This window comes from Plecotus auritus (genome assembly GCF_963455305.1).
Source record: "Plecotus auritus genome assembly, chromosome: 7".
Lineage (NCBI taxonomy): Eukaryota > Metazoa > Chordata > Mammalia > Chiroptera > Vespertilionidae > Plecotus > Plecotus auritus.
In genome coordinates, this window is record NC_137774.1 from 172,342,353 (window position 1) to 172,486,531 (window position 144,179).

The window sequence follows — 144,179 nt, forward strand, 5'->3', positions numbered from 1 at the left end:
CAAACTCATTCGTCACCAGAGCCAAATACCAACAGGACAACGATTGAAATTTCTTTTGAGAGCCAAATTTTTTAAACTTCAACTTCTTCTAACGCCACTTCTTCAAAATAGACTCCCCCAGGCCGTGGTAAAGGGCCAAAGAGCCGCATGTGGCTCGCGAGCCGTGGTTTGCCGACCACGGTTCTAGGTGATTCCAATGTGTATCCAGGGTTGGAGAACCACTGCAGTCTGGGAAGAGAGAGAGAAGTGAATTCTCGGGTTATGTACGCATTGGGGTTGTGGAGAAATAACATCCTAGTAAAGTAGCAAATTCCTCCCTCACAGTCAGAAACACAACATGGGTCTCACTGGGCTAAAATCAAGGCATTGGCAGGTGGGATTTCTTTCCGGAAACCCCAGGGGAGAATCCGTTCCTTTCTTTTCCAGATTCCAGAGGCTACTGCTCTCCTTGGTTCTTGGCCCCCTTCCGTCTTCAAAGCCAGCTAAGGCTGGTTGAGTTTTTCACCTGATGCCATCTCCCCGGTTTACACTCTTCTGCTCCCCTCTTCTACTTTAAGGACCCTATGATTACACTGGGCCCTTCACTACACTGGGATGATACAGGTTAATCTTCCCATCTCATGGTCAGTTAATTAGCAACTTAATTCCACCTTCAACCTTAATTCTTCCTTGCCATGTAACCTAACATAGTGGGTTGGATGTGGATATCTGTGGGGCCCTTAGTCTATGTATCATGAGGAAATAAGGGACAAGGGCACTGGGGTACAGACACCCTAGGGGTTCCTTCCCCACACTTTTTGTATCAGAAGAAGTGACTGGAAGGGCCAAGGCGCTCAGACCCTACTATACTATTAATTCAGAGGATGAGAGGCCTGCACAGTGTACACTCAGACTTACGTAGGAAGCAGGGTTAGCCCGGACGAGTTGCTAAGACATTAGAGAATAATTTGAGAGTGTTTAGTCTTGCCACTTTTCACCTATTTGCAAAATTATATTTCAATGCTTTGAAAGTTCTTTGCAATAGCCCGGATGCCGGGCTATATAGATGATGGAAGGACATAAACATTAAGCCTTCCAGTTGCTGACCTGTGACCTCTTGTTAGGAACCAGGAGGGGCCTATCAGGAGCAGGTGGTCCTGCTAGCTAATTCTTTTTCTCTTTTTTTTTTTCTTTTTTAATATATTTTATTGATTTTTTACAGAGAGGAAGGAAGAGGGATAGAGAGTTAGAAACATCGATGAGAGAGAAACATCGATCAGCTGCCTCTTGCACACCTCCTACTGGGGATGTGCCCGCAACCAAGTTACATGCCCTTGACCGGAATCGAACCTGGGACCTTTCAGTCCGCAGGCTGACGCTCTAGCCACTGAGCCAAACCGGTTTTGGCAAAAAGCTTGGCGTTCCCACACCGGGAGCTGAACCCGGGCTGCCTGGGTGAAAATGTTTTTCTCTTTTTAAGAGCAATTCAATAGTAACCATTCCAAAACTCACATTATTCTTCTGGCAGATATCCTCCAAAATGCATTGCTTTATATCTAGTAACCACGGCTGTAGACAAATTCATCTCATTCCTGCAGGGGCAGCTAATTCAACCAGGCAGGTTCCGTGGGAAGCTGTGGCTCATGGGGCCATTTGTGAGATTCTTTCGACGTTGCTGAATGATGGTCAGCACCTGCTTTGAGCATATTCCGTGCCCGGAGTATCAGAGCCATGATCCATGGTCTGGCAGGCCACTTTAGTATTTATTTGTTGCCAATGCAAGAGTAGACCTTGTATCTTGAGGAAATGTCTGGCTTTGTCCACAGGTGCCCTCGTAACCACTTGCTCCTCTGATCTCCAAGGCACCTGGATCCATCCTTAACCAGCATCTCGGACTGTCTGCACCAGGGGTCCTCAAACTTTTTAAACAGGGGGCCAGTTCACTGTCCCTCAGACCGTTGGAGGGCCGGACTATAGTTTAAAAAAGAAACTATGAACAAATTCCTATGGACGAGTCGGCTGCTAAGCAGGACAGGCAGCAGCACCTGGCGGGCCGGATAAATGTCCTTGGCGGGCCGCATGTGGCCAGCGGGCCGTAGTTTGAGGACCCCTGGCACACTGGGCGCCTGACTGGAAGCTAGTGGTCTGTGTTTCCTGGGGCCACACCTAGTGTGGTTGAGTGAGGTTGCAATCATGGGAACAGCGTGGGGGACCTGGCTCACTGGCTGCCCCAATCCAGACCCCCAGGTCCTTTAGCTTCGCCCTCGGGTGCTCTCGCCCTACAATCCTTCCTGCGATGCCAGTGGCTCCTGCGGTTAATTTCCTCCTCTCCGGGCGTGAGGCTGGCCTCATGGGCCCTGTCTTCCAGGTGGCTGCTCTGGCTGCCTGGAAACTTCTGTCCCTGGCTGAATTTGAGGCACAATTATAGGCTCCATGTAAGCTTTGTCATCAGCTCTCCCCACTCCTGACTTTCTATTTTTACGGATATGGTCCCTGCTGCTGATTCTGTGTGCTCATCCGTATTGTGTCATCATATTATTGCACATGTTCGTGTTGCAAAGCTCTTCAAATCCTCCCTGGAGGGATGAATACAGGACACCAGTATAGAGAACAGTAACAGACGTCCCTCTCCCCATCAAGAGATTGGTGATGACGGTCAGCTGTGTATTTCACTCCACCACATGGAAAGGGCAGGGGGAATGGAGCCAATTTCAACTATTTCAGTTTGCTGATCAAGGGAGGTCTTGCTGCTGGGCTTAGAGGAGGGGGCTTTACCCAATCAGGCACGTTTTCAAATGCTCCAGGTAGGCACATGGCTAGGCACACCAGGAGTTCATCTCAGACCTGAGTCGGTGGAAAGAATTATTACCTGGCTCCTTCATTTTTGTAAAAAACAACAAAAAAAAGGTCCTGCCATATAGCTAACTGAATTCCCACTCTTGCCATTTTTTTTTCCTGACATAAATGAAAAGTAGATCCACTCGTATCTCAGTCGGCAGCATCTCACACTCGGATAACAAAGGTCACTTTGCATTGTGCGTCCAGGGACACATTAGCCTGAGGGACGGTTGTAAAACCTGCCTGATTCTGGCCTCTCTTTTTCTCTCCTCTTTCTCGCCTCCCCACCTCCCGCTGAGCATTCTCCTGCCGCACAGGAGCTTCCCCGCGCCCCCGTTGTGCTAACAACAGCGATGGCTGCTATTTGTGGAGCCTGGACCCCTTGCCAGGCTGTGCGAAGCACCCTGCAAGCATGACCTCCCTCCTTCCTCCCGCGGGCCCGCCAGGAGGATTGTAAGGAGCCGGTCAGACATGAGGGTTCACAGCTCCGCTCTGCCCTTGGCCGGCACCCCAAACAACAAAGTTGTTGGTATTCTCGGCTTCTTCATCCTGGGCTGAAAATTTAATGGTAAATAGGATGCCGCCTACAGAAAAGAAGTAGCGGGCAGCCTACGGGGAACTGGAGTTAATGTTTTCTATGTATTTTTAATCCCCCCCCCAAAGTAATTACTGGTGCTGAATGAAAGTTCTGGGAGCCATTGTTCATACTGAAATTTAACTGCTTCCTTCCTTGCAGTCAAACACTGGTGAGATTGAGCCAGAGGAGCCTACGATGTAGGGAAGTGCTAGCTTCTGACCTTGATTTCAGACAGGCTGGATACCAGGCATCCTCTGTAATGCTGAATCGTGTGAGAAAACAGAAGCACACAGCCTCTGGGCATCGGCAGGCAGGGCGGCCCGCCTGTTTCTGGAAGGTCTGGCCCTTGGGGTTGGGGCACAAGCTTCGTGATCCGATGGCAGGGCGGCGGGAGGCTGGGGTTGTCTCTGTTTTCACCCCCTCCTGGAGCGTGCAGCCCTTTCCTCCCTCCTCAGGGTCCAGGGAAAGAGAGTTCTCAGAGCTCTCCTGCTTCACAGGCAAAGCCCTACCGGTTGCTTTCAAAGTCAGGACCTGGGGCTCGGGGGACTGGCACGTGGTCCCCAGTCAGGCAGCCCGGTTCTCACAGGGGCAGAGGGCCCGCTTGTTGGGCCCAGGGCACCGAGGGAGCGCGGCCTTGCATCAGATGCCGGAGATCTTGCATCACGGCGCTCTGAAGCTCTGACGATGAGGCTGGAACAACCGCAGCTGAAACTGATGCAAGGGGGCGGGAGGGGCTGGCTGGAGGCCTGAGAGTTGTTGCCCTGGCAAAAGGGAAGACAGAAAGGAAATTTAAGAGCCATATCTTGAGGCACTGAAGGTAAATTGCCAGCTGCATATTTGCTGAGATCATCCCCCATCTTTTAAGCTGATCTGAAAGGAAATACAAATAAGTCAACTCGGGGAACAAGTATGAGGGGATGTTAGAGACTCATCAGAATATTAGCCTTTCTTAGTTTTAGTAACACGGATGAGGTCTGGACAACAGTTGGTTCTTGTTATTGTCGTTCACTTGTGCGTGAAAACTTTAATGTTAAAAAACGGCAGCAACATGAAACATGACTTACATAATGGACTGAAGAGTGGTCCCCAAATATATCAGGCCCTAATCCCTGCAACCTGTGACTGTTTCCTCATTTTGAAAAATTGTTTTTGCAGGAATGTGATTGAGGTAAGCACCTTGAGATGGAGAAATTATTCTGGATTATCCAGTAAGGCACTACGTCATTACAGTGTAATCCTTTCAAGAGGGAAGCAGAAAAAGATTTCACGTGCACAGAGGAGGAGGAGGCAAGGTGACCACAGAGGTGGAGACGGAAAGGATGTGGCCACAAGCCAAGGAATGCTGGCAGCCACCAGAAGGGGGAGGAGGCAAGGAAGGGCCTCTGGAGGGAGCACGGCTCTGCTGACACCCTGACCTTGGCCCAGTGATGCTGATTTGAGACTTCTGGCCTCCAGAACTGTGAGAGAATAAATGTCGTTGTGGTAAGCTAGCAAGTTTGTAGTAATCTGTTACAGAAGTCACAGGCCTCTAATACACTGAGCTAACTTGAATTTACTGAGCTAGAGTCTTAAGTCATGAAAATAGTTCAGTGCCTACATGTACTTGTAGAAAAGGATGCACAAGAAAAGCCGTGGTTGCCTCTGGGGAGGGCAACCAAGAGAATAAGAGTCTAAAGTAAAAGGCAGACGCCCTCTTTATTTTATACACTCTGATTCTGTTTGAGATTTTTCAAATGCATGTATTCCTTTTAAAAAAACAAACTTTTATTTTTAGAAGAGGAAAGGCATTCCTGGCAGCTGGGGCAGCTTTGTCTTGAAATATGGATAGATAGAATTTTTATACTTTATCTTCTCTGGATTTATCTTAATGTGCATGTTGGATGCACATTACAGAAAATTTGGAAAAGTATAGACAAGTAGAAGGACAATATTTAAACATAGTTATACTTTGTTGTTGTTGTTGTTTTACCATGAATTAAAAAACAATTGCTGAGATCATCTATAATAATAAAAGCATAATATGCTAATTAGACCGGATGTCCTTCCGGACGACCTTCCAGAAGAAGCCAGAGCTGCGAGGCTGGAGCTGCAAGGGAAGCCCGGGTCCCAGGTGCCGGAGGGAAGCCCGGGTCCCGGGTACCAGAGGGAAGCTGGTGCCGGCAGCCGGGGGAAGGAAGGCCTACCCTTGCACGAATTTCATGCATCGGGCCTCTAGTGTTACACATACAATTTAATGTCCAGTTTTTTTCACCAAATGTAGCATAAACATTCTTTCAGGACATTCAAACTTACATCTTCTTAAAGAATCATTTAAAGTAGTTGCGCAATATTTCCTGTGCTAATAGGAAGTCAGTTTGGCTCTGAGAAAGAGACACAAAATAACAGGGGCTTAAGCAACATAGTGTGTGTCTCGGCCATGGCAGTCTGAGCTGGCATGGTGGCCCTGCCCTGGTGAGTGGTCAGGCTCAGACTCTTTTGTTGGCTGCTCTGCCATCTCCAGGTGTGGCCCTCATCTGCATGGCCCAAGAGGTCTCACCCCCAAGTGTATGTGGAAATCAGAAAGGGGAAGAGTAGCGGGGCGGGGGGGGGGGGGGGGGAAGGCACATCCCTAGTCATAAAGACACAACCCCGGAAGAACACCCATCACTTCTGCTCACATTCTATTGGCCAGATGGGAAATGTAGTGTTTATTCTAGGTGATTATGTACCCTGCTCAAAACCAGAGTATCTACTATGTGCCCGGCGCTCTGTGAGCAACTTGCACATACACTATTTCGTTTAATCCTCATTGCAATACTTAGAAATAGCTCCTACAATCCCCAGCTCTGTAGCTGAGGAAGGAAACAGAGACTCAGAGAGGTTAGGTAAGTTGCCTAAGGTCACACAGCTTGGTGTGAATCCAAGTCCTTCTGACTCCAGAGCACTATCATTTCAGGTAATGATGGCAATCATCTTTCAAAACAGTGGTGAGAGCAAACAAATAGGTGGTTGGTGATGCTGGGAATCTGTACCCCTACTGGCCTGGCTCCGCACTGGGCTTGTGTTTGTCAGCAGTGCCATGCTGACATTTCTCTCCTGTCCTCCTTCCCTGTGGTCCCCCTTTCCCTCGCCACCCTTCAGCCCTTAAATATTCTCATCTTTAATTTCCACCCCCTGAGTGGCCCTATAACTTGCTTACGATATGTCCCTTTTGGAGCTGTAACTTGTATGAAAGTGGTTTTGCAATGCGGATTTGTTTATTTTGTCTGGAACTGCCTGAGGACAGGCACCACATCTTAGTCATTGATCTTTGTTTCTCTCGGGTCTGGTGCTCAGGGAGTACCTAGCAATCCTTTTTTTGACTTGAATTCCTCTCTGGTTGCTCATGAAAGTCCACTGCAACCCCTCCTCTCCAACTGTATTCCTTTTTAAAAAATACATTTTTATTGATTTCAGAGAGGAAGGGAGAGGGAAAGAGAGGAACATCAATGACGAGAGGGAATATCCATTGGCTGACTCCTGCATGCCCCACACTGGGGATGGAGCCCGCAACCCAGGCATGTGCCCTGACCGGGAATCGAACCGTGACCTCCTGGTTCATAAATTGACGCTCAACCACGGAGCCATGCCGGCCGGGCAACTGTATTCCTTTTGTACCCTCTCCCAGCTCCCACCCTTCACTATCAAAAGCTCAGGAATAACTCAACGAATAAGGCTCTGCCACGATGACCAGGTCCTACCTGTGTGCTGTCCGTGCGGGAGCCGCTAGCCACATGCACCTATTGGGCCCTTGGCACGTGGCCAGTGCCCCCGGATTTCAGACGTAAGGAAGCACTACCGTGTTGGGCGGCACAGCTCCTAACACGGAACACACAAGCTCCTCCGGCTGAAGCTCAGCTGGGGACCAGGCCTGTGAAGATTTCTGCGGGAGCGTATTCTTAAGAACAGAAACGAGGGTTGATGGGAGGTGCACAGTTCATTCCCCGCAGGTCCTGGCTCACCTGCCTTGCGCTAGTGGCCATGCGATCAATCTGCGGGCTAACCACGGAGACACCGCCGTTGTCGAGAGGGTGGCAGCCCCACGGAGGTGACATTCGTGTCTATGGCGTATGACGGGGGAGACTCCTACGTGGTCAGTTATCGAATTGCCCTAGGACCCCTTCAAAGGCATTGAGATGCTAACTGGAAAAAACTCATTCCCCCCTCCTCTTCATTTCTGTCAAATTCAGTTTCCTTGTTTTCTTTCCCCAGAGCACTAGTAGCTGCCAAGAATGCATTGCTGGGAACCCACTTTGTCATCTTACCTTTGGCGGTTGAAGAACTTCGCTTTTCGTTTCCAGGGGCAGCCAGGTGAAAAGGCGCCCCGAAACAAGATTTGTTCTGCCAGCTTCCTTCCATTTGTCAAAAAGACGGAAACCTCACCAGCCTCCCTTCGTAATAATGCCCTGAAATTACTCGGAATCTTCTTCCACCTACGTTTCTTGTCTCTGTTATCTATTATGTGTGGCCGGGAAGAAGAAACCCAAACCTATGGATTCATGATCTGAAAAAGTTATTGATTGGTTATTGGTGATTGATTGGTTATTGGTGATTGAGCAGCAAAGGTATGGGACTGTAGCTTTAAATTCTTCAAATCATTCATTCTTTCTTTTCAATTTCATGTAATACTTATACATGTGTTGTCAAAGCTAATTTTTTAAAATATGTTTTATTGATTTTTTTACAGAGAGGAAGAGAGAGGGATAGAGAGCTAGAAACATCGATGAGAGAGAAACATCGATCAGCTGCCTCCTGCACACCTCCCACCAGGGATGTGCCCCCAACCAAGGTACGTGCCTTTGACTGGAATTGAACCCAGGACCTTTCAGTCTGCAGGCCGGTGCTCTACCCACTGAGCCAAACCGGTTAGGGCAAAGCTAATTGTTTTAAGCAAGGTGTCTTAGCTTTGGTGAAAGTGAGCAGTGCCTATGAGTAGAGAAGAGGAGGAACCACAGAAGAGTTCCAGGATCTTATTCCTAGCAGAGCCTCATGCCTAGCCTTTCATGTGCTGACGCTGACAACTAAGATACAAGTCCCGACTTAAGCAATGATTGCCCTTCGAGATAGAAAGACGAATGGCACATTCGTTAATAAAACTTTTTGAGGTTCCTCTGTATTCTACCCAGTTAGGAAGAATGGTATTTAAAAACCCCCACCTCATTTGCAAAGAAGGAAACTCAGACTACCAATCAATGAAGGCTTTTTGCTTTCCCAATCAAACTGGGTGTCTGCAATATTGAATAGTCAACATGACTTGTAAGCCTCCTAAATCTCAGTACCATCTTCAAACACAAGACGTCTCTTCAGGCTTAGCCATTTTCTCTGACACAGATCTAATGGCTACTGCTTGTGCACGTGATGTTAACAGTGGCTAACGAGAAAGCAGAAAGAGATTTTCCTTGTCCTCACAAAGCAGGTCAGGTGGAAAAAGGAAAATACTCCTCATTCTTCCCCTGGCAACGGAACCAACAGTTTCTTTTCTCTGGATTCCTCCTCCTCTTTTGACCCTTCACCCCTATCAACATGACAATGCTATTCAGGGCAGCTCAAGTTCACTGCCATCCAAGAGGGTCTCCTGCAGATCCTACTATGGATCAGGCTCTTTCCAGAGCTGACCTTCAATCCTCATGTCAACCCTGAGAGTAGATGGTGTTTCCATTGCACAGACAAGGAAACTGAGGCTAAGTGAGGTGCAGTGACTTCTCTGTGTCTGGCTGATCAGAGGTGACAAGAGCTGAACTCAGAACGGAGCCTTGATTTTAAAGCACCACAGCCCACTGCTCTGCTGTGGAGAGTGAAGGAAGGGTCACTTCATGGCTGTGGAGCCCGGGCCTCATGGAGAAGCAGAGCCCTAACCTGGAACACTCCTTCAGGCCAGGAGACCTGGCCAAGGCTTATGAGGTGGGCTGACGTGTGGTCACCCAACGATGTCCATGCCCAACCTCTGGAACCTGTGAATATGTTCCCTGACATGTAAAAGGGATGTTTAGTGATCTTGAGATGGGGAAATTATGCTGGATTACCTGGGTGGACCACAAGGATGCTTATACCAGGGAGGCAGGAGGATTAATGTGAATAGTAGATGTGACAGTGGAAGCACGAGGTTGGCGTGAAGCGAGGAAGGGCCATCAGGCAAGGAATGGGGCGGCATCTAGACACTGCGAAGGCAGGGAAATAGACTTTCTCAGGAAGCCCCAGAAGGAATGCAGCCTGGCCAACACCTACCTTGATTTTAGACTTTTGACCTGCAGGCCTGTAAGAGAATAAAACTGTAAGAGAATAAGTGTGTGTTGTCTTACATCACTCAGTTAGTGGTAATTTGTTGCAGCAGCCATAGGAAAAGAATACAGCTTATTAACGAAAAGGAAACAGTCACCCAAGGATTGGGTGGGCCAATTGCTGTCCTCATTGGAGCCAATGATTCCTGCTTGGTTTCTTCCTTCCTTCTTTCCTTCCTTCCTTCCTTCCTTCCTTCCTTCCTTCCTTCCTTCCTCTCTTTCTCTCTTTCTCTCTCTCTCTCTCTCTCTCTCTCTCTCTCTCTCTCTCTCTCTCTCTCCCTTTCTTTCTTTCTTTCTTTCTTTCTTTCTTTCTTTCTTTCTTTCTTTCTTTCTTCTTTCTTCTTTCACACAACACCCCAGGAAGGCCTCTTGTTTTTATTTAACTCTTACCCAAAGATATGGTTTTTAAAAATTGATTTTAGAGAAACAGGAAGGGAGAGAGAGAGAGAAACACCAATGTGAGAAGAAAACATCAATTGGTTTCCTCCTGTACGCATCCTGACCTACAGACCCCAACCAGGGATCTAAATTGCAACCTGGGCATGTGCCCTGACTAGAATTGAACCCGTGACCTTTCGGTGTACGGGATAGTGCTCTACCAACTGAGCCACACCGGCCAGGACCAGGAAGGCCGCTTATATCCAAAGTGTCATGAAGGCCTCGATTTTTAAAAAGTTGTTGAATTGTTCTTCTGTTCAATATGTTTGTTGATATTATATATACATGTATGTGTGTGTGTATGTGTGTGTGTATACAAATATATACATACGGTATGAACTGCACTGCTGGAAGAGCTAGACGAAAGGAAAAATTAAGCGAGTTGGGTTTCTGTGATTTCATAAATGAAAATGGGATCTTGCTTAATACCATGTATCTCATGAAACAGACAGAACACAGTGCCTGGCTGGGAGGGGCCTTCAATGGCAGGTACCTGACAAACCAAGGTGTTAGAGATAGAATATCACAATTCGGCAACCACCATGGGTACCTGGTTTAGAAAAAGTTTATTCCATCTAGAGCACCTTTCAGCTACACGGGTTCTCCACCTGGGAAAGGTACATAGTTATTACAGTATTATTGACTGTATTCCCGGGGAACATTTAGAAATATATGAGGGGTGTTGGTTGCTATAGCAACAGGAATGAGAGGGTGGGAAATGGGAGGGGTGGTGGGAAGGTAGAGGAGTGGGGAATGACTAGCACTTTGTGTCCAGGGTCAGGAATGCCCAATGCCTGTGATTCCCCAGGCAGTCCCCACCCAGGAACTGTCTCACCTAAATGATGATGACATTGTCCAGTTTAAAATGTAGTCCCACGGCGTGTGGCCTTGGCACCCGACTTAAACTCACTGCTTAAAATCTGGAAAATGGGTAACAATAATAGTCCCTGTGCCAGAGGGCTGACACGACTTGATTTTAGCTATGCAAGCCTCTCAGAACACACTTAGATTTCTCTCAGAAATCTCCTGGCACATAGTAAGGCCTCGATGAATCTTCATTATTGTTCTAATGGAGCAAGCCAGGCAGGCAGAGATGGGAGGATGTAGGGCTCCAGACTTTGAAGGACAACTAGTGAGTGTCAGACATAAAATGATGGGAGGGGAAGAGAATCAACACATTCTTAAAAATTTGTATCACTTTTCAATTACAATGGACATACAGTATTATATTAATTTCAGATGTGCAATGTACTGATTAGACATTTATATAACCTACAAAGTGACCCCCTCCATAAGCCTAGTACCCATCTGATACTGTAATAGTTATCACCATATTATTGACTGTATTCCCTATGCTGAACTTTACATCCCGTGACTATTTTATAACTGCCAATTTGTACTTCTTTTTTTTTTCTCCTGTGACAATCTATATCTATAAAAGCCTAAGCAACCGGAATGACCGGTCGCTATGACGTGCACTGACCACCAGGGGGCAGACACTCAATGCAGGAGCTGCCCCCTGCTGATCAGTGCGCTCCCACAGTGGGAGCGCCACTCATCTGAGACCAGTGCCGGTGGCCCACCAGCCTGCCAGCAGCCACTCACTCCCTCAGTAGTCCTGCAGGTCCAATCTCCTGAGAACGGGCCAGGCATGATCCCGACAGTACCACGGGCCTCCTGGAAGTCGGCCTTGGGCACTGCAGCTGCTTCCCCTCCCTAGTCGCTCCACCACCAGGTAGCTCTGACAACCGGCGCGAATGTCAGCCGGACAGATACAGATCCTGGGCCAGCAAGGGCGTCCCGCTGCTTGCCTGGAGGGCTGATGGTGTCACGGTGCCCCCCCCCCCCCCGCCCCCTCAGGACCTCACCTGTGCACGAATTGGTGTACCAGGGCCTCTAGTATCATAATAATGCAGCCAAATTTCAGTGCGGACAGCCTAAATTATCTAGTTCTGTTTTCTTATACCTTCTCCAATTTCACTGAGACTATTCAATGAACCAACCAATTTGTACTTCTCAATCCCTTTACCTTGTCACCCAGCTCCCCAAACCCCCTCCCCCCTGGCAACCACCGATGGAGAACCCATGTTTTTTGAATGCTTAATAAGTGTCTGGAGCTTAATATCAAAGGAGCTGTGTTGAGGGTCAACTAAAATAAGACACCCCTTTGCCCACTGTAGATCGTTGCTTTCTTATCCCGATTTCGCATCTGGGCACTACAGAGTTTAAGTAGTTTATCCAGGATCACGTGACCAGTGGTGGACCCTGGCTATGTCGGGCTCTAAGTCCCAGCCCTTTCCCTCCCCCTTGCTGTGTCCAGCTACAAGGAGAAGGGATGTGACCCTGGAGAGGTGTGGGGACAGGAGGAATCAATTCATGTGCAGTCAGGGTTGGGGTCTGGGAACCAGGTCAATGCTTTCCTCCAAGTTCAAGATCCTGGGGTGCTGGCCTCGTGACAGCCACCAGAGGGCAGTGCTAACAACGAATTCCTCCCCCGGCTTCCGTTCCCAGAGCCAGTTTCCTTTGGCAAGCGGCCCCAGCAGGTTGCAGGTTCGGCCGTGCAAGGGAAGCTTTAACCGGGTCGTGGAGCCCGTCTTCAAATTCACCGAGAGCAGAGGGATTCTGGAGGCCGGGCCGAGGGACCTAGGCTAGCGGGGACCAGAAATGAACGGGGAAAACGTGTGATGGTAGGACAGTGGGCTCTTGAAAAGTCCAAACCATCGCTTCCTAAGGAACAGTTTGCATCTGGAAGATGGCACTTCCTTGAGGCAGGTCAGCTGTGGAAACGGAAAGGCACCCAAACCCATGGATTCATGAAGTGAAAAAGTTATTGATTGGCTATTGGTGGTTGAGCAGCAAAGGTCTGGGACTGTAGCTTTAAATCATGAAATGTAATGTACTCACAAGGCAAAACTATACACACCCGTACACGATTAAAATGAAAGTCCCCTGAAATAATACTTGACAACATGTGGGCACTCGTATATGTCCTGTTCTGTTCCAATCTATTCCATTCTTTCATTAAAAAAAAAAAAAAAAAGGCTAGTTGGGACCCACCCAACTGGTGACCCACAGTTTGAAGAGAGTGACCTGGGAGAGAACCTGGCCCTTTGGCTCAGAGAGTCCTGGGCTTGCAATGCCTCATCACGGTTCATTCCAGGATCAGAGTCGCCTGAGGGGGAATGTCGGGCCTTGGAGATGGACCTGGACTCCACTCGCACCTTTTCCTCGGGTAAGTTCCTTATCCTCTGAAGCGGCAGCTTCTCGTATAAACGGATACAGCCGTCCTCCTGGCAGGACCGTGCTGAAGCGTCTGCTACGTAGCCGCTTTCAACCCATGCCTTGCCGTCTGCACTGGAAGGGCTTCCTAGGGCCTGTGGTTAGAGAGCTTTACAGTTTCACTAAATGAAGGCATTCGGATGCAGAAGGGGGGTTCATCCTTACCCCTGTCTCTGGAAATCCTTAGGACAGAGTCAACCTGCGTGTGCGGTCCAGGCACCATCGCACCGAGGCCGCGTGCCAGAATAACACCGCCCAGAGGGTGGGGGAGGAAGGTCTGTCCAGTTTCCAGCGATGCTGTCACCGAATCCCCCGTCTGTCCCTCTCCCGGTACTTACTTCACCAAGAGCATCACTCATTAAGTATCTTCCCTGCAGGATCTGCGCTTGGCTGGGAAACACTTGAAATATTGCTGCCTTAGTGCACAATTAGGAATGAGTGGGACTGTGGGGCGGCCGTCCCCTCTGCAGAATTCTAGCCGAGAGGCCCCATGCGGGGCCGAGGGAGGAGCTGGGAGACTGGCTTTTCAGCGGTCAAGGTCATAAACACGAATCCCAGGGTGCAGGGTGACTCCCTGCAGACAGGTGGGAGGCTGACCGCCGAGCCCAGGTTGGAAGTGGGTGTTCCAGGGTCCTGGGCCTGGCCCTGGGGCATGGCTTCAGAGCACCGAGCCAGGGCACTGGAGGTGCCAGCGAGGATGCCACAGCGGGGAGAGAAACGGAAAGCTGCTGGGCTCTGAGTCCGCGGTCTGAGGGCTAGCGGGGGAGAGAGAGTGACAGAGAGAGGGAGAGAGAGACGAGTGATCACATGCAATCACGGGAGAGCGGGGGAGTGAAGAGAAGGAAGGCGGGAGGTGGGGAACCATCGGAGCTCCAGGAAGCCCCAGCCTCTCTGGACGCCCGCAGACTCCTGGGCAGGAGGCTTCTCCGGCTCCCACACTGGCTGGTGTTACTACTCAGCCCCTGGGCTGACTTGATCCTTCTCATGGGCTCATGACACTTTAGAGCTGGGAAAGCCTTTGGAGATTATTTGCTGCCATCCTGGAGTGAGATCTCTCTCTCTCTCTCTGTCTCTGTCTCTGTTTCTCTCTCTCCCCCTCCATAAAAAGCCACCCTGGACCCATAGCGTGAAAACAAAAGCAATCATAACATTGGTGCTCACAGTAGCCAGAGGTGGTAGTGAAAATGCAATTGCTAAAGCGTGGATGCTGAGCAGTCGGAAGGCCACGGCGGCACATACCCGTGTGGCTGAACCCGTGCGCTGATTTGCGGCTGCGTTTCAGCCCCGGGAATAGCTGCAGTGTATCGAGCACATGTATGTGCTGGCATGAGTTAAGGGTCACCTAACTAAATCCCCAGAAAATGTCCTGCTCCCAGTGATACTTGTCAGAGGGGGACACAGGTTTACAGCCATGACCTTACATGGGGCGGGGTTTGACCTGGACCGGGAGCTCCTTGCTGCAAAGCTCATGCTCAGGCTCACCCCCTCTGGCCACTCACCGTCTCAGACGCTCAGAGCTGGGACAGGCAGGCACAGGAAGCACCTGCTCGGAGTCTGGGGGTGTGAGACACGTGAGGAAGGCAATCTCTTCTGTTCTGCTTAGACAGATGCCTTGGTTACTTCCAACCAGGCCCTGAGAGCGGTTAGTGCCATCCTGGCCTTTGCTTTCCATTTGGGCAGGAAACGAATAGTAAGTGGTGACTTCGTTCCCACATCAAAGTTTTCCTTGATCTTTTTTTGGGGTGGATCTGAAAAGCATTTCCATTATTTTTACTTCAAGAGGGCTTTGACCTGAAGGAAATGGCCAGACTTGGTTCAGGCAGGACCCTGCAGGTCAGAAGGCCCAGTGTGGGCTCCCTCACAGGGTCCGAGCTCTGCAGCTTCTCAGTTCCTTCTCCAACGTGGGTCCTCAGCCTCTTCTCTCCTGAGCCCTCTGCATGCAGCCTGGCAGTCCATGAGACCTGACAGCGTGCCCTGGGGCAACTCACAACCTCGGGGCCATATATGGAGGGAATTAAAGGGGTGGGGGGACCTAGGCCAGACATAGCAGCCCAAAGTAGTCTGAATTTCATAAGTGAATACATCTCAGAGGGAGAAATAAGGACTTCTTAAGCAGAAGTAAAAAAAAAAAATCAGTCTATGAAAAGACACTGGGAAAATCCATTGAATGAAATTTCTCTCCTACTAGGCCTCAGTTTTCTATAATAATAGTTATTATAAAAATTATAAAATCGCTTGGTGGGAAAAGTTGACATGATTTTCTCGTTTGCTCTTCTGAGTATTCAGGGTGGAGCAAAAGTATGTTTACAGTTGTTCATACGGGAAATAATACAATCATTAATAAACAATAATTCAAGAATAAACTCTGTGTTTCGTGTACTCACAGCTGTAAGCCTGCTTCTGTCCACCCTGGACTTTCTGCCAAGCCAGCCGAGGGCACACTCATCTGCCTCAGGAAATGAGGGTAATGACAGCAGAGGGGAATCGATAGTATTCAGACTCTGGTTCTCAAAACAGGATCTTAGTTCAAGGCAGTAGACTTGAGAGCAGTCATTGTGAGGAGAGAGTTTTCTGAATTCCTCCACTTTCTTCCTTAGCGTTCAAGGCCCAGGCCTGGCCATGGGGTATTCCCGGGGAAATTCACTGTAGGAAGAGGAGTGGGAAACAGAAATACGCCCCTTTGAGCTGGGGGAGTGGCTGTAAAAGGAAGGTAGGCGAGGAGAGAAGTATCTTGCCCGAGGGGCAGGTGTCACCCCGCTGAGGAGGAGAGCCGGGAGGCAGGGAGCCTGCTGTCTCCCTTGCTGTGCGGGGGCCCTGCGCCAGCCGAGGAGTGAGCGTGTCGGAGACTCTCCTGCCCTGCGCCCTGTGGACATCAGGTGGAGCCAGCAGGTCTCACCCAGACCCTGCCCTGGTGGGAGCATGTTCCAGGGCTGGAGGAAGCGTGTGGAGAAGAGGGCGGAGCGGGGAGTCGGGGATTGCACCGAGAGATGCTGAGCATTTAAACAGAAAGTCACCCAGAGCTCAATGGAAAGTTATCCAAAGGAGACGAGGAGGGCAAAGACTAGGGTTGCCAACTCGGAGGAGGAACTGGTGAGTCAGAGAGGAAACAATGGGCCTCCTGCCTCTCTCCCAGAGACATCCATCCCATCACTCCTGGAGGAAATGCACCCCCGTCCGCAAGACCACTGGGGACCAGTGGCTCTCAGACCTCCGTGGCAGCAGAGCCACCGGGAGGGCTGCTAGAACCATGGCGGGTCCCCTCCCACTTTCTTCTTCTCTCTCTTTGAAATGCGTCAGAGGGGAAGGGAGAGGGAGAGAGAGACGGAAACATCAATGATGAGAATCACCCATCGGCTGCCTCCTGCACACCCTCTCCTGGGGATCGTGCCCACAACCCGGGCATGTGCCCTGACCGGGAACCGAACCTTGTCCTCCTGGTTCCTAGGTCCACCCTCAACCCCTGAGCCACGAGGCGGGGCTGCGCTCCCCCCTGCGGGGCTGCCCTCCCCTCTGCTGGCTGGGGCGGTGGAGGGTGGGAGCCGAGAGCGCGCATTTCCAAGGCCGACCACGCGGAATCCCTGCTGCGGACACAGGATGCTTCAAGTCCCCTTTTCTCCCGACTTCTGAGCCAGTGCCCGTCTCTCTGGCCTTGGCCCGAGCTCCGAGCGATGAGCGATGAGCGTCCAGTGAGTGCCCTGTCCTCCTGATCAGGGCGGCACAGCCCCAGGAGCGGGGAGGCCCTGGCCACACGGTGGCAGCAGCGCCAGGCGAGGGGCTTGGAGCGGGCAGCACCCCAGCACCCCAGGCCGGTTCCCACAGGCCTCCCTGGCCCTCGGCCCCCCCCCTGGCAGGGAGGGCGGGGAGGGCCTGGCAGGGGAGGCGCTGGCACACAGAGGGGCCGGTTTGTTCTCTGGGCGGCGTGGGGAGCTGGGTGGTCTGGGACTGTGGCCCTGTGCCCTTCACCAAGCCTCCATGCAGCCGCCTGACAAAGGCCTCGGGCCAGCCTGGCAGGGCCCCAGGATGCCCGTTTCCCGGGGGACAGGCTGCAAAGCCTCCCGCTCCTCTGGGCCTCCGCGGAGTTCCGTCCTGTTTGCTCACTGGACCCCGATGGAGCAGGGACCCCTCCCGCCCCAGCGCCACCTCCACGCCGCTCCTTCTTCACGGGCCCGCTTTGTTCTGAACACCGCCCCAAGGGACAGGCATCACGGAACAGGTTATACTTTCCTCTGTTTAGCTCCCCCCACTCCCCCCGTGCAAAGGGGTCATTAGCCTCCCTGACGCCAAGGAAGTGGATTTCCTCTCCATCGGCCACGCTGGGTTGACCCTGGAACCCACGTCCACGCCACCTCCTATCGTATGCGGGGCCCTGATAGGAAATTAGTTTCGGGATTGCGGGGTTCAGCCAACCCCACAGCGCAGGTGAGGACGCTGAGCTCCGGGGAAGCCGAATGAGCAGGTCAAGGTGCCACCACGGATTCGAAGCCGCGTCAGAGACGGGAGCTCACACTGGCCACCCCGTCTGCTTCCCACGCTGTCTGCCCAGTGGAGCGGCCTTTCCCACGACGTCCCAAGACTGTTCAAACCTAGCCAGACGGTCCAGGGACCGAGGAACCTTCTGGAGGATTCAGGTGGCAGCAGGCGTGGCTGCAGCCCAGCGCTGTGCACAAGTTTGCATTCACCGCCCCCCGCCCTCCCCCCCCCCCCTCCTCCTGGAGCCAGGGCCCCTGGGTTTGAGGCCGCAGGAAGCTATTCTCTGGCCGTGTTCGTTTTCTAGCAGACATGCAGACCTTCTCAAGGTTCCCACTTCTTCCTGACCAGGCCTCACAGGGACACGGTCTGCCAGGGCGGGGGGGGGGGGGGGCGGGAGGCGGGGGATGGCTTTCAGACTTGTGCTGCTGGCAGGGCCTCTGAGCGCGAAGTGCTCCCGGGCAGACACCCATGCTCAGTGCCTTCGGGGGCTGTCGGGGGCCTGGATGGTTCTGTTTCCTCCTGTCCAACGGTCTGCAAGCTTCTCCAGGGCATTGCTGATGCCCTCAACCTACTGAGCTGGAAAAGAAATCTTCTCCCACACTCGCCACTCTCCTGAACCCCATGGCTGCACAGTCACCGTTATTGGAAGTTGATCATTTTATTTTTTTATCCTCACCCGAGGATATGTGTGGGTTGTTTTTTTTTTTTTAATAATACATTTTATTGATTTTTTACAGAGAGGAAGGGAGAGGGATAGAGAGTTAGAAACATCGATGAGAGAGAAACATCGATGAGAGAGAAACATCAATCAGCTGCCTCCTGCACACCCCCACTGGGGATGTGCCCGCAACCAAGGTACATGCCCTTGACTGGAATCGAACCCGGGACCCTTCAGTCCGCAGGCCGACGCTCTATCCACTGAGCCAAACCGGTTTCGGCTGTGGGTTTTTTTTTAATTGACTTTTTAGAGTGAGAGCAAGGGAGAGAGAGAGAGAGAAACTCTGATGACAGAGGAAGGGAGAGAGAAACACTGATGGTTTGCGTTCCGGATGTGCCCCGACAGGGAACGGGACCCACAGCCTAGGCATGTACCTGAGCGGGAATTGAACCTGAAGCCTGTTGGTGCACAGAAGATGCCCAAACAACGAAGGCACCGGCCAGGGCGAGAGTTTATGACTGAAGGGGCATCTGTATCCCTCGGCAGTACCAGCTGGGCTCAGCTCCTCATACCCTTCAGCTTTGGGTGAACGAAGGGGCTTTGGAGGGAGTGACGCTCACCCATGGAGGCTGGGGTTCCCTGAAGAGACTCTGAAAAATGACTCATTCCCAACTTTACAACGACTGGAAAATGGTGGTATTGGAACAGCACAATAGGAAAAAAATAGGGGCACTCTTCTACAAGGAGAACCCCAAAGGGAAAAAAAAAAATGTGTTCACTACGGGAAACAATAGGTGAATGCCAAAGTTTCCCGCCTTGTAACGGGTCACAGAAAATAGCTTATGTTTGAAGTGGGAAAGCGGGGGGGGGGGGGGGGGGCAGGAGGAAGGAGTGAGAGAAGGAAAGGAGGGAAGAAAACAGATGAGAGTCTTAAAGTATTTCCAGCATGGGCAACTGAAACTGTTCACTTTATTGAAGGCCGTTCTGCAGAGTCTTAAGGGTGGTTAATCAGGCTTTTAAAATGCAGCCCCAAGGTTTATAAGCACACAATGAGCGACAGCGGCTCCAGAACAAGTACATAGCAGGGCATGTCCCAGCTCTGGACTGCCTCTGAAAGCCCTTTTTTTTTTTTTTTTTTTTTTTTTTTTTACCTGTGGAGAGAAATTAAAAATTAGGATGATTATTTTCAATAATGCCACAAACTCTGCCCTAACCGGTGTGGCTCAGTGGATAGAGTGTGGGCCTGCGGACTCAAGGGTCCTGGGTTCGATTCCGGTCAAGGGCATGTACCTTGGTTGCGGGCACATACCCAGTAGGAGGTGTGCAGGAGGCAGCTGATCGATGTTTCTCTCTCGTAGATGTTTCTGACTCTCTATCCATCTCCCTTCCTCTCTGTAAAAAAATCAATAAAATATATTTAAAAAAAAATAATGCCACAAACTCTTCCATCTATAATGCCCATGTCATTGGATATTGTCTTGAATCTTCATTTCACTTTATGAAGGGTGGCCAGATTAACAGATAACACACCAGGTTGCCCCATGCGATATTTGGGGAACTACACTAAAACATTATTTTTTTTTTCTTTTTAAAAATTTTATTGATTTTAAAGAGAGAGAAACATTGAGTTGTTGTTCCACTTATTTATGGCGTTCGTTGGTTAATTTTTTAAAAATATATTTTATTGATTTTTTACAGAGAGGAAGGGATAGGGAGAGAAAGTTAGAAACATTGATGAGAGAGAAACATCAATCAGCTGCCTCCTGCACACCTCCTACTGGGGATGTGCCCACAGCCAAGGTACATGCCCTTGACTGGAATCGAACCTGGGACCTTTGAGTCCGCAGGCTGATGCTCTATCCACTGAGCCAAACGGGTTAGGGCATTATTTGTCACTTAATCCTTATGCTAAAACCCTACTTGTCACGTATCTGAAATTCACATTTAACTGGGTGTCTCGTATTTTATCGACACCCCTACTCCTATGTGTAAATTCACTAAAATGCCAGTTTCCAAATGGAAGGCTGAGTCAGCAGTTTCCTGGGGAAGACAAGGAAGATCAGCTGCAAGGGTTACCAGGCTGCTTCCTTAGGATCTGTGTCTGGGAAACAGGAAGGAAGGGGCTCCTGGCGGAGACCACTGGAGAAGCAGGGTGACCCTAAGGAAAAGGGAAACAGTGACGGGGACAGTGGAGAATTTTAAACCCTTGATGGCTTTCACATATCGATCCGGCCTGGGCACTGCAGACCTTGGAATTCCATAGGCCCTTACAGCCAGTTCTCTTTCAGAGGAAATACACTGAGTGGCCAGATGATGATGATCTCTGAACGCATAATAATCTGGCCACTCACTGTATATCCTATATAATAAAAGGCTAATATGCAAATTGTCCCCTGGACCAGGAGTTCGAGCTGGCCAACCGCCCATGTCCCCTCCCCCTGGCCAGGCTGGCTGGACCCCACCCATGCACCAATTCATGCACTGGGCCTCTAATACACACACACACACACACACACACACACACACACACACACACACACACACACACAGAGTGGCCAGATTATTATGTGTTCAGAGATGGTAATCTGGCCACTCAGTGCAGTCCCTCCGCTCCAAGGGCTCCGAGCTCCCCCTGGTGGCCACCGTAGGAATCGCCCCCAACCGCCCTCATTTATCCCCCAGATTCCGCACCTCCCACTTTCCCTTTGGAAGACGGACGGCCCATCAGTTTCCTTCGCTCTTCCTTCCTCGCTCTCTGTCGGCATCTCCCAGCGGCTCTGGCCCCCGGAACAGGCCACACAGAGACGGTCATTGTTGCCCCGCTTCTGGGACCACCCGGCTGGGAGAAGGGGCAGCGCTGCGGCGGAGGCCGGATGATTGACAGCAGTCTCCGGTCACAGAGCCCAGCGGGCGCCGGGAAGGAGGCCTGGGCCCCCCTATCCCGCAGGATGCAGGACCCCCCTCCATCCCCTCCCGTCCCGCGGGAAGCCAGCCCTCCCTCCAAGCGCTCCTCAGACCCACGCAGTTCACTGCGCTGGAATCTGGTTTCTGCGTGGCGTGTGCGACTGAAAACTTACCAAAAAGGGATTTTACTGGGAAAGTGAGACTTTTCAGTCTGGGGAAAGAAATCCTGCTGGGGGTGGGGTGAGGGGCAGTGGTGCTGAATGGGAAAATATGGGCAGGGGGCACATGGACCCCAACGCCTCTAAGTGTAGGATTAGAAACATTTGTTAGGCATGAGTTTTCTTATCAGGAACATTTAAACCACGTCAGATGTCCATGGCTCCACCTGTGAACAGATCTGTCGCTACCCGGCAGAGAGAGATGGGTGCTTGCTTCCCCCCAGCATCCAAGACACACACCAGCTGCTCACCAGCTTCCCACGCTGTGCAGGGGCCAAACCAGCTTGGGGCAGAGGGAAGGAAACGGGGGGCAATGGGGAGCCCCCTGGCAGCAGCGCATCCATCTTTTCCTGCTTCCCCCCAGGTGTGCCCAGCTGTGCGGGTGTGGCTCCCCTCGGGGGGGCCTGAGCCCAGCAGCTGCCTTGGGGGGGGGGGGGAACACCAGCCACGCCCACAGCACAGATGCCTTGGGGAAAGTCGGGATGCACTGATCAAACAGTGGCGTGTACGTTTTTGGGTCCAAAGTTCCTTAAGAGAAATGGGTGAAAAGGAAAGATTTCTACCCCAGAAAAAGGCAGAGGCACAAAGCTCTCCCATATGATTTATTTCAAGGGCTCCGTGAACTCACGGCAGTCTTCGGGTGGATGACCCAGGGGTTAGGGGGCCCTCCTCCGGGGCCCGTCCTCAAAGGCTGCCACCTGAAGGCAGAGGGTCTGATTGAAACAACCCCAGCCTGGGCATTCAGGACCCTGCCTGTCAATTACTTATGAGAAGGCCTGATGGGGAAGGGCCGGGCATCCCGTCATTCCTCGTGAATGGCTGTTTCTGACCTATTTCTTGAGACCGCGTTCAGCTTTCACAAATGGCAGTTGTAATCACATAGGTGAAACCTCCCAGATTTTAAGATCAGACAGGAAATCACTTTTTTTTTTTTTTTTTTCAGAAGAACCGGTGGTGGCATTCCACGCTTCTCCTGCCAACACGGAAATGGCTTGGTTTGTCTGAGAAATGCTTCCCTCACGCCCTCCTGTTCCCAGTCCAGGTCCAGGAGGTGGGCCTGGGGAGGGTGTTCTCACTTATTTTCTTCTGCCTGGCCCCGAATAGATGTCACCTCGGAAAAGAAATAAAGCAATTCTGCAGGGTACCCGCCCACGACATTGCCCCGAGCTCACTGCGATCCTTTCCTGAGAGGAACACGTGTCTTCCTTCCAGGAGAATAACCACAACGTGCAAAGGTGTCATGTAAAACTAGTTGTTTCTTTATTGAAAATACATCTACAAGGTAAGGCTCCCCGCCCACCTGGGTGCGTGTCCCCGCAGAGCCTGCGATGGGCGGGCGGCTCGGCCTAGAGGCCTTGCGCTCCGTAAGAAATGGTTAGTGTATAAAAGTGATCGCATCCCGTAACAAGTCATGGGACATGATTAAGTGTTGCTCTACCGACGTAAGATGACATCCGTGTACAGGAACTTCTGTAGCGTGTTCCCCAGATAGAGCCTCGACATTAAAGGGTTACTCCACCACAGCCTAATGTTAACTTTTACGCGTACCTACTGCTCGGGGGCTATATAAAAATAGCTCTAATCGCATACCGGAGGACGCACGTCTAGATTCTCCGTCTGTTAGCATCGTTAAGTCCACCCTCCACCGTGTTCGATCAGAAGCTCGAACACCGCGGGCACCGTCCGGCAGCTCCCACCCGCTGTTGGCCGGGTGTTGGTCGGGGGGGTGAAAAGCTAATCTCTAAACCCGGGAGCTGCCTCGCCTGAACCAGTGCCCGGCTGGGTTTTTTCTTGGCACCACATCGACCATGTCTGTATCCTGACTCCTCGCCCACCATTTCTCTCAGGGACACAAATAAAACCAAACAAAACCCCACTCCAGCTGAAGGTTTTGAATGGTTAGGTAGGTGGAATTCCAGCACAAAGAAATATCTTGTTTCCCTCATTCCAAGAACTTTTGATTACTGTCAAAAAACCTTTTCAAACGAGAGACCACCCACCCAGCTCACAGACCTCTGTTAGAGAGAGCGCTCATTCATTTGACTTGTTTAAAACACATAAGAAGGAATCTCATATTTTGATATGCAGACTTCCTTGGGGAATGTTTCTGAACTGAAGAGAAAAAGTGTTTCTGGTTTAAAAAAAAAGAAAAAAAAGAACCTCTTTCATGAAAAAATTCTTCCTTAAAGACGACCTCTATATAACCTTGATATTTAAAAATCCTCTCTTTAGAATGTCCGTTGTGCTTCGGTCTCCCCTAGCTGGCTCTTTCGTGTTCCACAGTAAGACCACGAGCACCCTCGCTAGTTGCTAGTCTTACGTTTTAGTTCCTACGAGTCTATCGTCAATTGAGGAGTGGTGGGAAATGTCCTTCCCAGCCCAGCCCAGGGAAGGGTAGAAAGAAGCGAAAGCTCCCCCCGTTGGGAAGAACTGTGAAGAGATGGTGAGTAATTCCACGCCTCCTCTGGCCCGGTGACGTGCACAGCTAACGTTTTGTATTCAGGACCTGGCAACTCACCCCGCATCCTGCCCCTGCTCAGCAGCGGTCATTCCCCACCAACATCCATGGGCTGATGCTTGCTACCGGGTGCTCCCGGGGGAAACAGAGGACGGGCTCGTTCATGATGCCACAGGATATCTGGGTTACCGCGACCACGAAGGCGGTCAGGGAACCCACCCATTTCACAGAGGAGGACACTGAGGCCTAGAGACAACACGTAACTTGCCCACGGCCACGTGGAAATTTCACCTTATGCACCTGCTCACGGCTGTGCTAGGTGTGGATTCACATGGTCCTGCTACCGATAGAACAAAGACACAAATCAAGGCAGGAAGGGAGGCAAACCCTTCCGTCCAACTGAGAACCAAGTGCAGTTTATCAAGTTGCTCTGTTTGGATCCTAAAATTGAAGTGTGTTCGGAAGGACTCTGGAAGTTTAGAAGTTGAATTAAGCACGTGTTTAGCCTACGATTTGACTCTTTAACTTATAAAAATATCACATTCACAGGATTGTGTGTCACATAAACTTGCAAAATCTGATCAAGACTATGTTTTGTTTTGTTTTAAAATCTCGGTACCTTCTTCGATAAGACTAACACGAAAAGACTTGAAACTTTCGAACGTGGGATGAACATATACATGTTGGCCGCCGCCAAGCCCTCCCTGTGTTGGAAGCGCACTGGCAGACCCTACCGGAGTTGGGAGGACAAGGGAGCAAGGGGCTGACTGGGGAGGATAAGCTGTAACGAGATGGACACGTGTTGTCACGGGTTTCAAACCCTGGTGCTCAAGAGAGCCTTGCTTCCTGTCGGTCTACATCTTGGTTTCACTGTCAATGGGCTTCTCCGTGTCGCTCTCCTGGGCAATCAGCTGATAGGGTTTCTTCATTTCGTTCTCTTCGATCACTGAGTTACCCATCTCCACGTCTGGGTTCTTCAGTTCGTGCCGAGACAAGTGCTCAACAATGCCGGCCCCCAGCGAGTCTCCCAGCACGTTGGTGGTGGTGCGGAGCCGGTCCCTGGGGAAGGCGGGGAGAAGGAACAAGGAGCTCCATCAGGTGACTCCAGCTCGCATTTTGAACCCACCCCCCCCGGAACTTTGGCAGCATCTCTTAAAATGCTGCTTGGTGTACCCCCGACCGCCTCATTACAGAGTCTCTACGTCACCTTTATAACAGCAGTTATTAAAAGTGATAAGGACCTATAGATGATTAATTTTCAGTTATTAATTAGGGTATCAACAGTGGGGAATGACCCTTCCCTTTCTCCTTTTATTTAAAATTTCTCTTGGATTCTCTTTCCTGCAACTCACCTTCCTTTACACCAGCAGTTCTCAAAGCGTAGTCCAGAGACCCCCTGGGCGTCCCTGAGGTCAAAACTATTTTCATAATAACCGAGGAGGCTATTTGCCCTGTTTACTCTCGTCTCCTCGAGAATGTCTAGCAGAGTTTTGCAAAGACTACACACGACACAAAAGATGCAGCTGACTGAATACAGAAGCAGTTGGAGACCCCAGCTGTCTTGCACGGAAGCCAGACATTGAGGTGCTTTGTAGAAATGTGAAATGATACCCTTCTTTCCACTAAGTTTTTGGTTTGGAAAATGATTTTTCTCATAAAAAGGTTATGCGTGTTAACATGGAACGGATTTACTATTGTAACCTTTAGATGAAGTCAACGTTTTAAGACTTTCTGTTTTTCTAATCTGCTACGTAGTGATAGAGAGGACCCACATACATGAAAGCTTTTTTGGTCCCCAATAACCTTCAAGTGTTGGGAGTCCTGAGACCCAACAGCTTTCTATGAGGAAGCTATAATCACATAGATGAAACCTCCCAGATTTCAAGGGCAGACAGGCGAACCACAGCTTTCTATGAGGAAGGGCCTCCCATCGGGTGAGTGCTGGCTGTGGGCCAGGGGCTGTGGCGTCATTGCACGGAATCCCCACAGCATCACGGGGAGCGTGGAGGGTCGATGACATTATCGTCCCCATTTCACAGAGGAGAAACCGGGGTGGGGGTGGGGGGGGGACCTGCCCTGGGTCAGGGTCACAGAGCCGGGATGTGAACACAGATCCAAGTGACGTGGAGCTCATGCTTGCAGCTGACCTCCCCCGCCCCCCGCCCCCGTCCTGCCTTGGGCACACGGTGGGGCTCTGTGGTCCTTAGGCCTGGTGACATCAGCCTGTGTTGACGCCGCATGGACTGTGTCCGTGCAGGCACTGGCTTTGGGAACCCTGGGGAGGCATTGCCGCAAGGGGACGGGAACTTCGGAGAGAAAGCGGGCGGAGGGTGTCCGCTGGAAGGGTGAGGGGGCGGCCTGGAGGGTACCTGTGGGAACCTTCCCCAGAGCCAGAGTCACCTCCGCTTCAGGAAGCTGGCTCTCTCCCCAGGGCCTGCTGGGCTCAGAGGGGACCATTCACGCCATTGGGATGGGAAGCACAGGAGGAGGGGCCGGCCAGCATGGAGGCCTGCCGTCCTGAGGGTTGTGCCGTTCAGGAGGGGCCCTGCTGGCTGCTGGCTGTGCGGGCTGCAGGTTCCCAATCCCGGAGCGGCTTTATGGGGTGAGAAGTGCAGCAGCCACATGAGCCCCACAGGCCGATGAGGGACTGCACGCACACGGCGCCTGGGGCTCGGGCTCACGCGGTAAAGACTATTTACTGGCTGGCCTGGCTGCCCCTCTCGGGGGAGCCCTTCCGGCAGGCGTGCCAGGGGCCCCGTGCCCCAGGCTGACAGGGGGCGCCCCGAGGTTACTCACAGGAACCAGTCCACGGCGATGATGAGCGTGATGTCGTCGGTGGGCAGGCCCACAGAGGTCAGCACGATGACCATGGTGACCAGGCCTGCCTGCGGGATCCCAGCCGCCCCGATGCTGGCAGCCGTGGCTGTGATGCTGTTGAAAGAAGTTCCCGAACGGAAACCATTTGTACGAATCTCCCCAAGGGCCCTGCAAACACCCAGCATGCCATGTCCGACTGGCCAAGGGGGTCCTCAAACTACGGCCCGCCGCGGACCTTTACCCGGCCCGCCGGGTGCAGCTGCCTGTCCTGCTTAGCAGCCGACGCGTCCGGGCCCGCAGTGCGCATAGGAATTTGTTCATAGTTTTTTTTTAAACTATAGTCCGGCCCTCCAACGGTCTGAGGGACAGGGAACTGGCCCCCTGTTTACAAAGTTTGAGGACCCCTGGGCCAAGCGAACAGACGAGGATGTGCTTCCGAGAACTGGGACCCGCTGAACGAACCATCACGGTAACGAACGTTTCTGAAGGGCTTACGGGTGCCATCTGACACGCTGGACATGGCTTATCTCATTGGATCCTCAACCGCCCTTAGGAAGTCAGTCCCATTACGATTGCCATTTCTAAATGAAGAAACTGATGGCTATCGACTTCTCATGTACCCGAAAATATTTTATAAGGTCTAAAATACTGTGTAGCCCTAACCGGTTTGGCTCAGTGGATAGAGCGTCGGCCTGCGGACTCAAGGGTCCCCGGTTCGATTCCGGTCAAGGGCATGTACCTTGGTTGCGGGCACATCCTCGGTAGGGGGTGTGCAGGAGGCAGCTGATTGATGTTTCTCTCTCATCGATGTTTCAAACTCTCTCTCCCTCTCCCTTCCTCTCTGTAAAAAAAATCAATAAAATATATTGAAAAAATAAAATACTGTGTAGTTCAATAACAAATCGTTTCTAAGAATTTCTCTGTCCAAGTGGAGGACTGTAAACACACTGAACTTGCATGGTTAATGAGGTCAGGAAAAAAATCAGATTTATCAATGAAAAAGCGAAGTGCTTGTGAGCTAAGTTCTGTAGCACTATAAGTATTTTTTACGGAGACAGCGTGGACCTGGTTTGTGAGGTACAATCCCTGTCTGGGGCTCAGTTTGTAAATACCTATTTGATAGGCGGGTGTGAGAATGTGGACATGTTTTAAAAGCAGTTAAGTCTTACCAAGGTGTAAAGTATTGATAAAGTGATAAGAGACTGTTCATGGTTCCCCCACATTGGTCCCCTTCCACGGGGTTGGGATTTGTAGCTGGTGTGTGGCTGCTCGGAGTGAAGACTACATTTCCCAGCCTCCCTTGGACTCCTTTAGACACAGTTCTGGCCAACGAGACATGCATGAAAGCGATCAAGCGACTGTGCGCCTCCTCTTCTTCCCTGTGGCTAACATTGGGAGGTGGCGATGAGCCACCTTGGACCATCTGGGTGAGGGTAACACCTCAGGGACGATGGGACCACAGGCCGGGGCCACGCCTCCCAGCCTGGAGGGCTTGTGGAGCAGCGCCCACACGAGAGAAATGCAGTTCTTTCTGAAGTCACTGTAACTTCATTTTTTAAATGCCTTTTAAAACTGAAGTGAGAAATAGCCATACCATCTATTCTGCAGAAAGATGCATTTTTCTATTTCTATATATTACATATTTCTGTGTATTTCTTCAAAGAGAAAGAGCGAGGTGTATTTATAGATGATATACTAAGAAGTACATCAATCAAGTGGCCAGTGCTAAGTGTGGTGTGATTCCATTAACGACAAATAAAAGCGTGTGCATGTCTCTGCATAAGCAAAATTCTTTGTGCACCAAACATGAACAGTGCCACCCACAGCACGATGAGGGGTGATGGTGGCAGGCAAGTTTCACGGTTGACCTTATACATTTCTCTGTTATTAGAATTTCATTATCAATGAATGTGCACTTCTGTAATTAAAAAAACAATAAATAAAAATAACTAAATATAAAAAATACACCTATTCCCACACACCCCGACCTCCCATTTATGTGTGAGTCCCTTCCCACCAGTATCTTCACCTGATCCCGGATCCCTGTCTCATCATTGAAAGTGACTCTTGGGGAGAAACCAAGATGGCGGCATAGGTAAATACCTAAACTGCTGCCTCGCACAACAATTTCAAAACTACAACTAAAAGACAGAACGGACACCATCCAGAACCACAGGAAAGCTGGCTGAGTGAAAATTCTACAACTAGAAGGAAAGAGAAAAGCTCACAGAGAATTGGAGGTACGGCAAAGGGGCTTTGTGCGCGCAGTGAGGAAGGGCGGCTGAGAGCCTGACTGACTTTCTCTGGCGGAAGGGGGAAGGAAGCCTCCGACCGCACTGAACCCCAGTTCTGACTGCACTGAACCCCAGTTCCGGGCGAACCCCTGGGGACCCACGCTCTTACGGGGGGAGTCTGGACTCTCGGGCGGAGACTCGAGCTGGGAAAGGCAGAAGTCTGAAGGCGCACGTGGGCCAGTGCGCACAAAGGCTGCGGAGGTTGCCACAGACTTTCCCTAGTGGAAGGGAGTCAGAGGATTCTGACTGCACTGAGCCCCAGTTCTGACTGCAGTGAACCCCAGTTCCAGGCGAGCCCCTGGGGACCCACGCTCTTGTGGGGGGAGTCTGGACTCTCAGGCGGAGACTCGAGCTGGGGAAGGCAGAGGACTGAAAGCGCACATGCGCGCAAGGGCAAGGCTGACAGGAAGCCAAGACTGAGACTCCACCCCATCCAAGCTGAGCACAGAGGCTATTGCAATTTGGCAAGTCTAATCCTATAAGGCTGTCTCCAGCACCGAACTTCTCCCAGCATAGACACAGCTGATCCTTACAGCCAACTGGCCCCGAGGTCAATTCTTCCCAGTGATACCAACAACAATAAAGACTTAATTACAACAAGGCTGTACACACAGTCCACAAAGGGGTGCACCAAGAGTGTCCACCTCAGGTTAACTGGGGAAGCAGACCCACTGGGCCATATTGGAAACCTAGCACAAATATCTACCTTACCAACTCAGGGAAGCAGTGAAAATGTGGGGTCAAAGAATCAGATCACAAACGAAAGAAATGGAGGAAAACAAACGACTGGATATAGAATTCAAAACCACGGTTATAAGACTTTTTAAGAATATCCTAGAAAAGGCCGATAAATATAACGAGACCCTCGAAGATATGAAAAAGGACCAACTAGAAATTAAACATACACTGACTGAAATAAAAAATATTATACAGAGACCCAGAAACAGAATAGAGGAACACAAGAATCAAGTCAAAGAATTGAAATACAAAGAAGCAAAAAACACTCAACCGAAAAAGCAAAAAGCAAAAAAAAAAAATCCAAAAAGTTGAAGATAATGTAAGAAGACTCTGGGACAACTTCAAGCGTACCAACATCAGAATTATGGGGGTGCCAGAAGAAGAGAGAGAGCAAGATACTGAAAACCTATTTGAAGAAATAATGACCGAAAACTTCCCCCACCTGGTGAAAGAAATAGACATACAAGTCCAGGAAGCCCACAGAACCCCAAACAAAAGGAATCCAAAGAGGACCACACCAAGACACATCATAATTAAAATGCCAAGAGCAAAAGACAATGAGAGAATATTAAAAGCAGCAAGAGAAAAACAGTTAGTTACCTACAAGGGAGCACCCATACGACTGTCAGCTGACTTTTCAACAGAAACTATGCAGGCCAGACGGGAGTGGCAAGAAATTTTCAATGTGATGAATAGCAAGAACCTACAACCAAGATTACTCTACCCAGCAAAGCTATCATTCAGAATTGAAGGGCAGATAAAGAGCTTCACAGATAAGAAAAAGCTGAAGGAGTTCATCACCACCAAACCAGTATTATATGAAATGCTGAAAGGTATTCTTAAAGAAGAGGAAGAAGAAAAAAGTAAAGAGAAAAATTATGAACAACAAATACATATCTATCAACAAGTGAACCTAAAAATCAAGTGAATTAAAAACCTGAGGAACAGAATAATCTGGTGAATATAATAGAATCAGGGGCATAGAAAGGGAGTGGACTGATAATTCTCAGGGGGAAAGGGGTATGGGGGGTTCATGAAGAGAATGGACAAAAATCATACACCTATGGATGAGGACAGTGGGGGGGGAGGTAAGGGCAGAAGGTGGGGTGGGAAATGGGTGGAGGGGAGCTATGGGGGGGGAAAAAGGAGAAATAATTGTAATAATCTGAATAAAGATTTATTTAAAAAAAAAAAAAAAAGAAAGTGACTCTTAAGAAAATGTGCAGAACTTTCCTTGTACCTGATCGTAATAATCTGTCCAAAGTTCAGGTCAAAGTTGTTAACTTGGGCGATGAAGATGGCAGCCAGAGCCTCGTAGAGGGCGGTCCCGTCCATGTTAATGGTGGCCCCCACCGGGAGCACGAATCTGGTGACGCGTTTGTCCACGCCATTGTTCTCTTCCAGGCACTTGAAGGTGATGGGCAGGGTGGCCGAACTGGGGACAGTAACACAGGGCATGTCAGCTGACCAGCCTGATGGTGCGCACCGGGCCTGAGTGGGTGGTGTTTTGGTCACAGAGTTCCTTCCTGTTCAAGGAACCGAGTCAGCACCCACATACTAAGGGAAGCCTGGTCAGGAACAGTGGGGGTCCTCTAATTGGGTCCCCTGGCAACTCTCCCACTTCTGGATCCTCCGTGAGGCCTCATTTGCCATCATTTCCCATCACCACAGCCTGTGCCAGCTGACGGCCATCTCTCCCGCAGGCCAGCTCAACGGGAAGAGGGAGATGCTAGTGGGCCTGGAAGGCGAGTCCGTTTCCACTTTGTGCCCCCACAAGGGAGAGAGCCAGCCATTCCTTGAATCCCAAAGGGAGTCTGGTTGGCATCTGGAGTGAAAAAGTCAATTCCTAAGCCTGGAGGTTTAAACCCGCCCTCCCCACCAGGTCTCCCTCCCCCTGAACCCCAGGATTCTGGCTCACAGTCAAGTCTGAGGTCCGTTTTCTGATGGGAGCCGGCCACACACACCTGGAGGAGGTTCCCAGCGCCGTGATGAGCGCCTGCAGCAGCCCTCCGATGAAAACCCACGGGTTTTTCCGCGTCACCAAGAAGTAGAGGAGGGGCAGGACGATGACGGCGTGGATGAGCAGGCCGATGATGACTGTCATGGTGTACATGGCCAGCTGGCCCCCGATCACGCCCATGTCCTCCATCTCCACTATTTTGCCTGCAATCAGGAAGAGGATGCCCAGGGGGGCGTACCTGTGCGGAGGACACATGACAATGGGGAGTCTGATTGCCAACGGGCCGTGCTACAGAAGGTACCCGGGGAAGAGAAAAAGTGCAACGGAGTTCTAGCCAAACCTTTCCACCCGGGACGACTGGTAGCACTTGGAGAAACTGTGAACTTCTTTCTTTTCTTTTTTAAACATAAACTTCAATGTAGACACTGCGGAATCAGGCCTTCCTCTCACTCAGAATTTCTCTAGGTCACATTGGTGAGCAAAGACAAGGACAGAGGTTTGTTTGGTTACCCGCCTCTTTTTCCCTAGATCAGTGGTCGGCAAACTCATTAGTCAACAGAGCAAATATCAACAGGACAACGACTGAAACTTCTTTGGAGAGCCAAATTTTTTAAACTTCTTCTAACACCACTTCTTCAAAATAGACTCGCCCAGGCCGTGATATTTTGTGGAAGAGCCACACTCAAGGGGCCAAAGAGCTGCATGTGGCTCGCGAGCCACAGTTTGCCGACCACTGTCCTAGATAATTCTCACTACACCTGGGGTCCTTTTCGGGTCCTCAGATGCCACCCACTCCCTGCTAGGTGCTCTGAACCCCCAGAATCCACCCAAACCCAGACTTTAGAACACATTTGCCCCAGCAGAGCCCAGGCCCCAAGCGACAGCAAGAGGCGCGAGGTGCATGTCAGTGTTTGGGATCTGCAGTCAGCTCTCTCCTTCAAGGACGCCTTTATTACGTCTTCCCACGTTACACACGACTCACAATATTACTTTGTATTCGGCTTCCACTCTCGTATGCAAATTTCTCCTAAGAGGAAATGCTACGGTGCAAATGGCAAACCAGTACCACTTACCCAATATACAAGGCAGCCACAAACTAAATTCAGAGCTACTGAAATTAATAACATGCAGGTACCCGCCACAACCAGGTTACAGGTGTTCTCATGAAGTAATTATTAACCACAGGTGGCTGCTGCCACTTGAGCTCTTTCCCCGGTAGACTCAGACAGAATGAACGGCTGAGACAAAGAAGGACTTGTACACGTGGAAGCAGCCGGCTGCTTAAAGGACCCGCTGCCCGGCATCCGACTCCCCCTGACGTGGGCAGTCCAAACTCACGTTACCTGAACCTGAGAGGCCAGGGCTCCGAGGACAGGGGACTGCTGGGAAGTGGGGAAACTCATTTCAGATAGGAAAATACAATGCTGCCTTCAGAAGTCCGTGAAAAACACGGGCCAGGGAGTTATAAAATAACCTGCTTGCAGAAATGACGAATAATTCAGCGTTGCCTGTGCAGGCGAAATGCAGCTAGAAACGGGCCATGCGAGGTTCATTCAGCAGCCTTGAATGGGCTTCTTTCATAAAAGGGGTGAAAGGTGCAGGCATCTCAATAATACGAAGATAAATGTCCACTTTCAGCCCTGCCAGGATTTCAAAGGAGGGCCCCCAGGATTTCATTTGGGGGCTCCCGCGGAGACCACCTTCTGATCGCTCTTTGTGCCCAAGTTTTCATTTCCATCTCGTGGAAACTCCTGGAAAATGAATGTCTCTGGGGTTTGGTGGCAACAAAGCCAAAGAATATTTCTCATCGTGCTGGGGAGTGTTTGTCTTAGAAATGGACGGCTTCCTGCCTCAGGTGCCAAGCAGGTGTCTGGATTAAAAATAAAGGTTAAGCCAATCAAAGGGTTTTCTCCCCACTGCAGAGAGTTTACTTTTCAAGGTCAGTGTTCCTTTGGATTTAGTCTTTTCCTTTGTCCCTTGCTCTCCACTTCATTTGAAGGACGTTTGTTGTAAGCTGTGGCTTGGCATTTTATACCACTGCCCCGGCGTGCCTCAGGCATCAGCAGACACTGGATTTTTCTCTGGGCTCAAACAGAGCGGGGGATCGCAGTTTTTCTGGGGATCCAGGGGCCTCTATGTTTCTCCTGCTACTGGGAATGCTCTCCCCCTGGTACCTGGCATGGTTGTCTTCTTCTGGTCACTCAGGTCTTAGCGAAAAAGGTCACCTCCTCAGAGGCCTTTTCAAGGCAAATTGGATGCCTCCACCCCAGTCACTTTTTAATCACATCACATAAAACAAAACCTGTTTTATTTTTGATTCACAGCATCTGTGACTGAAGCATATGGTTGATTTATTTGTTTATCTTCTGTCTCCCTTAAAAGAATGTACGATCCAGGATATTCCTACAGGTTTTCTTCATGGCTATATCCACAGGGCCTGGCATTGTTTGCTTGGTATATAGTAGCCAGGGGTCCTCAAACTTTTTAAACAGGGGGCCAGTTCACTGTCCCTCACACCGTTGGAGGGCGGACTATAGTTTTAAAAAAAGCCTATGAACAAATTCCTATGTGCACTGCGGGCCCGGGACGAGTCGGCTGCTAAGCAGGACAGGCAGCGGCACCCGGCGGGCCGGATAAATGTCCTCGGCGGGCCGTAGTTTGAGGACCCACGTAGTAGACACTCAATAAATATGCCTTACATGAATAACTAAATAGATTTAAAGTTGAGGAATGAGAGAGGGGATCCCATCAGCACGGCATAAAGGAGTTGACACCTTTCAAAAACAGGGAAGCAAATTTATTAAGAGAGGCTTACAGATGAGTTCAAGACCACTACTCGCCCAGAAAATCACTGCTCTGCCCAGCGGGTGTGCCTTAGTGGTTAAGTGCAGACCAGGAGATCATGGTTTGACTCCTGGTCAGGGCCCACGCACAGGTTGTGGGCTCGATACCTAGTGGGAGGTGTGCAGGAGGCAGCCGATCAATGATTCTCTCTCATCATTGATGTTTCTATCTTCCTTTCTGGGAAAAAAAAGTCATTGCTTTTCTTTTGCTTATCAGAATAAGATCATTGCAATGGCCAGCCTGCCTAATGGCATCTTCCTCAGAACAGAACCCATGCTGATGGCAACACACATCTTGAACATGGCATAGACCGCACGTGGAAATACGTACCACATTATCACGGCCACCAGTCTCATGATGGCCTCATTGAGAGAGTCAAAGAAGTCTTTCAGGGCTTGCCCCTGCTCCTTCATGTTTCCAATCACAAAGCCAAAGCACATGGAGAAGACGACCAGGCCCAGCGCATTGACCCCGTTCACAGAGCCTGGAACGGGGATCATCTCCTCTGTGATCTTGGAAAGCGTCTCCATGGCTTCCGACACGTTGTTGATCACGGCACCCAGGAGCGTTTCGTTAGACGGCATGGGCACTTTAATGCTTCTCTTCTCATAGTTGGTTTTAAACTTAAAAGGAAAAGGCACAACAGGGGTTAAAGGTGGTATTTTTTCTTCTTTAGACTTTTCTGTTGTCCAAATTTTATATTACATACCTTACTCTGCATTCAAATAATAGTGTTATAGAAAGTATCTATTGCCTGGCTGGTGTGGCGCAGTGGTTGACTGTGGACCTATGAACCAGGAGGTCACGGTTCAATCCCTGGTTAGGGCACATGTCCGGGTTGTGAGCTTGATCCCCCGTGTGGGGCATGTAAGAGGCAGCCAATTAATGATTCTCTCTCATCATTAATGTTTCTATTTCTCTCTCCCTCTTCCTTCCTCTCTGAAATAAATAAAAATATTTTTAAAAGAAATTATCTATCTAGCTATCATCTCTCTAATCTCTGACAAACCCCTACTACTTCCCCACAGCACGCGCACATGTGCGCGCGCGCACACACACACACACACTCATACATATAACAAATTATAATAGGAAAGACATATCTGGTTGAAGATGTTTGACTAAATATACATATGTGCTTTTGCTTTATTCTGAAACCCTAATAAAATGAATATACAGCTTTTAAAAAAACTGTAAATCCAAATATTCACAATACTGTATCCCTTTACTCTCAATGGGTTCATGCTATGGGATTATGGATGAATCACCTAACATCCTTTTGCTCATGTTCCACAGCTGTGGCCCCTTGAGTGCTGGTTCTACCTCGCAGGGTTGTTATGATAATCAAATTAAATAGAATATATGAGAACATCTAGTAAATTTTAAAGTACTAAACTAATGGTGGCTAATGGTGCTCAATAACAGAGCCCTTCAGTGACTAGACTCAGTTGGAGATTTCAGTGGGTATTAAAATTTTTAAATCTCCAAACAACAGTCTTTAAAGCATCCCTGAGAATATCAATTCCTAAGAATAGGTGCTCGATTAATAGTTGAACCCACTTCTCAAGTCCATAGTGGTATTTCTGTTTTTATTCAGAAGGTGGTGTTTCCCCATAGATTCTACATAAATGTTCCAGACAGGAAATGTCAAGTATATTACTAAATAAAATGTATTACCAAATAAAGCCCCCATCCCTCTATGATTTTAATGTGAGCAGAATTCCTGGCCTTCCTGTTGATGAAGAAATGGTAGCCACAGGCGATTTCTGGTCTAAGATCAGAAACAGATTTGGGAAAATACATTTGCTTCTCCTTCAAAATCCTGTAAATGGAACCCAAAACCAAGTGCAAGAAATCTACACGAGTCATCAGCACTTTCTCCAGTGCTGCCAGAAACCAGCATTTTGATGTCACGCAGTGCCAGCTGACTAACTAGGAGAGCCAGCTCCAGGAAGGGTTTGGCTGGTCGGATTGAAAAGGGTTTTTTATTTATGGTTATAGTTGCTTTTGAATAAAAGAAGTTAGAATTTGGCCTCATAGGCTTTTTTTTTTTTTTTTTAAAGAAAGGGTTCTGTTAGAATTTTGCAGTGTGTGCATGCATTACCTATTAAAAATAGTCAATAGAATTTTTAAAAGGGGGGAAAAAAACAAAGGGTGGCTTATAAGTGTAAAACTTGGTCCTCCATGAAGTGGGGAGTTTGTTTTGTTTGCTTGAGCGATCCTAAGCAGAGAGGTTAGGGAATTATAATGAGGGTAAAATGACACCATCTGGAAAAAGGTTTGGGAACTATTATTGAACCCAGAAAGTCTAATTATTTCCCTTTTAATATCTGGGCAACAAAGCTTTTTTCATTCAGGTGAGGTTAGAATGAACTTTACGAAGTTTATCCCCTAAGAGTAAAATATATTTCTATTCAAAACACAGAGAGCCAAGAGTCGCTTGGATATCCGAGGCTGGAAGGAACTGGAGCTCACGATAGCCTCCAGGTGGGGTATTCCTTCCTCGGAAGCAGATGGTTGGAGCAGAAAGAGGACAGAATTTGGAGTTAATACAATGGATGTGAATCTGGGGCTGTCATTTACTTGTGAGACCTTGTGCCCGTTATACATACAATCCCTGAGTTATTCTAGATGAGCTGCCTCATCAGTGGAATGAAGACAATGACATCCATCATACTTACGTGGCGTTCAGTTCATAAAGATTCCCTTTCTTTCTGATATGGTCACTCCTTTAGAATCCATAAGCCTTTAGCAGACTTTAAAAAAAAATGGCCCAATGATTTTTAAAAAATCAAATCCAGGAACTTGAATAATCTCCCTAACTTTTAAAATAGCTTGTAAATGCATTTCACATTGGAGTTTGCCTGCTTGGTGGGCTTCTGTGTGTGGGATGTGGGGGTGGGAAGAGAGAGGGAGTGTCCTGATTAGCGTTCTTATAAATAACAAGAGGTTCAATAAGCTCTTTGTATGTAACACATGCAGTATTTGGCAACTAATAAGCATTCAGTGTAAGGTAAGACCCACCCCTGCTTCCTAAATTCATTAGAAAACTCTAGTACTTTCCCATCTGGTTGAGAAGTTCTTATTGCAGAGATTTGGACAAAAATAAAATAAGAAAGAGGGCCCCGCTGTGTTGGTATGCCATAGAGGAATTACTACGGTAATTAGTAGCTGTAGAGTGTTTACCTGTTTAAAGCAGGCTTCCACCAGATTTGGAGGGAACATATTCCTGCAAAGAAAATAACAGTCACTGGAAAATTTTTCCAAATAATAAGTTAACGCCTCAAATACGCTTTCATTCTGCCTAAGGGAAAGGCTGCATTGAACTAAGCAGCAAATGGAAAAAGAGAAAGATTTTGGTGGGTTTTATGACTTAAAATGCGACATATGATCATCCCTAAGTGTGGCCCACGTAGTTCATATTTTTCAGGGAAGTCCCAAATGTAACTCACCTGTCCTCTTGTCAGACAATGGGATTCTTCGTTCAGACATTATATCATCAAAACCCTGTTCCTTGGAAGAATCAAAGTGAGAATAGAAATGCCTTTTGTCACAAGTATTCTGGTTAATTGCAGTTATTACTTAGTAATGGCCATTTTGGTATGGTGCCATGTCATGGTCAGACTGTGGAATTTTGTTCTCCAAGAGTTCCTCCTAGAGGTCCCCTGGGGGATGGGACATTGGCACTGAATTGCTGGAGCTTCTGAGGCCCTTCTGTTGACTAATGGGAGGGAGGACCACAAAATTTGACCCTGAGGCCTCTGTGGTAAGATTTGTCACTTCCTCCGAGCAGTGTTTGAATTTATGGCAGAGAGAAGACAGGAGCAACACACTAGCTGAGGAATCTCTAACCAGATGCATGACCTTGGCCAAGTCATGGCACCCATTTAGGTCTCAGGGACTCATCAATTGGTTTAAACTATGATAAGCGCCCCAAGATTGAAGACTGTGGGAGAAGGAGACATGGTCCGGGCAGCTGTAGAGTCTGAGATTGTAGCAGTTGTATGCTGTCAAAGTCATATTTGAAGGTTATACATTCTTATCCTTTTTTTCATACTGCCTAGACCATCCTGTTTCCTATCCCTTCGCATCTACACTGTATGGCTCTGCTTCTATAAACCTCAAGAGAAATGTAAGTTCAGGAGATTGTAGGATGAATGTTTAAGCCACGTGATTGGGTGGGGACAGGTTAGTCATATAGTTACCACTGCAGCCAGGAAGGGCAGAACATATGTTACTCTGATGGATCCACCAGATTGGGAATGACAAGATCCCAACAGTTCAAACAAGGAATAGAAATTGTACTGAAAGAGAATATATAAAATACTTCTAATTCAAACTACCTCAGGATCAATAGTTGTGAAAAAAATGGTGAAAAGCCTTAATTAACTGTATGGACTAAATTAGAGATAGCTATTGGGTGACAACTTGATATGAAATTTCATAGGGTAGCTTGTTATCTTCAGATCTTTGCAATTAACTCCCTGAACAAGACTTTCAAGAAGAGGCCCTGTGGGGCTAGGTCATGCTTACATACAGATGGTACAAAGTCACCCATAGTAGGAATTGAGAAGAATGGCCAAAGAGGCCCTTTGTTCCCCAACTCTCTGTTGAATCTACCTGTCACAGACCCGGTTGCTGAGTTGGCATATGAAATAAAATCTCTAGGAGGTGTTTTTTTCAGATGATCAATGGGGATCCCCATTGGGCTGGTATCTAGGATTGGTAAATCAGTTACTTTGCCAATAAGTTTGTAAGGAAGGGAGGAAAGGACTAGGTTTGGGGTCGATAGTCTAGGTGGGGCTACATGGTGGGTGGGGGATGCTAAGCAGGTGGGAATTTAGAGGCCTGTGCTGGGCTATCTTCCATTCGCCCTTCTAGATCCACTCTCCATGCTGCTCTGTGCCCTGGGAGGCTGACCCAGGACTATAGCACATGGGTTTTCTTACGGCTTCCTGTTGGGTTTGTCCAGGGGGGACACTCTGAAAGATCAGAGTAGGAAAGAGAGAAGTGGATGTTCATGTTCTTCCAGCTCTCTCTCTAACAGGTTGGGCAGCAGCTCCCTCCCTCCACACTAGAGCTATAGCTCCTCTCCCAAGTCCACAGCTCTTCCTGAGTCCCGGTAACAGCTCCTGCCTTTATCCCTCAGACTAGAGGCAGTAACAAAACATCTTCCTGTTGCTGTTGGTCCCCTGGTGCCCCACCGTCCCTCGTAAGTTCCCTTAACTGTGCCTGCACCAGTGCAAGCCCTTTTCAATGATCCTTTGGAAAATGCCATATGCTTCCTGCCAGGGCCTGACTGATGCAAGGGTAGAGAGAGCAAGCAGGGGGTTCCAGGATTAAACTTGGACATAGGTCATAGTTCCATGTAAGACCAACTCGATCACCAAGTTTGTTTCAATGTTAGATAAGACTCAGTTATAATCAGTGTGTGGTTAGTGCATAAAACAATGCTAAAGAAGTCATCCTTAACCTTTTATCACTGCTCGGCCAACTCCTTTCTCATAAACAGTACAAGAAAAAAAAAAGACCTTGAAATAGGAATGACTAGATGATCTCTAAAGTCCCTTTTGGAAAGAAATGGTTATGTGTAATGAATGATAATACCGATCACAGGTTCTGAATTAGAAGTGTCCAATAAACAGGCTACACTTGAATAAAAGCTAGCCTTAAAAAACACGACTTGAGAGAAGTAAAGAATTATTAACGTTCCAAGGGGAGCTGCAGGGCTGAGAGGGGAACTGAGTGATCAGATTTAAATCCTAAAAGCAAGGCTCTCAAAATCCATCTATGTCCACTCCTTGCTCTTCTTACCTCTTCCTCCTAAGACGGAATATGGATCCTAACTTTAAGTTCTGTTAGAACAAAGTACAGATGTGACCATTTTAAGCCCAGCAAGGCGGGTTCATTTGGATCCCACTTTCAGGGCTTGATTAGCTCCCCCAAACAAGAGGGGTTGGGTGGTCAGAATGTACCCGAGGGGACGGGCTCGTGAGGACGTACCTGATCAAGTCCAGGAAGGCATCTGCAGCTGTCACTTGTATAACCTTGCCTTCTCGGTGCATGTTCTCCTTCGTGCCCTTCCCAGGATGGATGATGATGACAATGATTATGCCAATCACCACGGCAATGATGGTCGTAGTCATGTAATAGACGACAGCTCGCATTCCCATCTTCCCCGACGCCTTTCTATCTAGAGCCGCCATTCCTGGTGAAGGTAAACAGAAGGAGATTTCAGGACGTCAGTCCAGGGGATTCTCCAGCGAAAGGGAAGGGGAACAGTATTTCCTTCTACACCTCCCTACACTCATCCCACCCGGCAATGGGATGTCATACATGTTATGAGAACTTGGAGCCAAATTTAATCAGGGCATCTCAGAGGGGAAAAGCCACAGAATGGCTAAGCACCAGCTGCTCCGCAAACACACCATCACCCGTTTTCTGCCTCAAGAGTTGATTTCACGTGTCTCTCGAATGATTTGAAAAAGCAGTAAAATTCTTTCCTCCGTTACCACTACCATTGCACCAACCACTAGTAGTTGGAGAAGCTGAGTGTGAATAGTAAGTAGTATGTTGTGTGTGTGTACATGTATGTGTTCATGGATGAAGAGAGACTTACATTTTCAGGCAGGATAATCTAAGCATTTCTCAAATCCAAGCACTGTGGTGACTCACACAGATTAACTGCCATTAAATTTTTATTATTTTTTAAAAAATACATTTTTATTGATTTCAGAGAGGAAGGGAGAGGCAGAGAGAAATAGAAACGTCAAATCCCCACACACCCGCTACTGGGGATGTGCCTGCAACCAAGGTACATGCCCTTGACCGGAATTGAACCTGGGACCCTTGAGTCTGCAGGCCTATGAGCTATCCATTGAGCCAAACCGGTTAGGGCGGGGTTCTCACTTTTGGACCCTGCTTTCCATCACCTTGTTCCACAGGCCTGGAGCACCTCATGTCATGTTAAACATTCTTCTCACTTTCAGGACATGTTCACAGTTTACCTCAGGCAAGGTGTTATCTTAGGAGGCGTGACTTTTAAGGTTTCCTGTCAAGCGGATCATATCTTGATGCCTCTCTGGATGGAAAAAACAATGCAAAGGACCCCAAAATCTTAAAAGATACGATTATGGGCTCTTCTGTTTCATTAGCTATTTTCTTCCTTCTTACTTTTTCCTCCCATTACAACAGTAAAATCCAGTTATAGGCTAATGCCAGTGGTCGGTAAACTGCGGCTCGTGAGCCACATGCGGCTCTTTGGCCCCTTGAGTGTGGCTCTTCCACAAAATACCACAGCCTGGGCGAGTCTATTTTGAAGAATTGGCATTAGAAGAAGTTTAAGTTTAAAAAATTTGGCTCTGAAAAGAAATTTCAATCGCTGTACTGTTGATATTTGGCTCTGTTGACTAATGAGTTTGCCGACCACTGGGCTAATCCAATTATAGTTCATTGTGCTATTTAAAATGGTGTTTCTAGAAATACATGAAAAGGTTATATTATAATTAAATAATCAGTATCAGATGCTAACATTTAGGTAGTGACCTGTTCATACCAAAATAGTTAGAGTAAGGTAAAGTATGAAAAAATCATATCCATAATTGCCAGATAACTGGCTGGGTTTGCCCCCCAATTTTTTTTTTTTTTAAATATATTTTATTGATATTTTACAGAGAGGAAGGGAGAGGGATAGAGAGCTAGAAACATCGATGAGAGAGAAACATCGATCAGCTGCCTCCTGCACACTCCCCACTGGGGATGTGCCCGCAACCACAGTACATGCCCTTGACCGGAATCGAACCTGGGACCCTTGAGTCCGCAGGCCGACGCTCTATCCACTGAGCCAAACCGGTTTCGGCCCCAAATTTTAATACAATGGTAATGAGCTTGTGTGGGAATTGAAGCCAGGAACTTCCGTTTATAATTTCATTTGTATTTGAATCATATCACTTACACTTCCCATAGTAAGCACTTGCTTAGCACCTGACATATTCTTATTTCTAACCACAACCTATAAGGCAGATTAAAAGACAATTAGGTAACTCTCTGAGGCCTTAGTTAACACCAAGGGAAATGGAGTGGGAATGTGAACCCAGATCTTATGTGGCTGAGTTTACTGTACCCTCTGCCCCTGAAAAAACCAATTACAGCTCCCACAGACCAGGAGGCCAACCCTGGCGTTAGTGTTTGAACTTGGCTTCTTGAATCCTTGCCCTAGGGGTAAGTATCCGTTTATGGGGAGGACGCTACTTCGACACTTCAGCATTAAAAATGAGCTAATCTGTCTTCAGAGTATCCCATGCCCCATTTCATCCTCAGGTCTGAACCACATCTCAGACATATCCTGACTTCCCTCTGCGTCCAATACTTCCCGTCAGGAGGGGCCCTCTCTCCTTCCCACTGGCTGAGCTCGTCACCAGGGAGGCCTGCGGCTCTCCGGCCGGCGAGTGGCATGGACACAATAAGCTGCACATCTCTGCCGGGAGGACCAGGCAGCAGCACGTTCCTCCTGCGAGACGCGCTCTTTCCCTCCCGCCTTGTGCTCTGTGGGCCGGTCCATCCCCACACCATCTCTTCTCGGCGGCTCCTGCCCACTGCTCCCGACCTAGAGCCGTTCTGAGAGAGCTGGGTGTTGTAGGCCGCAGTCACTTTGAAAAGACAGGAATGGAAGAGAGTTTCTTTTCTTCTTCTTTTTTTTTAAAAATATATTTTGTTGATTTTTTACAGAGAGGAAGGAAGAGGGATAGAGAGTTAGAAACATCGATGAGAGAGAAACATCGATCAGCTGCCTCCTGCACACCCGCCACCGGGGATGTGCCCGCAACCCAGGTACATGCCCCTGACCGGAATCGAACCCAGGACCCTTCAGAGTCTGTGTACCAGACGCTCTATCCACTGAGCCAAACCGGTCAGGGCTGGAAGAGAGTTTCTTGATGCAAAAGGGCTCATATGCATTTGCCTTTTTATTGACGAAGACAGTCTTTTGGCAATCAGTTCGGTACAACAGATGTACACCAAATTCATGGCTTTTTGGGGGTGGAGATGGGGAAGTGTTTCATAAATATATACGTGGAAGTCTGCAAGTCTATACTTTAAGTCAGATTTCTTCTGACATAATATTTAGTATAGCTTCTTGGATAAATGAAATATGTATTCAGCCAAGTATTAAAGAATAATACATAGATATAATAAAGAGCTAATATGCTAATTAGACCAGACGGCAGAATGACCATCCGGACGACCTTCGGATGAAGCCGGGGCTGCAAGGGCCAAGCCCCTTGCATGAATTTCGTGCATCGGGCCTCTAGTACATAAATAATGTCAAGTTCCCAAGGCCCTGTTATTTGTATGGATTTTATTCTCCCTCTGCTAGGAACCTATGCCCTACACATCAGTGTGTCTCGCTGTGTGTCCTCCAATGCTTCCTGTCCCTGGCTTTGAGACATGAAATCTAATGAAGGCGCCGTCTGTTATGAACTGTCTTTCTCATCCTCACTGCATTCCAGCACTCGTGCAGGGCCATTGGATCGGGCCCAGAAACAACGGAAGAGGGGGGATGGCAGCTGCTGGTTCCAGAATATGGTTCCGTTTCCGTTTTTATTTTATTTTAGATGTATTCCTTCTCCACGGTGGGCTTCTCAAACGCCCATCTGATGAAAGCCGCCTGTTCTCAGCCCTCCTAGCATTTTAAGATAGGCAGACGCACAGCAAGGGGCTCAGGAGTAAGCTCTAGCAAGTACCATATTCATTTGTATATAAGGTGATGTCTTTTTTTTTTTCTTTTAAATAAGAAAGTTGAACTCTAAAAATACAATACACTTTACAGCTACAGATCGAAAACTGGGGTCTTGTGTCCTAAAGCAGCAGCCCAATGCTGGAGCAAGTGCACACGGGACCCCTCTGGAAGGTGAGTGAGCAAGAGGGCACAAGAGCTCAGAGGAAAGGCAGTGCGGGCTCCGGGGGTGGTGGGGGGAGGGTGGGGCATGAAACAAATCCCATGGAATCGCTGCCTATAGCGTATTCTTCTTTTCCCTGAAGTATCTCCTTCTGGACTCCTTATAGACTAGATGGTAAAATAATAAAAAAGTAAAGTTCTACGATTCTATGCGTCTGGTACACAAGGCGAATCTCTAAAAGTTAGGTTAGAAATTGTTGGGAATAAGTGATTGTATCTCATCTCAATTTTGAATCACAATTTATAAGCAGGTTATAGCCTCTGGGCTTAATCTAAAAGGCAATATTTCAAGTTACTTCCACCCAATGGCTGGCAATTTTAGAAGCACATTCTTTTTTAAAAAATTATGTCATAGTGATAAAGAGTTCAGGCTCTGAGGTTAGGCTACTTGGGTCCCGCTACGGGCCCTGGTACTGTACGACCTCTGTAACCCTCAGTTAAGCTGTGTGTGTGTGTGTGTGTGTGTGCATGTGCGTGTGTGTGTGTGTGTGTGTGTGTGTGCGTGTGCGTGTGTGTAGGAGTGTAGCCAGGTCACAGTGTAAATACATTTATATTTTATTTGTCGGTTCTGGTAAACAAAAAGAAAAGTTTGCGAACACGGATATATACCCCATCAGTTAATAGTAGAGGCTTTGAAAAGGAATAAAGGAATATGAGCTCTGTCTGGTCTTTCTAGCATCTTCTCTTCCTATGACCTTGGGTGCTCAGCACAGCCAAGAGGCCGCCTTACTGCATCTCACTAGTGTAGACCCAAGATGCACGTGCTGACCTCTGGTATCTAGTCGATTCATCTGAGCAGAAATTCTGTGAACATTGTAACAAGGGAAAAAAATTTAGAAAAGGTTTGCTTCCTGGAATTTTGGGTAATCGGTGATTCTTCGTGAAGAGAGTTAAAGCGATGTCCACAAAGAGTTGAGAACGATTTTTGTGGCATTCACAATTAAGCACAAATACTTGCACATTGTCCAAGGCTTCCTTCCTGCTGTGGATGTTTCTAGCATCACAGACCTTGACATTTCATCGGCCTCTAACACCTCTTGTTTTATGAGGTTATATTGCAATGACCGGGAAGCCTCCTTACAAACTCACTGCTTGAGTTGGTCAGGCAAATTGTCAGACAAATTGATTTTTTTAATCTGACGCTTCAAACTTGTCAACAAAAGTCTTCCCTCTAGTGCCAGCGTTCGCTAGTGAAAAGAAGCGGGGTGGGGAAGGTGAAGGGAAACGTTCTCTTTTGGAAGATGGTTAATAAAAACATCAGTGGAGCGGACAGTCGTATTTGTGGCAGAAAAAGTCCCATTAATCACTTTTTATCCTCACTCTGGAAGGACTAAGCAGACGCTCCCTTTTCCCTGGCTCCAGGCGTCCTTTGAAAATGAGCTCTCCTACAGGGAGGCAGAGAGGGGAGAATGCCGTCCAAAGTCAACTGCTGGTACCTCCAAAGCAAGGAGCTTCACCTTAACCTCCGGGTGGGACTGCTTCTTGGGGTCACCGGCCGCTGAGGTCCTCGGAGCGCCCGGCTTTGCTTTTACCCACACCAGCCTTCACCCGTCAGCCCTCATCACAGCCGGACAGAGCCGTGCAGCGGGCCCAGCCATCAGCCCAGCAGTGCGCCTGCCGGACAGCCCGCACAGGCCTTCGTCCTCCTCCTTCCTCTTCCTCGCAGCCAGCTCCCAGCCCAGGCCCCGCGCAGGAGGCCGGCTCTGAAATGCCCTCTCCCAGGCCACAGCTGCCCGCAAGCCCGCTGAGCGGTGGCTTAGATGCCCCTGGACCCCGCACTTCAGCCCGTCCTTCGCTCACGGCATCGGAATGCGCCGCACAAGATGCTTTTCTGAAGAGGAGCCGGGCGTGAGTCTCTTCTTTATGTGCGCTCAGCGGAGCAAGAGGGAGAGGCGAGCGGGCCAGGAGGAGCTGGCAGTCCCGATTAGCAACAGCTGCCAGCCGGGGACCAGGACCCTTTCTTCGGTTCCCTCATTGTAACGCCGCACAAAGGAGCCACTGTCCTCCTGCCAAGGCTCAGGAGCCCGGGACCACGGACAACAGCAGCGACAATGGCGGCTTGGGCAGCGGGGCGAGGGGCCCAGCGGACCGGCTCTTGCTGTGCCTGGGGAGCCTGGCTCTGGAAGGAGAAATCTGTGGGCAGACACGCCAGCCTGCGGTGGGCCAGCCCCCAGCACCCACAGGAGCGGCGACCTCCATGGGACAGAGAGGGGACTTCCTTCACAGTAGGCAGAGCGCGTGGAGAGCAGCAAATTGCTGTGATTTAATGAGAGGAAGTTCTTGGCGGGCCAGGGGCCTTACCCCCACTTCCTTTCTCCCCCAGAGAATCACGATTTTCAACCGGGCACGGGAGGAGGTGTTTGTCATCTCCTGAAGGAAGAGCCCCTTTGGCTTGGCATTGTGTTTCTTGCCGTGGAAAAGGCCTTTATGTCCCGGGTCCTGAGGGACCTTAGGAAGATGACGATTGAGACAGCATGTCCTAGCCGCGGGATGCCGAAGGGACCGGACTCTCCCGCTGGGCCGACCTGTTCAGAGCTCAGCAAAAGGCGCCGCAGGCGGACTGCAGAACGTGGTCTGTCTCACAGAGGGAAAGCCTCATAGCAACTCAAAGCAACGTATGGACACTAAAAACCCATGAGGCCCGGCTAGTGTGGCTCAGTGGTTGAGTGTCGATCTATGAACCAGGAGGTCACGGTCAGGGCACATGCCTGGGTTGCAGGCTCGATCCCTGGTACGGGGTGTGCAGGAGGCAGCTGATCCATGATTCTCTCATTGATGTTTCTATCTCTCTTTCCCTCACCCTTGCTCTCTGAAATCAATAATAAAAAAAAATTACACACACACACACCCCAATGCAGCCTGGCCCTGATTCCCAGAGGAGCTAAAGCAGAGATTCCTGGGGCCAAAGGACGTGCACACACTGTGTGACCCTATGTCTGCCTCCACCCCCAATTTTTTGCCACCAAAAGATCATGGAAGCAGAACCAACCTGACAACTCTGAGTGAACTGAGGTTACGATTGTTGCCTGAAACTGAAATGGACATATTTTTAAAGACATATCCTATCCTATATAATAAAACTCTAACATGCAAATCGACCGGATGGTGGAACGACCAGTCGCTATGATGTGCACTGACCACCAGGGGGCAGACGCTCAATGCAGGAGCTGTCCCCTGGTGGTCAGTGTGCTCCCACAGGGGGAGCACCGCTCAGCCAGAAGCTGGGCTCACGGCTGGTGAGCGCAGTGGCAGTGGCGGGGGCCTCTCTCGCCTCCGAGGCAGTGCTAAGGAGCAGCGAGCCCGGCTTCTGCAGCAGGCCTAAGCTGGCAGGCGGACATCCCCCGAGGGGTCCCGGCCTGCCAGAGGATGCAAGCTGGGCTGAGGGACCCCCTCCCCCCAAGTACAACGGGCCTCTCATTTCTTATATAAAGAGAGACAAGTGAGAATAAAATGTGCTCACCACAGCTATTTTCCAAATTAAATCCAGAAAGTATTTGTATACAAGAATAAAATTTTAAAAATTTAAGTCCAAGTTTTGGCCAGTTAAGGGAGTGTGCAAAATTAAGTCTCTGAGGATAGAGTTGGAGTGGATAAGAGAAGGAAGAGAAGATTGTGGCGATAAGAGAGTTGAGACGTTGACAGGCATTGGGAGAGAGGAAGAGAAAGAGAAAGAAACGGAGACTAAAGAGCAGGAGGTATGGGGTGGAGAAAAAGTTCAGTAGGCGCTTTTATCTCAGTCGGCATATTTGTTGGGCTGTGGCCAAGAGCCCTCCTCCCTTTCAGTTCCGATTAGTTTTCTCAATATTTAAAAGTTCATCAGTTGTTCTTATCTAATCTGGAAAGGAATAGTTGCACCCACAGAGTGGGAGGTTACGCTCCCAGCCACCTGACCCAAACAATGAACACAGTATCTCTTCACAGAGTGCAAAGGACTGTGGTAAACTCGGTTGGACCCCCTCACCTCGGCCTCACTGGAGGTGAGAGAACACTCTCCCGCTGCAACAGGAAAAGCTGCATTTTTGGCCCCGACAATGGAATGGATTATTCCTGGTATATTCCACCAGCAGTAGTGCAATGTTCACAGGTCTTTCCCTTCTATAGACAGGAGTTATTTTCACATATTCTCCTTTAGTTTTGTAATATTTATGTACATAGTTTCTTTGTGAGTCTCAGCTTCATATTTAGCTTTTTTCCCCCAGGGGTATTTAGGGAATACCCCAAAAATTCTCCAAAGAAAATTAGGTGTAGTTCCTGACATCAAACTTCACTTATCCTGAATATTCTTCAGGGATCTAAGAGGGTGGCAGAGGAAGGATGTGGAAATGGCGTTTGGTTGATTTGAGACTGATGTAGCATGGATTGGATTGGTAAGATTCTTCTTTAACTTGGAATTTATGGGTAGGGTGGGTAATGATGCAGCCACCAGTGTTTGAAAACAACTAGTGGGTGGGTACATTTGAGGAATATCTGGAAACACTAAATGATAAGACAGAGAAAGAGAGCCCAGCTGGCGTGGCTCAGTGGTTGAGTGTCGACCTATGAACCAGGTCACGGTTCAATTCCCAGTCAGGGTACATGCCCAGGTTTTGGACTCGATCCCCAATCGAGTGTGCAGGAGGCAGCTGATCGATGATTCTCTCTCATCATTGATGTTTCCACTTCTCTCTCTCCCTTCCTCTCTAAAATCAACAAAAAAATATTTTTTAAAAATTAACTGCTTCTATAATTTTTTTTTCACTTATTTATGCATCACTCTACTTTCTCAATGCTCTGGCCAAAGATATGATCATTAGGGCCCTCGTGTTTTAGTGTAATAAGTAAGACTTAAAAAGATATTAGTGTGAAACAGCCCTGAACAAATAAAATTGCTTAAAATAATACAGCAGAGTATTTGGAATGAAACTGGGAAGAAAGTAGGAATATTTGTTTGTTTCCCCAAATTTGAAATTGTTAGGAAGTGGTTGAAATAACCTCCATAGTTTGCTTGGTTTGAACCCTGGCTCCCTCATGTATTAGCTTGGACTGGTCAAGATAGGTGACCTCTCAGTAAATGAGATCATAACAGTATTTACTTGATAGGGTTGCTCTGAGGATTAAATGAGTTCAATGTGTGATGGCTCAGAACAATATCTGGCACATATACATTAGCCATGACGATGGTGATGTTTTCGTTTTGTAAATAATTCTTTTAGCTCTGACGGGCTCCTTGGAACACCACTGTAAAATGTGGGAACCCGGTAAGTGTAACTGGATCCTATACTGCCAGGCACCAGGTAAGTGCTTTATCTCACTTAACCCTCCCACACAACCTGCAGGTCGGGCCCAACAATGGTCAATCCCCATCGATAGACCGGGAAACAGGGAGATTACACCACTTGCCTAGGATCACACAGCTAGTAACTGGCATTGCTGGCATTTGAACTCAAAGTCTTTCCGCCTCCAGAACCCACTGTGTAAACTCTACACCTACTGCCCTGGAGATTCTTTATAAATTAAGTCTTCTTTGCACTGGACCTGTATCAGTTGTTGATTTGAATTTCATTCACCTAATGGGGAATTCTTGCAAAAATCTGTTCAGTTCATATTTGAAAGGGCCGCCACATATCACACTAGAAAAGGATAGTGCATGTGTTAGAAAGCAAAGCAATGATGATGAGTGGCTACTGTCAAAGCACTGCGCTGCCTGGGTTGAGGTAGTCTGACATCTCATTGAACTGGAGAGTCAAGACCTGCCAGCTTTATCCAGAGGCTGATATACTCATGGAAAACCTAACGAAGAAGAAAGAAAACTCAGCAATGGATCATCACACATTGGGAGGCCGTGGGTCATTCCTAGAACCTCCAGGGCTCTTGCAGAAGCCACAGCACCCCTGCCCACATTCCCTGCAGAGCGTCGGCTTCAAACTTTCGCTCAGTCTACCCACGATGGCACTCACCTTCGCCAAGACTAGCTAGTCATTGTTGGGCAGCTTTGATTTCTTAAAAAGAATTGAAATCTGGTTTCTTATAACCCTCTTCCCCTGAGATAAATGTTTGCTTCTGGAGGAACACAGAGTAAGTCTGGTCCACATTCCCAGGGGGACACTGGTGTTCTTTTCGTCATGCTAAGCACACCTCATTTCTTCAACTGGTCATCACCTATCATTATTTCCAGATGCTCACCAATTTATAATCCCTCCCACTGCCTGCCAGTCAGTGCCTTGTGCTCCGGTCCACACCTTCTTTCTCAGCTCCATTTCCTACTAAGTCCTGCCCTACTCTTCCAGGCAGTCTAGACCTGCCTTGAGTTTCCCTGTCTCTGCATCATTGCTTTTAAGGATTCCTCTGTCCTGTGGAAATTCTACCGCTGGTCCAGCTCCTGAATTCCCACAGCACTTCTTTTGTGCTTCTTGGCTTCATCGTCTGCGTCGTTTTACAGTCATGTATGTACCTGCTGGCCTCTCTCTTTAAATGTTCAACTCCTTGAGGCGAGAGACTGGCAGTCTCTTCCCATCATTCTTCTCCACACTGGTTAGCAAACGGCCTGCCCCATACCGGAGTCCAATAAATGTGTCTTGGATTGGATTCAACACCCTCTTAGCAGCTACTCTGCTTTGTCAAAGTTGCTCCTGAATGTTCTCGGAACTAAACAAATGACTCCCAATGCAGTGTGACCGGTACAGTGAACTATTAATTCTACTGAGGAAGCACACGACTGTATTTATTCTTGTTAGCCACCACGTCCCTCTGTTGGTTCATATTGAGCTTTTAGTCCCAGGAACTGCTGCCAAGCTCAGTTGCTCCCCATCCTGCAATTGCGAAATTGCCTTTTGAATCTAAAAGCAGGAATGAATGTTTATTCCCTGCTCAATTTCATCTTGTTGGTTTCCATCCAGCATCGCAGCCTATTGAAGTAATTTTTAATCATGATCATAAACATGTGGTAGAAACTACCTTGGGGGGACTTATGTCATCTAAAAACACAATGTATAAGCGTAATAAGGAGCTAGGTCTTTAAGTTGTTGATTAAAAAAAAAAAAAAAGGAACAGAACAGGATTTTTAAAAAATTCACCAAGTACTTTACCAGGCATCTTCCCAACTTGACATGGAGCCTTAAGCCCTCAATAGGTCCAAATGTTTAGCCAGTTGAAAAATCTACTTCACTGTTTTATTAGGTTCTATTTTATTGTCAAAGGTATTACTGAAGACTCAAATATTTTCAGAATAATGAGAACAAACTGTATCAGGAATTCTACAGCAAAATGTCATTATAGGAAGTATTTAAAAAATAGAAAGAGATTCCTCGCAGTCCATGGTCTGGGAGTTCACCTGCATCTACTCAGCCCTCATCCTGCAGGATGATGAAGTGAGGGTCGGGGGGAATAAGATCCACGCCCTCGTTAAAGCGGCCAATGTAAATGTGAGCCTTTCTGGCCAAGCTTGTCTGCAAAGTCTCTGGCCAATGTCAGCATCAGGAGCCTCCTCTGTGATGAAGGAGCTGGTGGACCTGCCCAGCAGCTGGGGCTGCACCAGCAGGAGGTTCTGTCCCCTCCACCCCAGCCGAAGAATCTGAGGAATCTGAGGATGACATAGGCTTTTGGTCTTTTTGACTAAACCTCTTTTGTAACACGTTCAATAAAAAGCTGAACTCTAAAAAAAAAAAAAAAAAGTAATGCCTTTAATTCATCTTTACTCCTTCCGCAATACCCTATTCAGCTTATGGCTTTCCAGGTTCTAGTTCTTCAACTATAAATACACACGATGGTCTCTATTTATTTCCATATGCCCAGTGGCTTTCACAGTAGAGACTCAATAGATATTTGGAGAATAGAGGGTGAATGACAAAGTCTGCAGATTCAGCGGGTGAGACTAATTAAGCAACTGTACCCAACTCACATATCCATGGCTTCTTTATGTAACATCTGCTACAACAAGAGCTCATCACCACAACTAGTGCTGGGATACAAGTATACTAACAGTGGCTCCCACCCTCAAAAAGTTCTTTAGTTGAGTAAAGAAGTCATGTTCTCACCAAATAACCGAATGTTCAACCACACACGGCATAAATTAAGTGTACAAGTGTGAGAAAATTGTGGATCATACTTTGCTCATGTGGAGAATAGGCTTTTTTAAAAAATTTAATAAATCTTTATTGTTCAGATTATTACAATTGTTCCTCTTTTTCCCCCCCCATAGCTCCCCTCCACCCAGTTCCCACCCCACCCTCTGCCTTTACCTCCCCGCCACTGTCTTCATCCATAGGTGTATGATTTTTGTCCAGTCTCTTCCCGCACCCCCCATACCCCTTTCCCCCCCGAGAATTGTCAGTCCACTCCCTTTCTATGCCCCTGATTCTATTATATTCACCAGTTTATTCTGTTCATCAGATTTTTTATTCACTTGATTTTTAGATTTTTAGATAGACATGTATTTGTTGTTCATAATTTTTATCTTTATCTTTTTCTTCTTCTTCCTCTTCTTAAAGAATACCTTTCAGCATTCCATATAATACTGGTTTGGCAGTGATGAACTCCTTTAGCTTTTTCTTATCTGTGAAGCTCTTTATCTGACCTTCAATTCTGAATGATAGCTTTGCTGGGTAGAGTAATCTTGGTTGTAGGTTCTTGCTATTCATCACTTTGAATATTTCTTGCCACTCCCATCTGGCCTGCATAGTTTCTGTTGAGAAATCAGCTGACATCGTATGGGTGCTCCCTTGTAGGTAATTAACAGTTTTTCTCTTGCTGCTTTTAATGTTCTCTCTTTGTCTTTTGCTCTTGGCATTTTAATTATGATGTGTCTTGGTGTGGTCCTCTTTGGATTCCTTTTGTTTGGGGTTCTGTGTGCTTCTTGGACTTGTAAGTCTATTTCTTTCACCAGGTAGGGGAAGTTTGCGGTCATTATTTCTTCAAATAGGTTTTCAGTATCTTGCTCTCTCTCTTCTTCTGGCACCCCCATAATTCGGATGTTGGTACACTTGAGGTTGTCCCAGAGGCTCCTTACACTATCTTCATATTTTTGGATTCTTTTTTCTTTTCCGGTTGAGTGTTTTTTGCTTCTTTGTATTTCAAATCTTTGACTTGATTCTTGTGGTCCTCTAGTCTGCTGTTAGGTCTCTGTATAATATTTTTTATTTCAGTCAGTGTATGTTTAATTTCTAGTTGGTCCTTTATCATATCCTAGAGGGTCTCGCTAAATTTATCGGCTTTTTCTAGAAAATTCTTGAAAAACCTTGTAACCGTGGTTTTGAATTCTATATCCAGTCGTTTGCTTTCCTCCATTTCTTTCATTTGTGATCTGTTTCTTTGTCTCTGCATTTTCGTTGTTTCCCTGAGTTGGTAGAGTAGCTTTGTGTGGTAGGTGTCCTATAGGGCCCAGTGGCTCAGCCTCCCCCAGTTACCTGAGGTGGACACTTTTGGTGCACCCCTTTGTGGACTGTGTGCACAGCCTTGTTGTAGTTAAGTCTTGATTGTTGTTGGTATCACTGGGAAGAATTGACCTCCAGGCCAATTGGCTGTGAGGATCAGCTGTATCTATGCTGGGAGAACTTCTGTGCTGGAGACACCCTTATGAGACAAGACTTGCAAAATTGCAAAAGCCTCTGTGCTCAGCTTGGATGGAGTGGAGTCTCAGGGCGGAGCAGACAGCCTTGGCTTCCTGTCAGCCCTGCCCTATGAGGCCCCTGGGTCTCAGTGTCCCTTGGTAATCGCTGCAAGCACCTCTGAGAGAGAGCCGCCCTCAAGTTTCACCTGCTGTCAGACAGTCCAGTTTCTCCCCGAATGAGTCTGGGTTCCCAGAAACTCTCCCAGAACTGGAGTTCAACCCAGTTGGGACTTCTGTCTCCCTCCCATTTTAGAAAGCCAGCCGCGCACTCAGCCGCCCGTGCACTTAGCAGTCAGTCCTCTCTGCGCACATGCGCCTCTGGACCTCTGCCTTCTGCAGCTCCCCTGAGTCTCCATGTAATTTCTCTTTTCCTGACAGTCCAGATTCCCCCCAAATGAGTCTGGGTTCCCAGAATCTCAACCAGGACTGGAGTTCAGCGCAGTTGGGAACTTACATCTCCCTCCCACTTGGGAAAGCCAGCCAAGCACTCAGCCGCCCATGCACTCAGCTGCCCGTCCTCTCTGTGCGCGCACGTCTCTGTACCACAGCCTTTTGCAGCTCCTCTAATTCTCAATGTGCTTTCCTCTTTCCTTCTAGTTGTAGGATTTCCACTCAGCCAGCCTTCCTGTGGTTCTGGATGGTGTCCATTTTGTCTTTTAGTTGTAGTTTTGATATTGTTGTGCGAGGCAGCAGTTTAGGTGTTTACCTATGCCACCATCTTGGTTTCTCTCCGAGAATAAGCTTTTTATCAGAGGTGTAAATTAAGGCAACAGATGCACTTTTGCATTATAAACTGATCCCGTACAAATGGTGTCGAGGACACACCACATTAGGGGTTGCATGGCCTTACAGAGAGAGGGGGCTTTAGTGACAAACAGATCTGAGTGTGAATTCCGACTCAGCACTTGCTGGCAGGGAGACTTTGGGAAGCTTCCTGGTCTGTAAAACACAGATAATAACGATGTAGCAGAAGGGATAACAAGTATGTCTGTTCAATGACCAGCCTGTCTTTTATGCTTAATAACTGCTAGCAGTTCTCATGCAGGTGAAATTAAAAAATGTCACGGACCAATCAAAGAATAAATTATCTGTAATCAAGATGATCATTTTGCTACTTTAAGGGGGAAGAGAGTAACACAATCAGAATGGCAACACCCATGTTCTCAGACACGGACAGCGAATTATTGAGTTACCATGTGCCAGGTTCTGTCCCAGGCTCAGTGAGCCACGTGGCGTTGTTTCTAACTTGCACACATCTGACTGCTAGGGAACCTTGACTGTAGAGACCATGATCCCACACAGGGGATCTGCAAACACCCTTGGAAACCAACTCTGTTATCAAAAAGCCAGAATTAAATGCCTAAAACTGGGGCTTAGCCATGGCTGAGGAGCTCCAGGTTCGGAGAGGAAGGCCACGAAACAAGTTCAATCATGTACAGAATGACACCAGTGGCTCGTGGTGAGGCGTGGCCGAAGGAAAGCTTCCCCACGGCCCTCTGCAAAGCACTTTCAAGCTGCTTTAACACACCAACTCGAAACTGGTTCCGTTTACGACAAATGAAGTTCTCCCAATCTTGCAAGGTCATGAGCTTTCTCGGCAAATGGTTTTTTTTGTTCTAACGCAGAAAAATATAGTGACTTCGATTGTTTCCTCAGGGTCATCTCCTAGCAGTTTTCTGGTCTAGAAACACTGACAAGCTGCCACGAGCGTGACTTAGGGAGGAGCCAGTCGGCAGAAAGGAGGTGAACGGACAAGCAACACGATCTGAAACAGGCTACCAATTAGTAGAGAGCCAAGGCTTGGTCAAGGAGAACGCCATCCGCCGACCTGGCCAAGATGAGGAAATGATCCTCCCCAGATGGACCCCAGATGCCCAAGCGAGAAAGGCCTCACACCTGATACTCTCCCGCAAGGAAGCCAGAGGCCTTTACACTTGATGCTGACAGTGCCGAAGTGCAGCCGGAGTGGCAGCCATCACTCACATGGGGGCAGCGCCTACCGTTGACCTCACCACCCACAGCCATGGCTGCCACGAGCTCCCTTTGGGGTCCCCATCTGGCACGGATGATAAGTGTTCTATTGCTACCATGACTATTATTTCCACTCCATAAAAGAACCTTGAGTGCCGGAGCAACTTCCCCCAGAGCTAGTCAGTGCTGCAACTGTACAGAAAGGAATCCGGGAAGTGTGTGTTCTTGACCCAAACAGGGGTTCGCACAGGCACCTGCAGCCAGAGCGAGCCTCTGCTTCTCTGGCCACACGCTCTGCACTACCAGGCCCGCCCCTCTTCCACTTCAGCGGGAAACATCTCGTCTCCCCGCAGAGGAGGGAGATCCGGGGCTGGAGTCCATGTTTAAGAGATTTGAGACCCCCTTCCTCAGCACCCAGCACCCTGCCTGGAGGGGCGCCATACTGAATGAATGAATGACCTCAACTAGGCAACAGTGATCATGCGTGACCCAGAGGCCCGTGCTGTGAGGACACGGAAGGGAACGAAGCTCGAAAACACACGGCCGGTGCCGTCAGGGAAAGCACAGAGCTGTGCAAGGCCTGCCTGGGAAAACGAAGGACGTGCCCCTGAGGACCGTACCCCGTCTTAGGAAGCCAGTGCCCCTGTGAATGCCTCAGGAACGCCATGGAGTAACCCTCACACGAGCAGAAATGTCAAGTACTTCAAGTAGGTAGGTAAACAGGATGGATAAGGGTGAGATGAATGGGAGAAGTACACAAGCTGCACAGACACGCCCCTCTCACGCTGTGAGGCCTGAGAACATTCCCACCGGCTTCTCATAACCGCTCTACGCGGACTTGCTGTTTGCACAGGGTCTGGGTGTTCCCTGCAGGGGTGTACGAGCCCCTCGGAAGCGATTCTGTCTTCTGACGGCGGAGCTGATGAGGAAGGAAACAGGAACATTTTGCCTTTTTCTTCCGTCATCACACTTGGCTCATTTGAGACAGATTTAGTGAGCACTTACTCCAGGCGTCCTCAAACTATGGCCCGCGGGCCACACGCGGCCCGCCGAGGACATGGATCCGGCCCGCCGGGTGCCGCTGCCTGTCCTGCTTAGCAGCCGACGCGTCCCGGGCCCGCAGTGCGCATAGGAATTTGTTCATAGTTTTTTTTTTTTTAAACTATAGTCCGGCCCTCCAATGGTCTGAGGGATAGTGGCCCCGTGTTTAATAAGTTTGAGGACCCCTGACTTACTCTATGCCTGGCCCAGGGCCGTGGCTGGAACCACAACCCCGCGCTTGCTCTCCATGCTGGGCCTGTGGGGAGCACAGTGGTGGGCGGGCACAGCAGTGTGGGGTGAGCCACACTCGGGGGGTGGCGCAGGAGAAGAGGGGGAGTGTGGGGAACGGTAATGACCTATACACGCGAGTTCCGGCAGCACCCGGCTTGGCGGTCAGGGGCAATGGAAAAGCGCATGCAGAGAGCAGGAGCCAAAAGCGGTGCCAACAATTTACAATAGCTAAGATTTGGAAACAGCATAGTGCCCGTCAGCAGATGACTGGATCAGAAAACTATGGCACATCTACACAATGGAATACTATGCTGCCACAAAAAAGAAGGAATTCTTACCATTTGTAGGAACCTGGATGGAATTAGAGAACATTATGCTAAGTGAAATAAGCCAGGTAATGAAAGAAAAATACCACATGATCTCACTCATTTGGGGATAATGAAAAACATTATAAACTGGTGAACAAAAAGATAGATACAGAGGCAGTAAAGCATCAAACAGACTGTCAAATTACAGCGGGAAGGTTAGGGAGAGGTGGGGGAGATAAGAGATCAACTGAAGGACTTGTATGCATGTATATAAGAGTAACCAACGGATGCAAAACATTGGGGGGGTGAGGGCATGTATGGGAGTGGGGTGGGGGGGCAATGGTAAGATATGTACACATAGAATACCTTAATAAAAAAATATATAAAAGAAAAAAAATTTAAAGACCATAGTAAAAATAAAATGTTCATTTTAGAAACAAACAAACAAAAAAACCAAAAAAAAGAGGTGCCAAGAAGGATGCGGCCGAGCATGCCTACCGGACTGGACTCTGCGAGCCGAGGGCTGCGCGGGGTGGCGTCAGAGCCGATACACGGGCTGGGGGAGCTGGAGGGGAAACGTGGGGGCGGCGGGCACACGTTTATGCGAACACGGGAACACGTCCAAGGCACAGAGGCTGGTGACCTTTCCATTACGAGACGCGAAATTGCCCCAAATTTGAAAACGAGCGCCCCTCGCCAGGCTGCCGAACACCTCGCATCTGTTCTCATTTATTACGAACCACGGCCTCCGAGGCGCGGAGGAATTGCAAGCAGCTGCGGGGAAGCGTGCAGCCCTCCTCGCCCAGCAGCCCCGCCCGATCGCGGCCTCAAGGCGGCTGAACGGGCTCCGGAGCACCTGCGAGGCCAGGGCTTGCAGGAGGTCCCAGCACAGGGAGCCGCACCCCGGGAGAGGCACTAGGACGCAGCTGGCAAGTGCGCGCCCTGCCCGTGGGTCTCCCAAGCTGCGCCTGCGCTTCCCGTGGACGCTGTTCCAGCTTCGCGCCGCCCTCACCCTTCCGAGGCTGCGCCGTCCAGGAGCCGTGTGAGTGGCCCTCGTCCAACTTCTGGGGTGGGGGTGGGGGTGGGGGAGCTGTATTTTGTTTCCGGTGCCCAGGCAGCATTCTCGGTGACATTTCCTCCCCTGGCGCTGACGCCCCAGTCCCTCCGGGGAGAACAGGGAAGCATGTGACTCGGCGTGTTAGTGACAGGCGCCGTCTCGGGTTCCTTCCTGGAACTCCGTGCGGGCTCCCTGGGCAGCTCTGGGACCTCGGGGCGGGGGTGGGCTGGGGTGCATCCCGCTCTGTGTGTGTGTCACCGGACACCTGCCACTGATGCCCAGGATGGGAAGAAACCAGCAAACACGCGTTGTTCTATTTCTAAGGGTTGCGCTCAGTCCCAGGGCAGGCAACGATGCCCTCTCTCTCCTTGAAAGCGAGCGAGAGCCAGCTGTTGGGCTGGAGGGTAAACGCAATGGCCAAACGTGGAACAGCTGATCTGCGGGCCCGGAGGAGAAAGTGCGGAGTGAGTGTGTGAGTGTGTGTGAGTGTGTGTGAGTGTGTGTGAGTGTGTGTGAGCGTGTGTGCGTGCATGCCAGTTGGAGCTGGGGGTGCCAAAGCACATCTTTCCTCACATCCAGAAATGCCTATCCGGGAAGCAAACTAGCTGGCACCCAGGCCCCTCCCGGGCAAGGCTGCATTTCCAACAGCACACATGCTCTCCGGCAGACCTGCATGCCGTGGCCTTAGTAGGCACTCCACCAAATATGAACGGAAAGATTGAATCAGGGAATCTTTCCAGCTAAAGCATGGCAAAGCTCTCTCTGCCTATTCAAAAAGAAAAAAAAAAATAATAAGCCAGCCGCATCAATCTGCAGCAGGGTGCAACCCTCTACGTTAGGAGTCCAAATGTTGGCTCTTCCGGTCTGATTCTGCTCAAGGAGAAGCCGGGGCAGAGTTCCAGGAAAAGCGGGGTCACCTTGCAACTTGAACTCTCCTCGGCTCAGCTAACCGCCCTGAAAAGTGCTATGCAGCATATCACAGGTTTTTACATGAAAGTGGAGGCTTTCACGATTCTAAAATAACTGAGGATGGCCTTGGCCGGTGTGGCTCCATTGGTTGAGCATCATTCCATGCACCAAGAGGTTGCTGGTTCGATTCCTGCTCAGGGCACATGCCCAGATTGTGTGGGCTTGATCCTCAGTCGGGGGAGTGCAGGAGGCAGCCGATTCGTGGTTCTCACGCATCGACGATTCTCTCCCTCTCTCTCTCAAATTAATAAAAATATATTTTAAAAAGTAAGACAAAGTAACCGAAGACTCTCCAGGGTCTCAGAAAATGATTGTTGCCAGTCCCAGGGGTGAAGTGCCCAACAAAACGGTCCTTTGCTTTCATGAAACTTACAGTTGGCCAGAGGAGGTGGAGAATGCCACTGGGGCCACCTAAGAACTGGGCCGAAAGGCTTCCTGGAGGAAGTGACATCCAAGGTAAGACGGGAGGGAAGGGGCGTTCCAGGGAAGAGGAAGACGTGAGGGGTGGTGGTGAGAAATGAGATGGAAAGAGAAGCAGGATCCAGACAAGACATGACCTGTATTCCAAAAGCAATGTGGGGGTAAGCTCAGAGTTGAGTCTTAGGGAGATCATACTGTTTTCATGTGAAAACGCAGATCGGAAAAGGGCAAGTTCCTGGGGGGAGTGGGGGAAGGCAGGGAGACTGGAAGGGGTTGCTGCTGTAGAATTGGACTGGATGCTGTCTGCACCAGGTGGAGGCGGTGCCATAGTCAGAAGTCAGCGTTAGGAGGTCCAATCAACAAGCCTGGGGGTGGAGGAGGAGGCAGAGCAGGGGGCCGAGTTCTCGCTTAGTCCCTAGTTTCTACATTTCCTTTGATTTTATAAAATCAACTTTTAATATTTTTCTACTCCCTTTGTAAACCTAAAAACGCTGAATTCTCCTCCATATTTGTGCTCCTTCACCAGGAATACATTTATTCTACGTGCACTCATCATCTTCATAATAATGAACCAGCTCGGTAAAGTCTTTACAGACACCAGTGGGTCCTCTCTAGGAAGGGAGACGGGTTTAGAATTATAAGCCTTACGTGTACCTTTATGCCCATTTTGCAGACAATTCTAGTTATACATACCCCTGGGACTCATCATGTAGCTCTGACCCGTTTGGAAACAAAAGAAAGGATTTTTGTGAGTCTAAAGAAGTTGGTCCCAGGGACAGAGAACAATGCTAAGCAACACTAGAGAAATGGAACCAGAAAAATCCAGATTGTGGAGGACAAATTGCAAAAGAAAAGAGATAGAGATTGAGATAGAGATGGAGAGAGAGAGAGAGAGAGAGAGAGAGAGAGAGAGAGAGAGAGGAAGAGAAAAGGCCTATAGATTAGGAGACTTAAAGGATATGTAAAACAAACCCAACACACAAATGAGGCTTAATTCAAACCAACAAACTAAAAAGAGAAGGAGAAAAAGAAATGGAGATTTTTGAAAACTGACTGGATATCATGAAGGGATTATTGTTCATTTTCAAACAACGGATAATGGGGATTATGGTTATGTTTAGGGAAAAGAATCCCTATCTTTTAGACATAAATGACTATAATAGAAACCAGACTTTCCCAACGACTACAGAAAATCCCTGTCCTGGACCTAGGAGAGAAGGCTTTCACTCTCACCCAGAGCTAGAGGTCAAGGTAGAAGCAGTGGACAAGTTCACCCAACATTTAATCTGGCTTCCCCATCTGCCTCTACACTGAGACCTGGAGGCCCCAGGTAACAGTAAGGTAGACTGACATTCCCAAACTCTGCTTTCACGTCTGCCTGGCAGTTTATGCCTAAAAGTGAACCAAAAGTGAATTAAAGTTTGAGTCACATTTTAAATGCACTAAAGTAATCCATGTGGAACATCTTATCATTCTTTATATTTTGAAAACTCACACAATTATCCTCAATTGGAAAGATACTTCTCCCTCAAGGATTGCAGAGTGGGGGGTGGGGGGGGCATGAGTATCAAGGGTATCAGAAAAATCTTTAGAATTCTTTGAAACCATACAGAGTCTGTCCTCCCCATACTGGTAAAACAAAAATAAGAGATTATATTAGCTACCATTAATTACTAGGCGGAGTGATTTTTATCACTCAAGAATGCTGGGACTAGAAAAATTTTGAGAACCATTGATCTAGACCAGCTGTGGGCAAACTACGGCCCCGCGGGCCGGATCCGGCCCATTCGGCTGTTCTATCCGGCCCGCGGAGCCGAAAGAGCGGAGGGTTCTCTTGCTCTCCCCTCCGCTCCTTTACTTTGAATTTATATTAGTTCACACAAACACTCCATCCATGCTTTTGTTCCGGCCCTCCGGTCCAGTTTAAGAACCCATTGTGGCCCTCGAGTCAAAAAGTTTGCCCACCTCTGATCTAGACTTTTCTTTGGGGTATTTTCTCTAAGTGAATTATACCTTGTCTTCCAACAGAGGCAAGAACTGTTTTAGAACAAATTTGTTGGGTAAAAAAAGCTCCTGAAAGGGGTAGAAATATCTTTCTGTTTAATAGACAAACAAGCTAGAGAAAGGCTAGAACCCTGCTCACTTTTCAAACTTGATCCTGTCAACCAACAGAGGGTAAGATTGTGTTTTTCTTTGGGAAGACTAAAAATAGGAGTTAAAGCCAATTGTCCCTTTTTGTGATAGACATAATTAACTTTTCAGATAATCTTTTGCCAACAAGCCAATCAGATAAACTCATTCAGCTAGGAGAGACTTGTGACTTTCCTACTTAGACACACATCCTACATAATAAAGAGCTAATATGCTAATTAGACCGAACAGCCGAACAACCTTCCGGATGTCCTGCTGGACGACCTTCCGGGTGAAGCCGGGGCTGTGAGGGCCCACTGGGACTGCGAGGGCCGAGCCCCTTGCACGAATTTCATGCCTCAGGCCTCTAATAAAGAACATAAGAGCTGAACTGTACAATTAGGCCTGTTCATTTTATACAGTATTAAAGTGTATATTTGTGATGTGTGTTGTTTTGTTTTTTTTTGGCATGTGTGTATTTTCTTTTTCTATTGAAACCTTAGTAATCCTTGAACCACAGGTTTTCAACATAGTCATGAGACACTAAATCCTATACATTCCTGCATCAACTCTTCGTAATGTATATGGCTGAAGGAAAAAACAGAGAGAATCGCTGTCTCTAAGGCCAGTCACACACTGGGCCTGTTCATGCCTACACAAGTCCTTTTCAGGCCTCTCCCCTAACGAGGCTGCACTGTGTGAATGTGGATTTGGACTGTGTGCGCATGTGGGGCGTTTGTATGGGTAGCTCAGTGTCACAGGAGGCCAGAGGGTTTATCCTACAAGACCACTCAGGTTGTAAACAAAGCCCATCAAAGTCTTACAAACCTCCCAAGGGCAGCAAAAGCCAAACTTTCGCACGATGCAGAGACGACAGGATGAGGTGCGGTACAGAAAGCACGTGGAACTCGTCCAAGATCTGACTAATGATGGGAGTGAAAATGGTAGATTTTTGCAGGCTCAAATTAATTTGTGTTCCAAATTATACGAGTCATCATCATATTAATTTCTGTTTCCAATGATGGTAGTCATCAGTAAGAAACGTTTATTGAAATGAACCTCAAAGTTCCTTGAAAAGTTCCTAAGTTAAAGTTTTTAAACTTAAGATTGTTCATCGGAGTGGCATCGTCCTGCCTGTAGATAAAATAACTGAAATCCACATCGTTTTTATTTCCTTTCAACACTGAGACAGTACCATCATTTTAAAAAACAATAACAGAAAAGTATTTAGAAAAACGAAATACTATTTCTTGCACACCTATGTGCTTGGCCCTAAACAGAAAAAAAGGATAAATATTAACCGAGGGTGAGCTTAATGCTAAGTAATGACTTAATTTAAAAAACAAACAAACAAACCAACAAACAAAACTCCTAAGTGATCGCATAGAAATGCAGAATAGTTGTTAACGCCTACTCTATAATGCTACAGTGCCTGGCCCATGTGGCTCAGTGGTTGAGTGCTGACCTAAGAACCAGGAGGTTGGATTCCCGGTTAGGGAATATGCCTGGGTTGCAGGCTCGACCCTCTCTGTGGGGTGTGCAGGAGGCAGCCAATCAAAGATTCTCCCTCATCATTGTTTTTCTCTCCCTCATTAAAGAGAGATGTTTTTATCTCCTTCTCCCTTCCTCTCTGAAATCAATAAAAAATATATTTATAATGCTACAGAAAACAATGGATGATCCAAATAACAGAATCTCAAAATACTACAGCAATCAGAGCCTATTTTACTCCACATAAAGTTTGGGATAAATTAAAAACAAGAAACAAAAAAAGCCATGAAGTTACCGTGATCAATTGCAATAAAAGAAACGGCTCTCTTTTAAAGTATCGTAAGTGTGACTGCAGCCTTTTCTCTAAAACTGATTTTAGTTGTAAAAATAAAATAAAAGGAATGACTGGAGTCTGGATGTTTGTTAAGAAAATAATAGTCTCTCTGTCAAAATTTGACCCAAATCTGCCTTTTTCTGGTACTAAAGTACTTTTCTGGTACTTTCATTTCCATGAAAGACTTGCTGATTCTATCTTAATTTTTATATGTACTCTTTGGTGTGAGTAGACCTATGGGTAGATGGAGAGAAATAATGTACCGAAGTAAAACTGATTCAATTTGCTTTAATACATTTGATCTCTCTCCTTTCTTTTCTGAGCAAAGTTTGGAATCATTTTGAATGCCAAAGGAAATATCTATCCTACTTAACAAAAAGATGTATTTGAATTTGAGTGTATCTTGATTGAATGTCAAAAATGAAAATATTTATTTGGAAAGGTTAGGTATGCTTTGCTCCACAGAAATTCATGGCGGCTAATTTTGCCTTTTGCACATTGAAAATAATTACATTATTTCATTCAGTTCTCTTCATAAGCTGCATTGTGGCTGGCATGTAGCTGAAAACAGAACCTGGTCAACAGTGAGTGTTTGCTGTATCCACACAGGGCTCGCAGAGTATTTTAAGAGGAAAATTATTAAATTAGACTCTTACTTGAAGCTACAAAAGAAGAACTACACATTGCCAATAGGGTAATCAAAGGAAAACCGAAAACTTCATTCCTCGGAATCACGAAGCATTCTCTGCATCTCTCGTGTGGGAGCAGGAGGCAGGCAGAGGCCAATTCCATTACAACCCTTCCAAGTGGGTAGTTTATAATGTGGTTTCCGATGGGATCCATATGTTCAGAGTAGATACGTTTTGGCTAGTGACAGCAGGGCTGTGGACAGAAGTGATTTCAACGAGAAACACCCCATGGGGGCAATTCTACCTCTGGTCTTACATCCCAACAGCATCCTGAAGGACCAGTTCTACCTCTGACCTCACGTCCAGCGGGTGTAAGGGTGGCTACAGTGCACTTTTAAACTCCTGCCCAGGCCTCTGCTCTCCTCACATAGCGCCACTGTACCCCGCGGAGGCAGGAATTACTTATACCCACCAAGTTTCGAGGGATCTTCTCTTTTTCTCAAAAAATACCCCAGTGAGCATTATTTGTGAGTACTCTTGAAACAGAAATATCGAAACAGAAAGCTTTCAAAGACTTAGAAACCACTTGGAATTTTCTCCTTAAAGAGACCACAAATATGCTGAAAACTGTTTTCCTTCTAACATCCAAATCCCATCTCCCCGGAGGGAGGCTAAGTGGTCACCGTCGACGTACACACAGCTGCATTGCTTTGCACCAGCATCAGGCCAGTGAGCCACCCACTGAAGAGCTGACTGCCAAACCCAATCAGAGGGAGACGCGCCTTCTGCCCTCATGCAGCTTGCACTTGGAGCGGGCTCTGGCCCCGAGCCACCAGGCGGGAGCACAGAGCCAGCGCACATACCAGAGTGTGCCTCTGTCCAATCACGGGAGGGCAGGTATTACTGAATAATGTTTAACATTTCGTTTTCCAAAAAGCTTGGGATATCTTGTTTATGTTTTGAGGTTTTTAATGTTATGATCCTTGTGTGGATTTCCACACAGAAAGGATAATCTGAAACAGCAAAATAAACAGAGGAAACCAATTGTTGGTGAAAAAATGCCAGCCCTTGTTGGACGATAAATCTGTTATACTTTATTGGTGTTCTTGAAAATTCCAGAGTTCTCTTGGTCAGACCAGTAATCCATCCTGTCTCTGGCACCAGCACCACCATTGCCCACCTTGGCATCCAATTCAGAAGACGCAAAAGTCTTTAGCTTTCCTGACCAGTATAGTTTTGTTCATTTAAATACGATTCAGTGGCTTAAATTCAGCTTACACCAAAGAGTCTTTAGGGGTTTTCTTTAATGAACGCAAAGAAATGACTTGTAGTTAGCTGGTGCATTAATTATATGTCGGTAAGAGGACGTCAACATCAATGCAAGAAGTGGCTTGGCTGTAGCCATATTTAGGTAGAAAAATTAGCAATAATTAGTACCGTGATAAAATAGCCCATCAGTTAACACTAAAACTCACTGCTGGGAATCCCAGACCTGAAATAGAAGCGGAATGGATAAAACAACTCCCAAATCACTGAGAACGGTCAGGGGCAAGCTTCACCCTGGCTCTAACTAATGGTCAGTGCGGAGTATGAGGCGGGCAGTGGCCATGTGGTGTCATATGGGATCCATCTTTGACCCAAATAGGTACATTTTGGCTAATGACAAAGGAAGTAGAAGTCATTCTTCAAAGATGCCGAGTTCATGGAATTCGAGGCCTAGCTAGTGCTTTCAAAGGGGGTGTCCTAACGGACAGCGGGCGGGGCACACACCTAAGGAAAGCAGACATGTACCTTCTGTCTGAATTGGAAACAACCGACCTGGAATTATAGCTCAAAATAAAAAGACATAGTAAATACATATAATTCAACCGTATTGTAAAAGACCTGAACAGAGCTTTCAGCCCCGGGGCCTTTCTGTAAATTGAGATGTACCAGACCCCTGAACAGCTCATAAAACCCACTTCATACCAGTGAGATTTGTATCCGCACTCCAGTCGTAGCATCCACATTCTTTGGGGGGAATTTGAGCATGAAATCCAGAGGTCCTCTTGCTTCCCACTGTCTCTCCCCCACTGCCACCCTCACCTACCTCCTCGGGGCAACCACAGCGGCAGCTGAGAAATGTCTCAATTTCTAGAGATTATCTGATCACTGGCCTCAAGAATGAACATTCTAGATAACCCCAAGTATCTGTATACACATTTCCAAAAGTAAAATTAGAGAGAAAATAGGGAAAAAGCTGACTGATGTCCTCCCAAAGCTTTGTGTAAAAACTCGGTGGAAGGTTAGATTGATAAGCAAACAGCCATTTAGAATGCCCATTTCAAAAGGACTGACATTAAAAATTTATACCCAACTTACTGAAAAAAAGTTCAATTGTGATAAAAAACATAAAACTTACCATATTAGTAGTCACTTTTAAATGTACAGTTTAGAAGTGTTAAGTGTATTCACCTTGTTTCGTCACTGCCTTATTTTTAACTTTTATTCACTATAACTAAAAAAATTAACACACTGTATTTTAATGTACCACAAAGTTCTATTTTATGCATCTATATCTACATTTTAAAAGATTACAACTATTTTAGGACAGCCAAGGACTTAATATTTGAATTTTACCATTTTGAAACATAAAATGCAATTATAATACCCAGACTACATATCTCATGACTTCAAAAGTTTTAGCAAAACCACAAATTTTTATAGGGAGGAGCAGGAGTCCTCCTTCACCTAAGACAAACAAAATGCCACTGTGTTAGACAATGCCATTCAACTATTTCCTTTTTTGGAGGAAGTTTTATTTCAAAAGAACATACTATTGCAGAACTAGTCATTTTTACCATTGTTTTATCATTTGCTTAATACTTTGTAACAAAAACCTTTAAAGTGCTTATTTATACTGGGATTAATCACAGCAAAGAATCTTTCTCAAGAATGACCATAACTATGATTTATGATAGGCTCATAGTCATCTCTGTATATAGTCTAGTGTCCAGAGCTTTTAAGAAGTTCAATTTTCATAGATAACACTCAATAATAAACAGCCAACCCTATTGAAAAACGGGGAAAGGATCTGAACAGATGTTTCTCCCAAGAACCCATAAAAATAGTCAATAAGCACATGCAAAGATGCTCAACGGCCTTTAGCTATCAGGGAAATGCAAATGAAAACGGCAATGAGGTGGCTATAACCAAAAAAGACAGATTAAAACCAAGTGTTGGTGGGAATGTGGAGAAATTAGAACCCCATAGACTGCTGGTGGGAATATAAATATTGCAGCCACTTTGGAAACTAGTCTGGCAGTTCTTCAAAGATTAAGCAGATTTACTATAGGATGCAGCAATTCCACTCCAAAGTATATACCCAAGAGAAATAAAAACGTATGTTCATGAATGTTCATAGCAGCATTACTCATAATAGCCAAAAGGAAAAAAGTGAACAATCCAAATGCCCACTTACTGATGGGTGGATAGATAAAATATGGTATGTCCATACAATGGAATACAATATAAAAAGGAATGATTGCGAATACATGCAACCGCATGGATGATCCTTGAAAACATTGTGCTAAGTGCAAGAAGCCATCACAAAGAACCGTATACTAGTATAGTCTGATTCCCTTTATAGGGAGTGTCTTAAACAGACAGATCTAAAGAGAAAGAAAATAGGTTGGTGTTTGCCTAGTGCTGGGGGAATGAGATTCGTTGGGTTTGATAACTAAGGTGTTTAGGTTCTTTTTAGGGTAATAAAAATGTTCTAAAACTGATTGTGGTGACAGATGCACAACTTTGAATACACTAAAAGCCACTGAATTATACACTTAATATGTGTAGATTGTATGCATGCGAATTATTTCTCAATAAAGCTATTAAAAAAATAAGTGCAATCTTGAAATAAGATAAATCTGTCTTATTAATCAATTCCAAGAAATTACTAGGAAATTTGTGTAAACAAAAGGAGCCTCTCTATTGTGAAATAGATTTCTATCATTCTAAGGAATAAAGGAGCTTAGTAGTGAATGGCAAATGTCAGTAATATAAGTGTGTCTGTAGAAGTGGGACGTCCGATGCGCGTGGCTGTGCCTTTGTCTTTCACGAAGGAAAACTGTGCTTATGTGATGTGAACAGCACTTCCCAGCACTTGGCCTCGCTTGGTGGTGCTCAGATGTGTATTTAATGGGAAATTACATACTGACTTCAAGCCACCTTCCCAAAGAACATCTGTGCTCTGGAAGCTCAACCCAAATGTTTTCTGCCGAAACAAACACTGACACTACGTGTCCAATTCAGAGGGAAATTATGAATAGATTCAAGTCAATAGAATGAATTTTCTCAATTTAAAGATTTTTTCACTATAAAAATATTTTAAACGATTCTTGCCTTCTCTTCACCCGACTGACAGCAGAATAAGGGGTTGAAAACTATGAAATATTATACTTAAATGGCAGTGGAAAAACTGAAATTGTCACTCATGCTTAGATGTAATAGCATATACTGTTCATGAAATGTGCTTCTAGTCTTGCTCTTATTCTGCATAGAGCCATATCCTTTCACAGTAAATGTGTTCCTACGTCACAGAGAATCCAATATGCAAACATTTTTTTATGTACCTATAAGAGTGTTATGAATTTTTAGTTTTATTCCAAAACATGTTTAAGAACTACTACGTGAATGTCCGGCTCTAAGATTACCCTGGGGGTCCACACCAAAGGAATGCTTTCAGATACGTCATGAGGCATGGATCCCAGGATTCCAGTATAGGAGCTACCAATGTTTCCATTTTTTCTTCAGTACTTAGTGTGCGTAGGTTAGGTATGCTGATATTAAGAATTTTTTGTACGTATCACTATATTACAATTTGGGGAAATTTTGCAATATATATCCAGGAAGATGGCTCTAAAAATAATAAAACTTGAGCTCTTACCACAAACACCTCTGAGGACAATGCATTCAAATTACAGCTTAAATAGAAATAATCTAGTTGAGAAACCTTATAAAACACAGAAACAAGTCCTGGAAAAGTTGTATATTAAAACAGAATTACCAACATTAGAGGCACAATCAGACTACAGTGCTTCTTAGCTTTGGAAGGACTTTGGAGAAAAGAACATACAAAGCTGTGTGTGTACATACACCCTCATACTGTGCTATAATGAAACACGGTCCCCAAGTTTCACAGCCGAAGCCTTTTATTGCATTATTTCCTATTAAAGGCCTATCACGCTCTGGCTGCAGGGGAGCTTGGGTACTTAATATAAAGTGCTGTAGAGAAGCTTGTGCCATGAGTGGAAGGAAAGTGAAGAATTTGGTTGGCAACACTTTCCTCAAGTGACTGACAACTGTTGGGACGTGTGTGTGTGTGTGTGTGTACAAACATAAAGTATATCAAAATAATTTAAAATATTACACCTGTCTTATGTTTCCTTGCTTTTAGAAATGCAATGAAATATCTGGTATTGGCTTCAAAATAATCCAGTAGTTGGAGGGACTGTATGTGGGGGAGGGGGCATATTACAGATCAAACAAGATTTTGTGTGTTTGTGTGTGTGTGTGTACACATCTATATTTACAGTTTTTTCCCCCAACAGTACTGACACGTCCTGCTAATATGGATGTCATTTTAACAGGCTGGAGGCCGTCAATCATCCTGCTCTTCTTATAGAATCATCCAAAAAGATGAGCCAGCAGGTCCTTCTGTTTCACTTGCCCCAGAATCACAGAGCTCAGGTACTAACTAGCCAATCTGAACACAATGGCCTGCCAGAGGAACCCTACTTAGTAATTTAGGGGAAGTGTCTTCCCTCTGAAGAAAACTCAGATGGAAATTCAAGCACTTGTTTAGAAAATTAGATAAATACAATGGTGGCCAGACCTCTTTCCTTCATGAGGAAGTCCATATGGCTTGCCGCCTGGGGACCTGAGATTATTGCAAAGATCTCCATGAAGACGCTAACAAGAAGTTGATCCTGCCTGGAGAAATGAATTTGCAGACACGTCCGTAAGACTTGGGAACCTAGATTCTATCCAGACTCAACACTGGCTGGGTCATTTCGGCAGGTCAGTCCTCCAGCAGAGAATTCCACCACCAAAACCTTCTTGCTGCTTATCATGAAATGCCCACTACATATGGAACACAGGGAATACAGGGCAGGCACTGTGTCCCGGAAATATGTAATGCGTGACATTGTCACAGAAAGCCTTGTCTGGCTTAGAAGACCTCCTCTGCCCCCACCCCCCCCTCTCTGTCTATCTCTCTGTCTTTCTGCTGGTAGAAATGCCAGCATCTTTTTACTTGACTTTATGAGACACAGAGAAGCCTTTTATAATGGAATACAGGTTCCTAATAATGTCCAGGATAAGCAGTTCACCTAGCAGAAGTCCATTTAAGTCTGAGTCAATAGACTGGCATGTGTGTGTAGTCCTGTGGCTTGCTCTGCGTTTTTCTATATTATTTCATTTATACAAGTGGTAAGCATTCATTTTATTGAAGTGGTTTTACATAAAACCGTATGGAATAAATAATGAAGCTACTCCTTTGGGAGCATGAGTTAGTAGGGGCTGGGGGAAGCCAGGGAAGGCTTCCTGGAAGAGAGGGTATCTGAATGAATAAGGACCTGAACATTCCAAAGAACAATAATAGAAAAACCTGTAAAATGGTGATTCTCAAGCCCGGGTGCACAGTACAGTCACCTGGAGAACTGTAAAAAAACATCGATTCCCAGGCCTCATTTCAGACCAATTAACTGAAGAATTCTGGGGTTGGGTGGGGTGGGAGGTGGAGTTTGGGGGCTACATCCCATGTAGTGTAACTAACCAGAATTGGATGGTCCAAATTCTCATGTGCATGCCAGAAGTGAGAGGCATACCAGCGGGTGGCTCATGCAGAAGCACCCCCTTTCCTCTCCCCGCCCCCCCTCTTCTAGCCCTAAGCCCAGATCTCCAGTGAGTTCCTCAGGCAACGCGCTCTCCTGGAAACCATTCTGTATCCACAGAAGGAAAGCATCCCTTCCCATCACTTCCCGCAGACCCGCGGTTCCAACAGTGTTTTGACGGAAATGATCAAATTGGTAAAATCTTATCTTTCGCAGAGAATAATTCCTTTTTAAAGAAAACCTTAAATTTTTCTTTGTAATTTTTTAAAAAGTAACTTTGAAAAATTTCTTACGAACCAGAACCAATCAAAACCACAGGCAAACTTGAAGCCGCTGAACGTCACAGATAAGAAATCCCGGCTCACACAGGCCCACGCTCGCTGGAAAGTCTCCTCTCGCAGAGCCTTGAGCCCAGTGCTTCTGATCTTTCAAATCAACACTAATTCCATTTCTACCACAATTATTTTTTCCATCAACATTCATTTCTGCGGAATTAGGTGACCACAGGCTGAATCCTCTGAGCCAGTGGTTTGTGGCAGCTAATGCAACAGCCGACCCAACCCCAGCTGGTATTCCCGGAGGGTTGGGTCCAGGTCATGGTCCTGACCCAGTCATGTGACATCTGGGCACTGGGTTCAATTCTGGGAACGAAGGGGTGCGGGGGAGGGCAACCAGGGTGGTGAAGGGCCTGGAAGACCTGGGCACAGGAGAACAACGGGGACACCTCGGCCGTGCTCAGGTGTGTGCCCCCGAAACCATCCAGTGAACCTCATTGTCCACTGCTCCCTACGGGGCAATTAGGACCGCTGGTGGGCCTTACCGGATGCAGACTCCAGCTCAGGAGCCTGGACCATCTGAGGATGGAATGTTCAGGAGGCAGCTGACGGCCACCTTCCAGGCTGGACAGGAGATTGCCACTCTGGGTGCCAGGTTACCTCCACCTGCCCTCCTGCTCAGACAGCCTCAGGGCCCTGGCTCCCCGCTGGAAGCTGAGCGGCTCCCGGCTCCCGGCTCCCGGCTCCCGTCTGAAAGGGAAAGTTTCTGTGGTTGAAACCCTGTCAGGCGCCTCTTCTCTCTGACTCCTCATGGGTGAGGCCACACTCCCTGAGGTGACTTTGCTGGGAACCTCCCAGGGAACCCCAGCTCTTACCCCGTTTCATGGTGAAGAGTCAGGGGTGAGAAAAGCAAGGCGGCACCAAAAAAACAAAACCAAAGCCAACCAAACACACAACAGCTTTCTGGCTGCCAAAGCGATGTTTCCTGACTAGGGAGCCGGAAAACGGGAGGGTCAGGAAGAGGGATGGTGGCATTGCCCCTTCTCTGCTTGGTTCCCTCCCCCTGGGCCTGCCCTGCCTCGGTCACATGACCCTGTGCTATAGAATCACAAGTCTACCTCCCAACCACGCTTTCAACTTCTGGAGGTCAGGGACCTTGCCTTCCTCATTTTGGTCCCCGAGTCCTACAGAAGTGGCTGCTTCATAAAGTAACTCAGCAAACGCTTGTTGAAGGAGACTGTCCGCAATGGAAAGGGAGACATTTTCTGGGACAGCTAGACTTCAATGGCTTTGTCTACACCTCACCAAAGCCCAAATCCACTAAAAAAAAAAAAGCAAAACAGCCCTGACTGGTTTGGCTCAGTGGATAGAGCGTCGGCCTGCGGACTGAAAGGTCCCAGGTTTGATCCCGGCCAAGGGCATGCACCTTGGTTGCGGGCACATCCCCAGTGGGGGGTGTGCAGGAGGCAGCTGATCGATGTTTCTCTCTCATCGATGTTTCTAACTCTCTATCCCTCTCCCTTCCTCTCTGTAAAAAATCAATAAAATATATTTAAAAAAAAAAAAGCAAAACAAAACAAAAAACAACACCAAGAAACATTGAATCGCCCAGATTTCCTTTCTATATGATATAAAAAGGCCAGGTGACCCCTTCACCCCTCAGATGGGTCTTCCCATTTTACCCCACAACCTCCCTCTCCGACGGCCATTACTTGGCCTCCTCCCCTGTGTTTCTGATCAGCCCGAGAGAAAAGCGGGACCAGCCTGGGGGCTGAGCTGCTTCCTGGCTTGTGTCCAGGCGCCATGACAAGTGCTGACACGCTGAGAGAGACTGGGTTTGTCTACAGCTTCGGGTGAGCCGGAAGGCTCTGCTCCCAGCCTGGAGGCAGCGCGCGCAATTTGCTGCCTGCTGTGGGGGTTCCGGGGGCCACACACTGGGGCTGCAGTTTCTCAGGAGAGACTGGGGATGGAGTTTCTCAGGAGGGACTGGGGTGTTGCGTAACCAATGATAGTATTTGGGGGGCGGGGGGCAGCTGTGACTAGAGGATCCCATCCCAGGCTGCAGGGCAGAAACCTGTCCCCTCCAGCGGGGAGGAAGGAATTCTCTGGCTCCCCTGTTGTTACTGGATGAACTTCATGGTTTCTTCAATCTCCCTTTCATAGGAAAGCGACCGCTGCAGGGATCACAGGCCGAGGACAGGTGTGGGATCTGGGGGCTGCGTTACACGCCCCTGAAGTGAGTTCTCTCTCCTTGCTCCGGCATTTTCATTTATACGATGGGACCCCAGGACAGCTCCTACCGCAGGGCTTACTGCCAACAGCTACCACCACCTGAGCAGATGCTCTGTGCCCGGTGTCAGTCCGCAAACCCTCACAACCCCATGACCTAGCAGTTTTCACCTTCATTTTACAGAGAATGAAAGAGAGCCTCAAAGAACCTCCTCCCTGCCCAAGAGAGATACCCCTCCCCCCCCCCCCCACCACCACTAAATTGTATGTGTGGGGGGAGGGAATAAACCGACAATTCCTTTCCTTGTACATAAGTGCCGGAGTGTTTCAAACAGGCCTCTGCTCTCAGCAGAGTCATGGTGATGAGTAGCTTATGAAATGTTTCTTCAGTTTTGGCAAGTCCTTAACAACCCCTCCACATGTGCACCAATTAAGGATTGTCCAGCTCACTTTTTGCCCTCTCGTGTTAAAGGAAATGACAAAAATGACACGCTCATTGCAAACGGTGTTTCTGTGAAGCCAAGGGCCATGCTTTGAGGTACATTTATCGTCTCTGGTTTTATTTTCTCGGGAAAGAGAGCCCTGTGCCGGCGATGGCGGCTTGCTGGCTTCCCATCGGTGAAGTCCGGCGTTCCAGATTCGGAAGGAAGCTGCTAAGGATTATGTGTGGCCCATCCCGGAGCCTGTCACATGGGGGAGGGACTACAGGCAGGCAGGCGTTCTGTTTTGTTTGATTTTTTTAAAAAAATGTGTTTGCTTCATTTTGGATGCGAAAAAGAACCGTTGGAGTTCCCCAAGGACAAATGGGTCCTAAAGAGCTCTTGTCCTTGGGAATGCTTAGGCAGAAGCCGGACAATGACTGGGAAGGGGTGACTGGGCTGGATCAGTCTCCCCAAATGGAGTGAATACAGCGGCATTTATTTACTTTTCCTGGTTGGTGCAGAAACCCCTCCTTAACTTAAAACCACACAGGGAGAAAGTCATTCGGAATTCTCACTGGATCCTTTGGGTTACAGGTAAAACAAAGTCTTAATTTGGTGCTCCTGTGTATTTCACTCCTCATTCACATTTGCAATTTCGCCCCCGGGTCTCAGGCCCTGAGAGTCTTTGGCAGCCAACAGCATCATCTACACTCCCGTTACACTGTGAGCTATTATCTCCTTCATCAGACGAGTCACAGGAGGTGTCCCTCTTCCACAGTGATTTGAGCATTCGAAGAAAAGTATGTTGATTTAAAGAACATATTCAGTAAATGATGGAGATTGCCATGACTCGAAAAATCAGATTTGAGATCAATTTCTTAAAATCAATCAAATTGTCTCTTTTTTGATGGGAGTACAGAGGCCCAGCCTTCCTCCCTCCCTTATAGTTGAAATTGGAATTTACATAAGTTGTGTGATTTAAGCGAGGCAGGGAAATTCTCCCTCCCTGCCCAGCATACATCATGCTGGGTCCTAGCCCTTTGTACGCATGTACCCTCTGGGCCTAGCTCAGTGTCTGATGTAGTAAGAGCTCAAAAAGTAGCTGTTAATGAATGAGTGAACGTTCAAAGGTCAGCTTCATGCATTTCGTAACCCTACCTCCTGTGTGCTTTCCACAGGCCCCAGACATCACCGGTGCTGTTGACAGCCCCCCAGCAACCTTTCACTTACAATTTGCCCAACTCCACAGTGATTGCTTGTCAAAAGGGATGACTCCCCCCCTTCCAGAAAACCGGTGACATGAAAGATTTCCTTTTAGGTAAGTGACTGAAGAGGAACGGACACTTAGAACGAGAAAGGAAGAGAGCACCAGTTTTCAGAAAAGATTCAGGCGTGAAGAGCAGGCGGTAATTCCGTCTACATAGCACAACCTGAAATGGAATTTAATTACCATCTAGTGAATTCAGTCAGACGAAGCCAGCCAAACCAACTCATATTTCTGGCATGAACTATCTAGCTTGGCTGTCCATCCCAACCAAATCAACGGAAACCAGCGCCAAACTCCTGTTTTATTGTGTGGCGTATTGGCACAGACATACTCTTCTTGTTAAAAAAAAAAAATAAAAAAGATGCTTGAGTACAAATCTAGCAGCTTCCGGAATGCTAACACACACCAACACTGTTGAGAAGGATTGGACTCTCAACTTCAGGGGAAAGAGAACACGACTTGCAGGGGCTTTCGGGCCACAACTCAAACAGGAGGTTTCAAGGACAAAAACCTCACCCAGATTCCCCAGAGCCGAAAGGCAACGTAAGTTCAATCAAATGTGCAGCATCTTCTCCAACAAAACACCTGACCCCAGAGAAGCAACAAGGGTCTCAGGCACTGCGATCTCTGCCTGCACAGACCCTGGCACGTTTGACCGTACGAGCACTAAGGCTGGTAAGCCCTTTCCTATTGGGAAGGACTTTCTATGGAAGGGGGACCTCTGAGTCCTTATTCTTGGGTTCCTGTCAGGAGCCAAAAAGCCCAGCACAGCCAGGACACGAGGCGGTGAACCCCAGAGGATGGAGAGGAGGGATTTCCCAACGGCTGTTTGTTCCGTGGCCAGTGAACGTGGTGTTGAGCAGCTGATTTCATGTAGAGTTAAGCTTTGACATGGAACTGTCAACAGTGGAATAAGGTGACATATGAGACTCAGTACAAGACCCAGTGTGACCCCATGGACGCACGAGCTAATCAGTGCATCTCTGCTTTATCTCAGACGCTCTGACTCTGAGGGTTTTACATTGGGTCTGCGGGCAAGCTGGCTGCCTTGCAGTGTTTTGTTCTGTTAGTTGTATGAACACAGAAAGCTCTAGAGGTTCTTAGAACATTCAGGATTTCGGGATCCCCTTGAAAACCTAGAAGACTGGGCCCTTGTTGACCCCTGGGAACGATCACCTGGAGCTGGTAATTTTCAGGTCCCAATAGTCTCCTGGCCGCCCTCTGCCTACGCTGCTCTGCAAACAGGGCCACTTCCCACTTATCATTGCACTGGTCCACGCTACTTCTCCTGTCGAGCAGAAACATTTCTCTGAATCCATGACCCCAGAAGAGCAGGAAACCGAACAGCAGCCAGAAATGGCAGTTTCATAAGGGGAGGTCACCCGCTTGGCCACTGGAGGCATTTGAGCTTGCTTTTCCCGTTTAAAAGAGTGGACCCTGACTCTGTTCCCTCCTAGGCAACACGTTCCCTAGTGACACCTCCCAACACACCCGGGGACCCTCCGGGGGGTGTGTAATTTGCAGAAGTACCTCCTCCCTTTCCTTCTCGCCAGGTCATACCCCACTTTGGTGTAGAAATCATTGCGCTTAAAACTGAAGGAAATTCTCATCGAATCCATCAGGCATTCCAATGAATTCTAAGTTACTATGTAGCTTGGGAATGACTTCTTTGAGACTGACACCTTAAAAGGATCTTTGGCAAACTAAAGGCCTAGAAAAAGAGCTGCCACTTCTTTTTTTTTTTTTTTTAACTAATTTTTTTTAATATATTTTATTAATTTTTTACAGAGAGGAAGAGAGAGGAGAGGGATAGAGAGCTAGAAACATCGATGAGAGAGAAACATCGATCAGCTGCCTCCTGCACACCCCCCACTGGGGATGTGCCCACAACCAAGGTACGTGCCCTTTGCCGGAATCGAACCCGGGACCTTTCAGTCCGCAGGCCGATGCTCTATCCACTGAGCCAAACCGGTTTCGGCAAGCTGCCACTTCTTAATGGCCCCAAGTGACGGCATCCCCAACGTGCCATTAGGTTAATTTTAAAAGTTCATTTCATATGGGTTGTTTGCCGCTTAGCATGCCTGTCTCTTTAACAACATTATAAATACTGATGAATTCACTGAGGTTTACCCACAAATTTCCCTTTCACCATGCAAAAGGGATTGCATCATAATATTTTTTTCCCAGCACAATTCCTAATGAAGTCTCTTATTCCTTCCATAAATTTGACGTGTTAGGTATTAGAAAATACCAGGAAATGCCACTTCCAGTTAACCATCCACTAGGGTGGCTACTGAGGGGAAGTAGTATTTTCTCAAATGCTTCCTAGTGAGGGCAACATGGGGTGCTCAGCACCATTACCAGAAAGCGGAAACCTTGAAACACTGCTCCCGCCCTTGAAGAGAGAGGACCAAGGAACCAGGACGCCTCCGTTTTGTGTCCAGGAAAACGGCAGGCACTCAATGCAGGTGCCAGCCCGTGGGGTGGGGAGGAGGGACTCCCGCTCCAGAAAAGACAATGGCGGAGGTGGGTTCTGGCCATGCATTGCTGCGAAGCGCCTGTTTCCCAGATCACAGCGGCGTGTGGATCACAGAACGCGGTTGTGCCCTCGTGTCGGCACTGATCGAGCCTCTGTGATAAGGCGGCCGTGATCACCCCCGGGCAGCAGCGGGCCGGGCCAGTTTCAAAAACAGGCCTCCCCGAGGCATCCTCTCCGCATGATCGTTTTATGGGCCCGTCTCCCTCCAATGGGAGCTCCCTTGGCGTGCAGCCACTCGCTGAAATACCTGGGCAAGTGGGAGCCAGCATCGATCGGCCAGGCGTGGAGGAGGAATCTGACATAGTTTCTGTCCAAGCAATGGCCAGCCCCCCCAGGCATGAAATGGCTGGACGTGTGCCCCATGGCCTTTGAGCTGTCCCGTGAAGTTCCCATTACCCAGATACCTTGCGAGGAGACTGTGAACGCCCTTGAGAACGCCCTGGGAGGGGAAAGAGGCGCAGAGCCAGCTCACCGAGGTGGAGTGACTTGCTGAAAGGGGGGACCGTGAGCCAAGGTGGGAGAGAGAACTGGGTGAGTAAAACCCGAGCTCTGGGCTTCGGCTCCCGCCCAGAAACCACGCTGCTGGGCAGTGTCTATGGACACTCCTCTAGGCCAGCGATGGGCGGTGGGGAAGGAGAAGAGCCGGCAGAAGGAACAGCGACGCTTCCCCGCAGCTCACCAACCACGGACACCCTGGAGGCTCACCGTTTCCCACGCCAGGGCACTGCCGTCTCGCTGTCATGGCAAAGGGAGGCTACCCCGCACAGTTTGCCCTCGCTGGCAACCCGTGTCCACGGACAAAATACCAGGATGGGGACCACTCTCTGACCCCCTCCCCCTTCTCCCACAAGCCACAGGGTGACAGGGGAGGGGACAGCTGGAGAAGGAGGGGAATCGTGCGGGTTCACCAGGGAAAGGCCTCGCAGGCGGCGCGTTGGTGAGTGCGTGGTGAGCATTACCTCTCCACAGGGCTCCCAGGAGGCTCCCGCTCCCGTGCCGGTGGCTCTGAGAACAAGCATTCTGCGTCAATAGCTAACAGGCTGGCCAACCAGATGCTCTCTGGGTGGGCTGAGAGGTGAGAAAACAGACCCGTTGCACCCTCTTGTCAACCAGGTGGCCGTGGTCCGAGGGCTGGCGCTGCAGGGTCTGTTTAGCGGGGCCCCTCCTTCGTGGCCGTTTCCACGTTTCCCCTTGTGATTGGCAAACACAAGGTACTATCACTCATGCATTACTGAAGCCGCCTTGCCATCGTTTTGAAGGACCTTTTTTTTTTTTTTCCCCCCTAGAACAGAGCATGCATCCAGCAGAAACCCAAAGAGCGTGTTTTCCTAAGCAGCCCTGGGCACACGCCGAACAACCCAGTACCTGTGACGAGACTGGAGATGATCAGCGGCAGCACCAGCATCTGCAGCATCCGCATCAGGAGCTCCCCGGGGAAGGAGAAGTACTTGACCTCCCGGTAGGTCATTTTGTACGGCCGGAGTGTAAATCCAAGGATTGTCCCTAACGGGGGAAGAGAAGAAGAAGAAGAAAAACGAAGTCTTAGAAAATGGAATAAGGATTTGTCTGGTGATCATGCCGGTCGGACAAGAATAACTTTATTTAAGCAATAAATACGCGTGTTCTTTTGAGAGCAAGGGCTGTACCCATCTTTTTGGTTGGTCTGGGAGGGGATGGCTGAGTCCAGGGCTCCACGTAGAACTTAAGGGAAAGTTCTTTGTCTGACTTAAATGCAGTGGAATCAACTTGGACATGGCTCGGTACAGAGTTACAAAGACGGGGCATAAGTAGGAGACAAATGATGTATGCCCGAACAAGGCAATATAAAGAAACAAAAGCCTTAGTGTAATGAAGTCCCTTCGTACAGCACATGTTTAAAACGGCTAGCATAACGGCCTATAATGGGTGGTATCATTTTATTTTTTCCAGAAGGAACCAAACACCTCCTCTCGTCCACACGGCTAACCCATTTACATCATTGCTCTGCCCGCACACCACTCTTTCTACATGGTCTTGGCATCGCCTGGGCAACTGCATTGTACAGACTTGTTAGCTGCTGGCAAGAGAAGACTGCAAAGTGAGCAAAGACTTTTTCCCCAACCATTTTCCCCTAAAACTTAGAGGAAATTAAGGGAGACAGCAATTTTCTCCTTAATTTTCCTCCTGCTCCTGAAACTTTAAAACATATGTTTAAAATAATAACTTGATGTGTAAATCAAATTGCGCATGCTACCGTTTGAAATATTTGGAAATGAACCAAGGTAGTGAATAAATTTTACTACTTCTCCCTTGCCCTAATTTACGTTCTTTGCCCCCCAAATTTAGTTGTTCCATTATTGTAATTTTTTATTTTATTTTTTTTGCCCAGCTATTACTAAAATGTGTCTAGATGTCGCTATTCATGTAAGCTACTGATTAGGGGATTGGGAGGGACTACTGGGTAGACACAAGCTTTTCCAAAGGATGCAAGCAGTCTTTCCAGGAAGCTGCACCATCCTAACTTCTTATGATATGGGGCACAAAGTTCATTTCCACTGTCACTTCAACTCCAATTTCAACTCTTGGTTCTCAGCAGCCATGAAGCATCTATTCTTTGATGACATACTCTGATACTCCAATTAGAGTCTGTATCTATGTGACTAAAAAAAAAAATCTGGCTCACTCAGTTTTCAGGGTCCTCGGGAAAACATGTATTGCTTTTGTTTCTTTTCTTTTTTTTTTTTTTAAATATATTTTATTGATATTTTACAGAGAGGAAGGGAGAGGGATAGAGAGCTAGAAACATCGATGAGAGAGAAACATCGATCAGCTGCCTCCTGCACACCTCCCACTGGGGATGTGCCCACAACCAAGGTACATGCCCTTGACCGGAATCGAACCCGGGACCCTTTAGTCCGCAGGCCGATGCTCTATCCACTGAGCCAAACCGGTTTCGGCGCTTTTGTTTCTAATGTAACAGTAATATGTTTGAGAGAGAAATGTTAATTTGGAAAATGTAGAAAAGTGTCAGCAAACGTCTGCCCATCTTGGTTCCACCACTTACATAGTCATAGCTCATGCTTTACTGAGCTCTTAGAATATGCCCGGTATTGTTGGCTGTGCTTTACTTGTGTTAGAAAATTTAGTCCTCACAAAACCCGTAGGAGGTAGGTGCTGCTTAACCACTAATTTTCTGATGGAGAAACCTAATCACAGGGAACTTAAAACTTGTCCAATTCCAATAGCTACACAATCTCAAAGTCAAGTAGCTACTCAAGTGGCAGAGCTGGGAGAGGTAGGCCCAGGTGGTTTGGGCTCAGATCTCACATCCTTTTGATTTTTCTGTGTTTTTTTTTTTTTTTTTTTTTTAATTGATTTTAGAGAGAGAGAGAGAGAGAGGAAGAGAGAGGGATAGAGAGATAGAAACATCGATGAGAGAGAAACATCATTGATTGGCTGCCTCATGCACACCCCCTACCTGGGATTGAGCCCATAAACTCGGACATGTGCCCTGACCAGGAATAGAACTGTAACCTCTTGGTTCCTAGGTCAATGCTCAAACACTGAGCCATGCTTGAGCACCTCACATACTTCCTGCCTCTTCACTTAGGGGAAAGACAACCACGGTCATTTCAGTCGTCATGGTCACTGCCTTTTTATATATATAGATGTCTGTGTACCTTTTTTATTAGGTGATTTCTTCAAGAGTTATAAACTTTCATTTCCCTCCCTCTCCCAAGTTTAATACATCTTTAACTCAGTTTTACTTCTTTGTTTGCTTGCTTTGTTTTAAGATATTGAACTTTTCATCTTCCTGGACTTGGTTTGGAGTAAGGCATTGACTTCGGAGTTTCAGTGTGCACAGGAATTGTACAAGATTCTGGTTATTCCTGGGTCTTTCCTGCTTATTCATACCAAGGCTTTATCTTCTAATAAGGAAGTAAATCAATAAAGATTTATACATTTTACTTTACTTCTACTCACATGTAATTTCACTGCAATTATGTTTGCTGGCCTTTATTTAAATGCATTAAAACTTTTGTCATTCAATTATAACAAAAAAAATATACACAGGAAACTTGCTTTGGTCACTTGGAATTTGAACATATCAAGCTATTAGAACTTTTCTACATCTTCCAAGTAACTATTTAAGACCAGGTTTGGGTTACAAGGTCATCTCTAAGTTGGCTATTACTAGAAATATCTCTATTCATGTACAACATTTCCAAGGGTGAGTAGGACCCACGCTAATCCAGAAAATCTATTTAAAGTTATAATTTAGAAAAAAAATGGGTAGAATAGCTTCTCTACAAATGACACAGATTCTAGGCTAAGCAAGGGTCAAGTCAGTGTAGATGGAGGAAGAGATTATTCTTTCTAAACACTAGGGGCACTTGATCCCAACCCTCAAGGTCCAATCTTTGCCAACACGGACTCTACTCCCCTCTACAACCACACCAGCTGCACGCTTCCCTCCTTTTTCTCTCCTTGGTGCTCCATGTACCTTCTCTCCTCTTCCTCCATCAAACCCCACTTTTACTCAGGGCAACCAGTTTTCGTCTAGGTGTTAGGAGGCAAAGTCAGCCAGCTCAGTGAATGGATTCTGGGCACTGTGTGAATGATAAAGTCTCTTAACTCCCCAATCTGCCAAATAAATATCTAACAGACAACAGCAAGACAGTCAAGGAGCCAACGTCTCAAGAGGTGGTGAGATTTTTCTTCTGTCTCCTTCCAGTCAACAAGCCGGTTTGCTTGGAAGTACAGTCCCGACATCTACAACTCTAGTCTGTCTCAGTTTCTTTACATTCTCCAGTGCACGAACCACATTTTCTAAAAGCTCCTATTTATAGTAGGGACACCAGAGGAGATATCACTTATTTATAAGGGCTAGTTTTAAGTCAAATGCTTTGAAAACAGGAGTTGTTTAGACTAATAAATATTGTTAATACTTTAAATCCGTTTTGTTCCTGACTATGCTTTGATCTGTTTACTATTTCTGGGTTTCCCAAGTGAGCCATGTCTACTCTTGGGGGAAGAGATCATGTTGGGGAAGGGGAAGATTTATTGGGCCCTTAGTATGTGTTAATGGGGGCATGATCCTCCTCGCAGCTGTATGAAGTAGATATTACCATGTCTATTTTCAGGATGAATGCACTAATTCATCTTACTCAAGGTTACAGAGCTAGGAAGAGGGGGAGTCTAAATAAACCCTTCTACTGCCTTTAATGCCTCTTCAGCACAAACACATCCTTGCAGCCGAGTCTAGCTCCTGGGTGTTCAGCTTCTCTAGCCTCTAAACGGTGGGAGCATTGGAGCGATCATCTTGGATCTGCTAGAAGGGTCCTGGTGGCACCCAGTACATCTTGAACCCCATTTCCGGTCCTACACATAAGGACCTCAAAATATGGCTATTTGTACCATGTCACTGTTTAAAAGGGCTACACTAACTCCCCTTTTACGGAACAATTTAACTTGTATGAAATTTATTAATTAACAGAGCCCACCTTTTCCCTCCACCGCACACATTTGAATTATTGGAAAGCATCAGCAGCAAAGGTGGAAAGGACATTCCATAAAAACCTGCTTCAGGTTCCCGTGGGTAATGACGTCAGCTAACAGTCCTCAGCACGTGCATGACCCCAAGACCTCACAAGGACACTGCCTCACAGATCAATGGAGGCCAGGACTAGGAGTGCCCAGGACCCACAGAGGAAGGACCAGAGCCACTGAGAGGCAGGTAAACTGCCGGAACCTCACAGATGGCACAGGTTGGAGCGGTGGTCCATGTAGAGAGGGGTTAGTCTGCTTCCCCCAGGCCAGGTGAGTGCCCCAGGTAGTCTTCACACCCACTTATCCAACCCCAGGCCCCAGACACCTACTCACTATGGTCATGCTATTAATTTAAAGGGCCCAAGTGAGTACACAATATCATGACTGGCTTTTTGTTCTATTTTGAATTAGGTTAACTAATTGCAGAGCTTAAGCTGGGAAAAGGTTTTGTTGATCTTACTTAATGAAGTCAACACCTAGCATTTTTTAATTCAAACAAAACACCAATTTCAAACAAAATACTTTTTTCTTGCCTGGCTGGCTAGCTCAGTGGTTGAGCATTGACCTGTGAATCAGGAGGTCACGGTTCAATTCCTGGTTAGGGCACATACCCATGTTGTGAGCTCGATCCCCAGTATGGGGTGTGCAGGAGGCAGCCGATCAATGATTCTCTCTCATCATTGATGTTTCTCTCTCTCTCTCTCCCTCTCCCTACCTCTCTGAAATCAATAAAATATATATATATATATATATATATATATTTTTTTTTTTAAAGACCTTTTTCTTTGGCTTTCTGCTCCCACCACAGCATTAGGGTGAATTCGGGGTGATGAGGCTGGCCAGCTATCAGCATCCAATCAAGAGGAAATGCTCTGAATGCGAATCTGCTTTTTTGGGTGAGCACTTCAGGGTTCTGATCACATTCTATCCCAGCAACAAAATGCTCTTCCTGAAACATGTTCTCACAGCCTGATGCTCAGGCTTCTCAGAGCGCCCCCCAGCTGCCCTTCAGATCAATTTGAGGTGTTGCTGGTGGGGGAGGCAGCTCATGGCCTCTGCAGAGCGAAGCCCCATTAGTGGGCACTTACGTGCAGCACATTGATTGATGTTCCCAGAGCCAATGAAACCCTCTGCGGCCACCCGACCTTTAGTGCAAAAGAACGGATGCTTATTATTGATTACTCCGCAAAAATAACAGTAATAAGCAGAACGACTTCCCAGCAGGATTGGTGAGAGCTAAAGCAAACTTCGCTAAGTTTCCACCTTGGTGACCTTATACAGTGCACAGATGTCTCAAGCAATGTCCAGACTGCTCACTCTCGTCAACAGTCTTCTCTCATTCCTGTTCCCACATTTTAACCAGATTTCTAGAATCTAGGAAATCACTGGCCCGCTTAAGGTGATCAAAATGAACTCTGGTTGGATGCTACGAAAAAAGATGCATTTTTATTTAAGTACTTTCTCTCTCCTACTGTGGAAAGCTCAAGAAGAGAGTCCGTCAGGGGTTTCCTGTTTCCCCCGGGGAGTCTACACAACAAACACTTCTTTGGGAGATTAAATATCACTCTGCTTTCTAAATAAGACACAATGTGCACGCTGGAGCCTCAGGGAGAGGACATCGTGGGTCTGCTGTTGCAAGCCACACACACACACACACACGCTAAAAGCCAAAGACCTATTTTAAGAATTTGGTCCATATTTAATCTGAAAAACAAACAAACAGAAAAACACACTGAAAATATTAGAAAGTTATTTAAGAGTTAAAAAATGAGGGCAATTTGAAGTAAAATTTGGAGCAATTCACCCAATTTACCTTTTGGCAAACGCTGGAGTTTGAAATAGTGAACTATTAGTAAAGTTCCTACCTCATCTCCAAACTGGGTCATGAACAGATTGGCAGACCAGGGCCTTCTAGAGTAATTATTCAGAATGCAAAATTCTCCAGAACACGAGAGGGTGCCCCCAGACTGCTCAGATGCCAGCAGAGAATCTAAAAGTAACGTGGCATTGATCTTGAGAGGCCTCACGCTCCGAGGCTGGCCATAAGAAAACCACCAAACACCCACCTGAATGGGCCCACTAGCTCTGCCAGCCTTATGCTGCCCACCGGTCAACGGGCATCCAAACTCTGACTCAGCAAAACTTGGCCTATCCATCTTTAGTCAGAGAGGGACCATGCTGTCCACTAGTCTGCAAGATGGCTCAAGGAAATGAAAGTACCAAACATGTTTGTTGATAGTGGGTCACTGGTTTCACATGACAAAATACTACTATTTCTCAGCTAGGAATTTCCCCCCCACGTTTGTAACAACAACAACAAAACAAACCTAGCACGACTTTGTCTCAAGGTTACAACTATCATGAGATGCAATGTATTAGATACGCTGTCTGATGTATGAAAATCGCCGGAGTGACCTCCATCACCTTTGGCGTATTCTTTTGGTTAGAAGCAAGGTCACAGGTCCCACTTACTCTGACAGATGAGCTGCGTAGAGTGGTTAGGGGTCTGTGTAACCTGCCAAGTCTCTACGCCTCTTCGCCAAGCTACTTCTCCTGTGATGTAGACAACTCATGGAGATGCTCTCTAGATGTTTGGTGAACGAGTGATGTGGGGATTTTAGCCCCAGCCCTGCCTTCACCTCTCATGTGATCTTCTGTATGCCTCCGATCCCCCTCCCCCAATTCATAAACAAAGAAGGGTTTAAACACCACCCTCTTTTTAGCCTGGACTACTGTGGTACCTTCTAACTGGTTTTCCTGCTTCCACTTTGGATCCCTATTGTCTATTCCCAGCATTAACACCTAGAGGGTCCCTTGAAAACCTCCTCTCTGCTCCCTCCGCCGGCTCCCCATCTCCCGGGGAGTGAAAGCCTAGGGACCAGGGGTCCTCAAACTTTTTAAACAGGGGGCCAGTTCACCGTCCCTCAGACCGTTGGAGGGCCGGACTATAGTTTTAAAAAAAAACAAAACTATGAACAAATTCCTATGCGCACTGTGGGCTGGGGACGAGTCGGCTGCTAAGCAGGACAGGCAGTGGCACCCGGCGGGCGGGATAAATGTCCTCGGCGGGCCGCATGTGGCCCGCGGGCCATAGTTTGAGGACGCCTGGCTAGGCCATGCAATGTCTGCACCTGGCCTGCCTCCCTAGCCCCACTACGCTCCGACCTCATTTCCTTTGCCCCTCACCTCTGTTTCAACACCTGCCTCCTTGCTCACACAATCCCATGTTATGGCCTTTGCATTAGTTCTTCTCTCTGCCTAGAGCTCTCCCCAGGTAGTCACAAGCTTTACTTGCTTTACAATTTAGTTCCAATGTCATCTTTCTTCATAAGGTCTACCCTGAACTTTCTTCTCCCTTACCTCGCTTTATTTCTTTCAGTAGTTGTTATCACCTTCCAAAATACAATATAATTTTCTAATTTATTACGCTTATTGTTCATTATTATCTCTGTCTGCTAAGGTATAAGCTCCATGAGATCAGAGATTTTCTTTGTCTGTTTTTTTTCAGTTTTGTTCACTATATATTAAGCCCTCAAAACAGTTCCTGGCATGGTAGGTGCTCAATCTATTGCTGAACAAATGAGCTCAGGATGACTGTTGCTGTTCAGATGACTGGTATGCATGAGTGCCTGGCCCCCAGCTGGCACTGAACAGTGTCCCGGATGGAGGAATCATTGTGCTTCACAGTAAATCTCATTTCCCGCTGCCCTCCGTGAGCATAGCGGCCTACACGCAGGAACATCCCTCTCTTCCAAACTGTCATTGCTCTCTCATGATCTGGGAAACTGGCTCCTGACTGAACTATGACGACTCATGCTTATATTTCCAGATTCACAAACGAGGAGGGATAGCTCCTGATCCCTAAATCTCTCACAGGCAGGTTTTTGGTTTGTTTGTTTGTTTGTTTTTTTAATGAAGGCCAGCAGGTGTGAAAGACCATGGACTGAGAGTCGCAGAGGAGGTTTCTGGACCTGATACTGCCAGTAAAATATGCCAGTAAATACTTTACTGAAGTGATTTAACCTTCATATCCAACCTACAGAATTTAATATCATCATCCTGCAGATGAGGAGACTGGGCCCTAGAAAGAATAAGCCGTTTGTCTAAGGTAACATGGCCACTGAGTGAGGTTGGCAGCATGAGGGCTCAAACTTTGATCTGCCTGTTTCCACAGCCCAATATCTTCAAATCACGTAATCTTTTTGAGCTTTTTTTTTTTTTTAACCTGAAAAATGGGAGGGATCAATAGGAATAGGCAGTCTCTAAGATCCTCTTGAAATTTATATTCTGAACTAAATATTCTGAGTTTCAAGGAACCCAAGAACCATGTAAACCAAAACAGCATTATAAAGCTTAGCTGCTTCGTATGAGTTCATCTTGTTTCTTTTAATGAATTCTACAGTCCTGGATAATGTATATGAAAACATGTAAGTCCAACAAATGCTGTGTCAATTTTGTCATTACAGTAATCATGACCGGTTTGCAATAAATCATTATTTGAGGGACCGAATAAGAGTGTCTGTTTCAGCCGAAACCGGTTTGGCTCAGTGGATAGAGCGTCGGCCTGCGGACTGAAAGGTCCCGGGTTCGATTCCGCTCAAGGGCATGTACCTTGGTTGCGGGCACATCCCCAGTGGGAGGTGTGCAGGAGGCAGCTAATCGATGTTTCTCTCTCATCGATGTTTCTAGCTCTCTATCCCTCTCCCTTCCTCTCTGTGAAATATCAATAAAATATATTTAAAAAAAAAAAAAAAAGAGTGTCTGTTTCAGCACTCGGCTAGATGGCAGCCCATTTTGGAGACGTCATAAGCCTGTCTCCTATCAGCCTAATGAGGGCGGTGGACGTAAAGCTCCATCGGATTGTTTTTACAAAGACGCCAAGGGCATCGGAACGAATTTACCTGCAAGAGGAGTCTGCTGGCCCCTGGTCTTTTGTTTCAGCCCAAACTTCCAGGCATTTCCTGAGAAGCCACTGTTTGAGGTAACATTTCCACCCCCACCAGCATGCAGTTCCCGCATCCTTCAGAGTTTGGGCCCTGGCGTGGCCCGTGGTGTCTCCTGTGGCTGGCGGTGGGAAATACCTGTGGCAGCCTGTCCCATCGTGGTGCCCTGAGGAGCCAGCCCCGAGACTGATGGCCAAGAGGGCGCAGGTGCAGGCTCAAGCCCACACGGGCGACCTGAGAGACAAGTGCACCCGAGGGTCCCCGGAGTCTGAAAGGCCTGGAGTTGTCTTCCTAACATGGCACTGACAGAGGCTATGCAGAATGGACATTTAATTTACTAACAATCCTACTTGTCTTTAAAGGCCCAAGCCATTGTCATTTAAAAATATCTTCTAGCCCAGCCAGCGTGGCTCAGTGGTTGAGTGTCAACCTCTGAACCAGGAGGTCATGGTTCGATTCCCCATCAGGGCAGATGACTGGGTTGCGGGCTCTGTCCCCAGTGTGGGGTGCACAGGAGGCAGCCGATCAATGATTCTCTCTCGTCATTGATGTTTCTCTCTCTCTGAAATATATATATATATATATATATATATATATATTTTAAATATTCTATTTGAGAAACAATCATCAGAAATAAAATTCTTGGAACCCATTATCTTCCTTTCTGGTCAAAAATATTGCTCCGAGTGAGCAGAAGGTGGAAATGGATGATACGTAAAGTTTCCAAGTTCCCCTGTACCTTCGGCTTGTGTGTTGGGTGCTTGCCAGCCCGCACATGGCAAAGCACGCGCATACTTACCTCTGCAGTGGCCACTGCGGGCCAAACGGTTTTCTAAATCCCACCATTTGGAGGAGTAAATTGCACCCTCCATGGGGTATAAATTAGCAATATTTATCAAAATTCCCAATGTGTATACCCTCAGTCTCAGCAATTTCATTTCTAGGGATGTGGCTCAGTCACCTGGATGAGATTATTATGATACAAAATTATTCCCTACACCAGTGGTCGGCAAACTCATTAGTCAACGGAGCCAAATATCAACAGTACAACGATTGGAATTTCTTTTGAGAGCCACATTTTTTAAACTTAAACTTCTTCTAATGCCACTTCTTCAAAATAGACTTGCCCAGGCCATGGTATTTTATGGAAGAGCCACACTCAAGGGGCCAAAGAGCCGCATGCGGCTCGCAAGCCGTGGTTTGCCAACCACTGCACTACACCATTAAGACATCATACCTAGAGTCTGGAACCGACCTAAGTGTCCATCCACTGGTAACTGCTCAAAGATGACCTGGCGCACCCATGCAATGCAGCCCCAAGGCAGAACGAGGAGGCCTTCTCTGTGTTGACAAGGAATAAGAGCCAAGAAATAGTGCAAAGTGCAAAAAGCAAGGTGTGAAGTGGGCTATGTATACCAGGCTACCATTTGTATACAAAAAGCAAAAAAAAAAGTGTGCATTTTTATGTTCATGAAAGAACTAACTCTAAAGGCACAGAAGAAAGTGGTAAGAGAGTACACTGACCACCTGGGGACATGCAGGAGTGGAATACTCCCACTCTGTACCGTTTTGGACCTTCTGATTTGGGGCAGTATAAATGTGTGCATGTCATAGGGAACATAACAGAAGAAATGAGCAGAAAGAAATGGCCCCCACTTTTTCTGAAGTGTCTTCTACATCTTTTCTGTTCGATGCTTTGATCTTCCTAAAACGTCCCTTTGGGTCGGGGTTGGCTTCTCCTCAATGCTTTAATTTTCCTCCACAAGAAGTTTACTTAATTTGGGCCATGACCGAGCAAAGCCACTAGTGCTCAGATGGGTGGTGAGTGGATCACTTTCTGACCAAACAGCTTTTTTTTCTGGAGACCAGGAAGTGACTCTAAAAAAAACTTTGAACTCAATCATTACAGATAGGCTCATGGGCTGCTCCCACCTGTTAGCCGTTGGAGTTGCAAGGATCCCAAGGCCGAAAACTCACATGGCAAGCCACGCGGCAGAGGGCTCATGCTGGCTCATCATCCATCATATGATGCAAAGCATCACAACGCCAGAACTTACAGAGCTCTGGGAAGTTTACTGACTCTCAGCTTTGTTTACACGGCTACTTCATTTGCCTTAACAAAGCAAATCCAAGAACACAAAAATAAAGAAATTGAGACAGAGACAACTTTGGCCAGAAGCAGAATCTTAATTACTCTTCATTTCCTTCTTGATGCCTTCGCCTTCACATTGGATGACAAGCTGAAGACACCAGCAAGCAAATATATCCCTGGGGTTTTGCTTTCCTTGCTTTAAAGATGGAATTTCAAGAGATGCTAAAAGCAGGGACCATCTTTTCGGAGTAAGAAGGGCAGCGATTGTCCATCGCTACTCTCATTAGGGATGAATGAGCCTCATCTTACAAGATTCCGAACACACAGTCTCTCACTAATAGCCCACTGCGTTCTCCCCGGGAGGCAGCGGACTGCGGCCTGGCATCGTTGTGGAGAACTGGAGAAGTCTCTTTGGGGACAGGGAGAATGGAGTTGCCCTCTGTGGAGACAGAAACTCAGCCTTGAAATTCAAAACTCCAGTGTGCCTTTCAGCTTGCGGCTCCTCAGTTTACCTTCGAGTCTTTGATAGGATGCCCAGTGAGAACAAGGAGTGCCCTTCCCCACCTTATCTCAACCCATCCAGGGCGCACCTTCCTTTATCTAGTTCTGGCGCTTTGTTCTTCTTCTCTGCTTGGTTTCAGAACCACCTGAGTGTAGCTCCTGATTGGGCATCCTGGTGGGAATAGTCTCGGTCTCCCCAGGGAATAAGCTCGGCCAATTTTGACAGCACTGACGCTTGACAGAAACTCCTAATGCCTTTCCTCGGTGCGCGCAATGACGGAACTTGGTGTCCTGAAACTCTTCGTGTGTTTCCTCATCTCAGGGCAATGACACTGCTCACCTAGCTGCCAGGCCAAATACTTGATGAACGATAGCATCTCCGAGTTCCAAAAATATCGAGTGCCCGACACCTGGAATGTACGGCTTGGAAGACGGTGCTTACATTCCAGTCGCCTCTTCCAAACAGCGCAGGCTCTCCCCCAGTTTGTTTACTCTGGAGCACACACGGAGGCCCACGGCTTCCCTCTGACTTATGGGGGGCCGGCCGAGGGCCGGAGGGCGGCAGTGGCCGCTGCAGAGGTGGGCCTCACTCATGTCCCCTAGCCTTGGCCGTCACACCCAGAGGTCCTCGGAAGGCCAGGCAAGAGAAGCGGGCTGCTTGTCAGATTGGAGAGGATGGATTGGGAGGTGGTCAGTATCGCAAGAAGGTCCTTACACCTGTACAGGGTCCAATCCCACACCTTCTGCTGAAGAGGAGGGCAAACTGGACGTTGAACGACAGAGTTCTGCAGTTGGAAGCTGACATTAGTCTAAATGTCCTTCACTGTTGGGAAAATAAGAGACCCAGAGACTTGTCTGAAATTGCAAGGTGAGTTGTTGATGGCAGAGCCGGGTCTGTAAACCAGGACGGTAGGCTCCGTGCTTTCTCAGCCGCATCGGGACCCTCGCAGGCACCGATCCGCAGGGGGAGGGCTGGCCGGACGCTCGCTGCTGTAGAGCGGGGAGGGGCGCTTTGCAGGCCACCACACTGCCACGCACCCCACCACGCACCCCGCCACACACCCCGCCACAGGGGAGGTGTCTGTACCGCAGGCCGTGTTCCTGCTTATTTGATTACCTACTTGACAGAGAAACACATGTGAAATGGCCAGCTCTGTTTGCTCATTATCTGTATTAACAGGAAGGAAACAGAGCAAAATAGAATCCAGAGGTCCTCTCGGAACATCACGTCTTCAACACAACCTTTACCAACTGTGCTAGAGACCAGCAACATTTCCCCCCAAGTTCCCGAACCCCTTCTCGCGCCTGGCTGGGGGAGGGGGGCAGTGAACGAGCAGGAGACACGGAAACCGGAGGAAGGGACATGAGGGAGGTGCGCTCTCACCTGGCCCAGGTGGCGGGAAAGCAATGCACCGCGGGGCATGTTAAACGCGAATCGGAAGCATTGTCTCAGCAGCTCCCCGTTGTCCTGAGAGGTGCCTGCTGCCGGGTGTCCCCTCCCCTGAGCTGTCGCCCCCTCCCCCGAGCACTGGTGGGAGTTGCGATAGCAGCAGCGGCCTCGGATCACTTTCTGCCTTGGCTCAGGAGGCGGGGCAGGTGAGGGATGGAAAACGACAGTATCGCTTACTGAGCCTTTCATCTCTGCCTCTCAGAGCCCTTTACAACTATTAACTCTCTTCCTACAAGCCTCCTGGCTCTCTTCTCAGCCAAGGAAACAGAAGCCACTTCTAGACCTAAACCAGGGGACCAGCCTGTCCCCTTCCTCTCCCCCAGCCTCCCCCCCTGCGACCCCGTCCCTGGGTCTCCGTTCCCTGCAGACCAGCCTCATCAAATCAGTGCGTTCTCACTCGACGCCAGAGCAAAGACGGAAGCAAAGGACCAGGGCTCTCCGGTTCTATGGACATGCTGCCTGCCGGGCGCTGAAGACGGTGTGTAAGGTTACGTGGCTGTAAGCGGCCGCACTGAGATACGCATCTTGGCAGAGATGTTAGAATGACTCTGTTTCACACATGAAGCAACAGACGCAGCTCCGGAAGTGGGACATACACCTAAGTGTCCGGGATCCGTAGCTCTGATCCTCTCCGCAAGGCTGCATGGACTGCACCCCACCATAGGAGGCCTCCCCCTCCCCCCAGTGCTTTATGAGAAGGTGGGAGAGAGGCTGGGATCCACATGTGCCATGAGCACATGGCAGGGATTGCTCCCCTGACAGCTTTTCTGGGTTCTGTCCCTGCGAGAGAAGCAGCAGCAGAGGAACATCAGGCTCTAGGCCTTACATCCTATTCCTGTCACTTCCGCCGAGCAGGGCATTGCAATCCCCGCTTCTCAGCTCTGAGGGCCTAACGCTTCCCTCCCAGGCCCTAACTCTCCCCCTCTCTCTTCCCATTCCCAGGGAGTGTGGAAGAAACCAGAAATCCGAACCCTGGATTCCTGTTGTTCGAACTGCGTGGTGATGCCTTTTCTTCATTAGCAGAGCAGATGTCACCGTGGGTACCAGGCTGTGCCCACACCACTGACTCAAAGACCTGGCCTGTTGGTCCCACCACCAGTCGCTCCAGTGCAGGCGCTGATGGCTGGCCAATCCCTGGGCCCGTGTGGCTGAACTAACGGCCTCCCTAGAGAGCGCATGTGTCGGAGAGACACGATTCCGCGGTGGCATTCCGGGGAGAGGACTGCTTTTAGTCATGAAGAAGGGCATGGAGTTCACACTGTTCTGAGAAAAGACTTACTTATAGTCGTGTTTGCAGTAGGAGAACCCGACTCATGGGCCCTTATTCATCTAACATTCAAAGACGGCTCCAGTCCTCTCTGGCGGGAGATGGTCAGAACACCTTCCAAATCCTCATGGGGAGCCTCTTGCACTGTGTCTCCACTGCCGTGGCATCCCACATCTCAAACTCAACACGCCCCTGTCTGAACGTATCATCACCCCCTCCCATGTCTTCCTCTATTCTACCTCTCCTGACGGCACCATCACGCCTCAGTCACCCAAGCCCGAAGTTGGACCATCGGCTTCCAGTCCTTCAATACTTTCCTTCAACACTCCCTGGCACCCAATCACCAGGACAAAGGACGACCCTTGCCGGAAACCGATCATTGTCTCACTAATTAGAAAGGTGTGGACAAGGAACCTTGGAAGGCTGGTCAACCTTGAAGCTCTGAAAGGTCAGAGCCAACCACTCCCTATATAATTGAGACAATGGTAATTGAGGCAACTTCCCCATCTTGTAATCATGTAAATCCTTACTGATATGATAATCCGCTTATTACCTGCTTAAGGGCCATGGGTGTTTCCCAAAGCTGCTTAAGGGTAATGGGTGTATCCCACAGCCTCAATAAAAGGGATAGCAAGGCCAGAGCCTAGCGGTAGTCCTCCCACTAGAGTTGGGCTTCCGCCTGGCCCCCCAATATTTCCAAATTAACTCTTTTCCAAGTCTCTTTTCATTTGTGTGCGGCCTTCTCCAGAACCTGAACCCTGAATCGGAACCCTGAACCACGCGGGACGTGAAAGGGGTTCCCACAACCCTCGTAAAGAGGGCTCCATTCATCCTTTCCTTTCCCTTCCAGCTCTGCTCCCATGTCCATGCACAGCCTTAGCTAATTGCTGCAATAAAACAAGAAGGGACATTCCCTGAGGACAGCCACCAGCACCCAGGACAGTGTGGTGGTTGAGTGTGAACTGGGAGCCAGAATGGTGGACTGGAATCCCAGTCAATATGCTTCAACTGTGGGATAAGAATCGGAGCTTCAGTTTTCTCATCTGCAAAATGAGACTACGAATACCTCCCTGCCTGGCATGCTGTGAGGACGAAATGAAGCTAACATACTACCAGCACTCACAACAGTGGTGGCACCCAGTGGAAGTGTGCAGTACGTAGTATCCGAGCAATGGTAGATGGGGAAACCGAGGCTGGAGCAGTGCACCTCCTCCTTCAGGGTCACACAGCTACTAAATAGCACTGCCGGCCCATGAATCCAGGTGGAAAGCAACATTCGTATTGTCTTCCACGTGGCACATCTGGGTTGTTAACAAGAAAGCGGAGCCTCTAAAGTGCCGATACAGAAGGACATCTGTAGAACAGCATGCACTCTATGATCTCATTACCAACATTGAGAGTTAATGACAAACTTCCCTAATATCACCTGTGAACCTTGTATATTCCTTTGTCGTCTCATTTTCATCCATCTCTCCTGCTAAACGACCCGGGGGCAGACTCCCCAATGCTTAACAGCACAGGGACAGATACGTAGCACTTAATTTTTGTTAAATTGCTGAATAGCATAGAATCTTCTTATAAAAAATAAACTTTTTATTTAGCAGATAACAGTACTCGGAAATAATATATCAATGTGGTTAACATAGTCAAACTTTCAAAAAGTTTAGAGGAAAGTACTATTTCTTCCACCCCATTCCCCAGACACCCAACTTCTATCTCAAGCCACAGCCATGGTGACCAGTTTCTTATACATATACTAGAGGCCCGGTGCACAACATTCATGCACTGGGGGAAGGGGGGTCCTCTCAGCCTGGCCTGTGCCCTCTTGCAGCCCAGGACCCCTTGGGGGATGTCTGCCTGCCGGCTTAGGCCCACTCCCCATGGGCAGGCGGACATCCCCCAGGGGTCCTTGGTGCTGCTGTGGAGGCGGGAGAGGCTCCCACCACCACCGCTGTGCTCGCCAGCCGTGAGTCTGGCTTCTGGCTGAGCGGTGCTCCCCCTGTGGGAGCACACTGACCACCAGGGGGCAGCTTCTGTGTTGAGCGTCTGCCCCCTGGTGGTCAGTGCGTGTCATAGCAACTGGTCATTCGGCTGTTCAGTCGATTTGCTTATCAGCCTTTTATTATATAGGATTCTTCAGAGATATTAGGGAATTGCAATGACGTCTTTGCACCATTAATAAATTTAAGTTTATTGCCAAAGATGCTTTATGCACATGTAAGCAGTATGTTTTCTTTTCTGAAAAGACACCAATTTCTCTCAAACTCACAAAAGAATAACCCAAACATAAACTGTGTGTGTGTGTGTACGTGTGCGCGCACGCACGTGTGTGCGCACCAACAGCAAAGGAAGGTGCTAGTTGTAAAACCAACATCCGATTCTATGCAATTCTATTTACAGATCCCCTCCCCTCCCAGCTGAGCTTGTGATCCATTGCTTTGGCCTGAGATTTAATTTTTATTGTGCTGTCTGTTCCCTGGACATGTAAAGAGTAGGCATTCTGTGACATGGACATGACACGGGACTTTTCATGTCTTTCAGCGAGATGTCTGAGGTTACTCTAACTTACTACAATTTGAAGCAAGAAAAGTGCTTCCTGGAGGAAGAAGGAAACCTCTCTGCCCAGCGTGGTTTTTGTCAGACAGAGGTTTGCGGCAGCACTAGAAGGCACCTATCTAACACTTTAGTAATGAACTTTTAAAGGGACTTAGCACTTGGCGCTGCCTTCTCTCAGGTTGCTAGCCTGCTCTGATTACAGGGGCTGTGTTACATGGCATGGCACACTCAGACTGGGACATCACTTAGAAATGACGTCAGAAACGTCATTGCTTAGAAAGACGTCACACCGGTGGGTCTGTGCCTGTGCTTGCAAAGGAACTGGTAGGAAATATTTCCAACTCTCTGCTTTATTCTGAATAAAAAAGTCCCATGTCTCTACTCCTCCGTAATACTTCCTAGTTTCCATTTCTACATACTAAAGGTACATTTATTTTATTTCTAAAAGACAAAACAAAACAGACTGAACAAAAAAATTACCTCAATATATAGGTTTTCTGTCTTTTTTATGTTTAAGTGATTAGAACGTAAGAATCTGAAAACTAAGTAACAGCTATAGTTCTCCTCATCTCATCTTTGGGGAAAGCAACTATTTTCTTCTTCCTCGCTAGTCTATTTCCAGACAGCAAATAAATTAGAGCTGATGTCTACAGTAGGTCCGCAGGTTACATGGGAGATCCGTTCCTACGGCGCGACGTAAGTCTGAACCCACCTCCGTAAGCACCTATGTCACTCACATGGAGCACATACACAGCCGTATTGACGTGACCCAGCAAAAAAAGTTAAAAGAAAGATAACAATTCCTGACCTTTACTTGTGGTAAATAAATAATAAAAAACATAAAGCACATATGTACATACGTCGAAATGATGGCACTTTTTTTTTTAAATAAATAAACGGGAGATGGCGACGTAACCATGAAACGATGTATGTCAAGTCCCACGTAAGCCGAGGACTGTCTGTACTTACTTTTTATTTTAAACTTTATTTTATTTTTATTGTTTCAATGTGACTTTAAGAGTTGCCGTTTAGACATGTTCTTCCCCTATGATTTCTTTTAGGGCTGCTTAGACATGTACCCTGTGACAAGCTAAATGGAGCCTTTGTGTCCACGGGGCCCTCCATGGGAGATGCACCCAGATGTAACTGAAGGGCTCTTCCTTCTCTCCTAACTCTGTCTGCTACTAAGTTGTCCATTTGTGATTCCAAGTCTTTGGTGTAGACTCCGTGGTCGCTCTGACTGTCAATGAGCTCTTTTTATGTGTTTCTTTGTTCGTGCCTTCTTCTTGTTACGTCTGCCTCCTCAGTTTCCATTCGAAAAGCCAACCACCGGGGCATCCTGCCAAGTTATCTCCGCCAGCTCAGCCAACTTATTGCAGTTCTCACCGATCTCAGGAAAGTCCTCGTTGGGCTAGGAAATGGCCCCAGGGCTCACAGATTCTCTAATTCTGACATTATCTTCTTTCCATTAGATATATTATTTATTTGTCATCATGAACTTACTTCTCCATCAGTCTGCTTTCTAGGCTCATGTTTTATTACTTTCCATTCCCCTCTTCTTTTACTGAAACATTTCTGTCCTAGAAACTGAACGCTTCTGGTTTTACAATACCATTTTGAAAAAGCGTTTCTGCATCTTTTCCAAACATACTCCCGTATCACTGAGCTCTATTATTATATGTATGGGATTGCAAAATAAATGGGTATTTGTTAAATGAATGAGAGGGATGTGGTTGTAGGAGATTTAGAAGTTTTCTGCCGAATCTAAATGGGTAAATCATCTAGTAAAATGACAGTGCTATATGAATGCATTGGCACTGCTTGTTGGCCTCCACCAAGACAGCAACATTTCCCCGCCTGGCATCTCTAACAAGATGTCAAAAAGTCAACAGAGGAGAAAGGTGGGCTGGCAGAGCGGCGAAGAGAATGGCCTCCGGTAGGAGACAGCCTGAATCTGACTTCCAGCTCTAGCATTTACCAGCTGCACGTCTTGGGTCAAGTTGCTTGATGTCCCCTTGTTCAGTCTCCTCATCTATAAAATAAGGATCACAGTCCTCATCCCTACCCACTCACTTCAGAAGCTTGTTGAAGGGATAAGTAAGCTAATATACACAAAACACCTAGAAAGTAGATGGAATGGTACTATTTATAGCTGGTCACTATTCGTCTGCAGCTATCGCTTGTCTTGACAACGACCGTAATTCAAAGCAAAAAACGAGGTGAGCATACAGCATTTTACATCAACGTCCAAGGCAATGACACAATGCTGGAATACTTCTTCCAGGAACATATTCGAAGCTGGGAGCCTGCTAAAGAAAACCATTACTTCCCTACCTCAATCTGGACACTGTCTTTGAACATCTCTACAAGGAACTGAAGTCATTAATCATCAACTATTACTAACAGGGGCCAAAGATGTTGAAATGGAATATGTCTAAGGTCTTGTGACAAACAATTCTTCCGCTGTATTCCTACTTATCTGCAATTGAACAATCCTATTTTGGGAGGGGAGGGGGAAGTTATAATTGTATTTACATGCTACAAAATTTTCTTGGTTTTTATTGTCATTATCTCTTTATATTTGATGGGAGATCTTGGCAAACACCAAGGCAGAGATTGAAATTGTAAAAAATGACCATTTTATGGTAACAGATTATTAGAAATTTAAGTTAAAGCATTTAAAAAATTTTTTTTACAGCATGGCATTGACTTACAAAGGATTTCTATATGGGGTCAGTCAAAAGTTCCAAGTAGGTAAGTAGTTTTTTCAGCTATATTTTAAAGTAGGATCAATGCTACCCATAAGTAACAGACTACTATTTCAGATGCCAATACATCAAACAAGACAATAATGTTTGATTAATACAGATTGCTATCAACCATCCTAAATCTGTAAGAGGCTGAGATGTTTCAAAAAGGTATAGCTATTTGTGGCCGGCGCTTCAGGGCAATGAATGCAAGAGATCTGTGTCAACATTTCCCCCCACTTACCCTTCCTAGTCACTTTACGAGAGAGTGCAAACACATTTAAAGATTCGGCCTTTACATCTAAAAGGTGGCTACTCAAATCAGCACCAGTTAGAATACAATTACTCTTGAGAGACGTGTATCTCATTTTGGGTGTACTAATTGTATAAATCAGTTTTAAGTGAAAGTGACATTGTATGATGATCACATTTTGGCCAAATCTAGCACGCTTGCTTTTTTTTTTTTACTTGTTATTCAACTGCTCAGGCCTGATGATTAAATGATTACTCTTTTGTCCTTCTATGAGTTGGGAAAACATTTGATTTACTTCCCTTTCCACACAATCAATCAATCAATCGATTTTCAGAATGCCTAATGATGCTTCTTTCAGATTCCCATGCATATATTGCTCCAAACATGCCAAGGGACTGTCATTTACTGGGGGAAAAAATCTTCAAAGCCAGAAGGGAGCCTGGGCTATCATGCTGAATGCCTACAAGCAGTCCATCTGATAGTATTCCCAGGCCGCCGGAGGCCCCTGAGAAACAAGATCGAGCCTTTGGTTTGTTAGCCAACGACTTACCCACAACAACCGCGGTGACGGTGAGCAGCACAAAAGCATTCCGAAAAAGGTAATTTTTAACATCCTCCTTTGTGATATTCTGCACTTTCTTCTTGGCCAAGAGTGTGCGCTTCCGGACGCCTTGCTGGAACCTCTGCATCCTGCCACCCGCTCTGGGCTCTTCCCCGTTGCTTTTCGTCATACTTTACTTCTCCAGGAGGGTCTCTTCTTTGCACCTCGACGTCTCGGAATCACCCCCAGAAAGCCAGGCCTCTTTGGTGTTTGAGAACACACCTAGAGCGAGAGAAAGAGACAAGAGTTACGTCTCCAGTGGAGAGGTCAGTGAGAAACGGAATCCCAATGGAAGTACAACGCCTCGGCTGTGCATTATCTGCCGGGCCACGTGTGGGAAATGGGCATACATTCAGAATACACGAACAGAAACCTGTGTTCTACTTTTTTTTTTTTTAAATATATTTTATTGATATTTCACAGAGAGGAAGGGAGAGGGACAGAGAGCCAGAAACATCGATGAGAGAGAAACATCGATCAGCTGCCTCCTGCACACCTCCCACTGGGGATGTGCCCGCAACCAAGGTACATGCCCTTGACCGGAATCGAACCCAGGACCCTTCAGTCCGCAGGCCGACGCTCTATCCACCGAGCCAAACCGGTTTCAGCATGTGTGTTCTACTTTTAAGAAATCTGTCTTTCCCCCTCCAAGGAGGCTACAAAAGGGTAGATCAGAGCTGGGATGACTGAACACTCCTACCCCCACCCCATTTCCCAGAACCTAGCTGAGTGCTTTGCACAATGTTCGCCCTCAATAAACGTCCAGTTGAATTGAAGACACAGGAAACACTCAATAATTACTTGCTGGCTTATGTTGTAAGCACGGCGAAGGCATAACCAGGTCAATCAAGTGAATTGAGGTATTGATAGTTCACCGTAGGAGCTTCCTGTTATAAATAATGAAGCGGCTATTTTCTTCATTTAAGAAATCATCGTATTATCAACTAGTGCACATGGCCATGAAAAGAACACAGGAGCCACAGGAGCTGGCGACCACATTTGACTATCTCACAAGGCAACTTCTGAATTCTTTTTTGTTTTTTTTTTTCTGTAAAATAAGAAAAGTACTCTGGGCACATCTATACACCACCTGAAGTCATCATAAATTCCCACGTTTGTTACAAGGGCAAGTGCAAAGCAGTCTTTGTCTTTGTGGCAGAGACACTGAGGTCTTCTGAGGAAACTATCCCGACTCCCGAGTATTTTAAATGGGAGGGAATTTCTAGACCAGATGAGATGAATCCAATTTCCATTCCAAACGTTACGGCGCGCCGTTTCTAGTTTCTTTCAAGTGTTCCCAGGTTACTAAAATCTAAGTAACTCTCTGCAGAGGTGGAAATCGTTTTTGAAAAAAAATCAAGGGACACCTCCTGTTGCTTTACAAGATTTCTAACCCCTAATCTTTACCACGGATCAAGCCAAGAAAAAAAAAAAAACAACCAACCGTGCCCGTGGACGTGTGTGTCTGGCAACACCAGCAGCCTGCGTGTGCGACCGTGGGGGAGGTCACTGGCAAAGCCTCGGGCGCTGCTGGCAAATCCAAGTGTGGAAAGGAAAAAAAAAAAAAAAAAAAGACTTGCTTCCCAGTGTGTTGACTTTTAAATACAATCACAGGGTGGCGTCGGCGATAGGAAGACCTACACGTTGTTGAAACGCCTCCCAGCAGAGTAAACGTGCAGGGAGAGGTGATGAGGGGGAGACGCCAAAGCCCAGATTTTTTTCCTCCTAATCTCCGATCGCCGTCGCCAGCCCGTCGCCGCTCAGCAGAGCCGCCCAGCCTTGATCCTCGTCCAGATCTCCAGCCGCAACCTGCCCCTCGGCGCCCCGAGGGACCAACTCCAAACCCGCACACACCACCCGGCCCCGGGAGACACCGCACGCGCGTGACATTCAGGGACCAACGTGGACTCGATCGGCCAAAATGGCTAGCGCTGACCCTCGCGGCTCCTCCGCTGGGGGAAACGAGGCATCCCGCCAGCAGGACGGAGCCCGGGCGGTCGACTTACCTTTGCGGACCCTGTGCCGGGTGGGAGGGCGCCCAGGCAATGCCCGGGGAAGCCCAGCAGGTAGGAGCGGAGGGGCGCGCAGGGAGCCCGCGGGCATGTGCTCTGGGACCGCGAGCGACGCGCCTGCAACTTAAGGAACGGGGCGGAGTCTGCGCCCGCAGCGGGGCGGGGCGGGGGACACCCGGAGGAGCGGGAAGCCCGGGGGCTCTGGAATATGGATGCATCGGGGCGCCCCGGCAGCGGGCGGGCTGGCTGGCTTTGTGTTGCCCCCGAGACCACTTTCTGGCGTGGTCGGGTCACTTGCATTAGAAATGCAAACGGGGCCCGGGAGGCCGGGAGGAGGAAGCGCGCGCGCACGCCGCTGGCTGGAGGGCCGGTCGGAGCGTTCCCAGGCAGCCTTTTCCGAGGCTAAATTAACGATCTCGCACTATTCCCGCGGGCTCCCTCCCCTTGGAGAAACACGAGAGCGTGCTCTTTGGCCTGCTTGTACCACTGTTAGGAAAGAGTCCCTCTCTTTAGAATTGGGGACATAACTGGCGTTTCTTGGGAAGACTCTGAACGCAATCTAGTGGGGGTGGGGGTGGGTGGGGGTGGGGGGATGCTTGCTTACTACAATTCTCCAAACTTGCCTAAAGTTACTCAAAACACAAGCTGAGACATGCCCCTATTTAAGCAGGTGAAACTCTGTTATTATAACAAATCTAATTTAGCTCAAAGTGCCTGCCTTTGCAAAGATTGAAATGGTGACACCAGGAGACCAGGATATTTGCTAAACTATAGAGTAGAAATAATTTTTAGGGCCAAGGGTGTAAGGGCACACGTGTGATTTCAAAAGATACGTTGCTGTGCAGATAGATGCCTCAACTTTAAAGGTTGCTAAATGCCCCCCTCCGCCCCCATCATTTTTAGGAACGAGAAATTTCTCTCATTGCCTTGAGAAATTCTAGTGCACTTTTAGTGCACTTTTCTTAAGAAGGAAAATCGATTGTGCAAATAGATTTTAAGACTGACTCATCTCCAAAGCTTAGACATTGTTTAACCTGAAGAAAAAAGTTTAATAGGAGCAAAAACCCACACCAAAACTAACAGCCAGGGGTCTGTATTCCTGCTCATTAAATCTCATATTCACCATGCAAAATCTGCTCAAATTTTGTGTCTGTTACCCAACAAGAAAGGGTGTCTTTTTCCTTCATTAGTAAATTCAGGGGGAGAGTCTGAAGATCTGTCCCCTGCCTGCTTCTGCGTCCCTTCGGAACAGCTGCTGGCTGCAAAGCCGTGGTGAATCACGTAAATGCTTTCAAATGACAAATTAGCAGCAAGTATAACAACTTTTAAATTTGGCATCATCTGGAGAGTTTATTGAAAATACATACTCTTGAGCGTCTCGGCCCTCAGCAATCTTTCTCTTCCACTAACATCCCAGGTCACTTAGCATCTGTACCACGTTGTTTACCACTTAATTATACTGTCTTCTACCGCTCCTTTCCTTTAAAAATCCTGTTAAAATTTGGCTCCTCAACTAAAGTATAAGTTCTTGGAGGACAAGAACCAGTCTTAAGCCTGATGCATAGTAAACATTCAATAACTCGGAAATGGATGGCATATTGTAAGGGGAGGACACAAAATGCTTTTCAACCTTCCGTGTTAAAACACAGCCACTGGATTTTCTGTTGGCACTTCTGGTCTAAGTGTGTGGAGCAGATGCCATTTCTCAATACGGTGACTTCATTTTAAAGCATTTATTTACTGTACTAAATCCTTCCTGGACCATGGGTTTAAGGCTAATCCATCCACATTTCTCGAGGAAGTGACCTGTATTTCCAGGGAATTTAAAGAGAAATCTTTAAATTATTTTAAATGGAATTTCAAGCCAAGGGCCATTTCCGCTTTTTAATCCTGGTTTCCCCCTCCCTGCACCCCACCCCCACCCCAAAGCCCCCAGGGAAGAAAAAGGACCAGAAAAACCACACTTCGGTTAGCATAGGTTAGCATAGAGATGAGAGGGTCCAAGTCCCCCCCCCTCCCCAAGTTTCTCACTTTTCTTTCTAATCCCTAAAGCTTGATTAAAAACCATTTCACAGACATTATGGGAGTCTGGAGTACCCTTGAGAACGGAAGTACTTCGCTCCTGAAAGTTTCATTGGCTGTAATAAAACCTAATGAGAAAATGAGATGCAAAGAGTCTCAGTTCAGAGTTCATCTGAATGACAAGGGTCTGGGGGAAATATTGGAAATGACTTTTTTTAAGCACCACTTTCCCTTTTGAAAAGCTGTAAGGACAGTGCCCTCGGGGCGACCTGGGTTTACTCAGCACACATTTCTACCTTTCCCCCTCCTTTATAACTAAAACCCCTAAGTGTAAAACATTTTCTTTCCCTTCACAGAAATACTGAATGAGCGGAAGGTCAAGAAATGAAAACAAGCCTCTGTAGACTGCATGCCATTTAAAGCTACTCTGGGTAGGAGACAGCCAGGAAGTCATATTAATTTCGGTATTTCAGAGTGGAGAAAAACTCAGGTTGGCAATGCTGCTCCTTTAGAAAAATCTCTCAAGGATTTGCTTGGAATATACTATTGGTAAGCATGTTATAGGTAATTTGTTTTTTGAGAAAAAATGTCACTATAACAAGGTACAACCTTAGATCGACCCTCCCATTCATTAGTTTGAAGTGTGAGGGATCATGATTAACAAGTAAGTGCTGCTGTGCCCTGGCCGGTTTGGCTCAGTGGATAGAGCATCATCCTGCGGACCGAAGGGTCCCGGGTTCGATTCCCTTCAAGGGCACATGCCTGGGTCTCAGGCTCAATCCTCACTAGGGGCCGTGCAGAAGGCAGCTGATCCATGATTCTTTCTCATGGATGATGTTTCTATCTCTCTCCCTTCCTCTCTGAAATAAATAAAAATATTTTTTAAAAAACACAAGTGCTGTAATATAGTACAGAATAGTCAAATTTCGACATTCAAGATAAGGGAATTCTGGAAGTTGAGAAAGAAAATGGGTTGGCAAACCTTTTAAAGTTTATCGAATATCTTTCACTTTTACTTTTCATTTCATAAGGGATTTTGTCATTCCTTGTTCAAATAGCTTGCATTTAGGATCATCATGAAGGATGTCAATCCTCCTTCCAGCAGTTGGAAATTACAGAGTGTGAGGACAGTGGATGGGACCAGGTTTAACCCCCATGGAAGTACTCAAAGTAGTGGGACTCAAAGTAGCACTTGTGATAGTTGGTCTTTCGTTTTTGTCTTAAAAATGTTTTCCTTTCTGGGTTTGAATGTAAACACAAACTAACAAACAACAACAACAACAGAAAAATCTGTAGTGAACTGTGGTGAGTTGGATTTTAAACTGACTGGGTGTATTTTAGCCTATGTGAAGCCTGGGAAACCCCAATAGAGGTGAACTATACAGAACTTTTATTTCACTCATTCATTCATTCATTCAGTCAACAAACCTTAAGCTCCAAACACCAGTCCCTTTTCCTCAGGGAGCCCACCAACACACCTTATTATGCAGTGTGCAAGGGCAGGGCCCCTCAGAGAGTTACGGCCCTCTGAGTGAAGGCCTGTTTACCAGGTCTCCCTACACGACTGAGCGCTCCTTCAAGGAACCGCGCTTGGCTCAGCATTATATGTGCAGCGGACCCCAAACACCGAAGTAAAGAACTTGAACTCCATGCCGAAACCGGTTTGGCTCAGTGGATAGAGCGTCGGCCTGTGGACTGAAAGGTCCCAGGTTCGATTCCGGTCAAGGGCATGTACCTTGGTTGCGGGCACATCCCCAGTAGGAGGTGTGCAGGAGGCAGCTGATTGATGTTTCTCTTTCATCGATGTTTCTAACTTTCTATCCCTCTCCCTTCCTCTCTGTAAAAAATCAATAAAATATATTAAAAAAAAAAAAAAAGAAGAACTTGAACTCCTAGTCAAGGCAAGAGGGAGTCACGGGATTTAAGCACAGGAGTGATTTTACTGTTAGGCAAGAGAGAGGAGGGGCTTTTGCAAACTGGGATAGTTCACACTCACATTTAAAAAAATAAATCCCATTGGAGAATGCAGGCAATCTCACAATGTTGAGGCCCTTCAAGGGACAGGCTGGCACGGAGTCTAGACTGCTTCCAGGACATGAGGCGTGTACTCTCCAGGTCACGTGGCCTGCCCACTTCATTCGTCTTAGGCACCAGCGTGATCTCCTAGTACAGTGGTTCTCAACCTTTCGAATGCCGCAACCTTTTAATACAGTTCCTCATGTTGTGGTGACCCCAACCATAAAATTATTTTCGTTGCTACTTCATAACTGTAATTTTGCTACTGTTAATGAATCGTAATGTTTGGTCATTACAGAGGAAAATAAAGTCATGCACTTAAGCATGCACATTCATTTTCAGTGCCAGATTTGTCTACGTTCTCTAAATTGCAAAATAAATAAAATCTTTAGCCATATAGCATCATAATGCCAAGTTCTTTATATAAGGACACATACCATTCTCTCCACTCAGTATGCTCCATTTGAATGGATTAAATGTCTGCGACTCATGTGAAAGGCACTGCTGCTTGCTCTTAATAGAGGAAGCGTTAGCTCATTACCTAATGCCATAAAGTGGTTTAAATGGCATATATTGACTTGAAGAACAGAAGGAAAAATAACAAAAAACAACGTTCAGTGCTGTGGACGGCAGAATCCTCTCCCTTTCCCTTTGTTTTTCTGCTTTTCCCATGAACCTATTTGCGCTCTGCCTCAAAATCAACACAGACGACAAAATTAGTGCCATTTGAGTACAAAGAGGTGCTTTTCAATCTTCATTTTTTTTTTTTTTTTAAATCAGTGCAGCTTAAACTTGCTCCCAAAGTTCCAGGAGACAGACCAATGTGGCTGTGTGGACACACCTTTGCTAGGTGCTGTCAGGCTTCAGGGCTGGGGCAGGGAACGTGCCAGGTGTTTGTTGCTGGAAAGGAATCAGCTCTCCTCTCTACATAGCAGGAGTCTTTTCATTATAAAATGCAAAGCAGCAGCCGTTTTCCATTACCCCCATCCCAGCCCTCCTCGCCCGGGGGCGTAGGAAGGGGCTGGGAGGATATTTACTTTCGGCTCTTTGATTTCTCGTATTTAACTGAGCACAGTGGCAGCTGCTTCTCTGAGCACAGCACCAGGCTCAGGGCTAGCCGCCCCTGGAAGGCAAGCAGCAGAGCTGACCAAGGGCTTTGACCAAGCCTGAGCTGTGCCTGGACCTCGGGAAGCTGAAGGAGATGGTGCAGGAAACCAGGCACTTGGCTTCCTTCCACTCCTGCAGCTGGGGAGAGTTGAGGCTGGGGGTTGGTGAAACTCGCTCACCTGTCGGAACCTGGATTTGGGCTGGGAGCAGGGCCTGATGGCCAGAGCGCACAGGTCACAGCAACCTCGGCAGGCGGCTCTCCCCACACCCCGACACCACAGCCAGGGGGCAGGTGAGGGGGCTGCTCCCAAAGATTCTAGGTGCCCCCCAGCTCTGCATCCCAGCTCCCTGCTCTCCCCCTTTCACCCACTGGCGCCACCGGCGTGGTGTACCCCAAGGCTTGGTGTGCAGATGCCAGGGTTGCAGGTTCAAGACTCTCTGCCTCCTCCTGGCACTTTGAGCCATAAGCGCCAGCAGAGACCTTTCCACTCGGTCTGGGTCTTTGGTCACTGCTGAGGTTTTCGGGACTCTCTAGGCCAGGGTCAGCCAGGACCTTGGTCTCTGACTGACACCGTGCCTGCAGCCTGCGGGGTACCCCCAGCCCCAGGAAAGTGTGGGGGCGTGGCTGGCCTGGGAGAGGGGCTGTGGGGGGGCAGGTGGTTGGCTAGCCACCCCACCCTCAATTGGGATGGGAGAGGCTGATCAGGGGTGGGGCTGGGGGAGGGGCTGGGGACACACCTCGCACACAGCCCGGCGTATGCAGCCGGCTAAACAGTCATTACGTGATGACATCCCAACCAATTTGCATATTTACCTTATTATTAGATAGATTAGAGGCCTGGTGCACGAATTTGGACACAGGTGGAGTTTGGCCTGCCCGCCCCAATCAGAGGGGTGGGGGGTGATTGGGGTCAGGACTGACCAGGACTGCCCAGCTGGCCCGCCCCCTGGTCAAACTCCTGGTCCAACTCCTGGTCAAGGGGACAATTTGCACATTAGCCTTTTATTATATAGGATAAGCACTTTTACTTGTGTTATCTAATTTAATCTTTGTGACAATGTTTTGAGGTACACTCTATTATTTACTAGGCCAGTATATCCAGATGTTGATATATCCAGGTACACTCTATTATTTACTAGGCCAGTATATCCAGATGGAGCTTTACAGGGATTAAAGAATTTTCCCAGGATTCCAGTCAGTGAGTGACAAACGTTAACAGTTTTTGAATCTTTGGTTTCTCATCTTTTTCTGAAAGACGTCCTGGTAGCTTTTATTAAAGACAGATAGGAAAGAAAGTAAAGAACATTAAAAGGAAGGTCTACCATCAGGTATTTCTTCTGGGAAGTCAATTCTAAACTTCTCCCCGACAGGTTGATTGCCCCTCCTATGTGCACCCAAGGCTCCCTCCTGGGCTTAAATTCCCAGAGAGGCTGCCACCCTGTTCTGTGACTCTCCATTTCTGGACTGGGACCTTCGAGAGCAGAGCCTGTGCTTATAAACACTGTGAACGCAGTTAGCAGTACAAAAGGTGCTCAGTAAAGACTTGCTGTATGAGCCACAAATACGAGAGTTCATTGATCCATCTCCAATCCTAAGACTTGGAGAAAGGACCTCAGTAAACATTAAACTTTAAAAAGGGGGAAGAGCCCTAACTGGTTTGGCTCAGTGGATAGAGCGTCGGCCTGTGGACTGAAGGGTCCTGGGTTCGATTCTGGTCAAGGGCGTGTACCTTGGTTGCGGGCACATCCCCAGTGGGGCGTGTGCAGAAGGCAGCTGATCGATGTTTCTCTTTCATCGATGTTTCTGACTCCCTATCCCTCTCCCTTCCTCTCTGTAAAAAACCAATAAAATATTTTTTTAAAAAAAATAAAATAAAATAAAAAGGGGGAAGAAAGCCCTGGCCGGTGTGGCTCAGTTGGTTGGATGTGGTCCCATGCACTGAGAGGTCACCGGTTCTATTCCCAGTCAGGTCCTATGCCCAGGTTACGGCTCGATCCCAGTTGATGCTTCTCTCCCTCTCTCCCTCTCCTTTGCTCTCTCACTAAACTCAATAAAAACATATTTTTTAAAAAAAGGGGGATAGTGAAGAAAGCCAAGGAATTCCCTTTTCAATTATTACAAGATAAAATAGAGCCAGGTGAGGCTGCTCTAATGGACTAGGTGGGAGGTGGGATCTGAGCCTATCTCGGGGTTCCCTTCATTCTTCCCTCAGGAAGGCCCCTAAGGCACTTCATCAATTCGTGGATTCAGCCCATTTGCCTTGAAAACAGGCGTGAATGAGGAGTCACTCTGTCTGGTGCCGTGATTCCTTAGTGCCAGGTCCAGGCTTTGAGCTTGGGTTTTCAATCACTAAACCACATGTTCCTCCCTCCTAATTTTGAGTATCATCTGTAAAATGAGGTTAGATAGATTATCTTTCTCAAGTCGCTTTCCCTATTAGCATCCCATGATTCTAAATCAAGTCATGCCAATAATGGGCTTGCCCTATTCACTTTGGTCTATTTAGTTAAAGACACAGATTTTTATATGCACTCAATGATTAATGGCTTCTCATTAGATTTCTCTGCCACAAATTAAACACAAACATATAAACAGTCACCAAAGGAAGCTTATTGAAGGGCACGGGTTTTCTGAAGCACAGTGATGACATGAATCTTTCATAAGCGTTTGCTCATATAGAATCATAATTGCAGCAATCATGACAGATACACATCTTTTGTAAGGGAAAAAAGTAATTACAATTTAAAAGCACACAGCGCAAAGTTGCCATCACAAAAACGACCATTATAGCAACTATTTCGCATTTGGACATTTTTTTGGCAGGAGGTCTGGGCATTGTTTATTGTGAGTCAGAAACAGGCACTGAGAAAATATGCAAATTTTTTAAGCAAGAGAAAATGCAGCTTTGAGTTTAGAAAACAGGGTGAATGGTAGAGACTGTCTGGGCCTTGAACACAAATCAACCTTAGTGGCTGAAATAACTTTTGGTCATTGGATGTTATTATAATAATCTGGGGTAAGGTCAGAATAAAGTTAGTGTATGCTTTAAAACACACATTTGAGATTTGTGTTGTGCTCCTGCATTAACTCCTTCTTCTGCTAATGTGTTGATGGACTGATTTGCAGTAGAAAGACCATGGAAGAAAGCCTCCAGCATCCGTACAGATGCCACCTTCCCTGGTGGGGCAGAGGCATTGCTGTCCGGTGTGGCAGGTCACCTCTGGGTCACAGAAGAGGCAAAAGCAGCCCTCTTCCTCACCCACCTGCCTCCCCACAGAAGTTCACACCTGCTCACATGAAATTAACTCAAGGTGACCAGTTCATTCCTGTCAACAGGCCTCAGTTGTCAAAGGGTATTTCTATTAGTAAGTCCAGTAAGTTTTTCTAAATCTCTTAAGATTAACAGGTGAATGTAGGAGGTAATAGCATTTTGAATAAAAATTCACTGAGACTGAGTTGTGTAAGTTTGGGCAAGTGTTGTGGTCCTCCCACCTAAATAAAGGTGAAATAAGACCTTGGTTTCAAACTTTTTTTTAAAACCATCTATACTAATAAAAGGGTAATATGCTAATTAGACTGGGTCGACCGGACATCTTTCAGATGTCCGACTTACTTCCAGACAAAGCCATGGTGGCAGGGGCCAAGGCAGAGGCTGTTAGGGGAGCAAGCAGTTAGAGGCAATCAGGCCGACAGGTGAGAGCAGTTAGGGGGTGATCAGGTCAGCAGGGGAGGGCAGTTTGGGGTGATCAGGCCGGCAGGCGAGCAGTTAGGAGTCAGCGGTCCCAGATTGTGAGAGGGATGTCCCAGACTGGAGAGGGTGCAGGCCAGGCTGAGGGACACCCCCCCCCCCCATGCATGATGAAATGAACAGCAATGTGACATATCACGGATAAGCCTAGGCCAGGGAGCCCAGATCCTCCAGATTGGCCCTTCCTCTGCCTTCCCTTCCCTGTCCCTCTTCTCTTACCCTTCTCTTCCCCGCCAGCATCTGGACCTCCTTCTGGAGTGGGTGCCCAGAGCAAGATGGAAACGACTAGACCAGGTAACTCAAAGTACTCAAATTCTAAGAATAACACTCTCATAAGGTGGAATAACCTCTGAGGAAAAGACAGAAGGTGTAAAGTAAACTCTCAAGACCCCACAGTATTGGTGATGCCTCAATTAATACATCTTATAGAGGTATGAGTTGTTTAGAACATTCAGCCACAGGTAACCTGTGTGGGTGTATGTGCCACAGGTCTCCAGTCTAGGCCTGTGAGTGTGGGGATAGTGGTGGTGATAAGACAGACTGGACTGAGGGACCAGTCATATTTTTTATGGCCTTGTGACCTAGCTAAGCCACAGGACAAATTAATGGTTTGTCCAATGTCAAACAAGTGAATGTGCAAGTCAAGACCAGAACCCAGTGCTCACTTGCAGCCCCAATCATTTTCAGAGACACATGTTGTCTGATAACACCAATCATATTCAATGAAAGCCTGGAATGCTTTGAATCAGTTATGAGACAGATGTTTTTAAATCTAGTATTGGAAAGCTGTGCTGTCCAACATGGTAGTCACTAGCCACGTGTCGCTAGTGAGCACCTGCATGTGGCTAGTGCAAACTGAGATGTGCTGTAAGTGTAAAGTACACAAAGGATTTTGAAGGGTTAATAAAAAAAAGTAAAGTATCTCATTCATAATTATTTATATTGACTAGAGGCCCAGTGCACGAAATTCGTGCATGGGGGTGTGTGTCCCTCAGCCCAGCCTGCACTCTCTCTGATCTGGGACCCCTCGAGGGATGTCCAACTGCCCGTTTAGGCCCAATCCCAGTAGGATGCCTAAACGGACAGTCGGACATCCCTCTCACAATCCAGGACTGCTGGCTCCCAACTGCTCGCCTGTCTGCCTTCCTGATTGCCCCAACTGTTTCTGCCTGCCAGCCTGATCACCCCCTAACCACTCCCCTGCCAGCCTGATTGATGCCTAACTGCTCCCCTGCCAGCCTGTTTGGCCCTAACTGCCCTCCCCTGCAGGCCTGGTCATCCCTAACTGCCCTCCCCTGCAGGCCTGGTTACCCCCAACTGCCCTCCCTTGCAGGCCTGGTCCCTCCCAACTGCCCTTCCTTGCAGGCCTGGTCCCTCCCAACTGCCCTCCCCTGCTGGCCATCTTGTGGTGGCCATCTTGTGTCCACATGGGGGCAGGATCTTTGACCACATGGGGACAGCCATCTTGTGTGTTGGAGTGATGGTCAATTTGCATATTACTTTTATTAGATAGGATAGAGGCCTGGTGCACGGGTGGGGGTGAGCTGGTTTGCCCTGAAGGGTGTCCCGGATCAGGGTAGGGGTTCCCTTGGGGCGTGGGATGGCCTGGGCGAGGGGCCTGTGGTGGTTTGCAGGCTGGCCATGCCCCCCAGTGACTCAAACAGAGGCCCTGGTATCTGGGATTTATTTATCTTCTATAATTGAAACTTTGTAGCATTGAGTGGAGGCCTTGGCCTGCCAGGGTGTGTGGAAAGCTTGGATTCCTCCATTGCCGGGGAAACCCAAGCCTCCTGTTAGCTCCGTGGCAGCAGCCATCTTGGTTGGGTTAATTTGCATACTTGCTCCTGATTGGCTGGTGGGCGTGGCTTGTGAGTGTAGCAGGGTGATGGTTAATTTGCCTATTACTCTTTTATTAGATAGGATTACATGTTAGAGTGAAAATATTTTAGATATTGTTTAAATAAAATATATTATTAAAATATAATAAAATCAATTTTGTCTGTTGTTTTTGCCCCCTTTTAAAATTTAGTTTTTAAAATATATTTTTATTGATTTCAGAGAGGAAGGGAGAGGAAGAGAGAGAGAAACATCAATGGTGAGAATCATTGAATAGACTGCCTCCTGCACTCTCCCTACTGGGGATCCAGCCCCCAACCTTAGCATGTGCCTTTGACCGGAATTGAACCTGGGACCCTTCTGTTTGTAGGCTGACGCTATATCCGCTGAGCCAAACCGGCTAAGGCTCTTTTGCCTCTTTTAATGGGACTAGTAGAACATTCTGAATTACATATGGGACTCATATTTCTATGGAATAGCATTGTTCTATAGTGATTACTTTTTACTAGAATATGGGTCTTTGCTCTTTATGGGGAATCCTTGGAATTAGCAGAGCTAGCAAAATCCCTTTCCGGTTAATTCTCTCCCAATTTATTTAAATAGAGTAATATGTGGTGAGAATACTTTTGTCTCTGCATAGAGATTTAGTGCTAATGGTAATAGCAATAATAATAATAAAAACGGCTACCATTTATTAAGTCTTTTCTATGTGCCAGGCCCTATGCCAAGTGCTTTACATTTGCCTCATTTACTTGTCACAACAACCCTATTGTTACTAAGTTTTATTGTTCCCAGTTTACCAATGAAGGAATTGGGGTTCTGAGCAACCAGCCAAGGTCACAAGCTGGTTAAGTGGTTGGACTGGGACGCCACCCCAGGCCGCTTGCATTGAAAGCTCGGGCACTTGAGTGCCACACAAATCTGCTTTGCTGGAAGTCCCACTCCCAGTGAAAATACTGCCCTCAGAACTCTACAAATGCCCACGATGCTTGAAGGCCTAGAGGGAGGTGGAATACACAGAGAAGGGCCAAAGACTTGCCATCTTCAAGCGTCGTAGGGAAAACATATGTGAAATATGTGACAAAACAAGACCTAATAAGAGATTAAAAAATAAAATTCTCTAGGCAGATAGGAGAAAGATTAATTTCAGTTGTGGGGGAAAGGCAGGGTTCCGTGGAAGAGGCAGCATTTCAACAAGAACTCTAAAACGAGGGAGTTTTCCACAGTTGAAAATAGTGAGGGAGAGTCATTGCAGGTGGAGGAAGCAGCGAAGCAGAGACGCAGAGCTGTGTGAGGGACCAGCAAGGACTCAGGTTGGCTAGTAACACATGGCAAAGGTGAGAGGAAGGACGGGAGAGACAGAGCATGCCATGTTTTTGGACAAGTAGAGAAGTTGGAAACAGCATTTCTTCAGCTGAAAAAAATCTTTAGGTGGGACTTCCACAATCAAAGGTAGCCGTATTTTAATGTGTTTTGTAGAATGCTAAATTCTTTTCTCTAGAATCTATCCTAACAAGCAATAACACCAACGACAACCAATTCAGCCCCTAAAATCTTCCAAGAACTACCCACTGTTCGTGAACCAAAAGGAATATACCCAAATGTCACAAAGACATCAGGGGAGCAATTTCCTGGTGGCCAACAGTCTTCCGTATTCCTGCATCTCCATCAGCAGGAACAGAATGCCTTCTTACCCTCCCTGGGGCCACCCCAATCCACCCTCTGCTCAAAATCCTGCCATCCTTCTATTCCATCAGAGGAAAATGTTTCAGGGCAATAGATTCACCAAGGGATAACAATTACTAACACGTACGAGGCAGGTAGAAAAGATGAGAAAAAGCAGTTTTCACCAGACACAGAAGAGGTGAAGACTTTCATTAGATAATCCGCTGGGATCCCTTTTTAGATGTCTTCCATGTTTTTAAAATGCAATATTTAAGACAGAGCTCACGCCTCATGTCCTGGACACGAGGATGGAGTGTCCCCTTTCTTAAGGGCTGCTTATACTTGCATCTTTTCTCTACCAAATCCACTAGGACTCAGAACTTTTACTGCTGGTTCTGTTTTCAAATTCTTCCAGGAAATCGGAGTTAGCAGGTGAGGCCTATTCGGGCGGTGTGGTGCTTAGGAGGGTGAGAGACTCGTTGGGAGGGTCCTGAAAAAGCAGCAGTGAAATACGATGGTGGTTGGGCTTAAGGAGACTAACCAGAGAGGTGGTGAGAAGTGGCCCCATTCGGGGAAGTATTTTGAAAGACAATTGTCAGGAATTGATAATAAGTTGAACAAAGGGTATAAAAGAAAGAGAATAGTAAAGGTAAAATTAAGATTTGGGGCTTGAGCAACTGGGTAAATAGAGTTACACTGAAATGAGGTGGCGAGCCAAAGGTTCAGGGAGGAGGTTGGTGAATGCAGAGTTCTGTTGTGGATCCTCTCAGATCTCCAAGTGCAGATGCCCAGCTGGCAATGGCATTCAAGATAGGGAGGAAGCTGGAATCCCACATTTGGGACTTTTCCCACACCTGGAATTAAAAGCTACAGCTCTGCAGGAGAGCATCGAGGGAGTGCGTGCGTGAGCGTGCATGGAGACAGAAGATGCATAATGGAAATGGAATGGAACTAAAACTTAAAGAGTCACGGTTATTTTGTTTAACACTATACATGCTAAGCACACTATTGCAAAGGGTACTATGACATCATTACAAAGACTAGAATTATATCTAATGGAATTGCTAAATTAGATAGCCAAATTTTTTTAGGCTTTTTTTTGTGTGTGTGTGGGGAGACTCAAAAAGAACAGTAAGGTGTTTTTTTGTTTGTTTGTTTGTTTTTGTTTTTTGGCCTGATAAACTGTAAGACTATAGTTGTAATTTGCTGAATTGGGGAAGGCCAGGAACAGGTATGTGGGGGGTATGGTCAGGGCAGGAAATCAAAACAAGTAAAGCTGTGAAACAGGCTGTCAGATGTAAGGAAGGAATTCGGGGAGAGGTCTAGTTTGAGAATAATCAGCATCTAGATAGTGTTTAAAACGATTGTAGTTTAATGTGAATGACGTGGATGTCATCTTAACCGCAGTGAGTGTAGCCAGAGAATAGATAATTGAGAATAGATCATCAAGGACTGGCCCCGGCAGCTCTCCAATGTCTACACAGGGAGAAGAAATGGAGGAATTGGAAGAGAGACAGTGAGGTAGGGGAGGAAAAAGCAGAAGTGTTGCCTAATACGTCAAATTCTCTTAAACATGACAAGTCGTTCACATGTCTGTTGTGTTTGATTTTATATACTTATGTGTTTTATTTTATTCTGAGAAAAGACCTCAGTGAATCGTCTAAAGGATCAATGGCGCAGAAAGGTGGAGAGCCCCTGCTGTCTCAGATTATTTCCACACGCTTCCCTTCTCAGCACCACGGAATTCTACAAGATGCGATGATAGTCTACTGAGTATCTTGAGGCTTTGGTCAAAGACACTCCCTTTGTTCATGGTGTCTTTTCTCATCTGAGGTTTTAAATTTTAGACCTGATATTGTTACTTTTTTCTCCATGGCCTCTGTGAACTGGCTGTACACCCCCCCCCCCCCACCCTAGGTTGGAATGCCAGTGCTTCCTCCCTACGCAGGGTGATGGAGGGGTGTTAATCCCCTTTATTGGAAAGACCTTTCCCTGTTTAAAGATATAAAAGTACTATATTCTCCAACACAAGGGCCACATACTAGACCTGAACAATTTAGGGGAGGCCTGCCTGGCAGCCTTACAAATTGAGGACCTAAAGTAACAACGTAGGATGGTCTGACATAAAAACTTTCTGTTAGCGTAGGCATTAATGAAAGAGATGGGGAGCAAAACAGGCCAACCTTAATTAGGTCGGAAGCTACAGCTTCACAAACTCCAGGGGAAAGCAGCATTGCCCCGCCATGGGGATTAACGCCCCCATCACCCCCACCCCCACGCGTAGGGAGGAAGGACTGGCTTTCCAATCTACCTGGAGTACAACCAGTTCCCTCCCCTGGGCGATGGGGGACGGGTCTCCTCTGCTGGGTGCATGCCCAGGAGAAGCCCAGATGGCACAGGGGGAGGTTTCTCCACTTTCTGCTTTGAGGAAGGCTCAGTGGGAACCCAGCGGGAGACCATAAAGGGGAGGAGTCTAATCTGGGAAAGAGGCCGGATTGGTTAGGGCAGTGGTCGGCAAACTCATTAGTCAACAGAGCCAAATATCAACAGGACAACGATTGACATTTCTTTTGAGAGCCACATTTTTTAAACTTCAACTTCTTCTAACACCACTTCTTCAAAATAGACTTGCCCAGGCCGTGGTATGTTGTGGAAGAGCCACATTCAAGGGGCCAAAGAGCTGCATGTGGCTCGCGAGCCGCAGTTTGCCGACCACTGGGTTAAGAGGAGGGCCCAGCACAAACCGGCAGAAGGATTGGAAAAGAGATTGGTCAATTTGAAAGCCTGAGGGAATGTAATCAAAGAGCAATAAAGGCTTCTCCCACTTGTTCTCTCCCCATAGCAGCCCCGCGGGCCTAGCAGCTGCACGGAGCCCAGGGCAGGCTCCACGCGAGAGCCTGGGCTGGCCGGTAAGCTGGCCCGAAGGGAACGGAGACGGAACCCAAGTCAGCTGGGGCATGGACGGAACCGATGGCACCGAGGTTCTGGCCCCTGGCCCTTCTGGGCTTGCTGAAGACAGGGCTGGAGTTCTTCCACAGCAGCTGCAACTGAACCACCTGGCTGTGGGTGAGACCCAGGCGCCAGGCCCCTGGGGACAGTCCCTTGTGTTTGCCCAGCGTCAAGACACCTTACCACCACACCTCATCCTCCCAGGTGTGGGTCCCCGGAAATGCTTTTCTTGGGGCTCCCTGGGAAGACCCCATTTCCACGGGCAGCATAACTAAAAGGAGGTCGTGGCAGGTGGTCGCCTCCTGGGCAGGTACCTTTCTTGACCAAGGTCAATCGTTACCTTAATTTGAGTTTGTCTACTGTCATTTTGCATCTGTGATTACATACCTTTTTGAAATGTCAGGGTAGTTTCCTTTCCCAGATCCCTCAGGGCACAATCTCTCAACAGAGTGGGAGCCCACAGAGTCCACAGAGCCCCTCATTGTTATTGTTATCAGGTTAATTGTTGACGGTTAACTATCCCAACTCCACCTATGTAAAAGAAGTATGTGTCTATGTGTTTTGTGTGGTTTTTTTTGTCCAATTCCAGAGATTTCCCCACTTTGCTTTCTTCTGCCTCCGTAATCTATGACCAGTGAATTTCCTATAACCCCCGTAAGCCTCCTCCTTTGAATGAAATGTATAAAATAAGCTGCAAAACTGCCATTCTCTGGAGCATGTTCTCAACCCCCTTGAGATTTTGCTTCCAGGCAATTGTCATCAGTTTGGCTCAAATAAACTCATAAAAATTCTTATGGGTTTGGACGTTTCCAACATTTTTATAGGGTTTTGTTTTATTTTATTTTTCATTTAGCACTTTAATCCAATTGGAATTGTTTTCATGTCTGCTGTGATGTAAGGATCTAATTTTAACTTGTTCTCCTAAAATGGTAGCCAAATATTCTAACACTGTTTATTGAATAGTCAGTGTTTTCCTCGTTTACCGTATTATAAAAGCAGCTTTACTGAAGTATAATTGATATACAATAAATTCTTTGTATTTAAAGACTACAATTTGATGCTTTGATATATGTCCACAATCAAGATAGTGAACTATTTTTTATTTTTTAAAAGTTAAAAAAATTTTTTTTAATATATCTTTATTGATTTCAGAGAGGAAGGGAGAGGGAGAGAGAGTTAGAAACATCAATGATGAGAGAGAATCATCAATTGGCCGCCTCTTGCACACCCCCCACTGGGGATTGAGCCCACAACCTGGGCATATGCCCTGGGCTGGAATCAAACCTGGGACCCTTCAGTCTGCCGGCCAACGCTTTATCCACTGAGCCAAACTGGCTAGGGCTAGTTTAAATTTTATATACTTATCTTTTGAATAGTGACTACATTCACTTGAGTCAAAATTTAAAGACACAAAGCTGCTGAAATATGGTAAACAAAAGGTTGACTATTCAAAAGTAGAAATATTTATATATATAAGCCAATACATGTACTGTTCACACACGCAATAGTATATAATACAGATTGTTTTTCACCTTCCTATTTTTCCCTAATATATTTTGGACATCATTTCACATCTGTATTTAAAGCGTTCTTTAGTCTCTTTTATTTCTACTTAGAATTCTATTGTATGGATATAGTGGACAAATACTTATTGAAATACCATGTGTGAAGCACTTTTCTAAGCTCTGATATAGCAGTGAACAAAACAAATAAAAATAGGGCTTATATTTTAATAAGATTTATCATATTTTATTTAATTAGTTTCCTAATAATATTTAGTTTTATTTTTTATAGTAGTATTTTTTCTCAATTTTAATGCAATAAAACAATTTTTTTGTAAAACAAAATAATTCATGGTTTTGGTAACATTTTTCTCAATTGTAATGCAATAAAACTTACATCTACATTTTATACATATCTAAATATAATGTAATATCCTTTATTAATCCTCACCAGAGGATATTTATCATTGATTTTTATTTTATTTTTTCAAATTAAATCTTTATTGTTGAAAGTATTACATATGTTCCTTTTTTTTTCCCATGGACCCCTTCTAGCCTGTCCCACCCTCACCCCAGTCTTTTTCCATTCTATTGTCTGTGTCCGTGGGTTATGAATAATACACAAGTTCTTTGGTTGATCTCTTCCCACCCACCCTCTCCCGATTTCCTTCTGAGATTCTGCAGTCTGTTCTATGCTTCCATGTTTCTGGTTCTATTTTGTTAATCATTTTATTAGTTCATTAGATTCTACATATGAGTGAGATCATGTGATACTTGTCTTTCTCTGACTGGCTTATTTTGCTTAGCATAATGCTCTCCAGGTCCCTCCATACTGTCTCATAAGGTAAGAGATTCTTCTTTTTTACTGCTGCTAATAATCCATGGTGTAAATGTACCACAGCTTTTTTATTCACTCATCTGCTGATGGGCACTTGGAGTGTTTCCAGATCTTAGCTATTGTAAATTGCGCTGCTATGAACATAGGGGTGCATACATTCTTTCTGATTGGTGTTTCTAGTTTCTTAGGATATATTCCCAGAAGTGGGATCACTGGGTCAAATGGGAGTTCCATATTTGATTTTTTGAGGAAACTCCATACTGTTTCCCATAATGGCTGCACAGTTTGCATTCCCACCAGCAGTGCACTAGGGTTCCCTTTTCTCCGCATCCTCCCCAGACTTGTCATTTGATTTGTTGATGGTACCATTCTGACTGGTGTGAGTAATGCCTCACTGTCATTTTAATTTGCATCTCTCATATGATCAGTGACTCTGAGCCTTTAAAATACATATTTTTTTTGTTAAAAATACAGTATTTTTGGTCATAAAATATATACATATATATTTTTTTTATTGCTTTCAGAGAGGGAGAGATAGAAATATCAATGTTGAGAGAGAATTATTGATCAGCTGCTTCCTGCATGCCTCTCACTGGGGATCAAGCCCACAACCCGGTATGTGCCCTGATCAGGAATCGTGACCTCCTGATTCATAGGTTGATGCTCAACCACTTAGCCACACTGGCTGGGCCTTTTAAGCATTTTTCATATGTCTCTTGGTCATCTGTATGTCCACTTTGGAGAAGTGTCTATTTAGGTCCTTTGTCCATTTTTAAATTGGATTGTTTGTCTTCCTTTTGTTAAGTTGTATGAATTCCTTATATATTTTGGATATTAACCATTTATCAAATGTATCATTGCCAATATGTGCTCCCATACAGTGGGCTCCCTTTTCGTTTTGTTGATGGATTCTTCTGTTGTGCAGAAGCTTTTTATTTTGATGTAGCCCCACTTGTTTACTTTCTCTTTAGTTTCCTTTGCCCTGGGAGATGTATCTGTAAACATACTGCTATGAGAGATGTCTGAGATTTTGCTGCCTATGGATTCCTTTAGGATTTTTATGGTTTCATGACTTACATTTAAGTCTTTTATCCATTTTGAGTTTATTCTTGTGTATTGTGTAAGTTGGTGGTCTAGTTTCATTTTTTTTTACGTGTATCTGTCCAATTTCCCCATTTACTGAAGAGACCGTCTTGAATCCATTGTATGTTCTTGCCTCCTTTGTCAAATATTAATTGAGCGCAATGGCATAGTTTTCAATTTTTTGCTATTATAAACAGTGCTGCAGTTATTATAACACAGGGCAATACCTTAAATATTTTGCACATATGCAAATATATTGGTAGAACACAATTCTAGAAGAGGAATTTCTGGGTCAAAGGATGTACACACTTATAACTGATATGGTCAAATGATTCTCGGTGGAGAACGTATCGACTTTACTCCTGCCAATAATATATTGATAGCGCTGGTTCCTCCATGTATTGTTCTATGTAAGTGTTTTATTTTTGCCATAGCGATAGGCAAAAAAAAAAAAAAAAAGTAATTGTACAGTTATTTACATGTTTCTCTTGATGAATGATATGGGGCATCTTTTCCTACCTGTAAGAGCATTTCTATTTCATATCATTTACCTTTTATCTATTGAATTGTTAAGGGTTTTGTTTGTTTGCTTTTGCTACTGAAGAGAACCAAAGTTTTGCCACCCTGAAGCTGCCTTTTTGGGATACGTATTTAAAGTTGTTTATTAAGAAACAAGATTCAGAAAGAACCTCTGACCCTCTCCTTATTCCTGCCCAACAGATTCAGACAGAGAAATCTGCTCCAGGAAGGCGACTTTAGGATGGTGCCTTAGCCTAATTTGAAATAGAGAGCTCCCGGCAGGCACCTGGTGGCTAGATACCCGTGTGTGCCATTGTTTCTGAGTTGACCGGTAAGGATTTTCTTACCATGTATCATCCCTTCTTCCTCAGCTACCTGTGACTCACCCATTTTTACTTCTGAAAACGATTACTCTGTCCCACCTTGCCTTTCCTCCTTTGTGCAAAATGCCTTCTGTACCCAAAGTTGCCTCACTGCCTTTGGCATTTTCATGCCAGATGGATTCCTGTGCTCATGTATGAAAGAAAACATTGATTTTCTCCTGTTAATCTGTCTCTGTGAATTGGATGATTAGCCTAGCTAGAAGAACTCAGAAAGTGCGAGAGAAAGTACTAATCTATTTTTTAGCCCCCACACTGTTTCATAGAATGGATGTATGGGGGAATTTTGCTGTTGAAGAGGAGTGAGTGAGGGGTTGGAAAGAGCCCTTGGAAGTTACCCTTCATAGGAAAGGAAACAGATTTTCCCTTCTGATGATTCGATGCTGGTAGGATTAAATTATTAGTTCACTGTTTAAGATGAGAGACATAATACACAGAGATGTTAAGAAGAGACACTGAAACGTTCATCTTCTACCTCACTTCATTCCATATGCAAAGCCTATTTGCCTTCAACAAATCCCCTACATTAATGATGTTGGTATATTCTCTCACCCAATGTAAACACGAGAAAGCTCATAAAGATGCATTTCTCCACTGGCATTTTCCCTGCACTAAAATGATGTACAAATAATCCTTAGTATAGTCTCACAGACAAATAATCTTCAGCCCAAACTTAAACTGCTTCCACTTAAAATTCTGACATTGAGTTCAACTTTCCCCAATGCTGCTTATGTCAAGACAGCATCGTCTGTCTTTCCTGGCAATGATTACATAGCTCGGCTCTGCCTGACTCTCTCACCTCACATGAATGAACCTCCAAGTGATTCTATGCATGGTTCCCCCTACACAGGGTGTTTTTCATGTCCTTGATGGATTTGATGGGATTATTGCTGTGGACCCTAAACGTGGTGAGGAGGAAGACCCAGCATCCTCCCTGAGTTTTTGACCTTTGAGGCCAGGGGCAATCGTCTACTCTACATCCATTCTACTTCTAGCCCATGAGATCTGGCTGCAGAAAACTGACCGCCAGTCAGTCAAACATGCCTCTCCGATAATCATCCAGCTCCTCCTAACCCACATGTTCCTCGAGGTGGTCAATCCATCTGACCTCTCCAACCCTCGCACCTCAGCCCTGAGACACAGGCCAGGGCAGGGCCATTCTTCTCAAACATATGTTTTGAAACAAAATAATGCCGACTTTAAAAAAATCCTTCACTGTGGAAAGCTTTGCATATGTCTCCTTTTCCCCCCATTGACCTCTCCCTGCCTGCTCCCACCCCCCAACACATGCTCTCACCTCCCTATTGTCTGTGTTATTGGTCAAGCTCACATGCATGGATACAAGTCTTTTGGTTGATCTCTTACCCCCCCGCCCCGCCCCCTCCCCCCCGCCACCTTCCCTCTGAGGTTTGATGGTCTGTTCGATGCTTCTATGTCTCTGGATCTATTCCTGTTCATCAGTTTATGTCGTCCCGTGCTGACTTTTACTACAGTAGGTGCTCATAGAAAAGAAAGAATAATCTTCAAGGTACATCGTTATTGGAATCAAAGGGAAGAGTGGATTTATCTTTGAGTGTACTGATGAAAGGCATTCCGCTTTATTGCTTAACCTCCCAAAGATCTAATGCAAGCCATGAGATTACAACCGGTTTTTATGGTCTCTCCCTGTCTCTGTGTGATGGCTTTTATGTTTTCCTTTTTGGTTTTAAAAGTCATTCCCTATCTTGAGTGCGACTGAGTTCAAGCACACTCCGCGGAAGGAGCTCGCTCATGCTCACCCCAGCATCTGGGCCGTATTTTGGGAGGCCTGTAGAACCTAATTAAACAGAAAGTTGGCTCTCATTTCGTCTTTCAGTCCCCCCACTTGAACAAATAAAGCCTGGCTGTTTGAAGACCCTTTAAAAAAACCCGTTTTTTAAGTTCCCTCTTGATTTGTGTTTATTGCCACAAGTTTTCCCAGGAGAGGGCTGACGGCAACCCCAGAACAGTTCAAGCGTTCTGTTCTATCCCTTTTGTATCGAGGGGCTCCAGATAAGAGCCCTGAAGAAGGGAACACACTCAGCCCTCCCAGCAGGACATGCGTGCTTCAGCATAACCTCTCCCACAGCCCCAAGCTCTCAGCCCTACTCACTTTGTGCTAGGACCCTCAACGCAGCACAAAGGAAGGCTTTGAAAGTCCCTGGACCCCACATGCCCGCTGCGAGCCCAGGATGCAGGACACTGCACAGCAGTCTTCAAAAAGGCCCCTAATTTTATTTCCATCTCTAATTTCTGGGCCAGAGTCTTCTGCTTGGACACGGGGAAGAACAGCTGTGTAAATAAATGCAGGTGCCTGCAGCAGGCCGGCCGCCTTCCCCCACTGCCTGCTACCCTCACGGGGGCTCTGTGTGGGTTGTGTACAGAATGGATACAGACGCGGACCAAAGGTGCTGCGATATATGGTCAGAGAGAAAGCTGTCTGGTAATCAGCCCTTCGGAGAGTGTTCTGTATAAAACCGGGATGCCGGACTGCTAACTAGCCAGGAACAACGGTATCGTATTACTATAGTTAGGGACTTTCAGAAAGACTGTTTCCCTAAACCCGACCAATCATTCATTCCACAAATGTATATTGAGTATCCACTACATACAATGCATTTTTTTCTAAGTGTTTATGTGGACCAGGGGTCCTCAAACTTTTTAAACAGGGGGCCAGTTCACTGTCCCTCAGACCGTTGAAGGGCCGGACTATAGTTTTTTAAAAAAAACTATGAACAAATTCCTATGCGCACTGCGGGCCCGGGACGAGTTGGCTGCTAAGCAGGACAGGCAGCGGCACCCGGCGGGCCGGATCAATGTCCTCGGCGGGCCGCATGTGGCCCGCGGGCCGGAGTTTGAGGACCCCTGATGTGGACACTTAGCAAATCTCAGTGAGGTCTATCTATGCCTTATGGCTGTGGATCAAAGCAAAGGGACAAGTGGTTACAAGTACAGTTTCTAAAATCAGGTGGACAACATTTGAGTTCCTACTTCACTACCTACTAGCTGTGTGGCCGTGGGCAAGTTGCAAACCCTTTCTGAGCTTCAGTTTTCTCATCTCTCATATTCTCTTCCTCATAATATTATAAGGATTCAATGATGTGGCTGCAATATCTTTCCCATAACAAACTCTCAATATGAAGATTAGCTATGACGTTAGATAGGGTCTGGATGAAGCTGCTGGATGTAGCAAAGAGACCCCCAAATCCAGGAGCCCAAGCATAATAGAAGCTCATTTTCTCTGTCCGGAGGTAAAAGGTCAGACTCTCATTCATTTTCAACCTGTAGCTCCATCTCTAAAACCAAGATAGTGCTCCAGCCCTTCCCATGTCCCAGCCAGCAAGAAAGGCAAAAGGCCAGGGGAGGGCATGCGTGTTCCTTTTAAGGGTATAACCAGAGGGCACATACCATTTCTGCTTATATTCCTTTTTCCAGAACGTACTCATCTGATGTGTCAAACTGTATTAGAAGGTGCTCTAGCTGGCCATGAGCTCGCCTGAAACTGCTGACATCTGTTGTATGAAATAGTGGGCCACCAACCAACTCGGCAGCAGCTATCGTTATGGCTTAGCCATCGGTCTAGTGCCAACCACTGCCAGAGGAGCCTTGGCAGTTCGTAGGAGGTGGACTCCTGGACACGTGGGGTAAGCAAAAGGCACTTGCCGTAGAGAAATAGAGCGCTCAGAGGCATCAGAGAGTCCAGATTCTCCGAATGCAGTGGGCAATAGCGGGGCTGTGTAGGAAGAAAGCCAGAGCATGGGGCAGCAGCGGCCAGGAAGGGCCTGAGCTACCTGGACAGTATGTTTTAGCCACGGGAGAGAGAGTACAGTGTTTGTGTTTTGTTTTGTTGTGAAGCAGGGGAGGAAAAGACAGCGCTGAATAGGCAAGGGGGTGAATGACCAATTGGGGAAGTCATTTCACTAAACGGGGGATGAGATTTTGAGGGCTTGAACTGGGCCTCGGCGGTGGTGGGGTCAGTAAGACACAGCCAGAGGCGAGGCACCTCTGGGAATAGAATCCACAGGATGTGATCATTGACTGAGTATGGATATGAAGAAAAAATGGGTCAAGAATGACTCAAACTTAGCAGTCTTGGTTTTTGTCAGGACAGTGACACCATGAAGAAGGACAGGGAAGCTGGGAAAAGGGAGGAGAAGAGCTGGGATGAGGGAGTGTCTTGTGACCCAAGGGAGGAGAGACTTTCATGGTACCCTTATGATTGAATTTATGTTTTTGGATGATTGGTTAATGGCCGCCCTTCTCCACTAGACTATAAACCCATCTATTGCTGCATGACAAACCATCTCAAACTTTGTGGCATAAAATAGACCCAAACAGTCATTTATTATTATTATTTCTCTTGGCTCCTAGGGTTGCCTGAGCTAAATGAGGTGATTAGCAGTCAGGCGCTCTCATTCAGCTATGGCCAGACAAAGGCTTAGAATTGGAATCATCTCAAAGACTCACGTGTCTGGTCGTTGCTGGTGACTATCGATTGAGGGAGGTTTTGCAATGGATAATGTCCAACCCTTAGCACTGTCGGATCTATGGTTCTATGTTGTGGCCTGGGGCCCTGCTGAGCTGGAAGGCAAGGGAGCAATGCTAGTAGGCTTGAAGCACAGGGACTGGGACTTGTGATGAGGACAAAGACTGGGTTCATTAGGATTTGGTGGAATAAGAAAGTATAAGGGTAAGAGGGTTAGGTAGGAAGTCGATTTCATACTACTTCCCATTTAAAAACTTTATAGCAACGTACTACTACTTCCCTTCCCCCTTCCTTTCTTTATTTTATTATTGTGATGGATTTTACTCCATATGGTATAAACCTCAGAGTACTTTTTTTTTTGGTTTGTTTCAAAAGTCAGCTATCATTTAAAAACTCTAAATATTAAAAAGGAAATGTCTTTTATATTTATCTTCATATTTACCACTTATGACACTATTCATTATTGGTGTAGTTTTCCTATTTTGGTTGTTTTTTTTTTAACTCCAGGTCCCGAGTTGGGGTAGTTCTTACTGGTGAAGGCAGGACCTGAACCAGATTTTAGGAAGGAGACTTGGAGGAGGCGAGAATGGGGTGCAGGCAGCCAGAATGGCTCAGCCTCTCTCACTTGCCCATGTGTTTTCTCTGAGATATTTTCTCTTTTTTAAAAAAATTCTGGTGATGCATCTGCCGTTTTCCTAGGAGCAATACTTTTACAAAAGCGTTTATTGTGTCTTTAAGTAATAAACAAAATAAACAATAGGAATATGTATTCAATATAGAGCACTTGAAAAATATTGAGCATCCTTAGAAAACAAAAGCTATGCATACTTCCACTAGCCACAGACAATTACCCTGGATGGCATTTCCTTTCAGTAAAATAGCTAGTTGGAATAATATAATACGTAAAATTGTGCATCTGATTTAAAAAACCTGACATTATAATAAAAACATTTTTCTAGAATTTCTGGCTCTGCTTTTACTTGTTGTATTAACTTGGGCAAGTTAGTTAACCTCTGTAAACCTCATCTATAAAATGGAGATAATAAAAATAGTACTTCCGTAAGATTTCTGTCAGGACTAAATAAGATTATATATTTCTCTATATAATACACATCCATAAGATTATATATAAATGTCTATATATCTATGTCTATGTCTATGTCTATGTCTATGTCTATGTCTATGTCTATGTCTATACCTATACCTATACCTATATCTATATCTATATCTATATCTATATCTATATCTATATCTATATCTATATCTATATCTATATCTATATCTATATCTATATCTATATCTATATCTGTACAATCTATGTCTATCTTAGTTTGTGCCTGGCATATGCTTAGCACTCGTTAACTATTAGCTGATGTTAATATTTTTCATGGCCTCCTGTCCTTGATGAAGTCACAGTCCAGTAGGGAAATAGGACAAAAAATTGAATTGCCAGATTGTGACAAGTGCTGTAATAGAGGCTGTTACTGAACCCCATGGAACGACAGAAGGGGATAGCTGTTATGTTTTCAATGGTGCTGGGTGGGTGGGGCATATTAGCAGCGGGTCCCCTTTATGTATGAGCCTGGTCCTGAATACTAATGAGCACTCTCCTGTCTGTCTTAATATATATCCTTAAAGCAAATACTATTGAGAACCTCCAAGATGGGAGAGGGGGAGTTGTCTATAAAGAGGAACAAGACATTGGCCTTACTCTCCCAGACAGTCATGAAGAAAGGCAGCTCTGATGGTAATTGGGGCTGTGGGAGGTGGGAGTGTTTCCCCAATGTGTGTGGGAGAGTGAGGGGGAGTCGTTATTCCCCAGAGATCTCGGAAAGTGTTCTTTCTGGCTTGGTGGAGAGAACACTGGGTTTGGAGTTGGAGGGGCCAGGTTCATGGCTGTGAGCTACAGTAAACAGTCAAAGTCACACTTACCGGGGATCTTGCAGGGAGAGCTGGAGTATCTCTCAGACACTGAAGAAGATGGTCCCTTCTCCCTCCCTCGAGCCACTGGTCTTTTCGCCTCAGTTTACTCACCCTGAGGGTGCGCATTGAATTTCTCCCGGAGGGAGTACAGGTGCAGTCCTGAGTAGGGAGGTATTGGCTCTGGCAGAGCATTACTGTGGTTCTGGAAGGAGGAGGCTATGAGCTGGGATCGTAAGGAACAGACTTCTCCAGGAGGCTTTTCCAGGAAGGTTCTGGCACTCGCCAGGGAGCTGTGGCCCCTGGCAGAAGGGCATGGTCCTGCAGCCGTTGCTGGAACAGGGCCTGGAGCTGTGGTGGCCGTGGTGAAAGCTCTCCGAGGAAGGGGAAATGGAGCAAAGGGGAAGGGGGACAGTGTCAGCTGACCACATAGCGGCCCAACCCCACCCAAGTGCCAGCACGGGTGGGCACTCAGGCAGCGTTGGGTCTAGGGATGGGGGTGACCGTTCCTCAAGTGCAGGGCACCACGTCCCCGTGAGAATGTGACCAGGAGCTGCCATCACTCTACCTCTGTCCCTCCTTGCTCTATTCCAAAGGGAAAAGCTGTGTTGAAAGGCTTGGGCAAAAAAAAAAAAAAAAAAAAAAAAGTAGGGCAAGGGAAAGAGAAAGCAGGCGGGGGTTGCCAGGACGGTGTGAACAGGACAGCTGCGCGGTGTTTTGGTCTGGGCCGAGGAGAGTGCCCTCCCCCCACCCGCCCCCCAGAAGTGCTGGGCTTGGTCAGCATTCAGACCTCATCCAAGATCCAAGGTGGTCCTCCCAGCATCCCTCCTTCCCGCCACCGACACACAGAGAGGACGCCTTTGGTGGAGGTGCTTTGCCAACCACGTGGAAGAGAGAAAGGCTCAGAGCGAGGGGACACGCAGGCTCTTCTAGGGTGCTCCCTCTCCCAGGCCTCCAGGATGGGACAGGGGGTCTGCCACACGGCAGGGCAGTGACTGGCATCTCCGCATGTAGGGCCGTGCGTGGAGGAGAATGGGTGGCGTTTTTTGAATGGAATAGTATTCGCAGCACTCGCGATGTGTTGTTTTGGGATGTGTTCACATGCCTGCTTCCCACACAGCAGATTGCTTTCTGCCCCAGAGCAGCGGAGGTGCCTGGTGAGACCCCTGGGGGAGGCACTGCCAGGCTCGTGCCCGTAGAGGGGCAGCATGCTTAGATGCTGAAATCATGGACTCGGGAGCCACGTTCTCTGGTGTGTGACCCGGCTCTGCCCCTTGGACAAAACCGAACCTTCCTGGACTTCAGTTTCCTCGTTTGTAAAATGGGGTCAGAGCAGTGTCAGCGGTAGGATGGTTATAGGATCAGACGGGTTTGCTCAGGTGAAGCACCGCGAAGGTGGCCTGGCGCTGGCAAGAACGGTGATGGGCTGTCATGGTGATGAAGCCTCTGGCTCTTAGATGGTACTCAATGAATGGAACTGCTGTGGGAAAAGCATCGCATCCAATACTTCCCCAACACCCATGCTATGCTTACTCATGGTGCGGGACTGAAGACACGTTTTCTGCCCAGGAGCTTACTCTTGGAGGTGGATACGCTGATTTGGACACACACAACGAGTGGGAGAATAAAATGGGAATAAAGCATGAAAAATAACACATCAAACGTGAGAGATCCGAGCATAAGAAGCCAACCCAAATTTGTGTTGACTCTCATCATAATCTTATTTCTTACTGGTTGGGTTTTGAAATTGGTTGATAGGTCATTTCATAGTAGTTAAACAGACATATGCCCACCTGGAAGAAGGTCTCCATTAGAATATCACAGGCGTCATCCTTATCCTGGTGACAGTGTTCCATAATAATATGTTATTAACTATTGTAATAAATGATAAGCAAAATACTTAATGTTGTAATATAATAAATATGCTTCTAGCAATATTTTGTTTCCATAATAAGCTATTGAGAGATATACCAGCTTTTTTTGGCACTTAGTCATCCCAAGAATCCTGTGATGCAAAAATATTATTATTCTCATTTGTCAGATGAGAAAACTGAGACATAGGTTGAAAGTCCATCTATAATAACAAAAACGTAATATGCTAATTAGACCAGACATCCTTCCGGATGTCCTGCTGGACAACCTTCCGGACGAAGCTGGGGCTGTGAGGGCCGAGGTGGCCGCCACGGTGGCGGGGGCCGAGCCCCTTGCATGAATTTCGTACATCAGGCCTCTAGTATAGTTAATAAAAAGGTAGAGCTGGTATTTGCACCATGACAGCGAAGGGTCTGGAAATATGTTGGTTTCTAACTATTTCAACAATGAGGAATTGTTGAAGGGATCATAGTGTTGTTTTTATTTTTCCTGGAAAGCAGTAATAATCATAATAATTATATCTAATTCTGGTAAAACAGTTCCCTTGATCCAGGCATGTTTATACGTATTAACTCTTTTATTCCTTACAACACCTTCATGCATAGATCTATTATTGGCCCCCCGTTTTATAGATGAGTAAAATTTGTTATGCAGCTTAGGTAACAAGTGGAGTAACCCTTTACCTTGTGCTTTTAGCTTCTGCCATGGTCACATTGTAAGACACATGCACAGCGGACAGTTTTTACATGAACATGTGGTTACATCTCCAAGAGGACTAATGATAACTGGTATCTCTTTCCCAGATGTTTCCAGGTGCAATATAATTAACCCCTCGTTTTCAAGAAGAGCATGCAGAGGGCTCTTCTTGAAAGAGGAAATGCGTCCCCCCTGAGCTAACTCCTTTTGCTCTTTGACAAGTGGCTGCTTCTTCTGGCCCCTTGGTCAACCATCCAGTGGTGCCCAGGCATGTATCATGGACAGAGAGATTCACAAAGCCATGAGGCTGTTCATTTGGGAACATAGGAAATTACAGGTTAGGTGTTGGACTTAAAGGTTGAACAGTCCTGAGACAGGTCAATATGCAGAAAAAAGTAATGGTAATGCTACTTAAAAAATGTGCAACAAGTACTTTTAGCATCAAAAAGCTCAAAAGCAAGAGCTACGACAACAAAGAAAAGCCAAAGACTTGAAAGAGCATATTTAATGAAAAATAACGTCTCGAATGTTCCCTTCTCAAGAAAGTTGATAACAAATACAAAACTGGCACAAACGGTTGTTGACATCCCGGGTTTTAGTGACATCATTAAACATATAAAAGGCAGAGACACATCTGCCGAAGAAGCAACAGCACCTACTTCAAAGTTAAAATTATTTTAAGAGGATTGTGGCCAAAGGAAACAGCATTGCAGCTGTGGAAAGGTACCATTTATACTTCACTCTTCGAAGGGTGACTTTTCATTTAGATCGAGTGTCTCTTCTTCTAAATTAATTTCAGTCGTTTTCAAGTTCAAGCTTTCTTGTGCATGTCCCAAGCTATGTTATAGTGTTGCCTTCATTAGCAATAGAATAATTTTGCAAAGTGTTAAATAATTCCAGTTTTACATCAAGGTCATCAGATACTTCAAATAAGAAATCAGTCAAGTTAATTCTAGTTAATGATTCAATTCTTTTTCCATCTGACAACTCATGAAATCAAAGTAAAGCTTTCAGAAGTTCATCGGTTGATGGTAAAACATCTGACATCATTGTAATACTGTGATAAATTCAGTTAAAATTCAACATTGATGTGAAATTATTTGTTGCTGTGATGATATTATGAATATAAATTTTGACAGAGCCTGGAAACATGGTAAAAACTATGTTCTAATCATAACTATGGAGCAGAATTATATGGGGTGTCCCCCAAAATGTATACACACTTTGAATAATTATAATTTCCAATAGTTTAAATTTGAAAAGGAAAAAAAACATCAATTGAACTATCAGAAAAAAAGTCAATGTACAATTTTGGGGGGCACCCTATACTTAGAATTAATTTTGGTGCACATACAACTCCTAATGGCATCCAAACAAATTCCTGTATTTTTACAAATTGAAATAGAAACTGGTAGTTGTTTAAAATTGCAAATATTTTTGTATGTACACAGACTAACTGCATTATAATTTTGTGTGTGTATGTGTGATGAAGCTGATGTTAAAAAACAAAAACGCTAGCATGACAGCATGTACTTTCTCTTAGTCTGCATCATCAATTAAATCTTATAAATGTTTGAGATTTTTGAAGAATTACATGGAAAATCAACTTAAACGTCAACCATGGGAAATAAATCCTCTACATTTTTATTGCATTTTGTTAACAGTTAGTTGGAAATATTCAATCAAATTATTCAACAAAGGGAACGACCAAATTCTTTAGCTTTTAAAAGTTTATGGCACATAGCCCATGGACATGAACAATAGGGTGGTGAAGATATGGGGGCAGGGGTGGGTAGGGGTTGGCAGAGTGGGGTAAAGGGAGAGAAAATGGGAGACATCTGTAATACTGTCAACAATTAAAAAAATAAATAAAAAATAAATATTTATGGCAAAATGATATTTATCCATATAAAAGCAAGGGAAGAAGTGAACAAAATTAATGAGAACTCAAATGGTGAAACAGCTCAAGATGTGGAAAAAAAAACTTTTGATAAAAATTTTATTTTATTTTTTATTATTTTTATTGTCTAATTTTTACATATGTCTCCTTTTCCCCCAATTGACACCCCCCCAAAGATTTTATTTTATTATTATTTTTAAAATTTCTTTATTGATTAAGGTGTTACATAAAGATTTTATATTTAATTTGATACATTTATATACCATTTTGGAATGGATTGAAATTGAGAAGGCCTGTGATATTGCATAATCTAAATATAATGGAACATTTAGAAGAATTATAAAGGACAACTTTAAAAATAAATTTTACCTCGTAAAAATATTTGTTGAAGAAAGTACTCTGGGGTAAAAGAAAAATGCCTGTAAAAGTATTTGGGTTGAAAAATTTCCAGATCTCAATTTAAAAATTAAAATTAGGGATAGGCTCTGTGTAGACTTTGCTCAGAGCCTCCAGCACCTCTAGAGAGAGTGATTTCTTGAATAAAAATATTATGGTCAAAAGAAGGAGGGTCAATTGAAGCTGTCATGAATTTCAAATTTATTAATCACATAATTCAACAATGAAGAACATTTTGGGCAATTTTATGAGAAAATTAAAAATAATAATTTCATATTTTAAAACTTCTTCACAAAAACACCAGTGACATGGTATTATAGACAAAAATAAAAAATTATTCAGTAATTGAATTATGTGCCATGAATAATTATTTCACTTCTATTATTTGAACTAGAGGCCCAGTGCATGAAATTGTGCACAGGTAGGGTCCCTAGGCCTAGCCTGCGATCAGGGCCATCTTCCACCTGCTCACCAGTCCCCAGTCCCGCCCCATGGCCACCCACCCCGGTTCCCCATTGGCCATCCATCAATCAGAGCCTGTGAACTGGGGGGAGGGACCGAAAGGTGGTCAACGCACCTCATAGTGACTGGTCCATCAGGCGTTCTAGTCGTTACGCTGTTATGGTCGCTGGCCTTTTATTATATAGGATGTTCAGATAACTAATATAAAGACTTAGAAGTTTTGTCATAAAATACTCAGATTTATCATTTTAACTTTTTAAGAAGAATTTTATTTTTGAAAATAATTTTTGTAAAATAATTTACAAGTTCTCCAGTAAAGTGACACTGATTTGTTGGTCACTTAATACATATTTAAAAGATTATATAATTTTAATTATTCATGTTCCGTTATTACTTTTATACAATTTCAAACTTATAGAAAAGTTTCAAGAATTTTATATGAAGCTTCCATATTCCTTCACCAGTTTTCATTTGGGGTCCATTTAATTATTTTATGTATTTATTTTTTGTTTTTTAGCTGCAAAAAGCTTTATTGTTTCATTCGGTCCAATGCCTGGGAGAGGGCTTCAGGTGGTTAAGAATGGCCGTAGTTTGGGGGAGAGGCTCGGGTAAAAGCCAGACCCCAGGGATGCAGAGGGGCCCCTCCAAGGCCTCTGGGCTCTGAGGGCTCCTGGTCCACTTGAGGGGCGCCTTTGGAAGAGATGCTCACCCAGCCCAGCCCGGAGCGCAGCCTGCGGGGTGAGGCACGTGGCGCCCCTCTTCTTGATGAGGGTCACCTGCTCGCCCCGGAAGTGGTTCTGCCGGAAGTCACGGCGGAGGGCCTGCGCGGGAGAACCAGGGCCTGCAGCTCCGAGCGGGCCTGGTCAGCTCCCCTCCGAGGCCGGAGCGGCTCCCTGGCGCCCGCGTTTGGCCCGCTCACCGGGGCGGCTCCGCACGGCCTGCAGAGAAGGCGGCCGCGGCTGCTGTGGCCTCCAGGAGCCGCTCAGAACCTTCCAGCGTCTCCTCCAACTTACGGAAGCCGCGCCCCCGCCCCCAGAGCCACCTCGTCGGTGGGAATGGAGGCCCCGAGAGCGGTGGGTGGGGGCCAGGCGGTGACCGCAGCCTCCACCTCGCGGGGTCACCCATTTGGAGCTCGTGGTTGCCGAGCGGTAAGGACTTCAGGGGGGAGCACCCGGCGTGGGGCTGGTCTGCAGGTGGCTCTGCAGGGGGGGCCGGAGGAGACACAGGAGCGGTCGGGGCTGGGAGAAGGGGCGTCCCTGGTTCTGACCCGTCCAAACACCGCGGCAGCAGGAGACAGAGCCGGGCCGCCGAGGGCCCTGCCCTGGTCCATTTATTTTAGCATTTTCCCTTCTCTCGCTCAAATCAAGGTGTTTATGTATAAACAAATTTTTTTTTTTTCTGGACCATTTGAGCATGCGTTCAAGACAATACAGTCCCTTTTCTCCTAAATCATTTCATGGGGGTTATCTGAAAATAAGGACATTAAATTCAGAAAACTTAACATTACTGTAACACTAGGGCTAATCCATAGTTCACATCCAAATTTCATCTCTTGTCGCAACAATGTTCAGGGTCCAGTCCAGCGCTCACGTGAAGCAGGACTTGTCAGGTCTCTGGTCCCTTCGACCTGAAAGAGTTCCTCTGTTTTTCTTGTGTCACTGGACCTTGGCATTTCTGAAGAGAACAGGCCGGTTGTTCTGTAGCATGTTCCTCCGTGGGGATGTGATTGATTTCAGGCCATGCCTTGCTGGCCGGGGTGAAGTGATAGGCCCTTCTCAGTGCATCACGCTGGGTGGGGGCCCAGGGTACAGTTGGTGCCAATATTAGTGATGTTGACTTAGCCCTGCTGGCAGGTGTGTTCACCGGACCTCTCCCCTGAAAGGTGGAGATACCTTCTGTGAGGATTACTTGGAGATTATGTAAATCAAATTTTTTACCCATTCTATTTAACATCAGTTGATTTTAATCATTTGCCTTAAATACGACGAATGGAAATCCCTTCAAACTGGTCTTTGTTCTTTTGATAGGATCTCGTATTCTTTAAGCATTTCCTTAATTTTCATCTGGAGGTATTACAAAATCCTCTTGTAATCTTATTGCTCCAAGCCTGGCATCGGCCTTTTCTCTAAGCCACCCTGACTTTTTAGTAAATAAAGGTATTTATAAACCAAGATCTGAGAACCAGGCGTGCTTGTTGTTGCATACATGTCATTGTTTGCAGGCCTTCTCAGTGGTAGCGCTCACTCACACTCATATATACATGCACACACACATGTACATATGCAAAGCTCTCTCTCTGTGGAGCCTCAGAGGAAGGCTTGGGGAGGGTGGGTGGGAAGAGATCAACCAATGAACTTGTATGCATATTTGCATAACCCCTGGATACAGACGATGGGGTGGTGAGGGCCTGGGGTGGGGGGTGGGCGGGCGGGAGGAGGAAAATGGGGGAAAAAGTGGGACTTATGTAATACTGTCAACAATAAAGATTAAAAAATGAAAATAAAATTTGTAATTCTTTAAAGAAACAACAACAACAAAGCTCTCTCTATCTCCAAGAATTATGCAGATACATCCAGTTCAGATCCAACACCACAGGATACATTTTAGTGCCTCCTCTATAATACATGATTACTCATTTGCCCACGCCTACAACATACAGAAAGTGGCTTCAGAATTGTTCAATCATACTGCTGTGAAAAACAGACTTACTAGAGTTTAACATATATTTGCAGTTTCATTAGTTAAAAATTACATAGAGTGAACTGTAGAATCTTACGTGTACGATGTGATGGGACTTTTCAAATGGTATACCTGTGTGACACAGCCCTTATCAAGACAGCATTTCTGTCACTGCAGCAAGTTCCTTGACGCCCCTTCCACTCCCTAGGTCCCTCCTGCAACACAGCAAGTCCTCCAATAATATTGTTTCATTGCACTCTGCTTCATTAAAACCTTGATGAGAGGCCCTAGGAATTTAACTCTTGTTTATGTCGATTAGCCTATAGTAAAACTGGTTTCTTTACACGCCATTATCTTAAAGTCACAGAACCTGTCAACAGTGTTAAGTGAGGATTTACTGTACGCATACTCAAAGTTTTATTTTTCATTCTGATTTTTTAAAAAACCACTTTGATTTAGTTTGACCTGTTTTAGAACTTCATATGCAGGTCATGAAGGTATTCTCCTAGCTCTTCCAGGATGCTTCACAGTTTTAGCTTTTATTGCTAGGTCTGTGATCTGTAAAAAATTATTTTTTGTGAATGGTGACATAGAAATTGAGGGTCATTTCTCCCTCATACATATTTAGAATCATCTTGTCAGTGTCTGTAAAAGTAACTGCAGGAATTATCAATTTGTGGAAAATTGACATTTTTAACAATATTGAGTTTTCCCATCCATGAACATGGCATAGATATGCATTTACTTAGGCCTTTCATTTTTATCCTAGCATATTTTGTAGTTTTGACTGTAGAGGTCTTGCACATTTTTGTTAAATGTATTCCTAGGTATTTTATGGTTTTTGATACCATTGTAAATTAAATTATTTTTAAACTAGAGGCCTGGCGCATGAAATTCGTGCGCGGGTACAGTCCCTAGGCCTGGCCTGTGATCAGGGCCATCTTCCCCAGCTGCCTGTAGCCGGCCCCGCCCCCTCCCGCCCCTGCCACAGGTGGCCATCAGGCGATGGGAGCCTGCCGGTCGGGGGAAGGGACCAAGAGGTGGTCAGTGCACCTCATAGTGATTGGTCCAGCGGTCGTTCTGGTCGTTCTGCTGTTAGGGTCAATTTGCATTTTACCCTTATATTATATAGGATAGAGGCCTGGTGCATGGATGGGGGCCAGCTGGCCTGCCCTGAAGGGGGCCCTGGATTGGGGTGGGGGGGCCCCACTGAGGGGCGGGGCTGCCGGGGCAGGGGCCATGGGTTTGCAGGCCGGCTACAATCAGGGTGGGGGTCCCCGCTGGGATGGGGCCGGCCTGGGCGAGGGCCCGTCGGCAGTTTGCAGGCCAGCCACGCCCCTGGCTTTGTCAGGAAGGATGTCCAGAAGACGTCTGGTCTAATTAGCATATTACCCTTTTATTAGTATAGATGTTATTTTTCAATTGTTGGCTGATGGATATAACCGGCAGGAAGAGGAAGGGCAGGAGAAGAGTGAGGTTGGGGCATTTATTCCTGTAGCTCTTTCTTAACGGGACACTGAGGATTGCTTGTGTCTCTGTCCCTCTACCAAAGGCCACAGCTCCTGGTGGGTAGCCCTCTCATTCGGACTTTCTTTAGGTTCTGGTATCTACTCCGTTCCCTTGCCCGTTAGGCCTCTGTTACTCTTATGGTATTGCATTTTCTTGCCTATGCAACTTCACATAGTCTCCTTATTGACTGTCCTCAAGTGACATGTGTGCCATCTCTTTGCTGTCAGGACTCTGACAGAGACACCCTTCTCAGTTAGGATGTGTGTATGGGTTGCAGTAGTGAGCAAGTTGCAAAGATCTGAGAAGCCTTCTAGGAGAATTATAATGGAGACTTCCAGTGTCTTCTGTTTCACAGATTAATGTTAACAGACCACCTCTCTGGTAAATTGAGGGGGCTCAGACTGAGGGTCAGCTGGTGGGTAGGGACGTTCACCGTGAGGGACAGGGAACCAAAGTCAGGAAAAGGGTTGGCTTGGAGCAAAGCATGTGGTCAGGACTGCAAGTTCTTCCTGATGCAGCCTTCCTGGCACCGGGACATACCTGCAAAAACAGCTGTGTACAATCACGTAGAACAAGCCAGGTAACTAACAAGTGTGCCCTTGCTGTGTCGTCGAGTATTGCTGACCTTAACACTTCTTTCTATTTTTCCATATTCTACCTTGAGAAACTCCTGCCAGACTAGTGGCATAGCTGTGGATTGCTGTCCAGGTCCCTTTCTTCAGTGGACTGATTGGTGGCCAGCACAGGTGTCACAAGTTACCACTGTTCTCACAACAATGACCGAGTACTGTGCCTTAACTATCAAACCACCCGCTTTCCACAGATACTCCCGTCTGCAGCAACTGCCACAGATCCTGGCACCTGTCTGTGGATGGACTTCTCATAGTTTCCAGCTTTCTTCCATCATGAGGAGAATAACCAGGACCAACCTCTTGGGTGAGTAAAACTCGCTGGTTTTTTTCTCTCTTGGAATGGGAGGTGAGACATTGTGAAGATGGAGGCATACTTTTTCACAGTAGAGGAATAGGATGCATAGTTATTTAATGTGAATGTTAAAAAAGACAGCCTAATTTTATACCCCACGTTGGGAAAGAAGAGCATATCAATCACACAAAAAAGCTAAGAGATTTACCCAAAACCGCAGGCAGCAGAGTCAACAGGAACACTACACTATTGCCTATGTCATGTTCTCTCTCAATTTTGGTGATTTTAGGGCAGAAATTTTCGTTGAGAATACGTTTACCAAGTGGATGCAATCCTCATTTCATTTGTATAGTCTTCTTGAAGAAGGTAGAATTTTAGAATGTCTTATTTTTCGTGGTATAAATTTGGGCTTGGTTAGATGTTGCCACCAATGATACAGATGTTTGTGTGTAGAAAAGAACACTGAGAACTAAATTTAATGGTTACATTTACTAGGAGTTGTTGTTTCTGTGATCTGTTTTTACTCTTTTTGGGTCAGTGAATTGATTTGAAATGTTTATCTGCCCTTGGAGATTTCAGTGATGAGAGCATTTTAAGAAACTCTTTAAAAACTTGTGTGGTTCTTTAAATGCAATCACCTGTTGGCATGTGGTCAAGGCAATTGACAACGAAACATTTGTCCTTTGAAATTAATCCATATCCATCAAGCAAAAGCTTATCTAGTCAGTTGCTTTTTCCAGAGGTCCTGTTGGGGAGACTGGCTGCCTGTATAGAAATATATTTTACCTTAAAATACACTCTAAAGTTTCTTTTGCTTGCATTATTGATATTTCAATACAAAACACTTTTTACATACACATCTCATTTTCCTCTGTACAGTGGTGCTCAGACGAAGAAACTGAGGCTCAGAGGTAGCAGGCAAATACTTAGGCTTGTGCAGACAAAGTTAAAAAAAAATAAAGCCAGGGAAGTGGGCCTGCAACGGGCCTGCAGAGTAAACATAGGCAGAGTGACTATCAGAGCTAAGAGGAAGAATAGCGTATTGATATGGGCTCACTAGTAAGCGTCAGAAGCATCAGAGTATTGCCCCAGGCTGGACTTCCACCAGTGTGGGACTGTGTGGCACTGGGTCCATTTCCACAACCTCTTGGCTGTTCTCATTCAGTCCCACATATTAATGGAACGTGTCCTCTGTGTTTGGTTAGAAACCGGGGCTATGTAGGCTACATGACACAGACTTTCCCCTCCAGGGGCTGGGAAGGACAGATGTATAAACACTTGACTACAATAGTCCCCCGTTAGCTGTGGTTTCACTTTGTGTGGTTTTACTTACCCGTGGTCAACCTTGGTCTGAACATATTAAATGGGAAATTCCAAAAATAATTCATAAATTTATTTTATTTTATTTTCCTTTTTACTGAATGTATTGGGGTGACACTGGCCAACAATGTTATATAGGTTTCAAGTGCACAGTTATATAACACATCATCTGAACACTGTATTAAATGTTCACTATCCCAAGTGGAGTCTCTTACCATGGCTATGTTCATTGCAGCATTATTTATAAATTGAGGCCTGGTGCACGAGATTCGTGCACTGGAGGGGGTGTCCCTCAGCCTGGCCTGCGCCCTCTCGCAGTCCTGGATCCCTCGGGGGATGGAGCCTAAGCCAGCAGTCAGACATCCCTCTTGCAGTCTCGGGCTCTCGCAGTCTGGGACCCCTCACTCCTTACCACCCGCCTGCTGTGGAGGTGGGAGAGGCTGCCGCCGCTGCTGCTGCGCTCGCCAGCCGTGAGCCCGGCTTCTGGCTGAGCGGTGCTCCCCCTGTGGGAGCTCACTGACCACCAGGGGGCAGCTCCTGTGTTGAGCGTCTGCTCCCTGGTGGTCAGTGTGCATCATAGTGACCAGTCTTTCCACCATTCGGTCGATTTGCATATTAGCCTTTTATTATATAGGATAGCCAGGATTTGGAAGCAGCCTACATGTCCATCAAAAAAAGCTGTGGTACATTTACGCAACAATTAAAAAAATTAAAAAAATATTCTTATTGATTTCAGAGAGAAAGGGGGAGGGAGAGAGAGAAACATCAATGATGGGAGAGAATCATTGATCTGCTGCCTCCAGCATGCCCCACAATGGGGATCGAGCCCCTAACCTGGGCATGTGCCCTGAGCGGGAATCGATCCATGATCTCCTGGTTCATAGGTTAGTGCTCAACCACTGAGCCATACTGGCCAGGCAACAATTCAGAAATTTTAAATTGAATGCCATTCTGAGTAGTGTGATGAAATTTCACACAGTCTTGCTCCATCCTGCCTAGGATGTGAATCACCCCTTTTTCCAGCATCGCCACACCATATCCGTCCCCCACCCATTAGTTACTTAGTAGCTGTCTTGGTTTTCAGAACAACTCTTGCAGTACCACAGTGCTTGTGTTCAAGTAACCCTTACTTTACTTAATAATGGTAAGAGTAATTCAATTATGCCAAAGAGAAACTCTGAACTGCTTCCTTTAAGTGAGAAGGGATGTGTGTATGGGGAAAAGCACAGTATATATAGGGCTGGGTATTGTCTGTGGTTTCAGGTATCCATTGTAGATCTTGGAACATATCCCCCACAATAAGGGGGGACTACTGTATACACACCTGTTAATTTAAAAACAAAGTAAAGAATAATATACCTTGGGAATAGGGAAGAGAGAATAGTTAATATTGTCTAAGAGTTCAGTCAAGAGAAGATGAAGAAAGGTTTACATTTGAGCTGAAACTTGAAAAGGCTAAGGAGACCTTCCCCAGGTAGGAAAGGAGGCAGGGAGGTTGCAAGTATTGGGAAGAGCGAGAACAAAAGCTTGGACATATCAGGACATATACCGGAATCTGCCCCTAGATTGAAGCATGGATATAGGTTGGTGTAAAAGATGTTACCAAGGCTAAACCCCTCCAGGTGGAAAGATGGACATTATCACCATCTCTATGGAAACTTGTCAAAGACAGGCCAGGGAGGATGGGCAGGGGAGGGAACTCACAGACTGCCTCATTCAGTGGTAGAATCACCTGGATTGCTGACACCTGTGTGGCCCTAGCCTTTTACATGATCTCTTATGTCCCACAGATTCTAGGAGAGGTGAGAATATTAGATACGAGTGAAGAGTTTGGAAGTGAATACCCTTCTTTTCTCCTGACCCTGGAGTCTGGACAGGGCTTCAGGCAACTAGCTTCCTACGGGTTGCTAGGTCACAGACACCATGACCTTGGTGTTACGTGGGACTCAGAGGTTCCCAGCTCCCTGCTGCAGTGAAGTATCCAGGAAAAACTGGGTAGAAATAAAGTGTCATTTGTGGGAGAGAGGACCTCAAGAAAAAAATTGGACCCCAGTTCACCTGGAGAATAAGTAGGGATGAGCAGAGAAAGTTCATGTTCAGGCATAGGTGTCAACATCAACAAGATACGTTGGTGGGAGAGCGTGATACTGGCCTCTGATGAACAGGACTTTATGTTCTGGACAAGCTCCTGTCAGAAAGGCTGCTTATAAAGCATTTGTATCCCGCAGGGGGTCCTGCAGGCTTCTGAGCATCGGTAGTGAAAGTGACTTAGGAAAAGTATTCTGATGGATGGAGACCTGGGAGTTTTGATTATGTATATACATTTTCAACTCCTGGGTTCTTATGACGTGGAAGGAAGCTTTCATATAATTTTTCTGATAAGCCAACTCAGATGACATTCATCAGCTTCTTCATCACGATGGAAGGTTCTGGAGTTTAGGGTAAGCATAGGAATTAGTTAACGAGATATGACCTGGAGCCTGCGGTCAGCGGCTGACATCAGCAGGCATGTTATCATCCCTGTGCCATGCCCAGTGGCTTTTCCCGAGTGTTTTCTTTTCTTTCTTTTAAAAAAAGTCTGTGTTTGCACCAACCTCAGGGGACAGTCTGTTCAGCAGTCACCAGAAGGGATACCTTCAAAAACTTTGCTTGGATGTGGTCCACTCATGTGGTCAGCAGTGACCTCATCTCAGTGCTCCGGGGGCCCTGATTTGGGACTTGATATCTTGAGTTCCTTCTTGAATAGGAAGCAGAGCGGGCCAGCCTTCTTTTTAAATCCTCTCATTTTGAAACACATCAGAAACCTCCAGTCAGCTTGTTAAATACTTTTCCAGATTTAAAAAAAAATTAAATAATTTAGACCATTACTGCACTGCTTACTGTCAAGCGTCGTTAGAGACAGCCAACTTATATTCTCTTCACCAATAAACACAAAGTGGGAGGTTGGGGAGGTGCAGGGGTCGGGGACTAGGGCCCTTCCCTTGGCTGGCACAAAATTCAGAACTGTAAGGAAAGAAGAATAGAAATACTGCTTCAGATTTTCCTAAACTAAATGGCAAACTTGATGTTTCTACCAGTGACCGTGATACTCACCTCATGCAAATGTTCATTCTTCTCTTTCTTTTCTGTGTCTTCAAATCAGACAGCCTCCAGAGAGGGCTGTGTGTGTCCCCTCTCCCCCTTCGTTTGCTCTGGAAAGCAGGCTCCCTGGCTGACTCCCACAACCCCTTGCAGGGAAAGCTGTGTCACGGCACCTTTCTCCAGCCCTGCGCAGCGGCTGTGGATGCACAGCCAACCCCCTCAGCTAGCCACACCTCTCCCCAGTCGCACAAAGGTGTATGCACATTCAGTTAGAATAGCAGCTGAGGGGATGGTTAGGAAGGGTTGGGAGAGACTGGGGACAGGTCTCATGTTACAGCCCCAAAGAGTGAGGCTGTGCATGGCATCGGACCTGCTTCCAGAACAGGCCCCGCTGGCAGAAGCAGTTCGTTCCCTGAAGAGCCTCTGACTCATGCCTCTAATAGGACTGCTATGGTTTCTGGCTGCAAAGTTGTCCTTTGGAAATGCAGCATTTAAAAAAAATATTTTTATTGATTTTAGAGAGGAAGGGAGAGGGAGAGAGAAATCAGTGAGAGAGACACATTAATCGGCTGCCTCCTGCGCACCCCCTATTGGGGATTGAGCCTGCAACCCGGGCATGTGCCCTGACTGGGAGGCAGATCTGGGACCTTTTGGTCCATGAGGTGACGCTCAATCCACTGAGCCACACAAACCAGGCAGCATTTTTTTTCTTTTTGAAATTGAAATTCTGAATTATTTATATTGATTAATTTCACTGTTTCAAGCTCTCATGGGTCCTTTTGGAAGCTGTCTTCACAATATGCTTTTG

The 144,179-nt window shown here is 46.7% G+C and overlaps 1 protein-coding gene across 2 annotated transcripts; it reads right to left on the reverse strand.

Annotated features, from left to right (window-relative positions):
- Positions 1-22,895: 22,895 nt before the first annotated feature.
- Positions 22,896-102,575, reverse strand: SLC1A3 (solute carrier family 1 member 3). Of its 2 annotated transcripts, none has more exons than XM_080681022.1 (10): positions 102,437-102,575; positions 100,380-100,652; positions 79,857-79,994; positions 40,772-40,976; positions 37,955-37,997; positions 35,099-35,391; positions 31,929-32,162; positions 31,205-31,399; positions 26,912-27,046; positions 22,896-25,174 (listed from the first exon to the last, which is right to left on the reverse strand). In XM_080681022.1, exons 2-10 carry the CDS (start codon positions 100,558-100,560, stop codon positions 24,970-24,972), a joined length of 1,629 nt encoding a protein of 542 aa, XP_080537148.1. In that variant the 5' UTR covers positions 100,561-100,652; positions 102,437-102,575; the 3' UTR covers positions 22,896-24,969. The 2 variants fall into 2 exon arrangements, with proteins under 2 accessions (XP_080537148.1, XP_080537149.1); XM_080681023.1 differs by lacking the exon at positions 102,437-102,575 and adding an exon at positions 100,964-101,045.
- Between the last annotated feature and the right edge of the window lie 41,604 nt (positions 102,576-144,179).

Bases quoted from the DNA above. Each gene is read 5' to 3' on its own strand.
- SLC1A3 (XM_080681022.1), bottom strand. From the start codon at position 100,560: ATGACGAAAAGCAACGGGGAAGAGCCCAGAGCGGGTGGCAGGATGCAG. The intron at 35,392-37,954 runs GTAAACACTCTA...TTTCCTTTTAAG, and splicing joins TGGAAGCCTGCTTTAAACAG to TTTAAAACCAACTATGAGAA. The intron at 32,163-35,098 runs GTACGTATTTCC...TCCTCCGCACAG, and splicing joins CTGGTGGCCGTGATAATGTG to GTACGCCCCCCTGGGCATCC.